Source organism: Haliotis rubra, unplaced genomic scaffold, assembly GCF_003918875.1.
Source record: "Haliotis rubra isolate DU_JTF1 unplaced genomic scaffold, ASM391887v1 Scf184, whole genome shotgun sequence".
Taxonomy (NCBI): domain Eukaryota; kingdom Metazoa; phylum Mollusca; class Gastropoda; order Lepetellida; family Haliotidae; genus Haliotis; species Haliotis rubra.
The window spans coordinates 286,284-402,476 of NW_025765825.1; the positions used below are offsets into that span (position 1 = coordinate 286,284).

General features: G+C 39.8%; 2 protein-coding genes and 1 long non-coding RNA gene across 3 annotated transcripts; 2 read left to right on the forward strand and 1 right to left on the reverse strand.

Annotated features, from left to right (window-relative positions):
- Positions 1-20,018: 20,018 nt before the first annotated feature.
- LOC124273770 (sushi, von Willebrand factor type A, EGF and pentraxin domain-containing protein 1-like) lies at positions 20,019-41,649 on the forward strand. The gene is made up of 9 exons (XM_046709078.1): positions 20,019-20,127; positions 22,549-22,734; positions 29,095-29,280; positions 33,394-33,576; positions 34,459-34,644; positions 36,474-36,602; positions 38,744-38,933; positions 39,684-39,894; positions 41,258-41,649. Exons 1-8 carry the CDS (start codon positions 20,028-20,030, stop codon positions 39,748-39,750), a joined length of 1,227 nt encoding a protein of 408 aa, XP_046565034.1. The 5' UTR covers positions 20,019-20,027; the 3' UTR covers positions 39,751-39,894; positions 41,258-41,649.
- A 4,000-nt stretch (positions 41,650-45,649) lies between these two features.
- Positions 45,650-68,240, reverse strand: LOC124273782 (low-density lipoprotein receptor-related protein 12-like). The gene is made up of 4 exons (XM_046709091.1): positions 67,922-68,240; positions 49,885-50,051; positions 47,247-47,388; positions 45,650-45,922 (listed from the first exon to the last, which is right to left on the reverse strand). Exons 1-4 carry the CDS (start codon positions 68,007-68,009, stop codon positions 45,657-45,659), a joined length of 663 nt encoding a protein of 220 aa, XP_046565047.1. The 5' UTR covers positions 68,010-68,240; the 3' UTR covers positions 45,650-45,656.
- On the forward strand, positions 58,527-81,631 carry LOC124273783. Its single transcript, XR_006897737.1, has 4 exons — positions 58,527-59,389; positions 60,741-60,743; positions 80,979-80,987; positions 81,620-81,631. It is a non-coding gene; the product is annotated as an uncharacterized LOC124273783 (long non-coding RNA).
- The last annotated feature ends 34,562 nt before the right edge of the window (positions 81,632-116,193 follow it).

The following is a 116,193-nucleotide window of genomic DNA, read 5'->3' on the forward strand; positions in this document are numbered from 1 at the left end:
TAGGCTACCCGTCACCCCAGACTTGATGAACCTTTGCCTTAGTAGATATGGGATATTGGTCAATGCTTATTCATGTATGTTATGATATGTTTGCGAACCAAAACGTTGACTACAATGACATGACACCAGTCCAAATGAATCGCTGTTTTAGAAAACAGCCCTACATGAGATTCTCCACGCCTTGGGTCTTTACCACGAGCAGAGTCATGAAGACCGAGATAACTACATTCAAATCAAATACGAGAATGTCATCAAAGGTAAATATTGTTTCAGTGTATGCATTTGATTATCAAATGTAATTTTTGTCTCTGTGTATCCATAGAATCATCAGAGATAAATAGTGTTTTAATGAATAAATTTGATTATCAAAGATAATTATCATTTTATTGTTATCATTTGTTCCTCAAAGGTCTTTTTGTCTTTGTGTATGCATTTGATCACCAGAGGTAAATATTGTTTAAGTGTACTATGCATTTGATCATCAAACGAATTATAGTCTTAGTGTATCTATTTGATCATGTATGTTAGTAGATATGTAGTGTATGTATTCCATCTGCAAAGGCCAATAGTGTTTGACAGTTACAATAACAATATTGCAGAAAAATAAGGGGAAATGTAATAAATCAATAAATAAATACATACATAAATAAATAAATAAAAAAATAAATAAATAATAGATATTCAATTAATTAATTAATTGTAAATAAATAAATAAATAAATAAATAAATAAATAAATAAATAAATAAATAAATAAATAAATAAATAAATAAATAAATAAATAAATATTCAGCTTTGTAGCCGATGTTGTTGTGCATGTATGTTGTATAAATCAGTCCGTTAAATCATCCAATGTATGCTCTCGGTAACGAGGACGGAAGAGCTGCCTAAATCCTATTGTTTCGTTGTTGACACAGGGAAGGAGGTGAACTTCAAAAAGATTTCTTCAAGCAACATTCTTCAGGGAATATATTCAGCTGACTCCATAATGCACTACAGCTCCTACGTACGTACGTGAGTGATTGCGTCTGTGTGTGCGTATCTGTTCTTGTGTGAGCTTTAGTGTTGTGCGTGCGTACATGCGTGTGTGCGTGCGTGCGTGTGTTTGTGCGTGCCTGCGTGCGTGAAGTGTAAATGCGCGCAACCTTTCGAACGGGTAATACCGCGGGCATATACTGAAGCCCGTAAAAGGAGTTTATTGATAGTAAACATTTTCCATTGCAAGTGAGCTTGTAAGGGCCATTGCATGTTGTCAAAAAGAAATTAGTAAAAGAAATACTGAATCTTTTGCCTTAGGTCTCACAACTAAAATGTCAATTTGCTTTCGTGAAATATTAGATCTCAGAATACAAAATGGTTATGTAGTTCCTTGGATGTCTTGAAGAGGTAGAACTCACAATGGTTTCGGTATTTCAATGAGGTCATATTCTACTCTCAGAGCGGGTCGTCCAATGGCTTCCGAACCATCGTTCCCGTGGTCGATTACCTGTCCTTCGGGACCAGCGATGCCTACTGGAAGAGCCTAAACGAAGTAAACACGGTGTACAAGTGTACAGGTACATATTTGATTTAACTTTATTTCACACTGACAACATATATTCAGGGATACTCGTAATATTAACCCACCGATGGTGCCAATAACTACAAACAACACTGTTACATTGCCGACATCTACCCACTTGAAATAGTACTAATATTTACCAGAGTAAATTCTAATTTAAATGCATGACATTTTATGGGTAACAACTCCCCTTTATTCTTTATCACGACGTTTATTCTTAGAGATTGATTCTTGCTCCTTCTACAGGTGAGTCAGTTCACAGAATAGTTATGTATATATACAACATGTTTACATCACGCAGATGTACAGGCAGCAGAATATACAAAGATATAAGGCGATATAATGACAAAGGCGAGGATTGGGGGGGGGGGGATTTGGAGAGGTTAATGTACAAAGGTCTGCCGTTGAAGATCGAAATTGTAACTGTTCCAGTATTCACCCGTCAGCATCACGACATTGCCAATATCTCCAGACTGACACTTCAAATATCTTGAAATTAACCATGCTATACTACCAAAGTCTCCCAATCTGTCTGACCGTCAATACTGCCACTGCCCAATTACACCAATGAACAATGCATTTGAGACATAAGCTAAAGTTTCAATCGTTTGTTGATATCAATTATTTGCTTGAATTAATGGTATGCAGATTTGACAGTATATGAGACATAAACTACAGTTTCAATTATTTGTTTGTGGATGTTTGATATCAAATATGTGTTTGAATCAACCGTATGCAGGTAGGATATCGGTAAAGGAAATATGCCTTTATTTTTAATCATTTAATATTTATGCTCAGGAGAAAAGACATATGCTAATTCAGTATTCAGAGGTTAAAGAACATTTGTGTTATATTTGGAACACTAACAGTAACTGAAACAGTAATTACTGAAACATATAAAAGTAAATGAAACAAACATTAAAATCATCAAGAAAATGAAAAAACACACTCAAATTTTAACAGTTTGGAAAATACAGGTTGAAGTTCATATGTTTACGTCCACACTCACCTTTTTCTGATTGTTGTACAATTTGAATTTTAAAATTAAATTCATTACCAGCCAACTGCGACCTTTGGTGCAGCCACAGCGGCTTCCCCGTCTTGGGCAACACAAACTGCCAGTGTCACTGCCTTGATGGACTGGATCCCGTCTCCCGATGTGAAAACTTCCTTCCAACCGGTAAGCTGTACAAGGCGTCACAAGGCCAGTGAGTAGGCCACGGCACTTCGCGAGACCTTAGCATTTCCGGTGACAAAGAACGTTTCGTACCTTATCGAATGGTCTCATGGTTGTCTGTTGACAGTAAGGAACCAATAACCCTTGCAGGAATAACAAATTTAAGATCCAACCATCCCCCAAATTAGCCAACTATTTCGACTGTCAACAGCTGTGACAGTCAAGCATGGTTGTACCCTTGATCCAGTCTGATAAAGTCATATTGGCGGTCGCGCAATTTGGAACCAGAACTGGTTCTTGAATATACGCTTGTCACGATGTCAATACTGCCACTGCCCAATTACACCAATGAACAATGCATTTTGAGACATAAGCTCAAAGAGTTTCAATCGTTTGTTGATATCAATTATTTGCTTGAATTAATGGTATGGAGATTTGACGGTATATGAGACATAAACTACAGTTTCAATTATTTGTTTGTGGATGTTTGATATCAAATATATTGTTTGAATCAATACCGTATGCAGGTAGGATATCGTTAAAGGAAATACGCTGATTATATTTAATAATTTAATATTTAATTTATGTTCAGGACAAAAAAGACATATGCTAATTCAGTATGCAGAGTTAAAGAACATGTGTGTTATATTTGGAACACTAACAGTAACTGGAAACAGTAATTACTGGCAAAACTATATAAAAGTAAAATGAAACAAACATTAATATCATCATCAAGAATATCGTAAAAACACACCCAAATTTTTAACAAGTTTGAGAGAGTACAGGTTGAAGTTCATCTGTTTACGTCCACACTCACCTTTTTTCTGATTGTTGTACAATTTGAATTTTAAAATTCAAAATTCAGTTTTAAAGCGGTAACTGCGACGTTTGGTGCAGCTTCACAGCTGGCTTTCCCGTCTTGGGCAATACTAAACTGCCAGTGTCACTGCCTTGATGGACTGGATCCTGTCTCCTGATGTATAGAAAATCCTTCCAACCGGTATTTAAGAAGCTGTACAAGGCGTCCACACAAGGCCAGTGAGTAGGCCACGGCACTTCGCGAGACCTTAACATTTCCGGGTGACAAAAGAACGTTTTGGTACCTTATCGAATGGTCTCATGGTTGTCTGTTGACAGTAAGGAACCAATAACCCTTGCAGGAATAACAAATTTAAGATCCAACCATCCCCCAAATTAGCCAACTATTTCGACTGTCAACAGCTGTGACAGTCAAGCATGGTTGTACCCTTGATCCAGTCTGATAAAGTCATATTGGCGGTCGCGCAATTTGGAACCAGAACTGGTTCTTGAATATACGCTTGTCACCGGAAATCTGGTACCGGTAGTAAGCTCGATATCGCGCATAGCGCAAGTTGGCGCGCGCAGAGGGAGACGGAAACCAGCTTAGTGCCGGAAGTAGCGCCTCGCGAGACTTATAATCCCTATTGGGAGCATGTGGAGCAGTGCCTGTTGGGGACGTTCAAAACAGTGTTATCGAGTTAGATCTGGCTGTCGATATAGATCACAGGGATCGACAATCGTTAGCTAAATTCGATCGATTATCCATAAATATCGGAAACATAACTTTGAGCAAAAATGTCAAAACTATCTGAAGAAACGAAATATTTCACATCACTGGTGGGAAGGTTTTCCTTGTATCATTAACAAAACAGTGTCCTGAACATAATTTAGAAGCAGACCATGAATAAAGTCCAAAATTTCGATATTATATGAGAAAAATAAAACATTTTTCTGTCACAAAAGTTAATGTGCGATATTATCCACAACACAATTTTCATATCGATAATCATTATCATTTTTTCCTATCGATGATATTTCCAATTATCGATCGTTTTAGCTAGCCCTATATTGGGTATGTTGGTCACACCGTCAGGGGGTATGTTGAACAAAGTGTGTAACAGTGGATGTATAGTGCACAATATATGCATTTAAGGTGCAATTGTGTCAATAATTGCAGTGAGATTTGACAGACACAGATTGTTATTCAATACTCCTGCATCATGCAATGGTTGGTTGGTTGTTGCTAAACGCCACCATGAGCAGAATTCCAGCTATATGGCGGTGGTCTGGGACAGCCAATCCAGTGATCAACAGCACGAGCATCAATCGACGCAATTGGGAACCGATGGCATGTGTCAGCTCAAGCCAGCGAGCCTGACCACCCGATCCCGTTAGTCGCCTGTTACGACAAGCATGGGTTACTGAAGATCAATTCTAACCGGGATCTTCACTGGTGCGTCATGCAATTATGTCATTATTATATCATGTAATACAGCACTAAAATCCGAGCACTACTGATGTTGTTCCGTTGACGCATCAGGGTACACTATGTTGTCATTAACAATTCTGTATTTTTCTATACGTCTCCACAGTGCACGGAGTCTTTGTGGACTAAACAGCCTGGAACTCTTCACCAGTTACATTCCAACTCACTAATAACCTGCAAATTGGAGTTGCAACGTAACAGCGGATCGTCAGGGTACGTTCACTCTCCTCCGCGAGTGAGTACGGAGTGAGTGGGTGAGTGCGTTAGTGAGTGCGTACGGAGGCTGAGCGTATGAGCAGGTAAAGGTTAGTGAGTGTGGCTTTAGCTTTATTCCCGCAATATCAGACACATTGTATCCATGAAAGTATGGAACAGAAATTATTGAGAATTTAAGGACTATGTTTAGTGGATTTCTAGTATAAACAACCTTGACCAGCTATCAAGTGCTTGGTTTCATTCAAGAGAGACAACTCCGTTAATCCTGTTTCATTAGTTTTATTGAAGAGTTATCCCCTTTGTTTACTTGCTAGCGAACTGACATCTTCAGTGATCCTCAGTATGGATGATTTAGAAGGAAGTTGATTTTAAGAATATTATAACAAGGACATCAGATCAGCTAAACTGATTTCAAAGTAGAACAGGCATCCTTTGTCCACACGCTGTTGTGGTGAAAATATTTAAAATGGGTATGGCACTTTGAAACCAGGGAGGCGCAGGTAGAGGCCCAGAATTTGACTGTCCAGTGACAGCGAGGCGGCTTGGTATTCTTGTTTCTAAACACAAACGAAAGAGTTTAGAAAACTTGGAACTGGATATGATTGATAGAGGAGGAGCTTCATTGGCTCATCATGGAGGACAACAAATTAGAACGGAGCTGCATGCAATAGGTTGGCCAGGAAAAGTCAAGGGAATTCCATCACCGATCATGGAAACCTGAACAAAGTAGCGAAGATTGAACTGAATTGTTACAGTATAGAAATTTTAACTAGGACAATGTGATCGATGATATTTCCAATTATCGATCGTTTTAGCTAGCCCTATATTGGGTATGTTGGTCACACCGTCAGGGGGTATGTTGAACAAAGTGTGTAACAGTGGATGTATAGTGCACAATATATGCATTTAAGGTGCAATTGTGTCAATAATTGCAGTGAGATTTGACAGACACAGATTGTTATTCAATAATCCTGCATCATGCAATGGTTGGTTGGTTGTTGCTAAATGAGCAGAATTCCAGCTATATGGCGGTGGTCTGGGACAGCCAATCCAGTGATCAACAGCACGAGCATCAATCGACGCAATTGGGAACCGATGGCATGTGTCAGCCAAGCCAGCGAGCCTGACCACCCGATCCCGTTAGTCGCCTGTTACGACAAGCATGGGTTACTGAAGATCAATTCTAACCGGGATCTTCACTGGTGCGTCATGCAATTATGTCATTATTATATCATGTAATATAGCACTAAAATCCGAGCACTACGATGTTGTTCGTTGACGCATCAGGGTACACTATGTTGTCATTAACAATTCTGTATTTTCTATACGTCTCCACAGTACACGGAGTCTTTGTGGACTTAACCCTGGAGACTCAACAAGCTACATTCCAACTCACTAATAACCCGCAAGTGGGTGCAACGTACCAGTGGATCGTCAGGGTACGTTCACTTCCTCCGTGAGTGAGTGAGTGAGTGGGTGAGTGCGTGAGTGCGTACGTGCGGGGCTGAGCGTATGAGCGAGTGAGTTAGTGAGTGTGGCTTTAGCTTTATTCCCGCAATATCAGACACATTGTATCCATGAAAAGTATGAACAGAAATTATTGAGAATTTAAGGACTATGTTTAATTGGATTTCTAGTATAAACAACCTTGACCAGCTATCAAGTGCTTGGTTTCATTCAAGAGAGACAACTCCGTTAATCCTGTTTCATTAGTTTGTGAAGAGTTATCCCCCTTTGTTTACTTGCTAGCAGACGACATCTTCAGTGATCCTCAGTATGGATGATTTAGAGAAGAGGAAGTTGATTTTAAAGTATTATAACAAGGACATCAGATCAGCTAAACTGATTTCAAGTAGAACAGGCATCCCTTTGTCCACTGTTTATCGTGTTCTGAAAAATATTTAAAATGGGTATGGCATTGAGCACCAGGGAGGCGCAGGTAGGCCCAGAAATTTGACTGTCGGTGACAGCAGGCGGCTTGGTATTCTTGTTTCTAAACACAAACGAAAGAGTTTAGAAAACTTAAGGCTGGATATGATTGATAGAGGAACTGTGGCTGTCTGTAAGGAGGACATTTAGAACTGAGCTGCATGCAATGGGTTGGCAGAAAAGTCGAGGAATTCCATTACCGATCATGAAACCTGAACAAAAGTAGCGAAGGTTGAACTGGTGCTTACAGCATAGACATTTTAACTGGGACAATGTGATTTTCTCAGAGGAAAGTTCTGCGTGGCTGTTTCCTAATACACTGAAATTCTGGAAAAACTGAAAAACCTTTGTATCAGCGCCCAAAGTACAGTCCGAAATTTAACGTGTGGGGTGGCATATCTGTGTTAGGGGAAACGCCCCTCTGTGTATGTGAAGGGAATATGAACAGTGAGCGGTACACAGATATTCTCGAGGGACATTTACTTCCATCTGCTCATGTGTTCTATGGAAATTTTTGGATTTTCCAGCAGGACAACGACCCAAAACATCGTTCAAAGTATTCACAGGCCTGACATTATTAGATTGGTCAAGCTATAGCCCTGACGTAAATTCAATAGAAAATGTTTTGGGACTTATGAAGGAAAGTGTCAATAAGAAAAATCTGACAAATCTTGCTGAAATGAAAGAAAAGGTGGTCCGATATTGGGACAGCATGGACCACGACTTTCTAACTTCTTTGATCAGTAGTATGCCCCGCCGCATTGAAGCCTGCATTTCTGCCCATGGTGACTTGACAAATACTAACTGTTCACCTGTCTTTGAATCTGGAGTTATGTTCTGTAAAATTCTCAATAATTTCTGGTTGTACTGTACAAGTATGAGAGATTCATTTGTGTAAGCATCTGAAATCCAATTGGGTAAGTGCATGTTTCAAGTATATGAGATTCTTATTAGAAGTAAGTATGTGAGAATACCATGTGTCAGTACATGTGAAAGAGATTCACGTGTATGAATATAGGAGGTTCAGAGGAGTGAGTATGTTTGAGCGATTCATGGGATAGGTACAGTACTTACGAGGTGGGTCCATTTGCTGGAAGAACAGTCAGGTGTGAGAGTTGCACGTATGTAACTATAATTTCACAACACACGCTTGTTGATTACCTGTCTGTTCTACCAGTAATTAAGCGGTTCCCCCTCGTAAAAACTAACGAAACAGACAACAAAATAACGATCGTTTGTTAAACAACCTTTGTATTCGGGCGTCCAAAATTATGAAACAAATCATCAGAGTTGGTCTGTCGATTTCCTGTGACTGTGCAAAATTTGGTTTTGTTGCAATTTTTACATTTTGTGTAAGTGAGTAATTCATCGGTCTCAATGAAATCAAACGGACCATATGTTATTCACATGAGTAAATACAAGTATGTGTTATGACAAGCATCAACATAATACCAAACAAAATTGCACACGGCAATATGGCGCACCAGCAATATGTACGGCATTATCTTCTCCTTAGACTGGCCCTCCCTGCAGTGCTAAAGCCTTAAATGAACATGAACTGGAGTTGTGTCAATACATATAAAGTCATATACACTCAGAGACTAAGCGTTAGTCTATTATTATTATATATTATTATTATCTATAGGATATTTATATAGCGCACATATCCACGCAACTAGTGCACATCCCTCGATCATTGGATGTGAAACTCAACGGCACGTCGTATTATCAATCTCAACTTCCTGGGGAGTATGCAACTCTTGCTGCCACAATGCGCACCGAGTTATTGTGGCCTTCTCATCCTAACGAGGTACCCATTCACAGCTGGGTGGACTGGGACACATAGTCACAGTACTTTGTCCATGTTTACTGCATGTTGCTATACCCGCAACTAGGTGTTTGCACGTATTCATGTGGCCACCATCTGGTCATATACCAACGGATTCGTGGGTTCTTTAAAGTGCACGGGGTTGTGTACTGTACACTAGGGGTTGCGACAACACGGAAAGAGTCTGCACACAAAGTTGACTCCAAGGTTTTTACACCCGGTCACAGGTGGGCTCGATCCCGGCACCTCAACCTCGCTGGCGCCTTAACCAGCTCGCCCACCGCGCCCCCTATCATATGGTACGCACAAATATAGCGCACATCAATGTAGAACATGCACTAACGCTTAGTCCCTGAGGTGAGGTGAAATTGGGTTTAACGTCGTGCTTGAGAATATTTCGCTCATATGACGACGTGCATGCGTGTGTATGTGTATGTGCGGATGCTTGTACTAGCCCAGACTTAAGCTGGTTTTACAGTGCTAGCCCACTGAGATACCACGCCCCAGTGAAGCATGAATACCCCACTCAGACACATTATACTGACTCCGAGCCGACCAGTCCTTGTTGTACCCATTAATGCCGAGCGCCAGGCAGGGACCAACAAGTACCATATTTTAACGTTTTTCGGTATGACGCGGTCGGGGATCGAACCCGCGACCTTCCGCTCTCGGGGCGGACGCTGTAACCACTACACCACGGCGGCGGTTGCTTAGTCCCTGAATATGTATGATATTGATTGTAACAAATAAACAAATCAAAATTGAAAAGCAGCCCCAGTGAGACGTGAGATTCCGGGGAACCTGGGCAAATCTAGACTTGCTTCATTTAGAGCTTTAGCATTGTAGGCATTGTAGACTAGGTAGTAGGGAAAAAGTGTGGTTCAAGGACTGTGAGACAGACTATATAGCGTATAGCAATATCAGTTCACGAAGCACATGTAGTTTATGTCTACAGAGCCCGCCAGGTTCCCAGATTGCCCTGGACTTCCTAGACCTGAAGGTGGCGGGGACCCGTGAATCCTGTACATCCACTCTCAGTCTCAATCCTGGCCATCCTCTAGCTTCCGGCAAAGTGTAAGTCACACCCGAGTGATTTGTTTTTCTGTTCGCACTCAGCAATATTCCAGCTATGTGGCGGCAGTCTGTAAATAATGGAGTCTGGACCAGACAATCCAGTGAATCCAGTTAACATGAGCATCTAGGCAATTGGGATACGATGACATGTGTCAACCAAGTCAGCGAGTCTGACCACCCGATCCCGTTAGTCGCCTCTTACCACAAGCATGGGTTGCTGAAGACCAATTCAATCCCGAGTCCTCATACCAGCATTGGGGTAGGAATTTGATTCGTCCTCCGTTACCAACGACATTGGAGATGAATTTCACCTTCTGTTTATTTGCTCTACCTTAGTCCTAGAAAGGAAAAAATATATAGCAACAACCTTTACTGTAGAAACCCGCAATAAACCAGGCAAAATAACAAAATTAGCTATATTTTGTAAAACAATATCTCACTTTTGCATCCACAAAAAGGACAAATAAAGGCATGAGTGTAACATTGCTCATTTAATTGGTTACATGCATGTACACACATAGTTTATTCCTGCAACCAGCCGATATGTATTTATTACCCTTTTCTGCATGTATTTGACATATATAAGTTGAAGGTAATAATTATGTAAATACGATTTACGTCTACTGTCTCAGAACGATCCCGGAAGGTGAGTGAGTGAGGGTGTTGGATTTTACGCCGCTTTTAGCAATATTCCATAAATATCACGGGTCTTCGGACGGTAAATAGAGTTCAGATCCAGGGCCTCGTTCCTGAAAGTGATCGTAGCGCTACGACTGTCGTAAGTCTATGTTAATGAATGGGAGTTACGATCGTCTTAGGGTTCCGATCGCTTTGAGGAACTGGGCCCAGGGCTAATCCAGTCTACTCAAAACCCTGAATCCCGCGGCATTCGCAACTACCGGCCTTGGTTTCCATTCGCTCTTTTCATTGGCTACACTATTAGGTTTAACGGGCCAATCAGAATGTTAGTTACAAAGCAGCCTCCAGGTTGGGTCGATTATGATCAGAATTGCGAATTGCATATTTTTTTATGATCAGGTTTCTTAGGTTGATTACAAACAGGCGTTTCGGCTGATTACAAACGACGGCCGTAGACGGTGTTCTAGCCAATACGAGTTACCTTCACCCTATTTCTTGAGGTTAATGAGTGAACGAGAGAGTGAGTGAGTTTAGTTTTACGCCGCACTCAGCAATATTCCAGCTATATGGCGGCGGTCCGTAAATAATCGAGTGTGGAAAAGACAATCCAGTGATCAACAGCATGACCATCAATCTACGCAATTGAGATACGATGACATGTGTCAGCGAGCCTGATCACCCGATCCCATTAGTCGCCTCTTACGACAAGCATGGGTTACTGAAGATGAGTTCTAACCCGTATCTTCACGAGTCCTTGAGGTTAATGAAAATCAAGGGCGGGTAATTTAGGATTGCAAAACCACGTGTGTCTATCCAGGCGTAAGTGTACGTTTACCTCAATGTGAAGCAAGAGACGAAGGATAGATGCGCAGTTGATTGACAGTATGTGTGTATAAAGGCACTTAGCATTGTCAACAAGCATAGGTACGGTCTTGTCAATCCAGCCACCCCAATTAACTGAAATTAACATTCTAATCAGGGCAGGGGTTAGCCTAGTGGTTAAAGCGTCCGCTCGTCACGCCGAACACCCGGGTTCGATTTCTAACATGGATACAATGTGTAAAGCCCATTTCTGGTGTCCCCTGCCGTGATATTGCTGGAATATTGCTAAAAGCGGCGTGAAACCACACTCACTCACTCAAAACCATCGGATTTCTTGTTAACATAAACAGCAATAATTGAGGGTGGATATATTTTACAAGGTTTATTATGCCATCAAACACGTCCAGCGCTTTGTGCATATCCCTGTGACGTGGAAAGGCGCTATACAAATGGCCAATTATGATTATTATTAAGGACTTTTGACAATTTCCGGCGGCATGTTACGTCATGGCTAACAGTTACATGATGTGGTCTTATATCTCCTTTCAGCGTATGTGGCTCTGGTTATGAAAAAACCGTAATATCGGAGGGCAACTCCACTGTTCTGACGTTGAAAGCCAACTCACCGGAAGACAAGCTCAAGGCGACGGTTAAACTTCTACTGGGTAAACTGCCAGAGGGGAATAATGGCTGCATTCTGCTCTGCTTTAGCTAGATGTATATTGCTAATATATATGTTCAGATTCAAGATATGTATTAAACACATCCATATTAAATAATTCCGGATTGGACACCTAACCTCAAGCACGATCCCGATACACAAGTAACGTAGATTTAAGCTAATTTGACAAGCACTTCATGTTCAAAAACATCGGTGGTTATAACACATCTATATTTAAGTAAAGTTTTTTGTGATCCTTAACAAAGTGTGAGTAGTATATAAATATTGCCATGTGTGTTTGTATTAGCATATTCATTTCTTTTTATAATTGAATGATACAGTGAGTGTTTGGGGCATTAGCTATGCAATAAACTGTGCAATAGATATTTCCTGTGGACGATAAAGATCTTATCTTATTGCATAGATAATTCTTCTATTTGCCTTGGATTTTGTTTCGTATAGCTGAGGACTACTGCTACAATGTTGAAGACAAAGGCGCCACCTACAACGGTGAGGTGAATATAGCGGAAGACAACTCTGCCTGTCTTGAATGGAGCAACACTACTGAGTGTGACTTCAATCCCTTTACCTTGAGGTGAAAAAACAGATGAGCTGCACTGTTAGCAAGTCTATAAATGATACAACATATGCACAAAGAACTTAATTAAGCAGCCCCTGTATCTTTGCAATGATAGGTTTTCAACACGTACAAAAATCTAATCGTGGTGACCACGATGGAAAAAACGTTTTTCTAACCCGTATGATCCTTTGACCCAATAATGATTGGAATCCATGTTGATTTTATGATGATAATTGCTATTTTAAAAAAAAGAAACATACTGATTTTCGTACAAAATCATGTCTGTACAAATATGCCCCTGGACTGATTAATGTCATTTTGCGTGTCTTACGCGATTCATGGTCAATACCCAGTGTAACCTCCATGTGACTGTATGACAGTCAGCACTCTCCTCCTCATACCGACTGTCTGCCTCCTGATCCTCTGAAGGGCCAGTCTACGCCATTCCCCGTGTAAAGCACCGGATCGTTCCAGAAAGCTGATAACTGATTGACTCAACAAACGACACTTCCAACGTTTTTGATCGGATATTGTTCTTTCAGCTTTCTTTGTGACAATGATATTTTTCTTTGTGACAGTGATCTTTTTCTTTGTGACAGTGATCTTGCAGCTGATTATTCTGGGAACGCCTGTCGAAACCCCGGGGGTGTTCGAGCCCGACCGTGGTGCTACACCAGGAAAAGCTTAACGGGCTGTGACATGAAATACTGCGACGCGTGTAGCTTTGGTACGTCCTGGTACTTATTGTCCTGTAGCGTCTTGTTGAGTGTAGGAGTGGTTCGAGGTATACAGTATACTACGGTTATTACGAACAACATGACCTTTAATCTAAATTCGTCATAACAGTAGTTTGTTTTATACACTTCGATAAAATGATACAGCACGGTTCAGGGACCAAGAATGATAATTTTAATTGTATCGCGTTTGTCCCTGAACCGTGTAACGTCTTGACATACTCATAATATCCGTCAGTTCGTTTTAACCGTAGTTCGTTATACCCATTTCCACTATAATAAACATAACTTTCCGGGACCCAAAATACTGTTCGTAACATCCATCGGTCCGCAATAAGCGTGTTCTTTGTAGAAATAGTTTACCGTATTCTCTTCATTATTCTTTAATCCTGGTATGCTTGTATTAATAAGGGGAAAATGTTCTTTGCAGGGCGGGTCTTCGACAGCTATGACGACTGCTCTGATCGCTTGAAAGAAGACTCTCAGTACTGTTCCACGCCCATGGGTAAACACGAGTGTCGCCTGACATGCAATATTTCACGTATAACAGTCACAAGCGCTGGTAAGACCATTAGACGACCTGATACTGTGTTAGTCGTATGATCTCATAGACTAAAATGGTATCATCATCAAGTATTCTCTCGTTAGATCTGAACCATAGTATCTGTCGCAATAACTAACCCCGATCAGATCTCAAAGCCTCAATTTCACACATTTTCGACAATATCTTGGCTTATATTACATATATTAGAGCATATACACTCACTTTAGCTTCCTATTGATGCAATAAACGACGTATTATCCCTTACGACTCGCGATAACTGAAACTTCGAGACAAACAGCTTCCAGAGAACACTTGCCATGTATGGAATATAAATAAATTGCTCCGTACATCGAAAACTGTCGTACGCGGTGTTGCCGGTGTTTGCCGAACCGGTTTCAATCACAGGTTGCCGGTACGTTTTTGCGCCAGACAAAATTAGCGCCATTTTGTCTACGGCTGAGTTCTGTCTCCAAAGGAGTTATAGGATATTCGTAAAGAGCTCTCCAAGGGACATAATTGTATGGGGTTTGCTTGAATAATGTTGGGCCTTTTAAGGCCCAAGGTCACCCTAAAAACTCATCTACCTCCCTACCTACCTTGAATAATGTTCGGTAGGTAGAGTCGATTTTATACGACGTTGCATTAATTCATTCGAACCTTTAAATCTAATATTGTAATCTAAATACGTAATTGCTTAAGGAATAAAATATATGGTAGCTTCCCTGAGGGCTGATTGTTAGTGTATTGAGAGAAATGCATCATTTACTGGCAAACAAGGACAAGTTGGACCGGCGTAGAAACGCGTTTACGATGTAGGCGGTGCACGGCAATGAGCAAACTCATTTGGTTTGTGAAAGGTAGAGCAGATGTTGGCTAGTGCATGTGCATTACATGACGATGAAATTTATTCCGCGCGTAGCTCCACACGCCTTGCTCATAAGACTCTCACGTCGGTATAGCAAGTCGCACTACACTTGATCGCAAGCAACCTGGGGCCCCTTCGCTAACAATGGCAAGCGCCAATGGGCGGCACTCATACATGGTAATAAGGGTCAGTTGTCAGGTCGGTGCTCAACTTATCCTTGTTTGCCAGTAGTTTTAGAGAAGTGTGGTGTGAAATCGTGCCTTCAACGAATATAACCAACATACGCATCACCATCACAGTCGCTGTTAAAAACGTAAATATAGTTTATGTCATAATCACTAGCACCCATAAGATCTGAATCAGCGTGGTCTGTGATCCACAAATATATATTCACTCACAATTACTATCATCAGTGAGATTTGAACCATACCTCATATCACCATCACGACGATTGACAAGATCTGAACCAAAGCACATCACGTGAACTACTGAATGTAAGACCATAGTATCAATCAGAATAACGTCATGTCTCTACCGTAGTTTTCCCAAACGCTGACTTCACCTATATCATGAAGTAGTCACTCCAAAGGTCTGAAATATACACTAATTGGTCACTGCACTTCAGAGGTCTGAACTATGCCACATATTTGTCTCTTCTCTTCAACTCCTCAAATGTCAGTACCTTATCACTAATCACTCACTGCTCTTCAAAGGTCTGAACCATATCACTAATCAGTCACTACACATCAAAGGTCTGAACAATATCACTAATCAGTCACTACACTTCAAAGGTCTGAACCATATCACTTATCAGTCACTACACTTCAAAGGTCTGAACAATATCACTAATCAGTCACTACACTTCAAAGGTCTGAACCATATCACTTATCAGTCACTACACTTCAAAGGTCTGAACAATATCACTAATCAGTCACTACACTTCAAAGGTCCGAACCAGTCACTGAATCAGTCACTGAACGATATCAGCACCAGCACTTGGAAGTCCTGAACCACACAGATCAGCATCAAACGCTCGTGTCGCAGAATATCCATCTCATGATCATATTCTTCAGCGTCGTGTGCGCCTCCGAACCCCATCGCCAGTAGCAGCATAATTGAAGGCCTCGCCAGCTCTTACAAGACCGGAAGTAAAGTGGTCTATAAGTGTGACAGCAGCGACACGACTGAGCCCAGATACTGCCTGTCTACTGGCCAGTGGTCAGCTCTTAACACAGTATGTAGTGGTAAGAATGTCTTAAAGTCAGTACTCTCCACTGTGTCATACTTATTTTCTTTATCCGTTTGGAATGCTTCTGGACACGCCTTTTGAGCTTACAGTATTATATATGTGTTGTATGGAAATTCATTCATGATTTTGGTATCCGTTCCCTATTTCATCAGGGTGTTCTGTACATCTCTTTCACAGAGTTTTCTATTTCCAAATTGAACAGCGTACGCGTACTCTTCAAACTTCCGCAACCCGTGAAGATCCGAAGATCTTTAGTAACCCATGCTTGTCGTAAGAGGGGACTAACGGGATGGGGTGGTCAGACTCGCTGACTTCGTTGACACATGTCATCGTCTCCCAATTGCGCAGATTGGTGCTAACGCTTTGATGACTGGATTGTCTGGTCCAGATTCGATTATTTACGAACAGCCGCCATACAGCTGGAATATTGCTGAGTGCGGCGTAAAACTTACGCAAGATATTCTGTTCTATACTTTAGTAAGACTTTCTGTTTCCTGCTTACAGAGGGTAATGTTTCTGAACTTACACAGGGGGGTTTGTCATACAGGAGTTTTCTCGTCTTTACTTGTTAATGGTTTGTCTGTTCCTTACTTAATCAAGGTGTTCTTTTCTTTACTAGTACATGGTGTTCTGTTCCGCACTCATGCAGTGTGTTTTGTCGGCAGGGTTTGTCTGTTTCCTACATACACTAGGTTTCTGTTCTTTCATCATAAGGGAAGTTCATTTCTTTGCTTATGCTGTGTTCTGCTCATTGTTTATACGATATCCTGTTTTTCAGTATCCTCTTTAGGGGCGGTGGGGTAGCCTAGTGGTTAAAGCGTACGCGCGTCACGCCGAAGGCTCGGGTTCGATTCCCCACATGGTTACAATGTGTGAAGCCCATTTCAGGGGTCCCCTGCTGTGATGATGCTGGAATATTGCTAAGCGTCGTAAAACCATACTCACTCCCTCATTCGTCTGTATTCTGTTCCAGGTATGGTGGTGGACTCTAATCCTGACTGTGTCAGCCTCTCCGTGGGGACGAACTACTGTCAGACAGAGGATGGACAAAGAAACTGTGCCCTTACCTGTCATTTAGGTCTGTAGAACTAACGGTACATCAAGACATCACCAAGTATGGTTATACATCAGTGCAAACAACATAACAATAATGTCATCCAAGCGTAATCAACGGCAGTTCACATTTTGGACTTGAAAGACAGACATTCATTTATATGATCTTACGTAAGGAAGAGAGTTTTTTTTTAATGGATGTCGGTTTGTATTATGAGGAACACAACGTTTCGGAGTATATCCTTACTCCTTCATCAGGTGGGAATGTGATAAAGGAGTAAGGATATACTCCGAAACCCCACGTTCTTCATAGAAGTTGACATCCCTAAAAACTCTCTTCCGTGTGTGTATTACTTCTAAATGTCAGGTGACCCGTGAAGATCCGGGGTAGAATAGGTCTTCAGCAACCCATGTGCTTGCCATAAAGGCGACTATGCTTGTCGTAAGAGGTGACTAACGGGATCAGGTGGTCAGGCTCGCTGACTTGGTTGACACATGTCATCGGTTCCCAATTGCGCAGATCGATGCTCATGCTGTTGATCACTGGATTGTCTGGTCCAGACTCGATTATTTACAGACCGCCGCCATATAGCTGGGATATTGCTGAGTGCGGCGTAAAACTAAACTCAATCACTCACTCACTTTAAATGTCATTCAAAAACACGATCTTACGTAAGACTCGGTAAAATGCATTAATATGTTGAAAACGTTCGGAATCACCCAGTGACATGGCATATTAGCAACGGTTATACACAATGAAAGAATCGGTTGGTCATTAGCATTGTTTTATTGGTGTGCCTATAAATAACATATATTAAGAACATGAATTGAATTTTGGGAGCCTTTGACGAGCACAATACATAATTTTATAACGATTTTCTATTAATTATACATTGTTTTTGCATGCTTATCGCATTGCTCCGATTACACCATCCTTGGTGTTATGATAAGTGAGCGTGAGTGAGTGAGTGAGTGAGTTTAATTTCACGCCGCCCTCGGCAATATTCCAGCTATATGGCCGCGGTCTGTAAATAATGGATGACATTTGACTTATATGGTATTGTATTGTACTTTTTCCTAGCAACGACTTGTACGGTGACAACCCCACCAGCAGAAAGCAATGTTGAAGTATTGACAGGTCACAGCGGCTTGACCGTTGGCGGGACAGCCGTGTTCCGATGTTCTGTTGGTTACACTGCCCTGTCCGGGGACACGAGGAGAGTCTGTAACGCTGATGGATCCCTGTCGGGGACCGCCCTCCAGTGTGACGGTAACTAAATAGCACAGAGAGTGTGTGTCTGTGAGTGGTTGGGTTTTACGCCCCTTTTAGCAATATTCCAGCAACATTACGACCGGGAACACCAGAAATGGTCTTCACACATTGTACCCAGGAATTGACCCCGGGTCTTCGGCGTGACGAGCGAGCGCTTTAACCACAGGGCTACCCCACCGCCCCGATGACACAGATAGGGTGAAAACTGTGGTTTAACGTGCGCGCAGTTGTCGCAATATAGGTAACAAACTGATATTCCATGCAATGATACAATTATGTCTCATATAGGATTCCGAATGGGCCAGTCCCTACGTTTTCATCTTAAAGCCGAGCGCCATGGTAACAACAACTTGCATATCTAAAAGTCTTTCTCTCCAGAAGCGGTTTAAAACACGGAACGTTCATGCACTTATTTAGGGAGGAACATTGGGTGCACAGGGGTGTAGTGGGCTAGACATTTTTTCCTGATGGTCTAAACCTATGCTTGTCTTAAGAGGTGACTGAACAGATGGGGTGGTAAGGCTTGGTTTATTGTGCTTTAAGCGTAGCGCGATAATATGACACTCATAATATCAACCGTCGGTATATATGTTCGGGTTATATGCCGAGGTATCATTGAGAATGCTGACTGTTTAACAAAACGCACAATATTAAGCATTTCTTGAAGCGGTTATGAAAAACTGCCTGGGACAAGACAGTATACATCTATGTTTTAAGGTAGATAAAATTAAAACAACAGAAGACATTTTTATCAATCGCTATACATTTGAGGCAGGAACATGTTACTTCATTTGGAACCTGGCAGTGGGGTAGCCTAGTGGTTAAAGCGTTCGCGTGTCACGCCGAAGGACTAGTGTCGATTCCCCGAATTGGTACAATGAGTGAAGCATTTCTGGTGTCCCCCGCCGTGATATTGCTGGAATATTGGTAAAGCTGCATAAAGCTAAATTCACTCACTCACTCATTAGGAAGCGGATTATCCCGATCATCCGACCACATTTATAACGTTCTTAACCAACAGTTTATTTGCATGATAACCGCAAATCATGTAAAATACATACAAAACTATACATTACATTACATTTCATACAATACATTTAACCAACGATTAAAATCCATGACCACCTTTAAATGTAATCAAACGTTGGTGAATATTATAATACAATAAACACGAGCATGATTTTACCATTTTAACCCACTTACAACCACACACCGTTGTGTCGAACTCGGATGAGTCGAACTTATGTTTGTCTCGAACATGTTTTGTTTCGAAGAAAAGGTTTGATCCCTTACTATTGCATGTGTATTCGTAACTGTAGACTGTGTCGAGCCTTGAATACCTCGTATTTGCGTAGGTCCCGTCATCTTCGACACAGAGGTGTTTACTGTATCTAGCATCTCATTAACAAAACCTCTTGCACGTTATTCTTCAGTTGGCACGCTTCGGACGGAGATGTCGTGTACCGTTCCAGTCCCTGCGCCTGAAGACAACGTTGAATACTCTGCCACGACTGAGATTGCCGTCAACACCGCCGTAATGTACACGTGCAAGGAGGGGCACACCCTTGACACGGGTAACTTGGTCAGGGTGTGTTCTGGAGAGGGATCGCTTCTCGGATTTCCACCTATATGTAGACGTGAGTTTTTTTCCTATTATTTGTATTTTGTTGTTCTTGTGTTACTGTCAATCTTAATTCTTCTTTTCAAATTTTTATGTAGGCAGGGAGTTGTTTCTGCTTTTTTTGCGTGTTTAAAATAAAACCTTCGATTTTTAAGTATCAGTGAAATGCAAAAACAAAACAAAGTTCTTTAAAGGCACTAAGACGTTAGACTACCATGAATATATGACAAGTTTTATGGATATGAACCTCTTTAATTTTCATCACGACGTTTCAGAGCTAATTCTTGCTCCTTCATCAGATGTGACGTCATGATAAAGAATATCATCTGATGAAGGAGCAAGAATTAGCTCTGAAACGACGTGTTAAAAAGTAAAAATAAGTTCGTATCCATAAGACGTCATTACATCAAGTTGGAATTTTCTCTGGTAGATAGATACTAGCAGTTTTGTGGGAAGATTTTGTAAATAAACTCTGTCAAAAAAGAAACGCAACCCCTGTCCTCAGATATGAAAAATTCGTTTGAATGAAGTTATTGCTTCCAAACTAAATTTTATTCGAATGTATTGAAATGATACACGTAATTAATGAAGATTACCATCCAAACAACTGCATTTGTACGCATAAGTGTATTTTATTGCTTATTCCGTCACAACGCATGAAATGACCCTCATGGTGACTTCGCACAAAAAAAACACATGCAAATCATGAAAATGGCAGTTAATGTAGGGGTGTATAAAAGCCCATGTGCTTCCGTATTATATTCATTCATTTGTCGCCGAAAAGCTGTGTTAAAAATGCCACGATTGAGTGCTGCCGACCGAAATATCGCCATTGGTCGTGTTCAAGCCGGAGAAAGTTTTGGAACTGTTGCACGGCACCTAAATGTTCACAAAACAACGATATCCCGACTTTGGAGCCGCTACAACAACTTCAATTTGACCAACGATCGCCCGAGAAGTGGAAGGCCAAGAATCACGACCCCCCCTTCAAGATCGGTACATCCGGGTCCATCACCTGCGTAATCGGCATGCCCTACCAACCGTGACTGCCACACAAATACCAGGTTTGAGGAGAGTGTCAGCTCAAACGATTAGGAACCGTCTGAAAGAAGCGGGTTTACGTGCCTGTAGACCAGTTGTTGGACCTGTACTACGCCCCCTACATCGACGCCGACGACTCAGGTGGTGCAACAACGTAAGGATACGGACTTTACAAAACTGGAGGCGAATCTGGTTTTCTGATGAATCACGTTTTCTTTTGCAACGTCACGACGGAAGACAGCGTCTGTATAGGAGACGTCATAAACGTTTTGCGCCCATCTGCGTCCGACAGGTGGACAGATTTGGCGGAGAAAGCGTCATGGTTTGGGGAACCATCTCATACAACCAGAAATCAGACTTGGTGATCGTTCCAGGAACCTGACAGCCCAACGTTACATCAACCACGTGTTAGAGCTTCACCTTCTCCCGATTATTGACCAACAGACACAGATTTTTCAACAGGACAACGCCCGGCCTCATACTGCACGTGCAACAATGAACTTTCTGCAGAATTCCAACGTCAGTGTCTTGCCATGACCCTCTAAATCACCAGACCTCAACCCTATTGAACACCTGTGGGATACTCTGGATCGACGCGTACGTCAACGTCAGCCGCCGCCACAGACGCTGCAACAGCTCGCCGTTGCACTGCAGGAGGAGTGGAGAGCCATTCCCAGGAAAGAATCCGGCGTCTTATCCGTTCTTGTCCAAGGAGATGCCGTGCAGTGATTTATATAACAGTGTGAGATTATAATTCCTCCAAGCGCTCATAAAATCTGCAAACTATGTTAATAAAACACGATTTATCTTCGTAGTACCATTTTCCGAATGTGAATATTGTATGTCAATTGATCGCCTATGATTTTATATATCATTTCATAATGTTGATATTTGAACGTGTTTCAAATGGCACTTTGCTATCCATTCATTTTTTCGTATTCGCTATTTATTCATGTGTCGAACTTCAGATAAATCGAAGTATACTCATGCCAATAATGGTTGTCACCACCTTCAATTTTTTTAATTGGAGAGGGGATGTGGGGTGTGTGTGTGTGGTGGGTTGGGTTGGGAGGGGGGTGACAACCATTATTGTCATGAGTATATTTACACAACGGTGATTGACTAATTGATTGATCGACATTCGATGAATGACTGTATACACAAAAACACTGGATTATACGTTTATAACGAAGTATTGAAATTTACTGAAATACTGAAATATGTTTAATAAGTCACGATAAATCACGAATCCATGTCAGTAATACATATTGGTATTAACTAACAGTAAATGAAGGAATATTTACTTTAAAAAATCAGAAATTAACAAAACCTTATAAGCGTGATGACATAAGTCACGGAAATATTATATCGTCACTGTTACTTCTTCTGAATACAGCCATCCAATGTGACGTTCCTGTACCGAAGCCTTGTGACAATGCAGAGACGGACTCTGGGTCGAAGGTCGCTTATAACGAAGTCGTGACCTACACGTGTCTCCCTGGCTGCACCCTCCTGGTGGGGGATCTTTCTCGAGTATGTACCCAGGAGGCGGTTCTCACAGGGACAGCACCCAGGTGTGAGGGTAAGCTTGCCTTTGGTGTTTTCTTGTATTTTATACAGCAATCAGCAATATACTCAAACCCCGTTGAGTCGAATTTGGATGTGTCGAACATACGGTTCTCTCGAAGTCAAAACTTATATGCGTATTCCTAATTAATTTTTGGGGGGGTTGTATTCGTATTCCTTGTTCCTTCTTTGTCACCATATTGCGGCTTTGTCGAACCTGGGATATCTCGAAGTATTTACGTAGATCCCATTAACCTCTGTTCCAATGTTTGACTGTATTTCTGGGAACAGGAGTGGCTCAGTCTGAGGGGGGACATATCGCTATTCGGAGCTGCGTCCTTTAGGCGTATCAGAAGCCTGTGATTGTAGGTTCAGATCCCGATTCGCTCTGATCATGTTTCTAGGTTTATCAGCAATACCATTGCTCGTGGGTCACGTCAAGTTTGTAAGTGAGTGAGTTCAGTTTAACGCCGCTTTTAGCCATTTTCCAGCAATAGTACGGCAGGGGACACCAGAAAAAAGGCTTCACACATTGTTCCCATGTGGGGAATCGAACCCGGGTCTTCGGCGTGACGAGTGAACGCTTTAACCACTAGGCTACCCCACCGTCCCTCAAGTTTGTAAACTGCCTCGATTCGGGTATCCTCAGATATAAAACTTACACGCCGTGACATACAGGCAAATACCACTGTGTCGAACATGGTTGTCTCGAAGTAAACGAAAGCTTGGCTTTTCATATTTGTATTTATACATATACTGGACAAAATAAGTTAGGGATATTTATATTTTTATGATTGATACTTTATCAGTGTGTCAATGAATAAATAAATCATTATTCAAAATTTCAAAATTTACATATATCCCTAACTATTTTTGTCCAGTATATAAGTTTCGGTTGTGTCGAACATCTGTTAACTCGAAGTATTTACTTAGGTCATTTCAACTTCGACACAACAGTGTTTGACGTTCAACACTACTGTTCACGGTCATAAATCCAGCACAACCCCATCGATCGCTTCTCATAGTTCTCGCTATCTCGAAGTACCCGTCCTTGATTTGCTACGCTGCTAGGTTTAAATTGCCTATCAGAACGCGACTTTGCCAGAAAAATCAAAATTTAAAAACTGACTGACATGTGACAGAAACAGCTTAAAATCTTCTCTTTTTTTTGAAAGAACATCTTCATGTCCATTAAAAACCGTGTTGTTAGTGGAGAACTAAACCCGAACATGTGCGAGAGTAGCGAACGCTGTAACCACTAAGCTACCCCAACGCCCTTTACCTAAGTACCACTGGTTTTCATTTTGTGTACACGGTATATATTGATCACGATCTGTCAACAGATGCAAACTTCTTTGACTCCTTCAAATTGCTGTGATTTCACGATAATCGATCTCTGAAAAGCAAACATGCCCATCATTTTGGTTAATGAACGAATGTTTGTTTCATAAACAGCGGTTATTAATTTTCTTCGTTCAAACAGATAAATGTAATTCCTCTGATTTATAAAATATGTATTTAGTGTTGTGGTGTTTTTTTATTGCTGACTGTAAGATGTTAACACGCAAATAGTGATTTAAAGACTCGATTAGCGTAAGGTTTAAATATGTTTATTGTTCCTTGCTGGCGTGAATAAATTAGTGGCAAGCTGCATCTCAGATGGGACTGTTTCCAACATGCAATTGGCGTAAGAGTTATTGTGGAGACGGTGCGATTTGACACAGCAATGACACTGACGTGCATGACGTCTAAACGCACATCATTTGAATCCGAGACGTCAGCGGTGTTGGGAACGTCAGCACTGGGATAATCAACTTTGGGGTTATTTTACGTGGAATCCTGGTTCGCTCTCGACTTAAATGACTGAGAGGGGTGGTTGGCTAGCCAAGTGGCTGAAGTGTTTGCTCGTCACTCCGAAAACGCAGGTTCGATCTCCCACATGGATACATCTGAATACCATTTCCGATGCCCCAGTGTGAAAATACAGAAGAAACTGGGTACCCGGTGGAATAAGTCATGTGACTAATAACCTAGCAACTCACTGACAGGTTGGTTTATCCGGGGTAATAATAGTCAGATTGTCAGCGCTATTAGCATCCATCTAGTGAATTGAGTTAATCGCATTATAAATGCACTTATCATTATCGTTATCATTATGATTAACGTTCTCATTGTGCCATGTTTGTGGCCTAGTTCCTCCAACAGCGAAACGTCCATGTCATGCCATAACCAGTACTCCGCCCTGACCTTTACCCCACTAAAAGCGTATGAGACGTCATCGTCAGAAGTGTACGTCAACGTCAAAGTCCAGCACCATATAGTAAAGTATACTCATGCCAATAATGGTTGTCACCCCTTCCTTTTTTTAATTGGAGAGGGTATGGTGTGGGGTCAGGGTGGGGAGGGTGGGGAGACAGCCATTATTGGCATGAGTATATATAAACTCGCGGGCGAAAGAAACGTCACCAAAAGGATTTTTTATCTTTAAAATGTTATCGTGCACTAAGTGATTATTCATTTCTGTAGTTCACACTTTCATCATTCAAAATGTTGTAACTCCATTAATTTTCCAAATATGATTGTTAAATTTCCAAAATCTGAGTTTGTTGTTTTGTGACATGTTAAAAAAGCGAGGTGACGTTCCTTTCGCCCGTGAGTTTATCTATAAATAATCCAGTCTGGACCACACAATCCATTGATCAACAGCATGAGCATCGATATACACAAATGGGATACGATGAGTGAGTGAGTTATTATTTAACGTCACATCGGCAATATTGGGATACGATGACATGTATCAACCAAGTCAGCGAGCTCGACCGCCCGATCTCGTTACTCACCTCTTACGACAAGCATGGGTTGCTGACGACCAATTCTAACCCGGATCTTCACGGGTCTGGTCTCACGGATAGTGGTGATGATCATGACATTTGGTCCACTCATCAGAAGCATGCCTCGAAAATACGTGCATATATTGTCAACAACGACCAACAGTTGACATAGCACCAGTACAGTGATTTGTTAATAATATCGATAATTTAATCATCCAATTGTAAATCGAACACATGATAAATCAGCAGAGAGGTATAGTTTCTTTTGCACCTCGGTTTATGTCAGTGATTAATCAAAATATTGATTGGCACCTTGACTAGTATATACAAATCAATTCTTAGTGCATTACTAATAGGATACGACTGGTTGACCCTTGTATGGCAACCAGGAAGTAAAATTAAAGAATATTGACCTATTGGAACCGGAATTCTTAAACATGCGTTCCACGATGGAATTGAAGAATCTTTGGTTCTGATTGGTAAGAGATGGATCATTCTTTTTATTGTATTTTTATAAATATTATAGCCTTTTCAAACAGAAAAAGTGCATATGAAAACATCAGTCTATAAAAGCCATAGCAATGGCTGTCGATAAGTCAGTACAGTTCAGTAACGAAACAACCTATTATCAAACATATTGGATTCTATGCAAGTAAAAAGAAAGCTATTGTTCTGAGTGTAGGTGCTGCGGAGGTGTAAGTTTATAATACCTTGCTGTTCATCGGAACACGGCATCCAATCGTGATGAACATACACATTATTATGCAGGACCACACAGTGAGTGAGTGAGTTTAGTTTTACGCCGTTTTTAGCGATATTCCAGCAATATCACGGCGGGGGACATAAGAAATGGGCTTCACACATTGTACCCATGTGGGTATTCGAACCCGGGTCTTCGGCGTGACGAGCGAACGCTTTATCTACTAGGCTACCCCAACGCCCGGCACGAGCACACGAGTACGTTCCTAGTGGACTTGTGCAATTGAGCTTTGCTAAAATGGAACACAGGTTCCTGGCCCGCATAAGGGACGTAACTTTGCACAGCAAATTCCGGCGGCTCACACGTCTGGGCCAACCTCACCCACCCATCTTCTTCTCCTCTACCTTTTGCTTGTTTGTTTGTTTTTGCTTGTTTGTTTGCTGTTTAACGTCGCACTCCGCAGTATTCTGGTTATATGGTCTGCAAATAATCGAGTCTGGACCCGACGATCGAGTGATCAACAGCATGAGTTTCTATTTACCTAACTGATATACGATGACAATCATGAACCGTATCAGCGAGCCAGACCACTCGATCCCCTTTTACGACAAGATCGGCTTGCAGAAGATCAATTCTAACCCGGATCTTCACGTGCGAATCAGTAGTATGAATAGATTAATATTAATATAGATTAATATCTATGTAAGTGTGATAACCCAAGAATGCTAAATCCACGCATATCGAAAGTAATAAAGTAAAACCGCGCATGTGACAGCATGACTGTTAAAGCGGAACAGTGACTCCGGGGCGTTGCGCCCTTGACGCAGTAGCTTCGCGTGATCGCCTAAAAAGTGGTTCGCTGACACCGCGGTCGTGCCGGAGAAGAGACGGAAAGGTTTCGCGAAACTTGGGGAACTTACTTTTGAAATGTAATATATCTCAACAGTAATTTTTTAAGCACCCAGTGCCATATTTATTGATAAAGTAGTTGAGTGTTTAAAAAGGGTTACACTACTGGATTTGTTTTTGCTAATATGTCATCAAGTTACATAACGTCAAGTGTGAGTCGTAGAGATAGATTCGATATTTGTGAAGTGTATTTTTTCGTTTTGTTCACAAAGAAATGATTATTGATATAAATTGATTCCCAAGATGAAGATCCGGATTAAAATTGGTCTTCAGTAACCCAGGCTTGTCGTAAGAGGCGACTAACGGGATCGGGTGGTCAGGCTCCCTGAACTGGTTGACACATGTCATCGTATCGATGCTCATGACTTTGATCACTTTCAGACCGCCACCATATAGCTGTAATATTGCTGAGTGTGACGTTAAACAACAAACAAACAAAGTTGAAACTAATGTAGTAGTTAAATTGAACCTTGTGTGAAAACAACAAACAAAGATATGGGATATGATTAACAATTATGTACTAAAATTAACTAAGTGTACAAATTAACACAAATAACTACAAATAACACACAAGTAAACCCAATTGTGAGACTCCCAGTTGTGAGACAGTGGAGTAGGTAATTAACAAAGAAAACACATCATACTCCCCTATCTGATAGAATGGATTAACCCTAGCTAATTAGGGATTAGCTATGTAACTGAATCTTGTGGAGGTAACTTAATGAAACGTTAAAAGATAAAATAATTAACCTAGTCAGGTAAATATCTTTAAAAAATAAACACTTTGTGTAGGTAACTTCGTGATGATTTCAAAGAGAAATTAATTTACATACTCAGAGTTACGTGTTGAAAAAATGTAACAATAACTGTTTTAACAATAATTAATAAAAATGTATTTATTAAAAAAAACAAAAAAACTACAAAGGTATCACAGTGTCAGTACACAATAGAGTGACAGTACAAATGCAGAGGTAGTATAATACAAAAGTATCGATTATAGATGATAATATTCACCTCACTGCAACAATGGTCAACTTTCCAAAATAGGTTGATTTTACAGGGTAAGAAAGATCTCCACACAACTGTTATTTTCTGTAATTTCATATGAGAGGCAAGAGTTCGCTCCCCTTTTTTAACGAAGCAAAAGACTCCAGAAGCTTCATCAACTTCATCAAGTTCATCAGAAACTCTACCAAGGGTTTACTCTACAGATATAAACCTGAAATGTGGTTCTCACTATATTAAGCATCTCTTGTTTTCCTGGAATAACCGCAATTGAGGTTTTTGTTTGCTCTCAGGTTCTACTTTTTGTAAGTAAGACCTCTTCCCAAGTTTTACTTTTTGTAATTATTTTTTCCTAACTCTATATGAACATCAACATTCAAATGATACATGAGTGTTTGCAATAAATTGAAAAATATCGTCCAAGATGAATTTCAAAGTGCAAACGTTTTCTAAAGCAAAAAGCAAGGTTAATAAAGCGTACGCTCTACCTCACGGCCAACGAGCCGACGAGGACGTTAGGCTTGAATTATCTATTTATGGTTACTGTCATTAAATTGATTTTACTTGCGCTTCAGTTATTGTAGCTTCATTAAATGATCATCTATATTATAATTATCCATCATTGAAGGTTTATATGTTAGGGAAAACACTTCCCCTCGGTTTTGGTAGAGAATGTAAAACCTTGGGAGGAGGGAAATCTACCAAAACCGAGGGGGCGTGTTTTCTCCTATACTTAAAAAATATTGGCCCGAAGTTGAATGGATATACAAAAACACTTCGAGTTATCAAAGGTTCGACACATACACAAAATGATTACTAAAAAGGAAAACGTTGGGACCAAGCTTTTACTTCGAGACAACCGTGACATATCAGAGTTCGACACAACGGTTCCTGATTGCATTCTTACTTTACAGTCTAACCTTTGTTCCAGAAATCCAGTGCAGCGCCACCCTGCCCTCCCCAGCCAGTAACGTCATCCGCGAGTCCCCCGCCCTCGTGGACGTGGGTACACAGGCCTACTACAGCTGTTTACAAGGGTTCACTCTGACCGATGGAGACTTGGAGAGGACGTGCAGCTCTGATGGGTCATTGCTGGGGAATCCTCCTGTGTGTACAGGTCAGTATGCTGCATAGTTATAGTTGACGAAATAATAATCATAAGTCATCTTAAAACATTAAGTGATTGCTCGCGGCGCTTTATGAGAATCTGATGGGGTCAATGATAATTTTAAATTGAAGTGACAGGTAAAAAATATACATTTAAAACTTGACTTCTTTGATGTGCATTTCAGAAGTTGAGGGGATGAAGAATGATGACAATTTTAATGGATATACAACTTCTTTATTCTGTGAAAGGGGACGTTTCGACATGGATTCTAATGTCGTTGTCAAGCAAGTTGTCAAGCATTACTTGCTTGACAACGACATTAGAATTTATGTCGAAACGTCGCCTTTCACATAATAAAGGAAGTTGTATATCTATAAACATTGTGATCATTCTTCATTAAAACTTGGATATTACATAAAGAAATCCAAATTGTAAACTTGGCCAATGATTCCAGACCTTAGACCAGCCCCGACACTTAAGTTTGAATGAGTGAGGTAGTATGGTTTTACGCCACTTTTAGCAATATTACAGCAATATCACGACGGGGGACACCAGAAATAGGCTTCACACATTGTATTCATGTGGGGAATCGAACCCGGGTCTTCAGCGTGACGAGCAGACGCTTTAACCATTAGGCTACCACACCTCCCCTGACATTTAAGCACAAGTCGGTCGGTGATACGTCATTGTCGACGTAGTTGGTTTTGGGCGGCGGTCGTAGCCAATGTCATGACAAATCTATCCTCACCTGCAGATGATATGGACCGGTCTCTGTTTGACCATGTCGATTATGTTTTTGTACATAAATATATTACCTAACGTGGGTCAAGGCCATTGCCCAGACAGGTATCAACGTCACTTCCGGTGCAAGGTTGTGACATTAATAAACTGAGGGGAAAAGAAACGTCCCCGATCATTTTTGTATCATAAAATGATACAAACACGTGCAATTCAATGTTGAAATGTTTGATATAATTTTTGAACATATTATGCAGACTGTCATTACAGAACAATTGAAACAATTTGCTGTAAGTAGAGTTTTTGTGACGTTTTTCACAGGAGGTTCAAATGTCCGGTTTTCGATCATGACAACACATGCACATCAGTACTGACAGAGTGTCTTTGAGTGTCCAACTCCTCAGTAGCGAGTGTGTCCACCTCTTGCAGCGATACATGCTGCCACACGACGTCGTGCAGAGTGCACAAGACGTCTGATCACGTGATGTGGGATGCGACGCCATTCTTCCTGTAGAGCTTGAGCCAAAGCGTTTCTTGTCTGTGGGGGATGTTGACGTTGCTTCACCTGACGGCCGAGATGATCCCATAGGTGCTCAATAGGTGATAAATCGGGGGATCTTGCTGGCCAAGGAACGACGTTTACGTTGTTGTTGTTCAGGAAGTTCCGGGTAACAACAGCAGTGTGGGGAGTAGCGTTATCCTGCTGAAACAACACGCCTCGATTCTGCTGGAGGAAGGGTAACACGACAGGTCGTAAAACAACATCAATGTATCGACGGGCATTCAGGTTTCCCTCTATCACCAACAAGTCAGTCTTCCTCTCGCCACAAATTTTCACCCCACACCATCACACTACCGCCGCCAAACGTCTCAACTTCCGGAACGCAACAACGTGCTGTGCGTTCGTTCCGACGTCTGTAGACTCGTACCCGACCATCAGCTTTGTTCAACTGGAAGCGACTCTCGTCACTGAAGAGTACCCGGCGCCAGTTCCGCGGCTGCCACTGCCGAACTCTACGTGCCCAAGCCAATCGACGACGTCGATGTTCACGCGTTAACGTCACGCCCCGGAATGGTCTGTAGGCTCTGATACCGAATCGGCGGAGTCGTCTGGATATGGTCCTTCTACTGACTGGATGGGTAAGGCTGGTTGTTGCTGATGACGTCACAGTCAGGAATCTGTTGCGCAAGTGAAGCACCCGTAAATGGCGGTCTTCCTGAGGGGTGGTTATGGGTGGTCTCCCTGTCCTAGGCCTGTCTGCAGTCCGACCTGTTGTTCTGAAGCGTGTCATCAGTCTGGTGATGGTTTTCTTGCTGCAACCCATGATTCTTGCAACGTGACTGTGAGAAGCACCTAGCTGCAACATCCCAATAGCTCGTTCTCTCTGTTCTGCCGTGAGTCGAGGCATGTTCTTTGTGTCCAACGTATTGAAGTGATGAATTCGAACAGTCGAGCATAATTTTTATACTGTACTCTCATACGGGTATATTTCCACAGAAGCATGCAAAAAACGTGAATAAAAGCAATTTTCATGCTTACAAAAAACTCCACGTGGATTTCCTTTCTGTGAGACGCGGGGATGCGTTCGGGAGATGTGTTCCTAAATAAATTTCCATCATAACGAAAACAGAAGAAATGTTTTTTACAATTTTACTTTGGGGACGTTTCTTTTGCCCCTCAGTTTAGATTGAACAAGGACTTACGAGTCCAGACCGGAAGTGGATTATAATTACCGGGAAAATGCCGATTTTGTTACTCTGTTTATGAAAAAACAGACAAAGGAGATGGAATTGTAGGTCATATCGACATAACATATAAAGCAATTAGTTATTTTTACCAAACGAAGTCTCAGAAATGTATTCAAGTTGTTTGCACTATGACAGTACTACAGAATCTCTTCTCAGCCAAATCTTTAAGGTCTTGGGACAATATTTACAGTACAAGTACGCTGTGAAAATCAATATGCCGTCAAGATATTGACAAGGTTTTGTTGCAGGAGATGGTAATAACATGGATGATAAGACATGCATTATATAAGATATGAACAGACGTACTAGTAAATAAATGAAAAACAGAATTGTCAACATCGACCAGACAATACATGGGATTAACCATTGAGGGGAATTTTGTTCACACAAACACTACTTTGAGCAGTATCCGGCTCTGGACAAAACGTTGAACGTTTCCACAGCGCGGAAACTAGAACGGTTTTCTAGAAAGGTTTTAAACAGAAACCCAGTAAATACACTTCCTGAAGTACAGCAAACGGCATTTAAAACGAACGGATATAACGAATTGTTTTGGGGTCCCATCCACTTTGGTCGAAATGTGTATATCGAAATACGGTTATAACGAACTAAACTTGGTAGCCTCTACAAAGTGCATTATATGGACGACCAGTTGTCAGATTTCCATTTTTATGGAAGCTGGGTGGCTGGTTGCAGACCGCTGACTCTATGTGCTGGCGCTAGAGTGTCTCGCGCCGACAAGATGGAGTTGAATCCCGGATGGGACTCAACCCAACGTGCACAAGAATCTGTACTTAACTGAGAAAGTGTCATCCCAAATATGACATGTCGCGGGGGCGGGGGGATAGCCTAGTGGTTAAAGATTCGCTGGTCACGCCGAAGACCAGGGTTCGATTCCCCACATGGGTACAATGTGTGAAGTCTATTTCTGGTGTCCCCCGCCGTGATATTGCTGGAATATTGCTAAAAGCGGCGTAAAATCAAACTCACTCACAATAACATGTCGCCAGACACACAGTTCTTCTCACACCCTGGGTAATGCAGAAGGCCAAACTTTTCATGCTTTCTCCAAAATGTTCTTGGTGGCTTTGACTAGGCAGCACTTCCTGTGAGATGTCCAAGTCGTTGTCAAGGGGACTAAGGGGGCAAACTGGTGATGAGCCTAATGATCCCATGTACCCTGTTTGTATTCACATATGATTACATCATTATCTATCCAATGATATTTGTGATGTAAATTTTTTCGTTTTGTTCACAAAGAAATGATTATTGATATAATTTGTTCCCAAGATGAAGATCCGGATTAGAATTGGTCTTCAGTAACCAATGGGATAGGGTGTTCAGGCTCTCCGGACCTGGTTGACACATGTCATCGTATCGATGCTCATGATATTGATCACTAGATTGCTAGATTAGTTTCAGGCCGCCACCATATAGCTGTAATATTGCTGCCTATGGCGTTAAACAACAAACAAACCCAAGTTGAAACTATTGTAGTAGTTAAATTGAACCTTGTGTGACAAGGGAGCAAACTGGTGATGAGCCTTATGAACACGACTGTACCATGATCCCATGTACCCTGTGTGTATTCACATATGATTACATTATTATCTATCCAATGATCTCTTCCAACAGAAACGAAGTGTGACGTACCCCAGCCTTTACAGGAAGATAACACTCGGCGTGTATCGGCAGCACAAGTTTCAATCGGATCATACGCTGTGTATGAGTGCACCGTTGGTCACGTGGTGTCTGGTCAGCTAAGGATGCAGTGTCAGCCGGACGGTAACCTGGGAGGCCCCCTACCAAAGTGTCTGGGTAGGTTGAAGACACTGTTGTATCCCGAACGACGAAAAATATATAGAACATGTGATATTTTATTTCTTAATTTTATCCGAAGTTTTATTTAATTTTATCTTTACTGCATGAAATATTCACCACATTAATCATGATCCAAACCAATTTTGTTTAGGGTAGAATACATGTGTAAGTATACATGAAAAAGCAATTCACTTTTGAGACTTTATTTGTGACAAGATCAATTTGAATTTGACTATGACCTATTTGTTATGGATAACCTGAAAAGAAAACAAGTTCATCTGCACACTAATGTAAGGCATACACATACACAGCGTGGGGCGGTGGGGTAGCCTAGTGGTTAAAGCGTTCGCTCGTCACGCCGAAGACCCGGGTTCGATTCCCCACATGGGCACAATGTGTGAAGTTCATTTATGGTGTCCCCCGCCGTGATATTGCTGGAATATTGCTAAAAGCGGCGTAAAATCAAACTCACTCACTCACTCATACACAGCGTGCACATCGACTTTAGTCAGAGCATTATATGTGACCAAGTATATTCTTAACAATGCAAGTGAGTGAATGAGTTTAGTTTTACGCCACACTCAGCAATATTCCAGCTTACAATAATCGAGTCTGGACCAGACAATCCAGTGATCGACAGCATGAGCATCGAACTACGCATTTGGAAACCGATGACATGTGTCAACCAAGTCAGCGAGCCTGACCACCCGATCCCGTTAGTCGCCTCTTCCGACAATCATGGGTTACTGGAGATCAATTCTAACCCGGATCTTCACGGGTCCTTAGCAATGCGAAGCAACAACCTTATTTTGGGTATATGAAACTTAATATGACCAGTATGTTTACCCGGGAAGTAACCATGTTGAACTATTTGCTCAGATGGAGCCTGTAGTGTCCCCAGCCCGTCGACTGACCATCATGTCCAGCTGGTTTCCGAGCCCCAGGTGCCCGTGGCTGCTGATGTCGTGTATCGCTGTAACCATGGGTACACACTGCAGAGCGGGAATCTTGTCAGGAACTGTCAGACAGGTGGCGCCCTCTCTGGAAACGAGCCACAGTGTGTGCGTGAGTATAATGTAGACTGCTTGCTATTGCTGCTGTCCCTCCAGCCAAAAATTACAGACTTGACAAATGAGTTATACCTTCCTGTTCAACCAGGTCGCTGGCTACTTGTTACTTAGTCTCTGTGATGTTTATGAGTGCAATTGCATCGGGGACGTATTATAACACATCATAGAGACGAACCAGCAATATCTGCTCATGCCACCATGATCCTGCGGATACGTTCCCGAGGCAACAGCCGTCACTCATAACACATCATAGAGACGAGCCAACAATATCTCCTCATGCCACCATGAGCCTGCGGATACGTTCCCGAGGCAACAGCCGTCACTCATAACACATCATAGAGACGAACCAACAATATCTCCTCATGCCACCATGAGCCTGCGGATACGTTCCCGAGGCAACAGCCGTCACTCATAACACATCATAGAGACGAACCAACAATATCTCCTCATGCCACCATGAGCCTGCGGATGCCGAGGCAACAGCCGTCACTTATAACACATCATAGAGGCGAGCCAACAATATCTCCTCATGCCACCATGATCCTGCGGATACGTTCCCGAGGCAACAGCCGTCACTCATAACACATCATAGAGACGAACCAACAATATCTCCTCATGCCACCATGATCCTGCGGATACGTTCCCGAGACAACAGCCGTCACTCATAACACATCATAGAGACGAACCAACAATATCTCCTCATGCCACCATGATCCTGCGGATACGTTCCCGAGACAATAGCCGTCACTCAATTAGCCTCCTCCCTCGTTTTAGGAGGGGGATAATTAAGTCCCATGTGTAGATATATACTCCCCATCAAAAGTTTAGACTCACTAGTGTAAATGTAGCCACTTACTTCAGTCAACTGATCTAAACTAGATTTTACAAAATATTCTATACAGTTTAAGGGTACTGTTTACACATGAACTGATGTATTGTAAAACAAATTCGTAACATTGAAAAGTTTATTGTCATGAGTTCAGTAAATGTTGAATCTCAGTGTAAATTGGTGAATTCTTAATAAAACTTTACACCAAAACGCAGCTGTTCACATGCACGATATTTGCACATGCTTTTCAGCAAGTTGACGCATGATCCTCGTGCAATTCATCTCCATAAGGTTTGCAGTTAGTTCCCCCAAATTAGTGGAGAAATTCATTTCGATGTAACCACATGTATATACATAACATATAGTGAGTGTTTTAAGTGAGTCTAAACTTGTTATAGGTAGTATATATGAAGACAAGCATGTATGTTACTAAAGTCGCCGTATATGGTGTCATACATGTGCATTAGGCTACCAGAGAATGACATCATAACGAATTTATCACACCGTAAATTTTACAGTATCTGATAGCTTTATCACACATGTCTTATGAAAATAACACGTGGTAAGTACAAATATGCAAAGCGTTTGGCAGACATAACCAGGTTGCGAAGATAAATTATGATATGTTTTATGATATGTGGAACTGACTTCAAACGTCAGCATGTTGAGGTTAAGCGTCAAACCATAGAGGCTAAACCTTTGTGAGATGTTTTGCTACATATTTGATTAATATATTCACGAACATGGGTTTTTTAAATAAATGTGCTTTGGCATCAATTAACACCACTAAATACACAATAGTGCCAATTACTGGATCTCTGTAAATGAATGTTCTTGTGACATATGAGAGAGGGGTGTTTGAAAATCCAAGATCGCTGTTCCTACGACAAAGGGTATCAAGTGGGGTTAGTACTTCTGGTTATTGACTGGCCAATCTCCAAAGACATAACAAACATATATAGGCTTCAAATAACGGGTCTGGTGTTTTTGTACAGAGATAAGAGTCTGTGAAGATCGCCGTGACGACTGCAGTGCTGTGCTGAACGGTATACCAAACATGTGCAGCCTCTACGGTGCCTACAGCAGCGATTGCCCGGCAACCTGTGGCAACTGCGACTTCAACGGTTGGTATGGATCACTGTTAATGACGCAAAACTGTAGCTGTTGAATACTTGATCTTTAAAGTGATGAACGTTGCATGCATCGTTAAATAAATGAACCGTTAAACAGAACTCAATTTTCAATCAATTGGATCTTTTATTCAGTAGAAAGGCCTTCGGCCCACGTACAAAGTTAACATATGAAATACATTTATGAGTTGCTTACAGTCAAACAAATAAATTGCGCAAAATCAAGGCATCTTTGACATAATTTGAGATGAACAGTAAATGAGTTGGATTATCATTTTGAAGATTATGTATCATGACATCTTCATTAATGTACATAATTATATTTTCAAAGTATTTAAAATGTAATTCTTTAATGGACGTTATATGGATAATGAAATTCATCCTCTAAATAATTTGATTTACATTTCTTACAAAAGCGATGTTGACGTGGAATACCATCTCGTCCACCAATATTTTTTTATAAATGGGTAGCTCACCAATTCTTATTAAAGTAATCTTGCTTCTTTGGATTTTATATTTACATGAACATTTTCTAAACTGAATTAACTAAATGAACTGACGCCTTAAGTGCATTATATCAAATTTGGATGGGAAACCACCTTGCACAAAGCGTTATTAGGATTAAGACCGTAGTAACTGCCTTACATTTAATAATCTAAGCGATGAGTTTGCTTTGCGAAGGTGGTTCATGGAGGACAGCAAAAAGCTACTTTAAGCCTACATATTATAATGGTTAGAAATAGGAGTCACGAGGGTCTTAGTGCTGATGTCGCTTTGTCGAACGGTTGGTCCCAGGAAGGGCAGCCTGTATGTAGTCACAGATCCTTTAACAGAACAGTTTTCTGCTGAACCTAGTCTTGGATTAAAGTTAAATCTCCAAATTGGTTGTCCTTGAAATATGTTCCAAGCGCAGCTTTCAATAAGTTTTATGATGGACATGTGGAAACATTACTGACTTTTCTCACGTTCTGATTCTTACACACATACTTATGATAATACATGTATATGGGTCGCAGAATCTAACTTTAGTGGAAATTTCGTGTGATCAATGTTTTTGTTGGTTTTTATGTGTAAATTGAAAATACGAAACATCCACCTTGCAGGCAAATGTAATTTTCAAGATTTGAAGCATGAAATTTAGGAATTGAACCATATAGGTGAGGTGAGGTGAAATTGGGTTTTACGTCGTGCTTGAGAATATTTCGCTCATATGACGACGTGCATGCGTGTGTATGTGTATGTGCGGCTGCTTGTACTAGCCCAGACTTAAGCTGGTTTTATAGTGCTAGCCCACTGAGATACCATGCCGCAGTGAAGCATGAATACCCCACTCAGACACATTATACTGACTCCGAGCCGACCAGTCCTTGTTGTACCCATTAATGCCGAGCGCCAGGCAGGGACCAACAAGTACCATATTTTAACGTCTTTTGGTATGACGCGGTCGGGGATCGAACCCGCGACCTTCCGCTCTCCGGGCGGACGCTCTAACCACTACACCACGGAGGCGGTTGAACCATATAGTGTTACAACAGCAATACTATATTTGATTAAGGGGTTTTGTTTGTTTTGTTTGTTTAACGCCACACTCAGCAGTATTCGAGCTCTATGACGGTGGTCTGTAAATAATCGAGTATGGACCAAACAATCCAGTGACAAGCATCATGAACATCGATCTACGCAATTGGGATACGATGACATGTGCGAACCAAGTCAGTGAGTCTGACCACCTGATCCCGTTAGTCGCCTCTTACGACAAGCATGGTTTGTTGAAGATCAATTCTAACCCGGATCTTCACGGGTATTATTTAATGAACTCACCTTAGGATACGAGTGTGCTATAAATGGAATCAAACATGCATATTTTTATGCATGTGACATCTATGGGTATTACATCCTCTTATATCCAATCTGAATCCTCTGTCTTTTCCGGCAGATATCGGGGAGATGGGGCAGCCTAGTGGTTGAAGCGTTCGCTCGTCACGCCGAAGACCCAGGTTCGATTCCCCACATGGGTACAATGCGTGAAGCCCATTACTGGTGTCCCCGCCGTGATATTGCTGGAACTTTGCTTAAAGCGGCATAAAACCATACTCACTCACTCACTCACTCACTCACTCACTCACTACTCGCAGATATAACCTGCCCAGTGACCGCCCCCAGCACAGGTGACAACACAGTACTGTTGAACACTACCACCGAGATGTTCCCCGGTCAAGATGCCGTGTACACCTGCAACGCCAACACCTACCTTGTGTCCGGCAATCTGGTCAGGGCTTGTCGGCTGGACGGGTCGCTGACCAGGGAGCCAGCCTACCTGTGGAGGTAAATATCCATCAAATGAACATTTTCAGATACTTGTATTGCATAATTATATCAACATGTTCGACAATATTAATTGATACTGCCAGGAATATTGAATGAGTGGAAATAGATTTATATCTATTTCTTCATTATTATTATTATTGGTATTATTCTAAAGAATTTTATATAGAGAATGTTGTATTTAGGTTTTCCATATTTTAACTAAAGTACACATTCTAGTACTTTTTGTCTGTGGAGTCTCATGAAAATACTAGAATTTGTCCTTTACTACGAATCTATCATCCCAAATATACTTCTTTTCGGTAGTCATATTAAAGATAGTATATTTAGTGCTTTACGTCGAATCCGCCATTCCAAATCAGGGGTCGAAAAATACCATGCCCGACGCCCGGGTCGAGTGGAATTCTCCGGTCCGTCAAGTATATATCCACTATATATTAAACTTTACCGTAGTGCAGTAGTGCCAAACTACTGAGATGCTTGGTATATGTATTTTGATGATGAAATAGAAATGCAATTGCTACCAATTGATTAAGGTTATTTGCAAAAGAAGCCAAATTGTTAATTGTGGTCAAGTGAAATTAAATTTTGGTCAATTGGATTTTGAAAGTTTACTGGACCTGTGTCCAGTGGAGTTTTGAAAAAATGATCAACCCCTGCCAATAGAACATGTTACTGGTACCACCACCAACGTCTTCAAAGAGACGAATGGTAAGACAAATACCAATGCCGCTCCTAATCATGTTTCAGTGATATCAGAAACAACGTCGTGGGTCAACGATATGCCGACAATACCTCTAACAAATCAGTCCCCTAATATACCCTTCACCTATTTTGGAGCCTCGAACTACTCAACAATACAGCGTTCTGGGACTGTCAAGTGTTGGAGAACCTACTGCCTCAAGGAGGGGGACATTAGATTTGTGGTGCTCAGGCGGAGTGGAACGTTCCCCAATCTCAGGTACCCTGGGGCTGCTGGTTCTGTCTATTACTATTTTTCTTCAGAACATTCTGTCCTCCCTATGTCTGTGAAGAATATTCCCTGCTATCTTGTCTTGTCTTTGTGCTGTTATTCTGTCCTCTCCTATTAGTGTGAAGAATATTCTCTGCTGTCTTGTCCCGTCTTTGTGCAGATATTCTGTCCTCTCCTATGTCTGTGAAGAATATTCTCTCCTGTCTTGTCCCGTCTTTGTGCAGTTATTCTGTCATGTCCCATCTTTGTGTAGATATTCTGTCCTCCCCATGTCTGTGAAGAATATTCTCTGCTGTCTTGTCCCGTCTTTGTGCAGTTATTTTGTCCTGTCCCATCTTTGTGCAGATATTCTGTCCTCTCCTATGTCTGTGAAGAATATTCTCTACGGCCCTGACCTATCTTCTTTGTACAGCACGTACTGTAGTGTCCGATATCTGTGCAATATATAGTATAATTTTTATAATGTCCTCTGCAATATGTTTGCCGAATATTCCGTCCTGTCATTTTTCTGCAGTTATTCTGCCCCGTCTCACCTGTATCATATCCAGACCTATATCTGTGCCGTTATTCTATCTATCCTTTGTAATCAATATATTCTATCTATTTTCCCTGCCTTTGTGTTTTAAAGCTTCACATCCTTTTGCGTTTATTCGTTTAGAGCTGTATGCTATTAAGTCTCTATGCTATATTATATAATATTATTCAGCCTTTGTGTCTCAATGTTACTCATCATTTCTACGTTGATGTTTGTATACTTTTCTCAAGTCTTTTTGTCTAGTGCTTAATTGTTAAATGCATGTATTCGCGAATAGCATGGTATATACATCCAAATTAATGTATTTAATGTGTGTCCAGCGTTATACGTTTCCAAATGTTCGTTAGCCAAAAAAATGTATTCAGTAATGGTAATAACTAATAAAAGATATGCCCCTGAGTACAATCCTCGATAATCTCCAGGATATTCGATCCGATAAATTTCCACTGGTACCCTGGATGTATCTACCGCTCTACCTAATAATTGACATCTTTGTTGGCAAGGTCGGTTGTAACGGCGTATCTGATTGGCTACTGTGTAAAAGGCGGAGCCAGCAAAGGGTGGTAATAAAATCATCGGCTCGAGCCGTAGATGCATCGAGGTATAGTGGAGATTTATCGGAACGTATAGCCTGGGTCCAGATTTTCGAAACTCTCTTAGCACTAATTAGCACTCAGATAGTCGTAAGTTAATGTTAATGTATGGCACTTACGACTATCTTAGCGCTAAGACAGAGCTTCGAAAATCTAGGCCCTGGAGATTATCGATGACGCAGTAGGCCGAATGTACTGCATCGATCTCATTGTCTATCGGCAGCTACCTCGTCGTCGGTCATACCAACGTCCGCTGTCGTGACGATCGTCCGATGACGTGGTGCATCCCGCAACAAGAGCAAATACCTGTGAACGCCGGCGACATCCTTGGCATTGTCGACATTGTTGGCGGGAACATCGGGTACATGTCCTGCTTCGGCAATCCAACAAGCGACAACTACGGCGAGTACAACGGCTACAGCTCCGCCACCAACATGGTGGCTGGTCATACATTCAATGGCGTGACCAACTACCGGATGTGTGGCTACGCTGGGGTAAACGCTCAGATTGGTCCTCCTGGGCAATAAGTGAAAATCGATTTATCGATATATTATGTATCGATATTTTTATCCATGTGAGTCATATCGATGAATAAAGCATACCAGCAAACCAACCAAAAAATCGTTGTATTTATTGTTGATGGTATCTTCACATAAATATCCTAAATCTAAGACGAGCGGTGGGTAGCCTTGTGGTTAAAGCGTTCGCTTGTCACGCCGAACACCCGGGTTCGATTCCCTACATTGGTAAAACGGGAAGCCCGATTCTGGTGTCCCACGCCGTGGTTTTCCTGGAATATTGCTAAAAGCGGCATACGACCATACTGGAATATTGCTAAAAGCGGCGTAAAACCACTCACTCACTCCATGACCGTTTTGTGGGAGAGTCCATAATGCCATAGGGTGGTATATCAATGACAACAGTCCATATTGTCCATGACAGTCAGAGGCCCATACTGTCACGGCAACATCATTACGTCACCCGTGATGTCATCAGCACAACTGCATTATTCAGTATGTTATCCATCTGAAAGGCTAGACCCGTTAGGATTCTGGGTACGAATATAAGCTATTATAGGTGTTATATGTATTATAAGTATCGTTGAAGGCTGATAACGTCATCTGTTATAATACGTTTCGTCTGAGAGGATTTCCGGGTTCGAATCCACCATCATCCTACTCCTCGTTGTAGGCAGCTTAATGACTCGGGTGGATAGTTTCGGTCATGTGCTGGTTTGTATGTCATCATAATCCCTTTGCGTGGATTGACGTTGAAGATATCAATCACCGGATTGTAAGGTGAGGTGAAATTGGGTTTATCGTCGTGCTTGAGAATATTTCGCTCATATGACGACGTGCATGCGTGTGTATGTGTATGTGCGGCTGCTTGTACTAGCCCAGACTTAAGCTGGTTTTATAGTGCTAGTCCACTGAGATACCATGCCGCAGTGAAGCATGAATACCCCACTCAGACACATTATACTGACTCCGAGCCGACCAGTCCTTGTTGTACCCATAAATGCCGAGCGCCAGGCAGGGACCAACAAGTACCATATTTTAACGTCTTTTGGTATGACGCGGTCGGGGATCGAACCCGTGACCCGGATTGTAAGGCCACATTTGCGGATTTACAAAAATCGAGTCTGGACCAGACAATCCAGTGATTGACATCATCAACCTAGATCATATGCAGTTGGGATACGATGACACCTGTCAACCAAGTCAGCGAGTCTGATCCCCCGATCTCGTTAGTAGCCCCTTATGGCAAGCACGGGTTAAAGGAGATCAATTCTAACCCGGATCTTCACAGGTTAGTAGGGCTGCGCAATATAACCGGTTTACCGGTATTTACCGGTTCAGACATGAAAACGATACGTATTACGATACGCTGATCGAAAACCGGTATTTTGACATGCATTCGGAAAACTTCGTAACACTCGGAAATCTTCGGATATTTCCGTTTTTTTAATTGTTCTTTTCCCTGTTTCATTAGTGCCAAATGTTACTTACATATTTATTTTGTCATGATTAAAAGTTTTTATAAAAGGTTAATCAATCATAGTGAGTTTGTTGTGTTTTTGCTTTATAATCAAGCATTAACTCGATTATAAGTAGTTTTTGTTAAAAAAATATTCCTTGCAATATATTGCAATACATATCGCAATATATGCTTCCGCATCGCAATATATCACAATATGAAAATGCTCTGCAATACCCACCCCTACAGGTTACCGCCTAATTAGCAGTTAGAAATATACGAAAGACGCGACATCCCAGAGGGATTGTCTTTCGGAATCATCACAGGGATTGTTCTTCACAAATACATCCAACCGTTTTACACAGTGCAGACATATAGCAAAACGCAGTGATGTATTTATACATCGTTTTAGAAATATTAACCAATACTACCACGGGAGACACCAGAAAAATGAGCTTCACACAACATGCCGGTGTAGAGATTCAAACCCGGGCCTTCGTCGTAACAAGCGAACGCTTCAAATACTTGGCTACCATCTCAGAATCAACGGGGGATTGAACCCATTACGAAGTGCATCAATCTATCATGAGCAGTAAGATGAATATTCATCAGATGACATGGTGTGAAATATTATTAGGTCTTCGAGTGTGAGACCATCTACGATACAAATGGATCTATCTAACAACGATGAATTTATATGCCAACACACTTGTGTCACGTGAGCTAAAGCTTTCCACATACTAGACAGGTGAGCTACAGCCTACATCGATTCAAATGTGACACACAAATTCTGTGTTTTAGTATATACAATCAACAAAGACAAAATTGTCTTTAATGTTTAATAAGAACGAAACTGTTGCTTTTAAATCACCATGACAACAACATACACGTCAGAAACTTCAGACATTCATTTGGACACAAGAACAAACGACAGCCATTGGGCGTAAAAATACTTAAATCTCAGGCAATAGAAATACGTGCTTGATGCTTCAGCGTAGAAACGTCCTCGAGAGATGTGAAAATATACATTGAAGTTTGTTCTCCATTGTATTTTCTGAGTATAAAAATACAGTACATCTTATTAAGGTCTTGAAACGCACATTAAAATTTTTAAACAATCAACATCACATAAATGCAAACAAAGCACTAACTGACGAGCACGTGCAAACACGCATGTTTGTTTGCACTCAGCAATATTTCACCTATTATCGAATCTAAACCAGACAATTCAGTGACTGATGTCATGCGTATCGATCCGCTCAACTGGAATTCGATGACTTCCTTCAAATGATTAAATTTAGAGACTATCAATTCGGTCTAACATTCATCTAATTTCCAAACACAGTATGTTTATCTCCATTCTACCATAACCGATTTAACATCGAACTTCCTCGTCCTGCGGAAGACACTGCGTAATCCGGCATGGGACGAGAGGCGAATTGAACTCGTCTGTGAAGGGAGTGGTAGGTTCCGTTCGTATTTTTTTAACATTGCAACATACAAAATATTCTGTCCAAAGAAAACAAACTACTGTTTATTCAATGCAATAATGTAACACCTAAGAGCTTGGTTTTTATAATCATAACTCCACACGACCGAAACCAGCCTATTGTTTTGTGTGCCGTGTTACTGTACCCCCTGGCCACACTATAATGGAATCGTCTGACCTACTTATTTTCTTGGAAGTAGACAGTTACGCAACAGTTTGAAATGGCGGACGAGCCAGTGTTTACATTTTGCGAAAGGTTGAAATTCGAAGTGACAGTGGAAAATACTTGACTGACTGTCGAACCTGAACCCTGCAGAATCGAAGAATAGATCCTTTTCTGATCGACCTATGACCTGTAACTCATCAAAGACTGTTGATTTTTATGACCGGCGAGTGTCGATCATGATTTCACGTACGTGCCTCCACCCCGGCATGCGACGAAAGAGTGACAGTGCTGCTTTGTGTACATGCGACTAACTTGGGATTCCTTGGAACATTGTTCTCATCATTTGGGACTGGATTGTGGCCAAGCTTTTCAAAGTGTACGAACATAGCAGTGACAGCCTTGCGGGGAAGGTGGCAGAGAGCGGAATTCTCATGGTTCAATTTTTGACATTTTGAACGATGCAACGGGACATGATGGAGTATGAGTGGCATAAATTTTGTGTTTCGCCTGACCGTTATCTTGCGAATTTCCCATTCTAAACGGAAACAAATATACCATTTACCAGGTAGGTAAATGTTTACGAACGTTTTGCCGCACAAATAGGGATAGATAGGGATGTATTTTACAAGGTTTTCTGATTTATATGTTAGATATTGTTTGTTTATGTTTGGGGCTGTGTATTGTAATTGAGTTTGAATATTTTTATAATAGAAGGTAATAATTATGATAGTGAGGTTCCCTAATAATTGTGGAGGAGAAATCGTATAATTGTATTTTTCGAGTTTTAATAAATGTTTCATCAGCATTTCCATCACGTCTGTTGTGTTGATATTAGTCATGTTGGTGGCCAAGCTGAAGTAGTGCGGCAGTGTTGTATACGTGCGCAGTGAAGCGCCGTGAAATCAGACGCATTTTCAATCCAAATTGATACCGTCTGATTTTATTGATTGACCAATCAAATTCGAGCATTTCACGTAGCCATGGTAGACGTCACATTCCCATGTACAGCAATGCCGGGAGGGTATCATTACAAGGAAAGTTGAAATAGAAGGAACAATCTTGATTCTGGTAATGGAACGCCGTGCATAAACTATCTTCCTTACAGATGAACATGCAGTCGAAGATGGTGACTGTGCTCAGTAGTTCAAGGTGACCAAGGGAGAACCCGGATGTGGACTGGCGAACAACATCTTCGTGATAGCTACAACGACCGTGGATGCGAGCGGGAACGTCTTCAGCTAAGGCGGCGGCAGAGACTGGAAAGCAAGGGTGAAAAGAAAAATAATTTCAGTGTTCAGTGTTCAGTCAACAGTGTTGACAATAGGTGTCCTGATTTGCAGTGGCGATCACTAATATATTTCTTATGCACGTTCAAATTTTTACAGTTAATGTAAACCGAAGTAAAATAATTTTTAAAAATCTTGCAGTTCCTATCAGATGAAATAACACTAAAATGAAATTCTTCAAAATACATAATATTCATATCATTAACATTTTAATTCAGTATATAAACACCTGAAGCATTCCTGACACAACCAACACCAATAATTTCGATATAATCTTTGTTTTTGACTTCTCAACATGTGACTAGAAAATACACTTCGTATATAACTTCGATAAAGATAATTACAACACGCTAGTTGAAAACAGTGACAGAATACTGTGCACATGAGGTTCACAATATACCTAAAATACCCGTATGAAATATATTGCCATTGAATAACCATTCCTTCACTGTTAACATTTAAGTATTCATCAAAACATGGGTGTATAGTTTCCTTTGCCCGGTGGTTACCCCAAGGAAACCGCCTATCTTATGTCGTCAAATGTATGTCAAGTTGTGTCAGATGAGCAACGTATTGCTTTCTTTCACTAATGCGGAGATATGGATATTTCATTAACTGTATTGTGTCGTTTAAATCAATATAGCTTGTGTCAGGATTATACAAATTTAGGTGGAATAGATGTGAATAGAATGATAGGACAGGTAGGACACTTTATGGATGACAACTTCTTTATTGCCGTGAATAGAGTTGTGTCGTCTAAATCAATACAACGTGTGTTAGGATTATACAAATTTAAGAGAATTAGATGTGAATAGAATGATAGGACAGGTAGGACACTTTATGGATGACAACTTCTTTATTGCCGTGAATAGAGTTGTGTCGTCTAAATCAATACAACGTGTGTTAGGATTATACAAATTTAAGTGGAATAGATGTGAATAGAATGATAGGACAGGTAGGACACTTTATGGATGACAACTTCTTTATTGCCGTGAATAGAATTGTGTCGTCTAAATCAATACAGTGTGTGTTAGGATTATACATATTTAAGTGGATTCCAGAGAACAGAGTGATAGGAAAGGTGGGATACGATAAGGATAACAACTTTTTTATTGCCAATCCGAAACGTCTTTGCTTCATGGGATGCGTAAAGTACTGGGTAGCGATCCACAAAACGTTCGTAGAGCTACGACAGTCGCACGCCTATGATAAACTACAGAGTTACGACAGGTCGTAACGTTACGATCGCGTTGTGGATAGGGACTCTGATGTGATACGAGTTTTCAATACTTACTTGTCCATGTTGCATTGAAGCCGCTGTAATGGATTAACGTATCGGTATGAAACAGAACTTTATAGAAGGTGGCTGGCTGGATGACGTACATGCCCTTACTTCCGTCCAGCGCACTCAGCAGATTGTTGGAGCCATCGTATACCTGAAATAGCGGTGTTGATATAGGAAGGTACCTCAAATATTTAACCACGCCTACTACGAGTTGTCAGAGAATACGTTCGAAGGAATCATGCAATATACCTGCAGGGACCGACCAACCATCCATCCATCCATCCGTCCGTCCGTCCGTCCGTCCGTCCGTCCATCCATCCATCCATCCACCCACCCATCCATCCATCCAGTCAGTCAGTCAGTCCATCGCCTGAAGTTACGCAAATGACCGACATTCCATTCATTCATTCATTCATTCATTCATTCATTCATTCATTCCCCCCGGAAAACCCAAGCTGCCCGGAGGCGCTAGAAGGTTAACAGCCTTATGACATATCCCGCCGGGTACCCATTCACTCCTGGGTGAACAGAGGCAATTTACGAACAAACTCACTTGCCTGGAGTGAGACCACCTGTGTCACTTGTGCTTCGCAGTGGGGCAGGACAGAAGTCCTAGAAACTCTCAGGAGTCAAGCTGACAAACACGGTCAACGTTTCTTAACTTCAACTGATTTGTTAGCTGGGCTCTATGCACAAGACACGCCGCTACATATGTTCGGGTTTTATTCCTAAGTCGCATGTTTTCACTTGTGTCCTTTCTCGGAAAACAAATGTTTGGATTGGCTTATACAGACCATCTAATTTAAAATACCTTCCTTCACCCTGACATGTTGGCACCGTTCGTTACAGTCTGACTGTTGTAGTTATTCTCGTCTCTTACTTTGATTGGCAGGTTCTGTGAACTTTGTTTTCATTCTACTCTCCTTAAGGGGCGGGTCAAGTTATATGCATACATTAAAAAATCCCCTGATACACGTCGTGCCACAGAATGTATTCCTTCTGATTTCTGTCTGCTTTAATTGAAACGATTGGGTTAGGTTGGGTTTTTTTTAAAAAAACATTTATCGATATCGTAGTTTTCTATAGTCAAATTTAACTATAAGAATTGACTGTGTACTTGTTCGACAGCGGATTCTTACGAAAGTTTGCATATCGAAAAAATACACAGTCGATCCTTAAATAATAATTGAACTTTACAATACATGTTGGAAATAGATTATATGTATTCCACGCATATGATTCCCAATAGATCCAAGTGCATGTTTACTGGAATTTGTAAGGTGTGTTTCCTTGTTGGCATCTGATCCAAGACTGGTGTATCTTGTTTAATACTCAATAATTGTTTGATCATATCGGAAACTCATTTCCAGTAGATCACTATGTATTGATGTTTGAATACACTCATGTTGTTGTAACATTCATGAATACATGTAAATCATTGGCGAAAAGACTCCACGCAATATCCCTCTTAACAAATATTTTTTACTGCCACTCACAAAATACTTCATATGTCATATTTACCGATTTCAATATGTTGAAATGTATAACGGTTTTTCAAGTACAGTTCACTTGGGTTATGTTCCACTCCTGGTGCTTTTTCCACGAAATAAAAAATGTTTAAATAAAATATTGTTTCCTGAAACAGATTAGCATGTGCGAATTACGTTAGCATGTAAGTGATACTTCCGATAACAGATACCTAAGATATTGATGTGCATGCAAGATTGAAGGCCGTGCAGAGGTCGATGAGTACAAGGTCCCTTTTCGGGTTATTTGTTTAACTAATACCACGAGGTCAGTGTTGGGAACAATCTTACACACTAGCAGAAAAGATTTATTATATTTTCGCGTTTTTTTGCGAAAAAGATCTGTGAAGATCCGGGTTAGAATTGGACTTCAGCAACTGTCTTCAGCTTGTAGTAAGATGCTAACAGGATCGGGTGGCCAGGATCGCTGACTTGGTTGACACATGTCATCGTATCGTATCCAATTTCCGTAGATCGATCCTCATGCTGTTGAACACTGGATTGTCTGGTCCAAACTCGATTATTTTCAGACAGCCGCCGTGTAGCTGGAATATTGCTGAGTAGGGCGTTAAACAAGCAATAAACAATCAAATCACATGAATCATCTGTCCTGCTATCAAATGTCCTCCAACAGAAGCTACACATACCAAGGTGCGATGTGTCGCGTCTTACGACAAGCATGGTTTGCCGAAGACCTAATTCTAACAAGGATCTTCACGGGTTCGTGTGTATGAACACAAGCTGCAAGCCATAAGGGTTGTGAGCAATTGAATGTACTGTCCAACAAACAATGCAATACATATGATGCAGATGTGAAACATTAAATACCTATAACTGAGTTGGACCCCTGAAGAATTGTGGTTTAGTAACCCATGCTTGTCGTAAAAGGCGACTGACGGGTGGTCAGGCTCGCTGACATATGTCATCGTATCCCATTTGATCGATCGATGCTCAGGAAGTTGATCACTGGATTGTCTGGTCCAGACTCTCCGCCATATAGCTGGAATATTGCTGATTGCGGCGTTAAACAACAAACCAACCACCTATGATTGATTTGATTCAACCATGATCCATTCACGTACCCATTGGACCACTCAACCACCCTCCAGACACTCACTCACCTTCGCAAAGTCATAGCCTATTTCGACTGCAAAGTCCAGAAATATGAGTCGAATAAGTTTGGGGCCGGCATCGATGGTGTAGTAGCAGTCAACATTGGAGGGATAGAACCCCGGGTAGTTCGGTGACGAGAACACTCCAGAATTACCCGTCAACGTGTGGTTGCAGCCTAGTAAAACAAGACGCAGATTTATAAAAAAGAAGTCCGAGGGTTTTGCAGAATTTTTGTCCTAAAATTAAAAAGTTGTTTAACAATCTATCATTAAAATATTGACACAGTTCACTGTTTGTTACGAGGGAGGAGTGTGGAGAAAGGGACAGCCAGGTGTTCGAGAACGGATGGAGACGGCACAGCACAGGTTAATGAATAATTAACTTTGTCTGTGAACGTGCTTCTCGAACACCTGGCTTTAACTCCTCCCTCGTAACAAATTTTAACAGTGAACTGTCAATATTTTAATGATACAATGATTGTTAAACAACTTTATTATTTTAGGACAAAATTCTGCAAAACCTCACAGAGTTGGTATGATGTTTGATTATGATCAGCGTTTCATTGATGTTTATGTTTATTTTTCGAGTTAGATTGCAATTCATCGGTCTGCTTTGAGCCAAACGTACTATAGTCTGTTGCATTTCAAGCATGATAACACGTGATGTTGCCTGTGAGGATGCCAAGTTAGGACTGATCCCTAAACTACAATTGTCGTGTGACGTAATAGATTGAGTGGGCAGATTCTTGGACGGCAAGGATCGATGCTGTTATTATCTATCACTCGTTTTGGTTAATTTCAATCCGTTGAAGTTGGAAAGGGACTTGGGAACTATTGCCGAAGAACCTTGGAATATTGCTGAGGGCCTGGGGAATATTGCTATGGGACTGGGAAATATTGTTATGGGACTGGGAACTATTGCTATGGGACTGGGGAATATTGCGAGATATTAAGGAAGGAATATTGCTGTTGCATTAGGGAATGTTGCTATGGGACTGGGGAATATTGCGAGATATTAAGGAAGGAATATTGCTGTAGCATTAGGGAATATTGCTATGGGACTGAGGGAATATGAGGGCCTGGAGAATATTGCTATGGGACTGGGGAATATTGCTATGGGACTGGGGAATATTGCTATGGGACTGGGGAATATTGCGAGATATTAAGGAAGGAATATTGCTGTTGCATTAGGGAATATTGCTATGGGACTGGGGAATATTGCGAGAGATTAAGGAATATTGCTGATGGGGGCTATGGGGAATATTGCTATGGGACTGGGGAATATTGCGAGATATTAAGGAAGGAATATTGCTATGGCATTAGGGATATATGGGCTATGGGGCTATTGAGAGATTGCGAATATTGCTATGGGACTGGGGAATATTGCTGTTGCACTAGGGAATATTGAGCTGGGAATATTGCGAGATGTGGACCATGCTTTCATTTCACTGGAAGATTGCTGATGGGACGAGGGAATATTGGTTTTACGCCGCTATTGCTGCAATAGGGAACATTGCGGCGGGGACATGGGAAATTGGGAGCTTCACGCATTGCTATGGGACTGGGTGGGGATATTGAATATTGCCGGGGGCTGGGGCGTGATTGCTGTTGCACTAGGGAATATTGAGTACGATTGACTGTGGACCATGCTTTCATTTCATTGTAAGATGTCCCGAGTGTTTATGTTTGTTTTTGGGTTTTTTCCAGTTCTATATTGTAGGTTTTCAGTTTTAGTTTTAGCCTGTTTGTTTATGAATCACTATCATATAATGTCGATTCCAGGTGTTCGCGAAAATATGAGCGTATCCTGCACTTAGTTTGTTGTTGTTGTTGTTGTTGTTGTTTATACAACAAACACAACCTGATCGAAAAGGCTGATGTTTACAAATATTCTTGGCAGTATCCTTGCCTATGGCATTTAGGTGTGCTACATCATTATGCTATAGCAGCAAATGACAAATGTCCAATATGAAGAACAATATACACTCTCTCAAAAAAGAAACGCAACCCCTGTTTTTTTTGGTAATGTTTATATCAATTTTAACTGGTTATTACATTTGTATTTTTAAAGATAATGCCATGAAATTTGACATGGTGAACCTTAGGTCAGCACGGTATAAGGTAACAGTTAATGCAGGTCAGTATCGAACTCTCAATTTACGCTAGGGGGCGTTGTCTTCAGTATCTCGTTGTAGAGCCACGAGCTCTAATCACAGCAGTGCACCTCCTCGGAACAGAACGAATCAGACGGCGGATGTTTTCCTGGGGGATTGCTCTCCACTCTTCCTGGAGTGCTGCGGCCAGTTCAACCAACGTGTGCGGTTGTGGTGTACGTGCACGAACACGACGATCCAGCTGGTCCCACAGATGTTCGATAGGATTGATGTCTGGCGATCTGGAGGGCCACGGCATCACGTTGACGTTTGAATTCTGTAAGAATGCCACTGTTGCACGAGCTGTATGAGGGCGGGCATTGTCATGTTGAAACAACTCCCTCTGTTGGTCGATTAACCGCAGAAGATGTGGCTGTAAGACGTCATCAATGTACCGTTGTGCCGTCAAATTGCCACGAATGATGACCAAGTCTGACCGTTGGTTGTAAGACATGGCTCCCCATACCGTGATGCTTCCTCCTCCAAATCTGTCGACCTGTCGAACGCAGTTCGGTGCAAAACGTTCATTTGCTCGTCTATAGACACGTTGTCTACCGTCACGTCGTTGAAGAAGAAAACGAGACTCGTCACTAAACGAGACTCTTCTCCAGTTTCTTAGGGTCCATCTCCTTACGTTAGTACACCACCTGAGACGTTGGCGTCGATGTTGGCGTTTCAAGACGGGCCCAACAACTGGTCTTCTTGCACGTAAATTTGCCTCATGTAAACGGTTCCTGATGGTTTGGGCCGATACTCTCCTCAAACCTGGCACCTGTGTTGCAGTGATGGTGGGTGTGGCATGCCGATTACGTAGGTGGCTGAGTCGAATAAAGCGATCCTGAGCCGGTGTGGTGATCCTAGGTCTACCGCTCCTTGGACGATCTTCAATTGCATGGAACTGTGTGTAACGATTCCAAAGTCGTGAGATTGTTGTTTTGTGTACGTTTAGATGACGGGCAACTGTTCCAAAGCTTTCCCCGGCCTCAATGCGACCAATGGCAATATTTCGATTTGCTGTACTCAAACGGGGCATTTTCGAACTTGATTTGCAGAGCAAATTATGAGAGAAAAATTACAAACTACGCGTGCTTTTAAAACCCTCTACATGAACTGTGTTTTCAACGATTTGCACGTGCAACAGGCTTTTAGCATTTTGTACATGACAATTTCGCACTTTCTCAAATAACACGGATACAAAGGTCATCATGTGTGAAAATGGTTCCGTTTGGGAGCTTATACTGATCAGATGGGAACGTATTAACAGTATTTTGAAGAAAATTCTAATTTACATTCACCATCTTTATTCTAGAAATGATGTCAGATATTTAGATAGGGGTTGCGTTTCTTTTTTTGAGAGTGTAGTACCTTGAAGGCAAGCGAAGGTATACCAATTGGCTCTTGGTTTGTTTTATCATTGCAAATTCATAGAAAATAGCCGGGGGGTGGGGTAAAGAAAACATACCGAGAAAAGACCAAAACAAAAATTTAATTCAGTCTTTTCAACCATCACTCATTCCAGCAAACGTTATCAAAAAGTAATCTGTGGCATGGCACGAGGGGCGTTCATTAAAGATTTCCCCTGACCCACTTCTGGTTTTCACATGTGGCTGAAACCTCATGTGGGAAATAACACATATGCCTATGGGTCATGTGGAAATTTTGAACTTTTGAACTAGCGTTATATTGAAGTAAGGTGTGACAATGGAGCCAGTTGAGTCCGAGCAGTGACCAAGTGTTTGTACTTGAAAGGTCGCACGCCAAAAGAGACCTTTGACGAAATGAAAGCAACTTATGTGGAGGATGCCCCATCGTATGACGTAGTTCAACACTGGCATCGCCAGTTTAAATGTGTAAAATGTAAAAAATGAAGTCATTGTGAAGGGGAACACTCTTCCCAGATGATGAAACACTGATTTCGGAAGTCAAGTCATGGTTTGATACGCAACCTACTGACTTTTTCAAGCCGGGTCTTTATAGTTGCATAAAACGATGGGAGAAGTGTGTAACTCTTGGTGGCTGCTATGTAGAGAAGGACTCATAACTGCCAAGTTTCGTTCCACTAAGTCCACTGCAAGTGGGTCAGGGGAAATCTTTAATGAACGCCCCTCGTAGTGTAAAAAATACACTAACTTATTTCATGTAATTTCAATGGCAAAAGGTGAAAATTCCCACGTCTATAGACAAAGAGTTCGACAACACGACAGCAGCCTTTTTTGTTGTGTTTCTGTTTACTTGAGTCCACAAGATGGCGTCAAAGTCAGTATTTTGTATGGCCACCTTTGGCAGCAATTACTGCTCGGCACAGACCGGATAAGTCGACAAAGTCGCTCTTGCGGAATCCTTCCCCATTCTTCCTGCAATACGATAGCCAGTTTTGGAAGTGTCCGAGGCGTGTTTTCACGTTGACGTACACGTCGATGGAGTTCATCCCATATGTGTTCTATCCGGTTTAGACGTGGTGATCGGGAAGGCCATGGCAAGACATTGACCTTAGAATCTGCAAGGTAGCGGACTGTGACGCGTGCTATATGGGTTAGGTCCCATACTGCCTATAGTTCCAAACTGCCAAAAACATTGTAGGCAGCGTGGGAAAAGATGTTTTGCCCTGTAGAATAATGGAACAGCCCGAAGAATGAAGGGGTGCTTCCTTTGGAGAAAGGGGTAATTAGGGGGATTATATTAGTATATATCTGTGCATCTACTTCTACTTCTGGGGCTCTGGATCGAGGCTATGGCCAGGGTGGATGTGTGTGTTTACCTCTCTCATACACAGAAGATATATCAAAGGTTTGCAAATATATGAAGCTGTAGTTAGCGGCGGATATAACTACAAGAAACCCTTTCCAAAGTGCTATGAGCAATAGTAAGCAGAAAAGAAGTGACAAGACAGTTGGGACACAAATCAACGAGTCGATCACACTCACAGGTGAGGAAAATGGACGCCATGTATCGTCAACGCCACGTCACACTACACCTGTAGAGAACAACACATTACCTGAGATCGTCGGCGGTAGCTTGCAGATGATATACAGTCCGATGGCTCATCAATTCCTACCCCAAAACCTGACATTTAATGGTACACCTCAGGGCCAGATGCATTTGTTGACATCGCCAAGTAACAACGGGGCTCCACAAGGTAACCACATGATCACACACAATGTTGACCTTATGCAAATACTCTCTAATATAGAGGCGATGTGTAGCAAAATCAACAAGTTGGATGCCATAGAAGCAGCCGTTACTTCAACAGATGCAACAGTAACTATTTTGCATCACAAACTTCAAGAAACAGAAGTAAAAATGTCAGACATTAAAAAAAGTGTTCAATTCATGAGCGAAAAATATGACACTATCAACCAGAAACTTGAATCATTCCAAAGTCAAATACAACAAGTACAAGAAACGTGCACGAAACACGAACAAGCAAATATACCAGGAATGCAATCATTCATAGTTGAAAATGCTGATCACATTGGGGAAAATGCACAAAACATTGATCAAATACATGAACAGCTTCTCGACTTGAAAACAAGAAGTATGGAAATGAATCTACTTTTTAGTGGTCTAGTTGAAAAAGACCAAGAGAACTGTGAACAAACCATCTCAAATTTCATAAAAACAAATCTGAAAATTGAGGAAGATATTCCTATTGAAAGAGCACACCGCATTGGTAGAATTACAGAAGTCTAGATAAGCTGCGTATCTGCGTAAAATACGCATTTAAGTTTCCAAAATACGCACAGAAATATATCTGTAGCGTCCCAAATACGCAAAGGAAATTACAGAAACGCTTTGGTTACTTGCTAACCTGCGTACGCTGACTTACCGGCAAAAAACAAGTGCGTAACAGAAAGTAGCTAACTGTCAAATGTTACGATCAGATAGGGTAGATTATCGATTGAATTTCACTATGTATCTCTTCGTATTATGAACTACTGAAAGAAACAATCGCGCAAACGCAGTTAGTTATGTATGTAACACTCGTCTTGATTAGTTCTGCTAAAAATACCACCCAATGAAATCGCTCGTATTGTTAGAAAGTCTGGACACTCATTGTTTATCAACGATGGCCTCACGGAAGTCGCGTGCTCATTCGTCGTCTAAAACATCATCTCAAAGTAAGATTTCGGCATTTGTCACAGTTCGAAATCGATCATTTGAAACTTCTGCCATCGCAAAAGAAATTATTGCTGAACTCATTGGAAATTGTTTTGAATCGGAGGTTGCTGTCGATAGAATATTGGCAGATTTGCTCACCACTGTCACACACGCACCGGCAAAGAAACATGACGGGAATAAACTTTCGAAAAAAACTCAGGATGCATGGAAAATGAAGTTTCCATGATTATCTTTCAATAAACAATCTGATGAAATGAGACTATGCTGCACTTATTGTCAGTCGGCAAAGAGAAGTTTGTCCCTTACAAGTGTGTGGGCTAGTGATGGTACACCAAGTATTCAGATGTCGAGCCTGATCAGGCATAACAACAGTGAAGATCACAAACGTGCTTCTGATAAAATGGAGAGAGACAAGGGGGCAGATATAATACAATAGGAATTAGGCGAGGATGTTGGTTACGTTTGTTCTAATGATGACACCATATTGTTTAATACTGTTTATTTTGCTGCCAAATCAGAATGCCCATCTGAACATGTGAATGGTCTGTTGTCATTACAGAAAATGAATGGTTTGGATGTCGAGTACAAGAACTTGAGTTGGTCAACTGTAACAGAGATTCAAAAATCTATTTGCCATGTCCTGACAAAGACACTTGTCAATGAGATTAATTTATCTGAAGTATTTTCAATAATGCTTGATGAAAGCGCTGATGTGACTGTTGAAAAAAGGTTAAGCATATGTGTCAGATATGTGAAAGCTGGAGAACCTGTGACTAGTTTCTTATGCAATCATCCTATTGATGATGGTTGTGCTCACACCATTGTTAACTGTCTAGCAGCAGAATTTGAAAAGTTAGGCATTGACTTAACAAAATGTGTTTCTCTCTCAACTGACGGCGCTGCTGCTATGATGGGTAAGCACACAGGTGTAGGAAAACAAATGCAAGCCAAGTATTCTCCTTTCTGCATCCAGACCCACTGTGTAGCTCACAGGCTAAACCTTGCTTGCATTGATTCAATTAAGAAAATTGAATTCATGGTTAAGTTCAGAGACAAGTTCAATTCACTCTACAACTTTATATCTGCATCAAGTAGACGAATACTTGCTCTTAGAAGAATTCAAACACTTCTAGAAGAACCAGAACTGACAATCAAGGAACCACATTCTATTCGATGGCTAGACTTGAAAAATGCAGTTAAAGCAGTTTTTGAAAGTTTTGAATCTGTCCTATCAACACTGTCAAAATTTGCAGCTGAGAAAAATGCAGTTGCAAAAGGTTTGTACAAATACTTTGCTGGCTATAAAGTGGCACTGGTAATAGCTTTCCTCCTTGATGTCCACACAGAGTTGGCAGTGTTAAGCTGTAGCCTCCAGAAGAAAAACCTTCTCTTTAGTGAACTCTGGCCTCTTATTGAAGGGACACTCAATAAAGTCGATACCATGAAAGCTCATGATGGGCAAAGCTTGAAGGAAATGAAGACCAGAATTGAAACAAAGAATGAAAAAACATTTGTAGGTGGAGAGAAGTTGCTATTTGCTAAAACAGAGCAGAATACCTGAAGAACCTCATGAAGAATATCAAGAACAGATTCAAGGAGGAAGACAGTGCCATTTTCACAGATATGAGTATGGCTCTGGAACCACTTACAGTAAACACTGTCTCTGGAGAGGAGTCTGGTGAAGCTGTCGCACATCTTGGTGCTCTCTATGGTGCACAGAAGGAGGTCAAAGTGATAGAAGGGGATCTACACCAAGGTCTGGAAGAACACATTAAACTGGTGGGACCCCTGCTACAACCTGACAAACTTCTTGACGAATAGCCCAGGCTTAGAGGAATGATCAATGGAACATATTCAAAACTTCTACCTGAACAACTCTGCAAAAGGGTCATTCTGCTTCACAAAGATTCAATGCCGAACTGTGCCAAGCTTGCTTCTATTGCTCTGTGTATGCAGCTTACAAGTGTTGAATGCGAGCGGAGCTTCAGCACACAAAATCGACTGAAGAATAAGTTTAGAGCATCACTTGGTTCTGAAAAACTGGATTTACTCCTCAAACTCAGTATGCTGGGTCCCTCTCTGCAGTCGTTTGATTCCCGTCCTGCAATCAAACACTGGCTCAGAAAAAGAAGAAGAAAGGGCAGACTCTTCTGTGATCCAGCCCAGACCTCCTAAATTTGCTAAAACGTGTGACACTGAATGACAATTAGCAAGTGTTCCATCAAGTGAACCATACTTGCTTCCATTTATTCAATATTATTGTGAGAGTTCGAACAGTTAACCAGTTGAAAATAACATTCATGCGGACATGTATTTCAATTTAGTCACTGCACAAGTCAAATAATAAAGTAACTTAAAACTTCACATTTTTCACAGCCAGCTACACCAACAAACAACACGTCTCCCATGGACTAGGGGTGTCATAAATATCCCAAGCCTAAACTCGAGCCATCGCCTGTAGAATTAAAAAACAAAAAGGAAACAAAGAGAGATTTCTCCTTCTTATCATTAAATGTATGTGGTCTTAGAACGAAACTCATCTGCCCGGACTTTATTAATTATATCTCACAATATGACTTTATTGGACTACAGGAAACCAAGCTGGATGATTACGATAAGATAGATATCCCTGGATATAATGTGTTTATGAATAATAGAAGAGTGCAAAAGAACCTATGTAAATCCGGAGGTTTAGCACTTTATGTTAAAGAAACGCTCTCCCCATATGTTGAAATTCTGGACAATGACTCTGAATACGCGCTATGGTTCAAGATAAGAAGCACTCTCACCCACGCACAAGATGCTTATTTTACTGTGGTCTATATCCCCCAGAAAATTCTCGATATTCCTCAATTGAAAAAATGGAGACTTTTGAAAAGGAGGTAATTGAATTTAGTAATATGTCTGATTTGATATGCGTTTTTGGAGACTTTAATGCTCGCACTAAGACAATGCCTGACTACATAACATATGATGCACCCGATGGAACTGAAAAGGACGAAGAACTGGACCTTTATATGAATATGAATCAAGCATCTACACTACAACAGAACGGTATCCCACTTACCAGGGTTAACAGTGACAGAATCTCTAACAACTATGGACACAGACTTATCAAACTGTGCATAGCTAATAATTTATTCATTGTAAACGGACGACTCGGCAGTGACTCTGAGAAAGGCAATTTTACCTCGAAAGATTGTGCTGTCGTGGACTATTTTATATGCAGTAGTGAACTACTAGTAGAGGACTTTACTCCCCTATTTTCGGATGCACACTGCCCCCTGTCGATGCGGTTCACCTTTAGCCGCCTCCCACAACCAGAGGTACCCAGTCAGCCAGACCGACCCAGACGGTGGCAGCCTGACCGTGAGCAATCATTCCTCGTTAACCTTGACAGGGAGGTTATTGCAGCCCTCAACCTGGAAGCAGCCTGTCTTTCTCATGAGGCATGTACCATTTCTGATATTAATAGCTTAACCGACAAATTGTCCTCATTATTATGTGACTCGGCTGTTAAATCATTTTGCTTAAAAAGAAAAGTAAAACAAGATTTACATTCAAAATCTGTCTGGTTTGGATATAAATGTAAGCTGGCTAGAAAGAAATATCATTTAGTAAGAAAAATGCATAACCAGCAGAGAAATCTTGCCAATAGAACAAAAATGTTAAATGCGGCACAAGATTACAGAAAAACGTTGACATTTTACAAAAAAATATCAAATGAAAATTTTCGTAAACAATTAAGTAAAATGAAGTCAAAACGGCCAAAAGAATTTTGGAAAGTCATAAATTCTTTATCGAAAAAAACAAAAGATGAACAAATTACTCTCGACAAGCTTTTTGCTTACTTCAAGGAGATTAACGACGACCCTGACGAAGCTGTAGATGAGGAAGTTGTCGACGTCATCAACGACGAAATCAACACACCCATCACACAAGAAGAAATATTAAAAGCAATAGACAATCTTAAAAATGACAAAGCCTGTGGCTCTGTTAATGTGTATAATGAATATATTAAGTCTTCAAAATGCATCCTTGTCCCCACGTATGAAAAACTCTTTAATCTTGTCCTACAGTCGGGTGTGTTTCCTGATAAGTGGCTAGTGGGCATTATAAAACCTATATTTAAAAATAAAGGTGACCAAGATGATCCATCAAACTACCGTCCTATAACGCTCTTAAGCTGTATGAGTAAGCTGTTTACGTCTATTATCACCAATAGACTAACCACTTTTGTTGAAAAAACGAAGGTACTGCTGGATAATCAAGCTGGTTTCAGGAAGGGTTTTTCGACTATTGATCATATATATACACTTCATACTCTTTCAGATATACTGCGAAAAAGCAAGCGTAAACTATTTTGCGCCTTCATAGATTTTAGTAAGGCATTTGATAATGTAAGCAGACCAATTCTTTGGAAGAAAATTCTTAACTACAATATCAATGGTATAATTTAATGTAATTAAATCAATGTACCAAGGTATTAAGAACACAATGGCCAACACTCTCAGTATTTTTTTTTGCAAAAATGGTGTACGACAAGGAGAAAATTTATCCCCATACTATTTGCACTGTACTTAAATGATTTAGAAAGTTCGCTTCTTAGAAATAATGTTGACGGTGTAACAGTTACACTCGATGATAATAATATGTACATATTTGTTCGACTTCTCGTTTTACTATATGCTGACGATACTGTCATATTATCAGATGATCCAAAAGAATTACAAAATTCGTTAGACTGTTTTTACAACTATTGTTTAGAGAACAAATTATCCATAAATACACAAAAGACCAAAATCATAATCTTCGGTAAGAAGAACCCGACAGGAAACGATAATTGTATGATCGGACATGATATTATCGAGCTTGTAAACCAATATAAATACCTTGGCGTTGTTTTCAGTAACAATCGTTCGTATGCAAATACCAGAAAATCTAATATTACCCAGGCCAATAAAGCAATGCATCTGTTGTACAAGCGATTAAGAAATATTAACATGTCTATAGAATGTAAACTCTATTTATTTGATTGTACTATTTGCCCTATTTTGTTCTATGGGTGCGAAATATGGGGATTTGTAAATGTAAAAGCAATTGAAAGGATTCATACTGATTTTATAAGATATATTCTAAACCTAAGACGCAGTACCCCAACATATATGTTGTATCGTGAAACAGGGAGATCACCTCTTACTGATAAAATCAAACTGCGCATGTTGTGTTTCTGGTCTAAAATAGTATCCGGAAAATGTAATTCTACGTTAACAGCATTATATCAAATATCATTAACAAACTCAATGAAATACAACCACAACTTTAAATGGCTCAATTACATTAAAACCATATTAGATAATATTGGTATGTCCAATATATGGCACTCTCAAAATATAGTTTCCTTTTCTTAGAATGTATGAAATCTCATTATGATATCTCTTTACTGGAACGTAAATTAGGAACAAAGCACTGTAATATTTTAATCAAATTTAAAACCGCCAACCATAAATTACCTATTGAAACAGGTCGCTGGGAAAATATTCCCTCAAATAAACGATTCTGTCCGTCATGTCCCTCCCAACTCGGAGATGAGTTTCATTATTTATTTCAATGTAATAAATTTACTGCTTCCAGAAATATGTATTTAAAGAATTATTATGTAAACAACCCTAACTATTATAAAATGTCAGCCCTATTTGAAACTCATAATATGAAGCAATTAAGAAATCTATGTAAATTTATTTCCATTATAATGTCTGTCAACATGACATGATTAGTTTACCTGTACATAATTGCTGGATTTGTCTCAAGCCATAGCCTAAAAGTGATATATTTTTGAAAAATACCCCATGATGCTTTGCATGTATTTGTAAACTTATGGTAATAAAAAGGATGATTGATTGAACCTGTTGACAGTATGGGAATACACCGCTATATGTGAAGTAGCGTTGTCATGTTGGAACAACTCATGTGACGCGCAAGGACTTAGTTGATGTACCGATTTGCTGTGAAATTTCCCGAACCACCACTTAATCAGATCTTTGTGTGCTGGATATCTGACCCGACACCATGACACTTCCACCACCGAATCTGTCTACCTGTCGATTGAAATTAGGGGCAAAACGTTCATTTCTCCGACGGTAAACACGCTGTCTTCCTTCTCGCCGGTGAAGAAGAAATCGCGATTCATCACTGAACCAGACTCGCCTCCAGTTTCTACGATTCCAGTTCCGGTCTCCCCGACACCACCGCAAGCGATTGCGCCGATGGAAGTCTTTCAAAACAGGGGCGATACCGCATACTTTTCCGCTTACTTGCACGTGCATTCTGTTTTGCATGTTTACTTGGTGACGTTTTGGCGAATATTTCTTCAAACGCTTCTAAAACAAGGTTAAAAGTTAAAATTGCCGCGTTTTGGCGCTGAAGCTGTTCACAATCACACAAAGAGAACGTTTTGGAAAGAAATAGTATATTTGTATTGTTTTTGCCGCAGTATATGAGTCCAGTATTCTCAAAATCACCAATGCCTTTCTTTTTTTGAAGTGTGTACATTGGTGTGAAGGAGGCAAGAGTAGGAAGTATATTTTAACAACAACATGCCTCCCCACCACGTTTAAATATAGAATTCTTTTTAAAAAACACATATATCGATTTTCATAAGTTAAATATGATGTCTAAGAAACCCTTCAACAGTTGTTTGTTAGACGAATCAGAATCTGATTCAAATATATGTTTGAGCACAATACAAGGCCAGTACATTGTCTTGGATAATTCGACCCGTGAAGATCCGGGTTAGAATTGATCTTCACTAACCCATGCTTGTCGTAAGAGGCGACTAACGGGATCGGGTGATCAGGTTTGCTTGACTTGGTTGTTTCACGCCATCGCATCCCAATTGCGTAGATGGATGCTCGTGATGTTGAACATTGGATTGTCTGATTCAAACTTGACTATTTAGGGACCGCCGCCATATAGTTGGTATATATTTAACGGTATGCACTCATATGACAGCAGCAGGCCTAGGGATACATGAATACCTTCCAGCACCGCCAGAGAAAAATAAGTTTATATATCAGTTTGTTATTTTTAGTGGTGTTTTATTTCTACCGAAATAGATTCCAAACGGTATAAATGACATTATCCTGCCTCACACATAAATGTCGTTTTCCTGATTGGCTGAGCGCTCTTCTATTATTTTCAATGTACACCGCTTACAAGCGAGTAACATTTTCTATGTGTACCACGCTGGGAATGCCGAACTCATTTGGTACTTCGTATTAGTAATTCTTTATCTCGAATAACATTGAATCACGTATGATCTACGGAAATTACCGATGTTTTGCGAATGCAAATCGATGAAAGGGAGATAACTCTAAATTTGTTTTTCTTGTCGTCTTGTAGCAAAGATAGATAGCGTTCACTGAGTTCATGTCAGTCGACGCTATGTATCTTAGCCAGTCGTCTTGTCGTCTGGTATTCAATACAATGATCTGATACCCGTGCTTCAAACAGTTCAATATTACCATTGAGGTGTTCGGTAAGAGAAATACGTTCGTCACTAGTCCCTCGGGGCCCATGGGTTGATGTACACTCGATGTTTCTTTATGTTCCCATCGCCTTCGGGTTCAGGGAACATAAACATACATCGAGGGTACATCAGCCCATGTTTCCCTCGAGACCAGTGAATAACTTATAATATTATATAGTGATAAAACTTGTGTATGTCTCACTCTGAACATCAGTGATGACACCGATCACACCAGAAACATTCCATTTTCATCATGAAAGGGTAAGCTGTACAAAGCAATATCTCTTACGACGGTAACCTTCAATCTGTACCTTCAACAATTCACACAATAACTTTCTCTCGACAAACACACAAAAGTACTAGAATCTGTACTTTACTAAGAAAGTGTAATCCCAAATATAACATATGTTACATTTGACCACTTTCTAAATGGCATTGTGTATTCACAGATATTATTTCAAAAACTTGTAGATCTAATATTTATTAGTATGATGCTAAAGAAAAATATATAAACATATGCTTGATTTGTGAATGACCTGAAACATACAATACACATGTGTGACGAAGACGTAGTAATGATTGTCACCGGAGATTATTTGTGTTGGAAGTAAGTGAGGAAAAGCATAACTTCTAGCCTTAATACAGTTTGGAAATTCGACCATAAATGCTATACGCAGCAAACTGAAGTGTGAGTTAGTGAGTTGGTTTCTTGTTTTACGCCGCACTCAGCAATATTCCAGCTATATGGCGGCGGTCTGTAAATAATCGAGTCTGGACCATACAATCCAGTGATCAACAGCATCAACACCGATCTTTGGGATACGACCACATGTGTCAACCAAGTCAGCGAGCCTGACCACCCGATCCCGTTAGTCGCCTCTTACGACAATAATGGGTTAACGAAGACCAATTTTAACTCGAATATTTACGGGTTCCACCAGTAATAGTATAAGGGCGTGTGATCACGCTGATCAACAAAGATGTATTCTTGGAATTAATTGGGACACGTCATAGTCATTTTTTAAACCTTAATAATTCAGTGGTTACAAACTGGCTTCAAAATATGTCAATATACGTTATTATGACAGCAATTCACAACATTTTGAAGTTTAATTTTATCTCCCACTTACTAAAAGTGTTACGACTGAAAGCAAACAGAAAACAAGGTACTTGTGTTAATTTTATCTTAATTAAATAATTGGCGTAATTGATCTATGATAATGTTTTTACTAACTTTGGAGCTTAAAAAATTCAGTCGATCTGTTTTTATTGAATTTATATACACATACTGTCCAATGCTTCAACAAATGAATGGAATAAATGTAAATATTGTAAATTGCAATCGGCAAGAGATACATCAATAATATCAGTCAGTTTCCTTCTCCGAGGAATGTATCCATCAATATCTACATAAAGACGTAAAGAACAATACCCTTCCATCTGCAGCTGTTCCGTCTCACGTATCATTTAACAATCTAATAATGTAAAATATACACTCTCCCAAAAACAAAGAAGCGCATAGGTGATTCTGAGAAATTGGACTCATGTACAGAGTTGTGCAAAAGTTATTCGGACACTTGACGTCATTTCCATAGACTTACATGTTATATCAGTGTAGTATAAATAATTTTCATGAAGTGAGTTTGGGATGGATCCTTGTCAAATTTGACAGGCAAATTTGAAATCATCTCTGCTCTGCGCACATAATGTCAGTTGTATTCTCCGAACACTATTTAACTAATGACATCACATACTTACGTATGGTTCCACAATGCACAATCCCATAGGCCGCCATGTTAAAGGAGTTCGCGGCACTGTACACATGTTGATTAAATTGATGCCATTCGATAAATATGCAACGGAAAATTAAACAGAAATTATGTGATTGTAGGTAAGATGATTCCTCAAAATGTGCAAAATTTGACTTGGATCTTACGAAAGTAAATTCAAGGGAAATATTTATGCTCACTAAATTAACATGTAAGTCTATGGGAATTAGTCAAGTGTCCGAATACTTTTGCACGTCTCTGTAGCTGCGGCAAAAACAATACAATTGTAATATTTCTTTCCATCTTTGTGTGATTGTAAACAGCGCCAAAACGTGGCAATTTTAACTTTTTCCCTTATTTCAGAAGCGTTTGAAGAAATATTCGCCTAAACGTCACCAAGAAAACATGCAAAGCAAAATGCAAAGAAAGCGGAAAAGAAAGCGATATCGATCACTATACAAAAGCGAACGTTGTGTTTGAATTTGTCATTCGCCTTTGCCTGGAAACGGATTGCCGCCAATCGAACTCCAGCAATACTCCAGCTATATGGGGGCGGTCCGTAAATAATCGAGTCTGGACCAGGCTATCCAGTGATCAACAGCACGAGTATCAATCTATGCAATTTGGACACTATGACATATGTCAACCAAGTCAAGCGAGCATGACCAGCCTATCCCGTCAGTCGCCTCTTACGACAAGCATGGGTTACTGAAGATCAATTCTAACCCGGATCTTCACGGGTGGCCATCCTGTGAACATTATTTGTGTTCTGCAATGTGCATTAATATCTCACATGCCGTGTATATCGGGCTGAACGAAATAAAGTTCTGTACTGCAAAATGGAGTTTACTTAGTTTAAGGCGTGAAATAACTCAAAAGTGTGTTTTTAAAGTACAGGTCCATTTACATCACATGAGTAAATATCAAATCAGAAAACACAGAAATGGGATCCAAACCAATCATATGATCCACGCATGAGAAATCCGAAAATGCTTGCACGGCTGGGATACTTTTTTGACAAAACCAGACTATAACAAGCTATAGATCAGTGACCCTTTTCATATTAATGTCCAAATGCACTAGAATGACGTTCGCTATTATACATGTATTGCATTCTCTTCCCATTATACATGTATGGCATTCCTACGAGACTCTCTTCCCACAGCCATATTTTTTAATCCACATCCGGTCTTTCTATCCAATCAGAACACGTGTTACATCGACTTAGATCCAACTTGACTAATACATGAAATACACAATGCCATTTTAGAAAGTGGTCAAATGTAACATATGTTATATTTGGGATTACACTTTCTTAGTAACGTACAGATTCAAGTACTTTTGGGGTTGATTCCCATCCGGGATTCGAACCCACACCCTCAGAGTCAGGCACCTAATCGCCAGCACACAAAGTCAGACGCCTAGACCGCTCAGATACCGCGGCTTCCACAAAAATGGCTAATACAAGCAAATGTGGGGCCACAAATATCCCTCCTCTGCCGGGGACCTGCGTTGATTTGATACACAAGACATTTACTGGCTAGTTTGTCCATGGTCAACGAGGGCGATGGAGACGCCATTCATCCTCCATTACATGACTGAATTCTGTCTAGAAGAAACGTTTACGCATCGCGCTGGGGAAGAGGTTCTAGTTTTCCTGAAGCAAGATCACTTTTGAAACAACGTCGCTGATTGCACAACTAAATCTGACTGCACAACTAAATCTGATTGCAACCGATCACGAATCCTGAACACTCGCACCATGAAATGGCCGTATTAGAACAGAGGTTCGTAGGAAGATATGACAAGTAACCTCTAAGAATGTAATGTATGGTGCCTCTGTAGGAAAGATTGCAAATAAGCCATTCAAGAATACTATATAATAATCGAAATGAAGTACAATGCCCATCTCAACGATAATATTATGAACCAACAATATACTTGCTCAGATGAAAGTCACAACCAAACCATGTAGTTTATCTTGCACAAGGTTTTTCTGTGTCCTCAACCTTACCGAACACTTGATCATTATTATCATCATGGGTATATGTGTGTGTGTCTGAGGAGGAGGGGGCAGTATTTTGACAAACCGGTGATCAACAGCATAAGCATCGATCTACACAAACGGGATACGATGATATGAGTCAACCAACTCAGCGAGCCTGACCATCCGATCCCGTTAGCCGCCTCTTACGACAAGCAGGGGTTTCTGAATACCAATTCTAAAGACGGGTAGGGTGGGTGGATGGTTGTATGTTACACACGGTAAGTTGATGGGTTGTGATTTACAACTTTTACGACTTTTAAGCAGGGTTTGCTGACCACCAATTGGGACCCAAATCTTAACGGGTACCATCACACAGTACAATTATGTTCACAGTAAAAGCTCAAAATGCATTGAAACTTTAGTTTTCAGGTAACAGCCCACTTATGGTCTTGGGCAATAGAAAAGGTGAACAGCAGTAGAAACGCCTTACCTGTAACACTTTGCATCCCCTGTAGGAGGCAAATGAAGACGGCACATGTTATTGCAGCTCCAGACATTCTGTCCTCAGCTGGAAACATTCCAAAACGCCCAGAGTAAAATGTCTTCTTTTACCTTCCTCCCTGGACTCCATCACCTCTACGTTCATTTGCAGCACCTCTTGAAGTTCAATGTGCAGCCGAAGGCAATACCATTAAGAGATAATTTAAGCAAAACAAAGTAACAGCCTTGTCTGAGTATACTCTCAACTCTGCATCAATAATCTAACTCACCATCGACATCGCTAACGATCAAACTCAACACCTCATTGAAGATTCAGCGTTGACATGTAAATTCCCATCCCATCACCCGTTATGTAAATGAAGTATTACAATGACCTTCACATCACGATATTGATTATTCTGTTTCTTGTAGTCTTCATCAGTTTCCTTGTGCTACATGACCCTCAAATGTTTACAGAGCAATACATTATTGTATGTTGTTATAGAAACAAAATGGTATTCTGTTGTTTTTCGTTCACTTGAGTTTCACGTTAGACAAACAGCATTGGGGAACCTCTGGAGGACACTATTCTTACTGGTCGGTGACTAGGGTATATACTCGACCGGCATTATCTTTGGAGAAAAGTTCAAACTGACACTGGTGAGTGAGTGAGTGAATCACTGAGTGAGTGAGTGAGTGAGTGGACATAATCCTTAGAGGAAAGCTCAAACTGACACTGTGATATGAGTGAGTGAGTGAGTATGGTTTTACGCCGCTTTACAAATGTTCTAGTAACATCACGGCGGGGGACACCAGAAATGGGCTTCACACATGGTACTCATGTGGGGAATCGAACCTGGGTCTTCGGCATGACAAGAGAACGCTTTAACCACTAGGCTACCCCACCGCCCCCTGGTGATAGGAAGGTGGTACGGGTGTTAAATGTTTGCAATATTGTGAAACCAATGGGCACAGGTATGCTGCTGCCAAAGCGGGGCGACGTTTCGATACAGATGTTTATACCTTTGTCAAGAATGTCAACTTCTTTTATTTCTTGGTAACCTTGACAACAGCACAAAAATATGCATCGAAACGCCGCACTCATGAAATAAAAGATGGTATTCATAAAGTTTGTCAATATTGTACTTCCCAACTTTCAAATTCCACTCAAAGAAGTCAGACTAAAAGATATGTACACACACGAATGGACAGATACATTAGCAAAGAGCACAATGCTATACACGTTTTTAGATTATCCCAGGAGCAGGGTAATGATTAATAGATTCGACTTTGTGTGTATTTGCAACCGACTGGAAGTATAGAACTGAAAGAGTATGTATGTATTGTAATTTAAACAATATCTAAGACCTGTGCCATTTACTCTTATTTGGCCATCCTAAAAGAGCATTCGAAAGCCATGCATGAGAAATAAATGATTCATTCGACCTTCAGTACAACAATGTTTTTACCTCGTGGCAACCAGCAACCAGAGGACTTAAAATGTGTTATGGGATATTTCAAGTATCACTTAAAGAGCAGAAACGGATCGAAATGAAATGTGAATCTGTTGTGACAATGATCCTGCACTGTGCCGCATGTACTTCATGTATATGAACCCATTATATTAATTTCATGCAATAAACATTTAAATTTGAATTATTTATCGATAATTGATCTTGATATTTAAATATTAAGCATGCATCTTGCCGGCAGGCTGTTCTATCGATCTGAAACAACAGAAATAATGTTTATGTAGTTTATATCAAAGTTTATATCAAGTACGTCAAGGTCATCGTCCTGCCATTGATGTTGATAAAAGCGACAAAACCTTTTTTCCATGTTCATTAGAAACCTAATGTTTATGAATCGCTTTCAAAACGTGATGATACAAGGTGTTCGCAAGGTGAACGTATCCTGTTCATCCAGTGCATCTGTCACAAACACATGCAAAGGCAAGTTAATTGTTCTTCTGAGAAAAACACAGAAAGATATGGTGCAAGTCAATATAAAGCATTGCACAGGACACCATTTTTGCCCCTGGTACTTTGAAATGTCCTCCACATGTTTGCCATAAAACGTTTTGAAAGTTTAACAGAGGCATCAAACCTTGATCAAACAAATTCTGAGTTGTATGACATTCTTTGAAATCTTCTTGTACGTAGAAAGCTTTAAGAGCCCGTACTCCCATGCTTTTAAATGTAGACAGGCTGGCCCTATCGGAATATTATTTGAATTAAAGGGAAAGTTTACTGTTAGACCAAGGAGCATGGGTATGCTCCTAAACTGGGACGATCTGCATTTTGGCCCGACAAGCGGATCGCGGTACAGCTAAGGGAGACAACTTCTGCATAGTTGTGAAATATAGACAGACTGGGGCTACAGGAACATCGTGCGACTTGAATGGAAATTTAATTATTAGAAACGTAACGAGTGAATGACGGAGTTCATCTTTAACGTCACGTCTGCAATATTCCAGCCATATCGTGACGAGGAAAAGTCGTTAGTTAGTTGTCAGATGCCTCTTACGACACGCCTGACAGCTGAAGATCATTCTTTTCAGGATCTTCGTTTGGTTGATATGTATTTGTGAGGATTTCTTTTCGAATGTACGAACACACATCGCTATTTGAATAAACATATCCACGTTTATTCTTTCATGACCGATTACAACAAGCTATCCATGGTTCAAGAAACGTTTATAACTTTTTACCTGTGAAGTGATAATTGGTCTTCGGCAACCCATGCTTGTCGTAAGAGGCGACTAACGGGATCGGGTGGTCAGGCTCGCTGATCGATGCTCATGCTGATTATCACTGGATCCAGACTCGATTATTTACAGACCAATATTGTTGGAATATTGCTGAGTGCGGCGTTAACAACAAACCAACCAACAATAAGAAACGTTTCATAGAATATTCAACTTAATCTATACATCTGTGCATAATTTAAGCACCACCCTATATATTTACCAATTAATTTTGTCTGAAATTCTAAACTCTTTAAAAAAAATAACCTTCATAATTTGATAGAGCAAGCATTTAACATTTTAAAAACGAAAACATCATTGCAATTACCATGTATTTTAATTAGGATAATTGCCTATATTTCTGTCCTAAAACAAGTTACCTTATTTTGAAAAGTGAAAGTAATAAGTGATTGTTGTGTGGCCTATAAATTCGTTATTTATTGCGAATGGATGAAAGTTTGTAGACTAAGATTTAGGAAAAGTTACAGTCAAACTAAAAAAGAGGAAAATTTTAAAATGCAGTAAAAGTTGCTTTACGAACAAAACAAACAGATTTTAGCTGTAATTATCAGTATCTGGCAAGGATAAGTGTTTATTCATTACAATGATCTCAAAATCATAAAATAAAATTATTCCAAAATCTTATTAATGTGTCCTTTTTCAGTTTTTGTCATTTAGGAATCTGAATTGTTGGGAAAAGGTCAGAATCTTTGACATTCGGGTTCTTCATGATTATGCATAATTAAAGCTTACTTGATGTGTAAATGCCATCTTGGCATATATACCAGAATTGTTATTTTGAGTCAAAACTTAATTTAATTGTGTAGTTTGAGCAGGAGAGGAATAGTTATTTTGGGTAAAAATTCAGTCCCATCACATTTTCATCAACATATTCTTTCATAAAGAATAGAAAAGGTTATGGTATTTGTAAAACTGTCAGTGACTAAAGCTTATTTAACTACAGGTTGATTAAATTGATGGCTATACCATAACTTTTCTGTAGCATCACATCTTATTTTCAAAATAGGGTGGTTCGTTTGACAGACTGGCTGAAGCGTCACAGAAATGTGTTGGACAGAACGTGTTGAATTATTTTAGTTCACAAACACTATGAACTGTTGATGTTTGTTTATGGGGAAACTATGCGCTTGGTATACGGTCTGCGTGGACTATACAAGGCAACACATCTACAGAAACAGCACATCAGTTCCTGATAAACATGCCATGCATTCCTCCTTCAGCCATGTTTTTGTTTACAAAAATTTCAAAACAAAAGGGGAGCTGGTCTTCAGCAACCCATGCTTGTCGAAAGAGGCGACAAACGGGATCGACTTCGTTGACACATGTCATCGTATCCCAATTGCGTATATCGATGCTCATGCTGTTGATCACTGGATTGTCTGGTCCAGACTCGATTATTTACAGACCGCCGCCATATGACTGGAATATTGCTGAGTGCGGCGTAAAACAACAACCAACCACACTAACCTGTTTACAAGGACAGTAAAAGCTGAATCGTTGGGGTAATAGCGAGGTATTGCACCATCATCAAATGGTTGTTATTAATGAAATACACTATTGGCCAGTGCAGAAATTCTGCCGTATGAAAACAAAATCGTATTTGGCTCTCCGTGTAACACGTTGTTAACGATAATGCATTTACAGCCAATGATATAAACATCTGTAATATCCAATATCATTACACCCCGAACTACCATGACCCGTCCATTGTACATGTTATTCTCTGTGACATCTTTATGATTGTCAATGTCGGCATGCAGTTATGCTGGTTCGTTTTTACTTTGGGTTTTACAGTTAATATTGAACAAAAGAGGAATGAATGTCATCTTCTGGCATGGGTATTTAATTCCAGAAATTCTTGAAAAATATAGTTTGTGATCGGATGCGCATCATGGCAAAAGATTATACCGGAGTACTTGTTGTTACCTTGCCTTGGGTTCGGCATGAAGGGAAAAAACAATGATTTATCTTATCGAGGTGTCCATAGCAAACTGCGATAGAGTAGTTTACAAAAAAGCTTAGATATGGGTTAGTGCAAGCAGACACCCACTCGACGCGACGTTAATCGCCATCTCACCTCACCTCACCTCACCTCACCTCACCTCACCTCACCTCACCTCAACTCAACTCAACTCAACTCAACTCAACTCAACTCAACTCAACTCAACTCACCTCACCTCACCTCACTCACCTCAAGTTCAATACATCACCTCACCTCACCTCACCTCACCTCACCTCACCTCACCTCACCTCACCTCTTTTATTGTAGTTGAATACATCATTCCAGCTGCACAGATGGAGGCAGGGTAATCTTACGGGGTCGTCACACTCGGTCTTACAGGTAGACCACTAACAACCTCAATCGACTGTGTTATATGTTGTTGGAGCATTACATGCACGTGCTATACAACAAAATCTTGATTTTCATGATACTCCACACACAACACTATAACGGATCTCTGTGGTATTTTCACATGACGTGCACAATGTTTGTAACTTGTAAGTTACAATTAAAACACCTTCCAAAATATTACGTCGTTTGGCGGAAAATAATTACAAAACAGCAGGTGAGTACTTTCTTTTGTTCGTCAGTTTATCATGGGTTTCGTATTCGTCCTTTTGTCGAAGACAAGCTGACCTTACAATAACCCCACCCAGTAGATTCTCGGCTAAATTGACGCGTTGAGCATTTCATACCATATTATACATTTCCAAATTAGGTCGTCCAAGTATTTGACGATTGTTTTAGTACACTCAAGCATCTATATAAACTCACGACCACAGCAGACATGGAATATTCAATATGAAATGACTGCAAGCTGCCTAAGCCAATTTGTCGAAAACTATGTAAGGTATAATTCATATGCAATGATGCATTTCTATGTCTAAGTACGCTTTTGTACTTGCTAGACACAATACCCTCCTTGTGATCAGTAAATCCATAATCCCGGGGCTTAGTCCAGGTCACTGAAGGTCCCGTATACATGTAGGTCATGCTTGTAGTTGGAGTCACACATCTGAAACAGCATTGGGGTCAGGCTCGGGGATTTAGTTGACTGCGGGCCATCGTACCCCATCGGCGTGAGGGGGTGCTCATAATGTCACTCACGGGTTTTACTGTCACCTAGTCGATGTTCAGGCCGTTGTGATATAGCTGGTCGAGTATTATTGAATGTTATATTTGTAACAACAAACAATAAGTGCCGATTGGCAAGACGTCCATGTCTCTCTTGACAGGACACTGGGTACGCTTTAGATATCCTTCATGAAACATATTCTCTTGCAGCTCGGGTATTACTGAGAAATCCAACGGCGGGGTGGATTTAAGGTTAAGAGTGGCGGTAGGGTGAAGGGTGGTTGGTGCTGGGTTGAGGTGAGGTTGAGTGTCTGCTAGGATGAGATGAGGTTGAGTGTCTGCTAGGTTGAGATGAGGTTGAGTGTCTGCTCGGTTGAGATGAGGTTGAGTGTCTGCTAGGTTGAGATGAGGTTGAGTGTCTGCTGGGTTGAGATGAGGTTGAGTGTCTGCTGGGTTGAGATGAGGTTGAGTGTCTGCTGGGTTGAGATGAGGTTGAGTGTCTGCTGGGTTGAGATGAGGTTGAGAGTCTGCTGGGTTGAGATGAGGCTTATTGTCTGCTGGGTTGAGATAAGGCTGATTGTCTGCTGGGTTGAGATGAGGTTGAGTGTCTGCTGGGTTGAGATGAGGACCGAGGGTCGACTGTGTTGAGATGAGGTTGTGTGTCTGCTGTGTTGAGATGAGGCTGAGTGTCTGCTGGGTTAAGATGAGGTTGAGTGTCTGCTGGGTTGAGATGAGACCGAGGGTCGACTGTGTTGAGATGAGGTTGTGTGTCTGCTGTGTTGAGATGAGGTTGTGTGTCTGCTGGCTTAAGATGAGGTTGAGTGTCTGCTGGTTTGAGATGAGGCTGAGTGTCTGCTGGGTTGAGATGAGGCTGAGTGACGGCTGGGTTAAGATGAGGATGAGGCTGAGATGAGGCTGGGCTTAAGATGATGAGGCTGAGTGTCGGCTGGGTTAAGATGAGGCTGAGTGTCGGCTGGGTTAAGATGAGGCTGAGTGTCGGCTGGCTTAAGATGAGGCTGAGTGTCGGCTGGGTTAAGATGAGGCTGAGTGTCGGCTGGGTTGAGATGAGGTTGAGTGTCTGCTGGGTTAAGATGAGGCTGAGTGTCGGCTGGGTTGAGATGAGGTTGAGTGTCTGCTTGGTTGAGATTTGGTTGAGAGTCGGCTGGTTTGAGATTTGGTTTAGAGTCTGCTGGGTTGATCTGCACGTTGAGGTGGACAGTCTATCAGGAACATGTGTAACACAGAACCAGGTGCTAATGACCACGACAGCAGGGGCACACCAACCCTTAAATCATAATCGATGTCACCAAACAATTTGTTTTCTTGGCTACCAATCCGGAAGCAATGGTCTGTTTAATCTCATAATTAACAAAATATATTTTGTTGCTAAAGTTTTTTCGCTTAACAATACAACTTGAAGGCATTTCAACTCTCCAATTCATCCTGCATGAACTGGAACGGTTCAGTCTCCAAATGTACAGCACTTATGACTGTAGGTTTCACAGATTAATAGGTGCAATAAATTACGCTCGTTCTATCAGTCACTTATTAAATAATATTGATGTTACTGTTTTTCTCTCTTAAAATGAGTTGAATATAACAGAAAATACAATATAATTTGGCTCATTTATTTTATCATAGTTTCTACTAAACTGTGACACTAATGTCTCCGACATGCTCTGTTATTAACCTTCCAGCTACTCGCTGTTGATCACTGATATTAGCACGATAACACACATGCATGTTGTTTACCCTTCATGACAGGTCAATACATTCTATTGATCATAAAGTGATTTGTGATTGTTATCGACTGACATTTCTTTATGTATCGATGACAAGCAGAATCGAGGTATTGCATTCCCTAATTAAGTCGTAACAATGCCAATGGCGTGTCTGCCAGCAAAACTTCGCGTGGGGAACTATGATGGAAATGTATGATAAAAGTAAAGGTGATAGATTTCCATGAGTTTACCGAGCTGGCAACCAGAGTCGAGTGGGATCAGAAGAAGTATTGTCCGTCCTCCTTCTATAAAGTGGGGATTACTCAGCGTCCCCATTGTCATGTCGTGGGGGTCATGACGTCTCATACGGGCAGAGATCATGACACTGCTTGGCAAGAAACGGACGCAAGCGCTGACAGTGGGTCTCTCTTTGACTTCCGGTGGAACACTCTCGTCCACAAAAGAACTGCGTGAAAGTGATGTTTCATGATTCTGTGAAGTGTTGACGACCTGAATTTAGTTATTTCGCAACAGTGAGGATGTTGATGAAGATATACATGTGTATGGAATGTTGTGATATTTCTACATCTGAAGGTAACAATTCACAGAAGGTAAAATATTCTAACTCATACAACCTATCTTCAAGAACGTGTTGTGTATGACAGAGCATGGATTACCTGACAACACAATACCCAAGTGTGTGATTGGAATATATTGACACATCTGACGTTTGAATTGTATCGACTTCTACGTGTACTTTTTGGACACAATCAGGACACCTTGAGCTGTTTCAAGACACATATAGACACATTAGGACGGGATCTGTGCTAATGGTGTAGTTACAGACGGTGTAACTATTTTTTTGGCCAGTAGACATAAGGTGTGTTTCAGAAACATTGTCCTTGTTTGAACACCAGACAAGACACTGGGCTACTGATAAGTCCTCAAAGTGTAACGTTCTTACGGCCAGTATACAATTCGGTGTATAAAGCACTTAACGTGATATACGAGACTAGACCTCAGTGGCAGGTGCAGCCAAAGTTATAAAAGTCTTTATACGATTTGGATCATTAACTCAGATAATAATTAAAGCTTCCCATTAAAGTAACTCTATGGAGCATGTCAGTGACCTGTTCTAGGAGGTCTTATCCGCTACTGAGCGTGAATTCTACACTGTATCCTGAATGTGATTTGTTCTAATCTGTGGATCTGAGTGAGTTATAATACAATAGTACAGGCTATACTGTGTCATTTCGTAATCTGTATTGACGGATATTGATGTTACCGGTGTTGCACGTGCTGTCGGTGCTCTAGATGTTACCGTGGTGGTGAACGATGTGAGGTCAAGATGACCCGGCACGTCAAATTCAGCCAAACGACGTCCTATGACAAGGATGACTTCAAACTTCCTAGCATTCTCATCAACAACAGGTGAGTAGTTGCTGTAGCCGTCGTCTCACTCTGTCTTCGTCTTAGTCGACGTCGTTGTTGACGTCAAGTGTAATTTGCAATCGTTGCGTTATTGGACACCAAAGTGATAAAGCGAATCTTGCAAACTAAGTCCTGGATACCTGCTTAATAGTTTACTTGTAATGGATATAACGGTCTACGGTTACAACGAACTAAAATCACTATTACCTAGAGTTCGTTATAACCGTATTTACTGTACTCTCAGTCAGATCGGAGACCCGTGAAGATCCAGGATAGAATAGGTCTTCAGCAACCCATGCTTGCCACAAAAGGCGACTACGCTTGTTATAAGAGGCGACTAACGGGATCGGGTGGTCAGACTCGCTGACTTGGTTGACACATGTCATCGGTTCCCAATTGCGCAGATCGATGTTCATGCTGTTAATGACTGGCTTGTCTGGTCCAGACTCGATTATTTACAGACTGCCGCCATATAGCTGGAATATTGCTGAGCGCGGCGTAAAACCAAACTCACTCACTCAGTCAGATCGGAACAAAGGTCCGTTGACCCTGTACACGTTCAGTGATTATATGTCACGGGAACATTTACTACAGACTGTTTGATGGTTTTATAACAAGATCCGCCGTAATAGGACATACATTTGGAAGTCAGCATGCTTGTTGACTCAAATACTAACTCAACATACACAACATACATAAGCCGGTACGCATTTCAACAAGTCACGTGTCCACCCGTAAACAAACAGTCGTTGCCATGGCTGCAGTGCGATCCCAGTTCCACCTTTATCATACCGATCAAACAATTATAAGAAAGAGAAACTGCTCAATGAAACATGCACTGCTCGACCATGAATAGACAAAGAACTCTAGCCTCGAATGACGGCCGATAACAGTCGACGCCTCCACCCCACAGCAAGTAGTTGTTGCCAACATGGCTTCTACCCACAGCGCGCGTGTAGTGTTACTGCCTGCGTGTAGTTTGACTGCGAGTAGCTGTAGGTATTCTCTGTATGGTCGTGTTGCGATGGTAGAGATAGTGGCGAGTATTACGTACAATTAACGGGTACATGGTCTATCGCCGTACGTGGTTGCCAAGGCTTTGTTGTTATAACAGGGTTAAATATTTCAGTTTATGGGTGAAATGTCTACCTGTCATTTTTTTTTAAAAAAGACGAATGCATTACTTGCTTTGAGCAGCAATACCTTGTTCATTTTCTTATGTCGTTTTTGTTGTCTACTGTAATAAACATCAATGTTTATTGTTGTTTATTAAGTGTCGTAATACTCAAATACCACACATATGCCATATACTGTTGTTGTATTCACATGGTATAAATTACATCACCTATATCACATGTTATACTACTCGATGTGGAGTTGTTAGTACTAATATAAAATCAGATTTCTCTAGCTCTCGAAAAGAGAAAAATAAAAAAAGTTCTTTGATTTTATTCCTGGAATAATCACATACATGTCCCCCCTAAACACAGTTCGTATAATTACTCATATAAAATCAGATCTGTCACACTTTTAAAAACGGAAAGCAGAAAAACAATTCAGAGAGGCAAGACTTTATGATCAAATTCATGTTCCCCCTAAAACATAGTTCACATAAAACGAAGTAACTAGTAAACTGTGTAGTGACTGTTAGCATTGGAACCGTGAAGATCGGGTTAGAATTGATCTTCAGTAACCCATGCTTGTAGTAAGAGGCGACTAACGGGATCGGGTGGTCAGGCTCGCTGACTTGGTTGACACATGTCATCGGTTCCCAATTGTGCAGATCGATGCTCATGATTTCAAACACTGGTTTGTCTGGTCCAGTCTCGATTATTTACAGACCGACGCCACATAGCTGGAATATTGCTGAGTGCGGCGTTAAACAACAAACTCACTCACTCCAGTCAGATCGGAACAAAGGTCCGTTGACCCTGTACACGTTCAGTGATTATATGTCACGGGAACATTTACTACAGACTGTTTGATGGTTTTATAACAAGATCCGCCGTAATAGGACATACATTTGGAAGTCAGCATGCTTGTTGACTCAAATACTAACTCAACATACACAACATACATAAGCCGGTACGCATTTCAACAAGTCACGTGTCCACCCGTAAACAAACAGTCGTTGCCATGGCTGCAGTGCGATCCCAGTTCCACCTTTATCATACCGATCAAACAATTATAAGAAGAGAAACTGCTCAATGAAACATGCACTGCTCGACCATGAATAGACAAAGAACTCTAGCCTCGAATGACGGCCGATAACAGTCGACGCCTCCACCCCACAGCAAGTAGTTGTTGCCAACATGGCTTCTACCCACAGCGCGCGTGTAGTGTTACTGCCTGCGTGTAGTTTGACTGCGAGTAGCTGTAGGTATTCTCTGTATGGTCGTGTTGCGATGGTAGAGATAGTGGCGAGTATTACGTACAATTAACGGGTACATGGTCTATCGCCGTACGTGGTTGCCAAGGCTTTGTTGTTATAACAGGGTTAAATATTTCAGTTTATGGGTGAAATGTCTACCTGTCATTTTTTTTTAAAAAAGACGAATGCATTACTTGCTTTGAGCAGCAATACCTTGTTCATTTTCTTATGTCGTTTTTGTTGTCTACTGTAATAAACATCAATGTTTATTGTTGTTTATTAAGTGTCGTGTACTCCAAATACCACACATATGCCATATACTGTTGTTGTATTCACATGGTATAAATTACATCACCTATATCACATGTTATACTACTCGATGTGGAGTTGTTAGTACTAATATAAAATCAGATTTCTCTAGCTCTCGAAAAGAGAAAAATAAAAAAAGTTCTTTGATTTTATTCCTGGAATAATCACATACATGTCCCCCCTAAACACAGTTCGTATAATTACTCATATAAAATCAGATCTGTCACACTTTTAAAAACGGAAAGCAGAAAAACAATTCAGAGAGGCAAGACTTTATGATCAAATTCATGTTCCCCCTAAAACATAGTTCACATAAAACGAAGTAACTAGTAAACTGTGTAGTGACTGTTAGCATTGGAACCGTGAAGATCGGGTTAGAATTGATCTTCAGTAACCCATGCTTGTAGTAAGAGGTGACTAACGGGATCGGGTGGTCAGGCTCGATGACTTGCTTGAGACATGTCATCGTATCCCAGTTGTGTAGATTGATGCTCATGATTTCAAACACTGGTTAATCTGGTCCGGTCTCGATTATTTACAGACCGACGCCACATAGCTGGAATATTCCTGAGTGCGGCGTTAAACAACAAACAAAACAAAACCGTTAGCATTGATGAATTCCTAACAGGGTTTGCGCATGCTGTTCATCCAATGTTGGAAAAACTGTTGCGGTATTGCTGGCTCGCTGCCCACTCTGCCACTAGTCGCATGGTCAGTTGCTGGAGGTTAACGGCAGGGATCTGATAATCCCATCCCAAGCATGCTCTATTTGGGACAAGTCGGAAGAATATACCAATCCATATGTTGAACGTACTGTTGTTGTAGACAGTTCGTTACCACCGTGGCAAGACGGTACGTTACTTTATCGTGTTCGTAAGTCGATCGTTATCGCATTGGAACCAAGTCCCTGGTACAAGCTGATGGAAAAGCGGAATAGCAAGTGGTCGAATAATTGTTGAGATAACGCAAACCAGTCATAATTACGTTCACGATGGAGAGAATTCTCTGGTTCAATTAAATTCCCAGCCCACACCATCACACTTCCGCCTACGAACGGTAGACGTTGATCAACGTTGACGTCGGCATACCTCTCCTTGACGTTTATGAACACGGGAACGACCATCGTTGAAATGGAGCGTGAACCGAAACTCATCAGTTAACACCGTCACTGCCTCCTGACCACCAATCCACCGGATATGACATCAGCAACGATCTCGACGACCCCTTCCGCGACGACAAAGAAGCGATGGGCTGACTGTAGAACACCCTAACCGCAAACCTAGACGGTTCCGAATGGTCTTGTCGGATACGTTGCGGTCGCGGCCAGCTCTTAGTTGATCCCGAAGATGCTTTTCTGTCAGAAAACGCTGTAGGGGTTAAAATATAGAACAGCTTGCAACGGTAAATCCTAAAGCAGATCTCTTCTTCTAAACTTCAATCAAGATGTTCATTTGTCTTGCCATCGACGTCCAGTCACATAACGGTGGTGGTAGCCTTGTGGTTAAAGCGTTCGCTCGTCACGCCGAATATCCGGGCTCGATTCCGATACTATTACTGGCTTACAAAACCAACTCAATATCTTAGAACGTTACACAAACGATTGGAAACTCTCTGTTAATTTCGAGAAAACAAATATTGTAATCTTCAGAAGAGGCGGTCCCGTCGCTTCAAAAGAGAAATGGTTTTTCAATGGCAAGTTACTGACTATCGCTAGGTCTTATGTTTTCTCACACGATGAATTTAAAAAGAAGTGTTCTTTATTTGCACTCCCGTGCAAAGAAGGCTTTCATAAATGTTATGTCTGTTTCTCAGAATATAGGTACCTTCACTCCAAACATATTTTTCAAACTGTTTGATTCACAAATTCAACAGATTATGCTTTATGGGTCAGAAGTTTGGGAGTTTCAGCGTCAAGAATGAGAAACTTCATCTCTTAGCTTGTAAAAGATTTCTAAATGTTGGACAAGCAACGAAAATTGTATGGTTTATGGGGAATGTGGGAGATATCCAGTTTATATAAATTCAGAAATCAGATTTTTAAAGTATTGGCTTAAGATTCTGGAAATGCATTAACAACGTATACATAAAATAGCTTATAATATGCTTGTTCATCTCGATAACATGGGCAAGACAACTTGGGCTTCACATATTAGAAATCTTTTATTTTCTCATAGCTTTGGATTTTGCATGGTTAAATCAGACAGTAGGTAATGTAACGCTTTTTCTTAAACGTTTCCGAGAACAGTCAGTTAATATGTTCCATCAAGAATGGCATTCGACTCTCGTCCTTTAAGAGCCTTATTCAACCAGAAATATATTTATCTGTATTGACATCAAGAAATATCAGACGCACATTTGTTCAGATCCGACTAGGTCTATTAGATTTAGTATTAAGAAAGGTAGAAGATTGTCTATAGAAAGAAATATGAGAATTTGTCCATTGTGCACTTCATCTATACAAGATGAAATTCATTTTATATTTGTATGTCCATATTATGATGATTTTAGAAGAAAATATATTTCAAGTACTTAGCTATCAAAATACCCAACAACAGCCTTTGTCTCGATTTTCACTTCCAGAAATGAAACTGTTATCCGTAACCTTTCTCTATTTGTAAAACATGCTGTTGTCATGAGAAATGATAGGTTATCCAAGTAATTTCATAAGTGTCATTGTATTATGTATTATAGTTATGTGTATGTATGTAACTCCTTGTATATGGGATGGAGGCCTTGAATACAATAAACTTGACTTGACTTGACTTGATTCCCCACATGGGTAAAATATGTGAAACCCATTACTGTAGTCTCTTGCTGTATTATTGCTGGAATATTACTAAAAGCGGCGTAAAACTACACTCACTCAAGTCACATGATTCAACATTTGTTTCTTTTGTCAATGTTGAAAGTTGCCATACAGCTGGAATATTGATGAGTGCGGCGTAAAACAACAACAAACAATGTTAAAAGACATATACTGATTTTCAGTGATTCGTTATGACGTACCCTGACACAGGCTAACATCATTCCATTTAGATACGTACAAAGATGCTCATGATGTTGATCACCCCATTGTCTGGTCCAGACTCGATTACAGATCGCCGCCATATAGCTGGAATATTGTGCTGGAGTGTGGCGTTAACAACCAACAAATAAATATTTACATTTGGCGCAGGTTAAGATTGAGTTAATGCCAAGTGGATGTTAAAGCCCTTGACTTGACAACAACGGCTGACTTCTGGTAAAAAGACTCCAGTTACTTTAGCTCTCGTAGACATGATCTGGGTTCAGCATAACTCTTTCACGACAGTACTATTCGTAATATAAACTACACTTCCTCTTCAACAAAAGCGACCCGTGCAGATCCGGGGTAGAATAGGTCTTCAGCAACCCATGCTTGCCACAAAATGCGACAATGCTTGTCGTAAGAGGCGACTAACGGGACCGGGTGGTCAGGCTCGCTGACTTGGTTGACACATGTCATCGGTTCCCAATTGCGCAGATTGATGCTCATGCTGTTGATTACTGGATTGTCTGGTCCAGACTCGATTATTCACAGACCGCCGCCAGATAGCTGGAATATTGCTGAGCGCGGCGTAAAACTAAACTCACTCACTCACTTAAACAAAAGCACATTGTTTTCCCATTGCTTGACTATTCTCAGATGTCTTCATTCGCCTATAAATCGCATGTATCGACTTTTAAAGGTCTGTGTAAATAATATCCTTAGATTTCAATCCAAAGACTTCACATTATAAGAACATTGTATTCAAGCCAGATATTTTAAAGCCATACCCCCAGCAGCCTTTGTTTGTTGAGACAAATAACCGCCTCGCTGCTCAAGGCGTAAGCCTTCCATTAATACCCCCTAGTTAGGTTTCCAGCTTTACCCCACCTTGCAACTAAAGACACATGTATACAACTATTTATACTTCCAATCAAAGACAATATTAGCCTATATCAACACAAGAGGGTCAGAAAAGCACAAAGTCAGTGACCCGTAAGAACACATGGTCACATTGGGGAGACGTGTACACATATAATGAGTATTTGTACACTAGTGTACGTACAGGTGAGAGGAATGGAGATGGATTTATTCCATCTGAACATTGAAAAATATGCGCCGTTTATGCAGGACAATTCTAGGTAAGTACTGTTGATCGTAACTAAACGTATACATTCTATTAACTGAAATTGAATGTATACATATAACTGATAGTGAATATATGAATATATGTGTATAAATGGTAATAAATAACTGAAATTGAGTACATGCTTAAGAGTAACTGATAATGAATATATGGTAATAGCCAAATGTGTTTAAATAGTAATAAATAACTGAAATCGAATGCATGTTTAAGAGTAACTGATAATGAATATATGGTAATAGCGAAATGTGTATAAAAGTAATAAATAACTGAAATCGAATACATACTCCAGAGTAACTGATAAAGAATACATGTTAATAGCAAAAATGTGTATAAAAATTAATAAATAACTGAAATCGAGTACATACTCCAGAGTAACTGATAATGAATATATGTTAATAGCGAAATGTGTATAAAAAGTAATAAATAACTTAAATTGAGTACATACTTTAGAGTAACTGATAATGAATATATGTTAATAGCGAAATGTGTATAAATAGTAATAAATAACTGAAATCGAGTACATGCTTAAGAGTAACTGATAATGAATATATGTTAATAAAGAACGAAAGGTGTGTAAATAGTAACAAATAACTGAAAGAAATTACTTAGTCTGGACTCTGATAGAGAATATAAAGTTATACCAAAAAGTATATATATTACGAAATCACAATATACATTGTCTGTAGTTATTGATAACAAGAAGTGAATGTATATTGTTCCCGAAATAACTTTAAGAGATTGTATATTTCAGGATGCTGATTTTGAATATGTTATTCGAAAAAATGCGTATGTGCAGTAAGAAATAATTGAAAAATGTATTTGATGCAGTTTGCACTAACTGGTATTAGATATAAAGTAATAACGAAAGCTGTATATTTAATAAGAAATAACTAATGAATAAAGAGTAATTCGACTGCAGTAACTGACAGTGAGTGAGTGAGTTTAACGCCGCTTTGAGCAATATGACGGCGGGGGACACCAGAAATGGGCTTGACACATTGTACCCATACGGGGGAATTTTCGGCGTAACGAGCGAACGCTTTAACCACTAGGCTACCCCACCGCCCAACTGATATTGAATATACTGTACTAACGAAAGGTTTATATACAATACGAAATGTCGATTGTATAGTTCCGACTATATGATGAGCACGTATTTATGAATCACTACCAATACTTGGTGGTAAGGTTCTAGTAGTGATAATACTGAGTGTTCGGGAAAAGGCGAGCTTATCTTGCCCTGCCGGTGGCATCCATCAAAAACACATGCAAAGGCGAGACAATTTGTCACCTGAAATCGGGAACCTGTGATACTAGTCAAAACAAGTGCACCTCGTTCAGCCCTCACACCGAATACCAGCGTCCAATGGTGACGTCCATATTCAGTGAGTGAGTGAGTTAAAATTTAACGTCACATCCATATTCAGAGTTCCCAATACTCACCAACTTCTATGTAACAGAGTATGTTAGCGCTGATCATAACCTAACCCGGACGGAGAAGAGCATTAACAAGCACACATAATAATAATAACATGATGAGGCCAGAGGTGCGAGAATTTCATCCAGCTAGTGTCATGACGTAAAGAAAAAAGTAATCACCCTCAGGGCTCACCAGTGCATAATATGTCCACGATCAAAGCTGAAGGTCTTTCGTGATCACAATGCATGCTAAAAACATCACGAATGAAAACAATCTGATTTATTTGTTCTTTGGGATTTGCGTGAAAACCTTTATAAGTAAGCCTGTGGCGTCAAGGTTATGTGAACAGCTTTGGAACGTATGTAAACACGTTAGGTGTCCCTGGCAGTGTGAGAATTTGTTGTGAAGTATAACAGGGTTGGGCAGAACGGATGGATCGTGTTTGTAACACCGGGTGTCAACGAGAGAGGTAAGCAATGTGGTGGAGTGAAGGATGGTTGAACCTCAATGTCCCTGTGTCGTTTATTGTGAGATGCTGGTAATGTGTATGCTGGCTGTTGAAAGAGGATGCTCCTCTGACGGCGATGGTCTTCTGAAAGATTGGGGTTGGAGTTGAGGGGTTTGGGTGGTTGTAAGACGATACCAGGGTGTGTATTAAATAGAGATCTTGCCCTAGTATATAGATGTTGGGGAAGGTAGGGTCGGATGACGACTGTTCTCGGTATTTGAAAATGATTGCTTTTACAGAAATGATGTCGTGTTGAGTTGAGTTGATTTGAGTTGATTTGTTGTCTAGACCTCAATGTCACTATGACCTATAGATAGATAGATGGATAGATGAATAGACGGATACATAGATAGATAGATAGATAGATAGATGGGTAGACAGACAGACATACAGACAGACAGACAGACAGGCAGGCAGGCAGATAGATAGATAGATAGACGGATAGACAGACAGATAGATAGGTAGATAGATAGATAGAAAGATAGATAGACAGATAGACGGATATATATATAGATAGATAGACGGACGGACGGACGGACGGGCAGACGGACAGACAGACAGACAGATTCATCTTGAGGATATATTTGAAATGTTCATGTAATAGTAGTTGATGAGAAGATCTAACCAGTTCCAATAGAGAAAAACCGTGTTTTACCATCGCTGAGTTGATAGGGTACGCCGTCATTTTCTGGATATTTACGATATTTTCCAATTGAATATGTTCAGGGGGAATAACTCTAAGTTAGTTTTCTGTCACCTAGTAACGTCCAAAAAGCATATAAAAACATACAGTCAAACAAGGTTGTGTCGAAGTTTGAAGGACCTAAGTAAATACTTCGAGTTATCCGATGTTCGACACAACCGCAAAAATGTGACTAAAGAAGGAAAACGTATGGACCAAGCTTTTACGTCGAGACAACTGTTAGTTCGACACACCAAAGTTCGACACAACGGTGTTTGACTCTACCTGTAATAGGAATTATCTATGGGTTGTCCCCCGGTCATCGGGTGACACAGACCCAGGCTGTTACCCGTGAAGATCCGGGGTAGAATTGGTCTTCAGTAACCCATGCTTGTAAGAGGCGACTAAAGGGATCGGGTGATCGGGCTCGCTGACTTGGTTGACACATGTCATCGTATCCCAATTGTGTAGAACGATGTTCACACTGTTGATCACTGGAGTGTTTGGCCCAGACTTGATTATTTACACACCACCACCATATAGCTGGAATGTTGCTGAGTGCGGCATAAAACAATAACCAACCAACGAACCCATACTGCAGCAGTTAAATATCGCTTAGATTTAAAACGAAGAGGCAACACATTACTTTGAGTATCGGTGAACTTGTGAAAAGTATATTTCGTGACAGCTCGAACTTTCAGCACTTGTCACATGAGGAATCTGTGATTGGGAATTTTATCCCGTTATTTGCTATCGCCTAATGTGATCTAAGCAATCATGCACAATGCTATTTTAACACACCACGGAGGCAATATACCACATGTCGCTGTACAACGTTGCGTTCCTATCCTAACTAGGGTCAGAAACCTACGGGGCGGTAGGGTAGTCTAGTGGTTAAAGCGTTCGCTTGTTACGACTAAGACACGGGTTCGATTCCTCATATGGGTACAATGAGTGAAGCCCATGTCTGGTGTCCCCTGCCATGATATTGCTTGAATATTGCTAAAAGTGGCGTGAAAGTTAACTCTCTCACCCACCAAGAAACCTACGGTAAAATATAGAGAAAAGGTGAAAGTCTATGGCTTGCATCGCTTTGGTCGTTTCTCCCACAGATGACAAGTTTTGACATGAACGCACAATACACTTTGTCAGCAAAAAGTACATATTCTTGAACTTTAGTTCGGTTGAGTACCATCCGGGATTCGAACCCACACTCTCAGTGAGTGAGTGAGTTTAGTTTTACGCCGCTTTTAGCAATATTCCAGCAATATCACGGCGTAGAACACCAGAAATGGACTTTGCACACTGTAATCGAAAATGTAATCGCAAATATAACATGTGCCACAGGGTTTTGACATCACTGAAATAGTTGGTTACATCCATATATCCTCAAAGTGGCATTGGGGATTCGGAGTAGCCTTGTGGTTAAAGCGTTCGCTCGTTACCCTGAAGACCCGGGTTCGATTCCTCACATGGGTTCAATGTGTCAGAGACCAATTCTGATATCCCCGCCGTGATATTGCTGAAATATTGTTACAACCGGCGTAAAACCATACTCACTCACTCAGGGTCGCATGTAAACAACCGGCAAAACCAATTACTTGAAAGTTGGATTTGACCTGAAAATTAAGAAAGTTATGAAAACGTTGTAAGGTTGAAACCAGTCGCCGTGAGACTGCAGACATAAGGTCCAAAACCCCGTAACTAGGTCACCCGTTATAAATACTTCTCCTTCGAAAAAACATTTCTTATATTATTCTATTGGTCACGATCAAACACTGGTGTATATATTTTATGTTGCCTAGTAGTTTATTTGTTTACATGGTACAAATGATTTATCTCAGGTAATGAGAACAATTTAAATTCAAGTGACAGTCATCTTTCCTAGATAGACGAAACAGCATTATCTGTGGCTGGGCGGTTTGGTATCTCGTACAATCTCGCGCAGCGAAGCGAGAGGTGATGTGTTTACTAATCAAAACAAGCAGGTTCCTAAGACCTGTCTGTCACTGTGCTGTGTGTTTTAACGGTGTTCCGTGTGACGACCCCTTGGGCTGCGACAGCGGTAGTATGATTTAATAATAGGTCTCCCTGCCTAATCGTCAGACACAATACATACTCGGAGCGGCGAGACAAGGGGTTAAACAATGAGACTACCTGGACAGGGAGCTACTGAACTGACACCGGGGATTGGTGTAAGCGTCGGGGAAGTGGGTGGGGTGTAGGTGGGTGGGGGTGGTGTGTATGGGTGGGGGTGTGGTTTTATATTCAGAACTAGTGTATGCAGTCATGTATTGATTTCACATTTAAGCGGGACACGGGTATTGAATAGGGACGAAAATAAAAAAATTCTTTTGTTTTGTTTCTATTCTAGTTTTTGTTTATTTTTCTGTTAGTATTTTTTCTCATTTGGAGGGGATTGGGTGGGGATTGTGTGCAAATGGTTAAAATACGAAAACGCTAATAAACAACTCTCGTTTAAAAGATAGCCATAAATCAAAACGTTATTTTTATTGAAAACAAGTCACCAAATTTAGGCATAACCAGATTTTCCACTGGTCAACATGCCACAGATTATTCAACTGATTATAATTCTGTTGAAGTCATGCCATCTCAAGTCTATTCTATTCGTATGACGTTAAACCACTACAGTTTGATTGTCCATGAAATATGACCACAGCATTTCCTCTAACCCCGTCTCCGACGTTGTCTGTAAGCCTTTTGTGAAACCTGATTTCAAGGTTGAAATCTCCGGACTAAGTCTTGAGATGATCAACACGTTTTGCTTGGGTACAGTTCTTATTATACAAGATAAGGTGGAATGATGGGATACAAGTTTATATACAAGATAAGATAATGTGATAACAATAACAATGGTGGGGAAACAAAGCATCAAAGAAAGTTACACGATGAGCTACAATGACATGATGATGAGCTGAGGATAACAAAATGAGAAACATCCAGACCACTCAACATACGCATCAAAGAACATAGGACATCCACAAACAATGCAGACACCAAATCAGCCATTTCGGAACACATCACCAAATTTCCTCAACACAACATCAACTGGGACACTGTCAAAACACTTACAAACAACAAACATGATTACACTCATCGGAAATTGGCCGAAGCATTACAAATACGCCGTTTTAACCCCTCTATTAACAGAGATCAAGGCTATTACATCCCCTCAGCTTACAACCACCTAATCCACAAATAATTATCCACTCAACCCACTCTGGCTTCTCATCAACCTTCATACTCACATTCCTCACCACTGGCTTCTCACTAATTAATCCCCCCACCACCACCACCACCACCTTGGCTTCTGCCTAATTAACTTACATTCACTAATTCTCATTGTAATCCCACTCATCTCATTTTGTTATCCTCAGCTCATCATCATGTCATTGTAGCTCATCATGTAACTTTCTTTGATGCTTTGTTTCCCCACCATTGTTATCGCATTATCTTATCTTGTATATAAACTGGTGTACCCCATCATTCCCCCATATGCTTGAAAGAATCTATACCGAAACGTCGCTATTGTTAAAATAAAGAAGTTGATCATCCATAAAGTTGTGTCATCTCTATACCAGCAACTTCTAAAATGCCACTCAAACAAACCTTATTGTCTGTTTCATCATATGGACTGGCGGTTCAGGTGGATTGGTGTTATCTCGATGCGTTGGTCCTAAATTATCATTATTTCAAAGCCACAGATTCTGTGTCCGATTTACGGGTCATTTTATAAACGTCATAACAATCACATGATTGATGGTAAATGTGCCGGTTGGCTTGTTAAACATCGATGGATAAATGTATGCAAAGTATTCATATCAGACGGACACAGTCTTTTCATTTTCTATAGTGTCGTGAGACAAACATGTCTGCATTCCTTTCTTGACGTTAGCTAGATTGGCCCAAGTGCCTAAGCCGCCGTTGTTCGCCAGAAACTCATGATCATGGGTTTGAATCCTGGTTATATGTTCCTCGGCCTGTCAGTACAATATGTTCTGCACTCAAAATGGAGTATCATCGAAGAAATATATGCGTTCTGTGTTTTCATCTGTACCATTGGACATTTTCCATGGGGTCGTAATACAATGAAGTCAAATACTTTCTGAGAGTTGGCAGTTAAATGACTAATGACTCATGTAATTCGCTCAGTGTGATGTTTAGTTGACTTTCTCGCTGTGATGTTTAGTTGACTCTCTCGCTGTGATGTTTAGTTGACTCTCTCACTGTGATGTTTAGTTGACTCTCTCACTGTGATGTTTAGTTGACTCTCTCACTGTGATGTTTAGTTGACTCTCTCGCTGTGATGTTTAGTTGACTCTCTCGCTGTGATGTTTAGTTGACTCTCTCACTGTGGTGTTTAGTTGACTCTCTCACTGTGATGTTTAGTTGACTCTCTCGCTGTGATGTTTAGTTGACTCTCTCACTGTGATGTTTAGTTGACTCTCTCACTGTGATGTTTAGTTGACTCTCTCGTTGTGTAATGTTTAGTTGACTCTCTCGCTGTGATGTTTAGTTGACTCTCTCACTGTGATGTTTAGTTGACTCTCTCACTGTAATGTTTAGTTGACTCTCTCACTGTGATGTTTAATTGACTCTCTCACTGTGATGTTTAGTTGACTTTCTCACTGTGATGTTTAGTTGACTCTCTCGCTGTGATGTTTAGTTGACTCTCTCGCTGTGATGTTTACTTGACTCTCTCGCTGTGATGTTTAGTTGACTCTCTCACTGTGATGTTTAGTTGGTTCTCTCGCTGTGATGTTTAGTTGACTCTCTCACTCTGATGTTTAGTTGATTCACGCAGTGTGATGTTTAGTTGACTCTCTCGCTGTGATGTTTAGTTGACTCTCTCGCTGTGATGTTTAGTTGACTCTCTCACTGTTCAATCTCTCACTCTGATGTTTAGTTGACTCTCTCCTGACTCTCTCCTGTGATGTTTAGTTGACTCTCTCACTGTGATGTTTAGTTGACTCTCTCACTGTGATGTTTAGTTGACTCTCTCACTGTGATGTTTAGTTGACTCTCACTGTGTGATGTTTAGTTGACTCTCTCACGCTGTGATGTTTAGTTGACTCTCTCTGTGATGTGTTTAGTTGACTCTCTCACTGTGATGTTTAGTTGACTCTCTCACTGTGATGTTTAGTTGACTCTCTCACTGTGATGTTTAGTTGACTCTCTCACTGTGATGTTTAGTTGACTCTCTCGCTGTGATGTTTAGTTGACTCTCTCTGTGATGTTTAGTTGACTCTCTCGCTGTGATGTTTAGTTGACTCTCTCACTGTGATGTTTAGTTGACTCTCTCACTGTGATGTTTAGTCGACTCTCGCAACATGCATGCAGTTTGATGATTAGCTCACAACGCACTGTCATATCTCATTGGCTTGTAGCACAAAATGAGTTATGTTTGATGAACAAGAACGCTTAACGGTGTTATGTTTGACAGAGCTATGCAGCCTGACATTCATATACAGTAAACACATTCCCCTTCTAGTAAACAGAAACCTGCCCGGCATGTCACATGTGCGGTATTGTTCAATATACACTGGAAATGATTCTTGCCAATCACATTTATGTGCCAGTGATCTTTGGTAATGGCAATGTCCTTGGTACACAAAGCGGCTGTAAAACACCTCGATATAATAAACGTGAATTACTTCCCATTATATCAATGGAGCCCTAAGCAATTCACAGCGTTATTGCCATACTGTCATTTCTTCTTGTAGACAATGTTCAATGTTCTTGGTATTTCCATCTGTGTTGATCTCTCGTCAATGAACACTTGTATGATTTGTGAGGTCCATCACGCCGTGCCCCGTATATGTGTAGATCACCGTGTCTTATGTTCCCAGACATTATTAAACACCCTCGCAATTGTCACGGCGCTCCCTTGCTATTGTAATGGCGTACATCGGTTCGCTTCATCTCCATTAAGGAACGTGGGCTGATATCAAATTACCAGAGCGTCTTTTGTGTCGCCACTGATTCAAAGCCATTTCAGAATGTGTTGCCAGGAAAACACAGTACAGTGATTCTAGGTTGTAGAATATAACGGTATAATACAACGCTACGTGTACTCAAACAAGGTCAACATTCACGTTGAAGGATAAACAGGTTTTTGGAGGTTCACATGATGTGTCGACAAGTAACACCCACGAACGTTGTGGTGTAATTGTTAACACATTCCATAGCCATTTCAGAATGTGTTGCCAGGAATACAGTGTACGTTGATTCCAGGGTTGGAGAGTATAACGGTATAATACAAGGCAACGTGTACTCAAACAAGGTCAACATCAACGTTGAAGGATAAACAAGTTGTTGGTGGCTCAAATGATATGTCGACAAGTAACACCCACGAACGTTTTGGTGTATTCTAATACATTCCCAAGCCATTTCAGAATGTGTTGCCAGGAATACATTCTACGTTGATTCCCGGTCGTAGAATATAACGGAATAATACAAGGCGCCTGTACTCAAACAACAAGGTCAACATCCACGTTGAAGGATAAACACGTTTTTGGTGGTTTACATGACGTGAAGACAAGCAATACTCACGAACATTGTGGTGTAATTGTTAATACATTCCATAGCCATTTCAGAATGTGTTGCCAGGAATACAGTGTACGTTGATTCCAGGGTTGGAGAGTATAACGGTATAATACAAGGCAACGTGTACTCAAACACGGTCAACATCAACGTTGAAGGATAAACAAGTTGTTGATGGCTCAAATGATATGTCGACAAGTAACACCCACGAACGTTTTGGTGTATTCTAATACATTCCCAAGCCATTTCAGAATGTGTTGCCAGGAATACATTGTACGTTGATTCACGGTTGTAGAATATAACGGAATAATCCAAGGCACCTGTACTCAAACAACAAGGTCAACATCCACGTTGAAGGATAAACACGTTTTTGGTGGTTTACATGACGTGAAGACAAGCAATACTCACGAACATTGTGGTGTACGTTAAGACATTCTTTATAATACTCGAATAATTGGTAATGGACTACGTTAAACTGCACAGATGGAAAGCAAGTGTGTTGTCCGGAGACTTGATGGGTGTTTGTCATGAGGTCTATGGTGTGTTACCCAAATAATGGTTGGAGGTGCCGTACCTGTACATCATGTTTACCTGTACATTAACACAGGTAGTCAGCCAGGTGAAAGGGACAGTCAACACGAAGACGCCCTGTTTAGTGCAGCATAAAAGCGAGCGTGTCACAACTCAATCCTATCAACCAATCTGCTAGGATCATACAGTAGGGTGGATGTCAGAGGACCGCCTGGGGGTGGAGGACACACGAGCTGGGGGTAGGGACTTGACCTTGACTAGTGTTACCAGCTGCTGGATACGTTACATCAAGAATGTACCACACATGATGAGCAGTCGAGAGTTTTGTACGTAGAATAGAATACTAAACGGGAACTTCAATTGTCGCTCAACAGCCAAGACTTAGTGTGGAGCCTATAGTTAGAAAATTAGGCTGGTGGGCTTTGGAGAAATATTCTTAACTGCACATGCATATTATTATGAAGAAGATGGTGATGAACTGATGATTCATTCACTTCATCCCTAACATCAGGTTCCATCCCAGAGGAGTATCAGATACGTTGACAGTTCATTTTGATCTACACTCACAGTGAATATCATACAAAGGACATCTAGAACACGGATGTACATGCAGTGATGACACAGCCACTAACATTACCTTACATAGTACCTCCTGGGGAAACAGTTAACGGCGGTCCCACCTATCTGGTTGGTCAGAGAGGGTCAAGGTGAGTTCTCAATCGGAGTGAGTGAGTTTAGCTTTGCGCCGCACTCAGCAATATGCCAGCTGTATGGCGGCGGTCTGTATATAATCGAGTCTGGACCAGACAATCCAGTGATAAACAGCATAAGCGTCGATCTGCGTAATTTTAAACCGATGACATCTCAGTTGGAAGAGAGACATGATGGTTCTATTATTGGGCGCTTGTGTACCTGATGTATATTCATCGTTTGTGTTGTAGTTCCTTGTTTAAAGGTTTCTTATGGTTTCCAGAACTCCGTTCTGTCCACAAATTTACTCATGCCAATAATGGTTGTCACCCCCTTCCCCACCCGAACCCTACACACACCTCACACCCCCACCCCACACCCCTCTCCAATTAAAAAAATTGAAGGGGGTGACAATCATTATTGGCATGAGTATATGTGGACTACACTTTGTCCATAAATGCACAGATAACTGAATATTACTTACCAAAACACTAGGAAGCAAAGCTGCGAATGGTAATGTTTTGGACGAATGTCAGCACCAACGAAAGTAATGTGTCACGCGTTTTAAGATATTTCTAACGTTAGAACATGGCCATAAATCCATAAACGCAATACAAAACAATGTGCAGCTCGGAAATGTCATGCAGCACGTTAATATTTAATCGTAATGCATTGGAAGCGTCACATTCATGTTTCGATATTGATGTTGCATTTGAACGAGCCTGAATATTCGTTCTGTGCCTGCATTACGTTCGATTTGTTCATTATTGCCAGTCAATTTGTAATGCACGTGCTTAGCATTTTATGTATGATCGTATAATAAACTATGGGTTGCAGAAAGTAGGTCAGTAAACATGTTATGGGTCATCTGGAGATGAAACAAAGGAATGACGTCATAGCTGTATTTTAAACATAAAGTGACTTATCAGTTTGTTCACAATGTCAATCTACATTCTCAGAGTCAAGGATAATGCAATTATATTTTAAACGTCACTCAGGTATGAAAATGATATAAACTGATCGCTCAAATCACGAATGACACGAGCTGTTCGCAAAAGGGCACTAATCAGATTGGTTTCTTGAGATTATTATTCTTTTTTTTCAAACAAATGATTTTGGCAGTTTTCAGGGAAACTGTATTCAATTATAACATACGTAATAACATACGTAATAACCCATATGTTTTTTATATCACTGAGACTTTAAACGTTCTCAATTGTTTTTGGGTTGTTTCACATCACACTAAACAATGTTTCACCTTTATGTCGAAAGTCTTTAAATAAACGCTTCATAACCAGACAATCCAGTGACTGACATCATGAGCATCGATCTAAGATAACTCTCATCAGCCCTTTCAACAAGTGTCCTCGACAATATCAAGGCATTTTTAACCCCACTCAAATGAATCATTGTATTCTTGACAATGGTGGCACTGGTTGCTCCGGAAATAGGTACACATATCACCGCTACCAGGTGCATACGGCATACGTGAAGGTCAAGGTAAACGTTAGTCTAAGAAAACAGTTTGCTGCATTGTTAGTTTAGATTATAGTATTGTCATTGACTGTTTTGTATTGCTGCCACCAGAGGTGTGGGTAATGGGCCTTCTCTGCCGCCCCACCACGGAGGTTGTGTCTCTTGGAACATGCTCAGCAGGTACAGTATAAAGTTTGGGTATGAAGCTTGGTGGTGTGCAGTATGGGGTTTGTAACATGGTGATGTAAAGTATGGGATATATAACATGGTGATGTACAGTGTGAGTTATATAACATGGTGATGTAAAGTAATGGCTATATAATATGGTGTACAGTATGTGATATATGCCATGGTGGCGTTCTGTATGGGATATAAGATATGGTGGTGTGCAGTATTGTATATATGACATGGTGTACAGTATTGGATATATGACATGGTAATGTACAGTATTGGATATATGATATGGTAATGTACAGTATTGGATATATGACATGGCAATGTACAGTATTGGAGATATGACATGGTAATGTACAGTATTGGATATATGACATGGTGTACAGTATTGGACATATGTCATGTTAATGTACAATATTGGATATATGATATGGTAATGTACAGTATTGGATATATGACATGGCAATGTACAGTATTGGAGATATGACATGGTAATGTACAGTATTGGATATATGACATGGTGTACAGTATTGGATATATGACATGTGATGTACAGTATAGGATATATGACATGGTGTACAGTATTGGATATATGACATGGTAATGTACAAGTATAGGATATATGACATGGTAATGTACAGTATTGGATATATGACATGGCAGTATGATATTTGTATGGTGATATAGGATATATGACATGGTAATGTCCAGTATTGGATATATGACATGGTAATGTACAGTATAGGATATATATATGGTATGTACAGTATTGGATATATGATATGGTAACGTATAGCATTGGATACATGACATGGTGGTGTACAGTATAGGATATATGATGGTGACGTATAATATTGGTTATATGACATGGTGATGTACAGTATTGGATATATGACATAATGTACACTACTGGATATGTGATATGATCATGTACAGTATGGGATATACGACATGGTCACGTATATGGATATATGACATGGCGATGTACAGTATGGGATATATAACATGATGGTGTGTAGTATAGGATATATGACATGGTGGTGTGAAAGTATAGGATATATGTCATGGCGATGTACAATATAGGATATATAACATATGGTGTACAGTATAGGATATATAACATGGTGGTGTGCAGTATAGGATATATGACATGGCGATGTACAGTATAGGATATATAACATGATGGTGTGTAGTATAGGATATATGACATGGCGATGTGCAGTATGGGTTATATAACATTGCGGTGTGCATTATAGGATATTTGACATGGCGATGTACAGTATGGGTTATATGACATGTTATATTACAGTATGGATATATATGATATAGTACAATACTGGTTATATGACATGGCGATGTACAAGTATGGGATATATGACATGTTGTACAATATTGGTTATATGACATGGTGGAGTACAGTATGGGATATATGACATGTTTGTACAATATTGGATATTTGACATGGCGATGTACAGTGTAGGATATATGACATATTGTACAATATTGGTTATATGACATGGTGGAGTACAGTATGGTTTATATGACAGTGGCGTTACGTATAATATACGATATTGATATATAGTAAGTCTTTTTGCTAATATACGTATAGCATTGTGGAGATCAGTGAGGGTAATTTAACAAAGTTGTGCGCACAAAGGGATTTGTAACATAAATGCGCACAGTATATATGATTCTTAGCACGTGTTGTACCGTATGTGAATTTAACATGATGGTGTACGGTGTGGTATATTTAACATGGTGATTTTATATCTAATGTGGTGGTGTACACTAAGGGACTTATAACAAAGTGATGTAATACCCTATCACTCTAGCTAATGATATCCTGTCACCGTTTTGTAATTTATCCTTCATCACTTATTTATATTCTTACAAGCAGATAAAATGTGTATAAGTGCGTCAGTTCCATTTTAATTTAAATATAAATGATATATGTACAGGACATATGTATCATGTATTTAAGGATAAAATACTGTAATTTTCAGAAAATATATATTTGATCACTCACGGAAATGAAATACTGTTTTAAGTAGCGACGTTATTGTTTTCGTAATAAGATCAGAAAAAATAATTACTAAAATATGCTATGAATAGAATATTTGTATTGTCGTGTTAAATAACTTGTGTATCTCTATCATGAATTTGTCAGCTTTATTGGGTCATTCAAATAGATCAACAAGATTTGACAAGAATATATATGTCTTATATCCGTCTCAGTCTGAGGTAGTTACAAATATCATGCTCACACATGTAAGCGTACTATACAGCCTCAGTTCCACTTCGTTAGCTGGGCCAGTCGGTGGATGGTTTATGAGTATAATTGTGTTTCTATGACTTGTTCATTCAGTTGTAAATGTGACTGCATGGCTGAAACACAAAGGGCGATTTGTGTAATGGACCCCTTTGTACCCTCAGTTCCGAAAGGTGGGAAACGTACAGAGAGCATTTTTGAAGCAATCTGGATCATTTATGTGCACCTGAATGAGAGTAAGATTGGAATCCCTTTGGGCACTTGCATGATTAGGATCATTTGTGACAAGAAATACCGACGTCAGGCGACGTGGAATTTATGTTCAAGGCCGTTTTCAATGTATTAAAACATACTTTTTCAGTTATTTTTAAACATTTTCTCAGGAGTAGGTAACAATGGTTTAAACATGTAGGTAAACGAGTCACGAATGACCGGAAAGTATTGATACGTTAACAAAACAGTGGATAGTACTACAAAACATTAAAAAGCAAAATCGTTGCTTATATCTAAAACGTTATCAACAAAACAGTTATAAAATGCTTTTCTCAGACAGTGAGTAAGTGAGTTTAGTTTTGAGCCGCACTCAGCAATATTCCAGCTATATGGCGACGGTCTGTAAGTAGTCGAGTTTGGACCAGACAATCCAGTGATCAACATAATGAGCATCGATATACACAGTTGGGATACGATGACATGTGTCAACCAAATCAGCGAGCCTGGCCACCCGATCCCGTTCTCAGACAGTACATGTTAGGGATAGAAACAAGCACTTTTGCAATTATGTCAAGATGTATCCTGTCACCTATCAAAGTTTCTCTATGAGAATATTATTTAAACTGTTGCCAAGATATTTTCACTGTAAACATTGTCGAACTATATCACCATACAATATTCGTATAGTGACAATTATAATATGCATGTTTCAGGTAATACATGTTAGATATAGAAGCATACACTGTTTGCAAACACGTCTAAATATAATGGATTATCACTTTCAGCTGTCAAACTTTCCTTTCCAAAAGTCGTTATATATTTTCTGTGAGAATATTGTCAAACTATATTCACTGTACGTGTTAGTTCTGCCAAGCTATATCAACTACCAGTATTGTCAAACTATATACACTGTACGTGTTAGTTCTGCCAAGCTATATCAACTACCAGTATTGTCAAACTATATACACTGTACGTGTTAGTTCTGCCAAGCTATATCAACTACCAGTATTGTCAAACTATATACACTGTACGTGTTAGTTCTGCCAAGCTATATCAATATACCAGTATTGTCAAACTATATACACTGTACGTGTTAGTTCTGCCAAGCTATATCAACTACCAGTATTGTGTCAACTATATACACTGTACGTGTTAGTTCTGCCAAAGCTATATCAACTACCAGTATTGTCAAACTATATACACTGTACGTGTTAGTTCTGTCAAGCTATATCAACTACCAGTATTGTCAAACTATATACACTGTACGTGTTAGTTCTGCCAAGCTATATCAATTACCAGTATTGTCAACAATATACACTGTACGTGTTAGTTCTGCCAAGCTATATCAATTACCAGTATTGTCAAACTATATACACTGTACGTGTTAGTTCTGCCAAAGCTATATCAACTACCAGTATTGTCACACTATATACACTGTACGTGTTAGTTCTGCCAAGCTATATCAATTACCAGTATTGTCAAACTATATATACACTGTACGTGTTAGTTCTGCCAAGCTATATCAATTACCAGTATTGTCAAACTATATACACTGTATGTGTTAGTTCTACCAAGCTATATCAATTACCAGTATTGTCAAACTATATACACACTGTACGTGTTAGTTCTGCCAAGCTATATCAATTACCAGTATTGTCACACTATATACACTGTACGTGTTAGTTCTGCCAAGCTATATCAACTACCATTATTGGCAAACTATATACACTGTTTGGTTAGTTCTGCAAAGCTATATCAACTACCAGTATTGTCAAACTATATACACTTTACGTGTTAGTTCTGCCAAGCTATACCAACTACCAGTATTGTCAAACTATATACACTGTACGTGTTAGTTCTGCCAAGTTATACCAACTACCAGTATTGTCACACTATATATACACTGTACGTGTTAGTTCTGCCAAGCTATATCAATTACCAGTATTGTCACACTATATACACTGTACGTGTTAGTTCTGCCAAGCTATATCAACTACCAGTATTGTCAAACTATATACACTGTAACGTGTTAGTTCTGTCAAGCTATATCAACTACCAGTATTGTCAAACTATATACACTGTACGTGTTAGTTCTGCCAAGCTATATCAATTACCAGTATTGTCAACTATATACACTGTACGTGTTAGTTCTGCCAAGCTATATCAACTACCAGTATTGTCAAACTATATACACTGTACGTGTTAGTTCTGTCAAGCTATATCACCTACCAGCATTGTCAAACTATATACACTGTACGTGTTAGTTCTGCCAAGCTATATCAATTACCAGTATTGTCAACAATATACACTGTACGTGTTAGTTCTGCCAAGCTATATCAATTACCAGTATTGTCAAACTATATACACTGTACGTGTTAGTTCTGCCAAGCTATATCAACTACCAGTATTGTCACACTATATACACTGTACGTGTTAGTTCTGCCAAGCTATATCAATTACCAGTATTGTCAAACTATATACACTGTACGTGTTAGTTCTGCCAAGCTATATCAATTACCAGTATTGTCAAACTATATACACTGTATGTGTTAGTTCTACCAAGCTATATCAATTACCAGTATTGTCAAACTATATACACTGTACGTGTTAGTTCTGCCAAGCTATATCAATTACCAGTATTGTCAAACTATATACACTGTACGTGTTAGTTCTGCCAAGCTATATCAACTACCATTATTGGCAAACTATATACACTGTTTGGTTAGTTCTGCCAAGCTATATCAACTACCAGTATTGTCAAACTATATACACTTTACGTGTTAGTTCTGCCAAGCTATACCAACTACCAGTATTGTCAAACTATATACACTGTACGTGTTAGTTCTGCCAAGTTATACCAACTACCAGTATTGTCACACTATATACACTGTACGTGTTAGTTCTGCCAAGCTATATCAATTACCAGTATTGTCACACTATATACACTGTACGTGTTAGTTCTGCCAAGCTATATCAACTACCAGTATTTGTCAAACTATATACACTGTAATGTGTTAGTTCTGCCAAGCTATATCAATTACCAGTATTGTCAACTATATACACTGCACGTGTTAGTTCTGCCAAGCTTTATCAATTACCAGTATTGTCACACTATATACACTATACGTGTTAGTTCTGCCAAGCTATATCAACTACCAGTATTGGCAACTATATACACTGTACGCGTTAGTTCTGCCAAGCTATATCAACTACCAGTATTGGCAACTATATACACTGTACGTGTTAGTTCTGCCAAGCTATATCAACTACCAGTATCGTCACACTATATACACTGTACGTGTTAGTTCTGCCAAGCTATATCAATTACCAGTATTGTCAAACTATATACACTGTACGTGTTAGTTCTGCCAAGCTATATCAACTACCAGTATTGTCACACTATATACACTGTACGTGTTAGTTCTGCCAAGCTATATCAATTACCAGTATTGTCAAACTATATACACTGTACGTGTTAGTTCTGCCAAGCTATATCGATTACCAGTATTGTCAAACTATATACACTGTATGTGTTAGTTCTACCAAGCTATATCAATTACCAGTATTGTCAAACTATATACACTGTGCGTGTTAGTTCTGCCAAGCTATATCAATTACCAGTATTTGTCAAACTATATACACTGTACGTGTTAGTTCTGCCAAGCTATATCAACTCACCATTATTGTCAAACTATATACACTGTTTGGTTAGTTCTGCTAAGCTATATCAATCGGCTACCAGTATTGTCAAACTATATACACCTTTACGTGTTAGTTCTGCCAAGCTATACCAACTACCAGTATTGTCAAACTATATACACTGTACGTGTTAGTTCTGCCAAGTTATACCAACCTACCAGTATTGTCACACTATATACACTGTACGTGTTAGTTCTGCCAAGCTATATCAATTACCAGTATTGTCAAACTATATACACTGTACGTGTTAGTTCTGCTCAAGCTATATCAACTACCAGTATTGTCAAACTATATACACTGTACGTGTTAGTTCTGCCAAGCTATATCAATTACTAGTGTTGTCAACTATATACACTGCACGTGTTAGTTCTTGCCAAGCTTTATCAATTACCAGTATTGTCACACTATATACACTGTACGTGTTAGTTCTGCCAAGCTATATCAGCTTACAAGTATTGGCAACTATATACACTGTACGTGTTAGTTCTGCCAAGCTATATCAACTACCAGTATTGGCAACTATATACACTGTAACGTGTTAGTTCTGCCAAGCTATATCAACTACCAGTATCGTCACACTATATACACTGTACGTGTTAGTTCTGCCAAGCTATATCAACTACCAGTATTGTCAAACTATATACACTGTACGTGTTAGTTCTGCCAAGCTATATCAACTACCAGTATTGTCAAACTATATATACACTGTACGTGTTAGTTCTGCCAAGCTATATCAATTACCAGTATTGTCAAACTATATACACTGTACGTGTTAGTTCTGCTTAAGCTATATCAACTACCAGTATTGGCAAACTATATACACTGTTTTGGTTAGTTCTGCCCAAGCTATATCAACTACCAGTATTGTCAAACTATATACACTTTACGTGTTAGTTCCTGCCAAGCTATACCAACTACCAGTATTGTCAAACTATATACACCTGTACGTGTTAGTTCTGCCAAGCTATATCAACTACCAGTATTGTCAAACGCTATATACACTGTACGTGTTAGTTCTCTCAAGCTATATCAGCTACCAGTATTGTCAAACCTATATACACTGTACGTGTTAGTTCTGCCAAGCCTATATCAACTACCAGTATTGGCAACTATATACACTGTACGTGTTAGTTCTGCCAAGCTATATCAACTACCAGTATCGTCACACTATATACACTGTACGTGTTAGTTCTGCCAAGCTATATCAATTACCAGTATTGTCAAACTATATACACTGTACAACGTGTTAGTTCTGCGCCAAGCTATATCAACTACCAGTATTGTCAGCACTATATACACTGTACGTGTTAGTTCTGCCAAGCTATATCAATTACCAGTATTGTCAAAACTATATACACTGTACGTGTTAGTCTCTGCCAAGCTATATCAATTACCAGTATTGTCAAACTATATACACTGTATGTGTTAGTTCTACCAAGCTATATCAATTACCAGTATTGTCAAACTATATACACTGTGCGTGTTAGTTCTGCCAAGCTATATCATTACCAGTATTGTCAAACTATATACACTGTACGTGTTAGTTCTGCCAAGCTATATCAATCTACCATTATTGGCAAACTATATACACTGTACGTGTTAGTTCTGCCAAGCTATATCAACTACCAGTATTGTCAAACCATATACACTTTACGTGTTAGTTCTGCCAAGCTATACCAACTACTTCACCAGTATTGTCAAACTATATACACTGTACGTGTTAGTTCTGCCAAGTTATACCAACTACCAGTATTGTCACACTATATACACTGGCGTGTTAGTTCTGCCAAGCTATATCAATTACCAGTATTGTCACACTATATACACTGTACGTGTTAGTTCTGCCAAGCTATATCAACTACCAGTATTGTCAAACTATATACACTGTACGTGTTAGTTCTGCTGCAAGCTATATCAATTACTAGTGTTGTCAACTATATACACTGCACGTGTTAGTTCTGCCAAGCTTTATCAATTACCAGTATTGTCACACTATATACACTATACGTGTTAGTTCTGCCAAGCTATATCAACTACAAGTATTGGCAACTATATACACTGTACGTGTTAGTTCTGCCAAGCTATATCAACTACCAGTATTGGCAACTATATACACTGTACGTGTTAGTTCTGCTAAGCTATATCAACTACCAGTATCGTCACACTATATACACTGTACGTGTTAGTTCTGCCAAGCTATATCAACTACCAGTATTGTCAAACTATATACACTGTACGTGTTAGTTCTGCCAAGCTATATCAACTACCAGTATTGTCAAACTATATACACTGTACGTGTTAGTTCCTGCCAAGCTATATCAATTACCAGTATTGTCAAACTATATACACTGTACGTGTTAGTTCTGCCAAGCTATATCAACTACCATTCTTGGCAAACTATATACACTGTTTGGTTAGTTCTGCCAAGCTATATCAACTACCAGTATTGTCAAACTATATACACTGTACGTGTTAGTTCTGCCAAGCTATACCAACTACCAGTATTGTCAAACTATATACACTGTACGTGTTAGTTCTGCCAAGTTATACCAACTACCAGTATTGTCACACTATATACACTGTACGTGTTAGTTCTGCCAAGCTTATATCAATTACCAGTATTGTCACACTATATACACTGTACGTGTTAGTTCTGCCAAGCTATATCAACTACCAGTATTGTCAAACTATATACACTGTACGTGTTAGTTCTGCCAAGCTATATCAATTACCAGTATTGTCAACTATATACACTGCACGTGTTATTTCTGCAAAGCTATATCAACTACCAGTATTGTCAAACTATATACACTGTACGTGTTAGTTTTGCCAAGCTATATCAACTACCAGTATTGTCAACTATATACACTGTACGTGTTAGTTCTGCCAAGCTATATCAACTACCAGTATTGTCAAACTATATACACTGTACGTGTTAGTTCTGTCAAGCTATATCAACTACCAGTATTGTCAAACTATATACACTGTACGTGTTAGTTCTGCCAAGCCATATCAATTACCAGTATTGTCAACTATATACACTGTACGTGTTAGTTCTGCCAAGCTATATCAATCTACCAGTATTGTCAAACTATATACACTGTACGTGTTAGTTCTGTCAAGCTATATCAACTACCAGTATTGTCAAACTATATACACTGTACGTGTGTTAGTTCTGCCAAGCTATATCAATTACCAGTATTGTCAACAATATACACTGTACGTGTTAGTTCTGCCAAGCTATATCAATTACCAGTATTGTCAAACTATATACACTGTACGTGTTAGTTCTGCCAAGCTATATCAACTACCAGTATTGTCACACTATATACACTGTACGTGTTAGTTCTGCGAAGCTATATCAATTACCAGTATTGTCAAACCATATACACTTTACGTGTTAGTTCTGCCAAGCTATACCAACTACCAGCATTGTCAAACTATATACACTGTACGTGTTAGTTCTGCCAAGTTATACCAACTACCAGTATTGTCACACTATATACACTGTACGTGTTAGTTCTGCCAAGTTATATCAATTACCAGTATTGTCACACTATATACACTGTACGTGTTAGTTCTGCCAAGCTATATCAACTACCAGTATTGTCAAACTATATACACTGTACGTGTTAGTTCTGCCAAGCCATATCAATTACTAGTGTTGTCAACTATATACACTGCACGTGTTAGTTCTGCCAAGCTTTATCAATTACCAGTATTGTCACACTATATACACTATACGTGTTACTTCTGCCAAGCTATATCAACTACAAGTATTGGCAACTATATACACTGTACGTGTTAGTTCTGCCAAGCTATATCAACTACCAGTATTGGCAACTATATACACTGTACGTGTTAGTTCTGCCAAGCTATATCAACTACCAGTATCGTCACACTATATACACTGTACGTGTTAGTTCTACCAAGCTATATCAACTACCAGTATTGTCAAACTATATACACTGTACGTGTTAGTTCTGCCAAGCTATATCAACTACCAGTATTGTCAAACTATATACACTGTACGTGTTAGTTCTGCCAAGCTATATCAATTACCAGTATTGTCAAACTATATACACTGTACGTGTTAGTTCTGCCAAGCTATATCAACTACCACCATTCTTGGCAAACTATATACACTGTTTGGTTAGTTCTGCCAAGCTATATCAACTACCAGTATTGTCAAACTATATACACTGTACGTGTTAGTTCTGCCAAGCTATACCAACTACCAGTATTGTCAAACTATATACACTGTACGTGTTAGTTCCGCCAAGTTATACCAACTACCAGTATTGTCACACACTATATACACTGTACGTGTTAGTTCTGCCAAGCTATATCAATTACCAGTATTGTCACACTATATACACTGTACGTGTTAGTTCTGCCAAGCTATATCAACTACCAGTATTGTCAAACCATATACACTGTACGTGTTAGTTCTGCCAAGCTTATATCAATTACCAGTATTGTCAACTATATACACTGCACGTGTTATTTCTGCAAAGCTATATCAACTACCAGTATTGTCAAACTATATACACTGTACGTGTTAGTTTTGCCAAGCTATATCAACTACCAGTATTGTCAACTATATACACTGTACGTGTTAGTTCTGCCAAGCTATATCAACTACCAGTATTGTCAAACTATATATACACTGTACGTGTTAGTTCTGTCAAGCTATATCAACTACCAGTATTGTCAAACTATATACACTGTACGTGTTAGTTCTGCCAAGCTATATCAATTACCAGTATTGTCAACTATATACACTGTACGTGTTAGTTCTGCCAAGCTATATCAACTACCAGTATTGTCAAACTATATACACTGTACGTGTTAGTTCTGTCAAGCTATATCAACTACCAGTATTGTCAAACTATATACACTGTACGTGTTAGTTCTGCCAAGCTATATCAATTACCAGTATTGTCAACAATATACACTGTACGTGTTAGTTCTGCCAAGCTATATCAACTACCAGTATTGTCACACTATATACACTGTACGTGTTAGTTCTGCCAAGCTATATCAATTACCAGTATTGTCAAACTATATACACTGTACGTGTTAGTTCTGCCAAGCTATATCAATTACCAGTATTGTCAAACTATATACACTGTATGTGTTAGTTCTACCAAGTTATATCAATTACCAGTATTGTCAAACTATATACACTGTACGTGTTAGTTCTGCCAAAGCTATATCAATTACCAGTATTGTCAAACTATATACACTGTATGTGTTAGTTCTACCAAGCTATATCAATTACCAGTATTGTCAACTATATACACTGTGCGTGTTAGTTCTGCCAAGCTATATCAATTACCAGTATTGTCAAACTATATACACTGTACGTGTTAGTTCTGCCAAGCTATATCAACTACCAGTATTGTCAAACTATATACACTGTACGTGTTAGTTTTGCCAAGCTATATCAACTACCAGTATTGTCAACTATATATACACTGTACGTGTTAGTTCTGCCAAGCTATATCAACTACCAGTATTGTCAAACTATATACACTGTACGTGTTAGTTCTGTCAAGCTATATCAACTACCAGTATTGTCAAACTATATACACTGTACGTGTTAGTTCTGCCAAGCTATATCAATTACCAGTATTGTCAACTATATACACTGTACGTGTTAGTTCTGCCAAGCTATATCAACTACCAGTATTGTCAAACTATATACACTGTACGTGTTAGTTCTGTCAAGCTATATCAACTACCAGTATTGTCAAACTATATACACTGTACGTGTTAGTTCTGCCAAGCTATATCAATTACCAGTATTGTCAACAATATACACTGTACGTGTTAGTTCTGCCAAGCTATATCAACTACCAGTATTGTCACACTATATACACTTTGTACGTGTTAGTTCTGCCATAAGCTATATCAATTACCAGTATTGTCAAACTATATACACTGTACGTGTTAGTTCTGCCAAGCTATATCAATTACCAGTATTGTCAAACTATATACACTGTATGTGTTAGTTCTACCAAGCTATATCAATTACCAGTATTGTCAAACTATATACACTGTACGTGTTAGTTCTGCAGCAAGCTATATCAATTACCAGTATTGTCAAACTATATACACTGTATGTGTTAGTTCTACCAAGCTATATCAATTACCAGTATTGTCAACTATATACACTGTGCGTGTTAGTTCCTGCCAAGCTATATCAATTACCAGTATTGTCAAACTATATACACTGTACGTGTTAGTTCTGCCAAGCTATATCAATTACCAGTATTGTCAAACTATATACACTGTAACGTGTTAGTTCTCCTGCAAGCTATATCAATTACCAGTATTGTCAAACTATATACACTGTATGTGTTAGTTCTACCAAGCTATATCAATTTACCAGTATTGTCAAACTATATACACTGTACGTGTTAGTTCTGCCAAGCCATATCAATTACCAGTATTGTCAAACTATATACACTGTATGTGTTAGTTCTACCAAGCTATATCAATTACCAGTATTGTCAACTATATACACTGTGCGTGTTAGTTCTGCCAAGCTATATCAATTACCAGTATTGTCAAACTATATACACTGTACGTGTTAGTTCTGTCAAGCTATATCAACTACCATTATTGGCAAACTATATACACTGTTTGGTTAGTTCTGCCAAGCTATATCAACTACCAGTATGGTCAAACTATATACACTTTACGTGTTAGTTCTGCCAAGCCATACCATCTACCAGTATTGTCAAACTATATACACTGTACGTGTTAGTTCTATGAAGTTATACCAACTACCAGTATTGTCACACTATATACACTGTACGTGTTAGTTCTGCCAAGCTATATCAATTACCAGTATTGTCACACTATATACACTGTACGTGTTAGTTATGCCAAGCTATATCAACTACCAGTATTGTCAAACTATATACACTGTACGTGTTAGTTCTGCTAAGCTATATCAATTACTAGTGTTGTCAACTATATACACTGCACGTGTTAGTTCTGCCAAGCTTTATCAATTACCAGTATTGTCACACTATATACACTATACGTGTTAGTTCTGCCAAGCTATATCAACTACAAGTATTGGCAACTATATACACTGTACGTGTTAGTTCTGCCAAGCTATGTCAACTACCAGTATTGGCAACTATATACACTGTACGTGTTAGTTCTGCCAAGCTATATCAACTACCAGTATCGTCAAACTATATACACTGTACGTGTTAGTTCTGCCAAGCTATATCAACTACCAGTATTGTCAAACTATATACACTGTACGTGTTAGTTCTGCCAAGCTATATCAACTACCAGTATTGTCAAACTATATACACTGTACGTGTTAGTTCTGCCAAGCTATATCAACTACCAGTATTGTCAAACTATATACACTGTGTACGTGTTAGTTCTGCCAAGCTATATCAACTACCATTCTTGGCAAACTATATACACTGTTTGGTTAGTTCTGCCAAGCTATATCAACTACCAGTATTGTCAAACTATATACACTGTACGTGTAAGTTCTGCCAAGCTATACCAACTACCAGTATTGTCAAACTATATACACTGTAGCGTGTTAGTTCTGCCAAGTTATACCAACTACCAGTATTGTCACACTATATACACTGTAACGTGTTAGTTCTGCCAAGCTATATCAATTACCAGTATTGTCACACTATATACACTGTACGTGTTAGTTCTGCCAAGCTATATCAACTACCAGTATTGTCAAACTATATACGCTGTACGTGTTAGTTCTGCCAAGCTATATCAATTACCAGTATTGTCAACTATATACACTGCACGTGTTATTTCTGCAAAGCTATATCAACTACCAGTATTGTCAAACTATATACACTGTAATGTGTTAGTTTTGCCAAGCTATATCAACTACCAGTATTGTCAACTATATACACTGTACGTGTTAGTTCTGCCAAGCTATATCAACTACCAGTATTGTCAAACTATATACACTGTACGTGTTAGTTCTGTCAAGCTATATCAACTACCAGTATTGTCAAACTATATACACTGTACGTGTTAGTTCTGCTAAGCTATATCAATTACCAGTATTGTCAACTATATACACTGTACGTGTTAGTTCTGCCAAGCTATATCAACTACCAGTATTGTCAAACTATATACACTGTGCGTGTTAGTTCTGTCAAGCTATATCAACTACCAGTATTGTCAAACTATATACACTGTACGTGTTAGTTCTGCCAAGCTATATCAATTACCAGTATTGTCAACAATATACACTGTACGTGTTAGTTCTGCCAAGCTATATCAATTACCAGTATTGTCAAACTATATACACTGTACGTGTTAGTTCTGCCAAGCTATATCAACTACCAGTATTGTCACACTATATACACTGTAACGTGTTAGTTCTGCCAAGCTATATCAATTACCAGTATTGTCAAACTATATACACTGTACGTGTTAGTTCTGCCAAGCTATATCAATTACCAGTATTGTCAAACTATATACACTGTATGTGTTAGTTCTACCAAGCTATATCAATTACCAGTATTGTCAACTATATATACACTGTGCGTGTTAGTTCTGCCAAGCTATATCAATTACCAGTATTGTCAAACTATATACACTGTACGTGTTAGTTCTGTCAAGCTATATCAACTACCATTATTGGCAAACTATATACACTGTTTGGTTAGTTCTGCCAAGCTATATCAACTACCAGTATGGTCAAACTATATACACTTTACGTGTTAGTTCTGCCAAGCTATACCAACTACCAGTATTGTCAAACTATATACACTGTACGTGTTAGTTCTGCCAAGTTATACCAACTACCAGTATTGTCACACTATATACACTGTACGTGTTAGTTCTGCCAAGCTATATCAATTACCAGTATTGTCACACTATATACACTGTACGTGTTAGTTCTGCCAAGCTATATCAACTACCAGTATTGTCAAACTATATACACTGTACGTGTTAGTTCTGCCAAGCTATATCAATTACCAGTATTGTCAACTATATACACTGCACGTGTTAGTTCTGCCAAGCTATATCAATTACCAGTATTGTCACACTATATACACTATACGTGTTAGTTCTGCCAAGCTATATCAACTACCAGTATTGGCAACTATATACACTGTACGTGTGTTAGTTCTGCTAAGCTATATCAACTACCAGTATTGTCAAACTATATACACTGTAATGCGTGTTAGTTCTGCCAAGTTATACCAACTACCAGTATTGTCACACTATATACACTGTACGTGTTAGTTCTGCCAAGCTATATCAACTACCAGTATTGGCAGCTATATACACTGTACGTGTTAGTTCTGCCAAGCTATATCAACTACCAGTATTGTCAAACTATATACACTGTAATGTGTTAGTTCTGCCATGCTATATCAACTACCAGTATTGTCAAACTATATACACTGTACGTTGTTAGTTCTGCCAAGCTATATCAACTACCAGTATTGGCAACTATATACACTGTACGTGTTAGTTCTGCCAAGCTATATCAACTACCAGTATTGTCAAACTATATACACTGTACGTGTTAGTTCTGCCAAGAAGCTATATCAACTACCAGTATTGTCAAACTATATACACTTTACGTGTTTGTTCTGCCAAGCTATATCAACTACCAGTATTGTCACACTTTATACGCTATACGTGTTAGTTCTACCAAGCTATATCAATTACCAGTATTGTCACGCACTTTATACACTGTAACGTGTTAGTTCTGCCGAGCTATATCAACTACCAGTATTGGCAAACTATATACGCTTTACGTGTTAGTTCTTGCCATGCTATATCAATTGCCAGTATTGTGAACTATATACACTGTACGTGTTAGTTCTGCCAAGCTATATCAACTACCAGTATTGTCAGAGCTATATACACTGTGCGTGCTAGTTCTGTCAAGCTATATCAACTACCAGTATTGTCAAACTATATACACTGTACGTGTTAGTTCTGCCAAGCTATATCAATTACCAGTATTGTCAACAATATACACTGTGCGTGTTAGTTCTGCCAAAGCTATATCAATTACCATTATTGTCAAACTATATACACTGTACGTGTTAGTTCTGCCAAGCTTATATCAGCTACCAGTATTGTCACACTATATACACTGTACGTGTTAGTTCTGCCAAGCTATATCAATTACCAGTATTGTCAAAACTATATACACTGTACGTGTTAGTTCTGCCAAGCTATATATCAATTACCAGTATTGTCAAACTATATACACTGTATGTGTTAGTTCTACCAAGCTTATATCAATTACCAGTATTGTCACTATATATATACTCTGTACGTGTTAGTTCTGCCAAGCTATATCAATTACCAGTATTGTCAAACTATATACACTGTGTGTTAGTTCTGCCAAGCTATATCAACTACCATTCTTGGCAAACTATATACACTGTTTGGTTAGTTCTGCCAAGCTATATCAACTACCAGTATTGTCAAACTATATACACTGTACGTGTTGGTTCTGCCAAGCTATACCAACTACCAGTATTGTCAAACTATATACACTGTACGTGTTGGTTCTGCCAAGTTATACTAACTACCAGTATTGTCACACTATATACACTGTACGTGTTAGTTCATATGCCAAGCTGTATCAACTACCAGTATTGTCAAACTATATACACTGTACGTGTTAGTTCTCAAGCTATATCAATTACCAGTATTGTCAACTATATACACTGCACGTGTTAGTTCTGCAAAGCTATATCAACTACCAGTATTGTCAAACTATATACACTGTGCGTGTTAGTTTTGCCAAGCTATATCAACTACCAGTATTGTCAACTATATACACTGTACGTGTTAGTTCCGCCAAGCTATATCAACTACCAGTATTGTCAAACTATATACACTGTACGTGTTAGTTCTGTCAAGCTATATCAACTACCAGTATTGTCAAACTATATACACTGTACGTGTTAGTTCTGCCAAGCTATATCAATTACCAGTATTGTCAACTATATACACTGTACGTGTTAGTTCTGCCAAGCTATATCAACTACCAGTATTGTCAAACTATATACACTGTACGTGTTAGTTCTGTCAAGCTATATCAACTACCAGTATTGTCAAACTATATACACTGTACGTGTTAGTTCTGCCAAGCTATATCAATTACCAGTATTGTCAACAATATACACTGTACGTGTTAGTTCTGCCAAGCTATATCAATTACCAGTATTGTCAAACTATATATACACTGTACGTGTTAGTTCTGCCAAGCTATATCAACTACCAGTATTGTCACACTATATACACTGTACGTGTTAGTTCTGCCAAGCTATATCAATTACCAGTATTGTCAAACTATATACACTGTACGTGTTAGTTCTGCCAAGCTATATCAATTACCAGTATTGTCAAACTATATACACTGTATGTGTTAGTTCTACCAAGCTATATCAATTACCAGTATTGTCAACTATATACACTGTGCGTGTTAGTTCTGCTAAGCTATATCAATTACCAGTATTGTCAAACTATATACACTGTAACGTGTTAGTTCTGCCAAGCTATATCAACTACCATTATTGGCAAACTATATACACTGTTTGGTTAGTTCTGCCAAGCTATATCAACTACCAGTATTGTCAAACTATATACACTTTACGTGTTAGTTCTGCCAAGCTATACCAACTACCAGTATTGTCAAACTATATACACTGTACGTGTTAGTTCTGCCAAGTTATACCAACTACCAGTATTGTCACACTATATACACTGTACGTGTTAGTTCTGCAAGCTATATCAATTACCAGTATTGTCACACTATATACACTGTACGTGTTAGTTCTGCCAAGCTATATCAACTACCAGTATTGTCAAACTATATACACTGTACGTGTTAGTTCTAAGCAAGCTAAGCTATATCAATTACCAGTATTGGTAACTATATATACGCACGTGTTAGTTCTGCCAAGCTTTATCAATTACCAGTATTGTCACACTATATACACTATACGTGTTAGTTCTGCCAAGCTATATCAACTACCAGTATTGGCAACTATATACACTGTACGTGTTAGTTCTGCCAAGCTATATCAACTACCAGTATTGTCAGAACTATATACACTGTACGTGTTAGTTCCGCCAAGTTATGCCAACTACCAGTATTGTTACACTATATACACTGTACGTGTTAGTTCTGCCAAGCTATATCAACTACCAGTATTGGCAACTATATACACTGTACGTGTTAGTTCTGCCAAGCTATATCAGCTACCAGTATTGTCAAACTATATACACTGTACGTGTTAGTTCTGCCAAGCTATATCAACTACCAGTATTGTCAAACTATATACACTGTACGTGTTTGTTCTGCCAAGCTATATCAACTACCAGTATTGTCACACTTTATACACTATGCGTGTTAGTTCTACCAAGCTATATCAATTACCAGTATTGTCACGCTTTATACACTGTACGTGTTAGTTCTGCCAAGCTATATCAATCCTACCAGTATTGGCAAGGCTATATACACTTTACGTGTTAGTTCTGCCATGCTATATCAATTACCAGTATTGTCAACTATATACACTGTACGTGTTAGTTCTGCCAAGCTATATCAACTACCAGTATTGTCAAACTATATACACTGTACGTGTTAGTTCTGCCAAGCTATATCAACTACCAGTATTGTCAACTATATACACTGTACGTGTTAGTTCTGCCAAGCTATATCAATTACCAGTATTGTCAACTATATACACTGCACGTGTTAGTTCTGCCAGAAGCTTTATCAATTACCAGTATTGTCACACTATATACACTATACGTGTTTAGTTCTGCCAAGCTATATCAACTACCAGTATTGGCAGCACTATATACACTGTACGTGTTAGTTCTGCTAAGCTATATCAACTACCAGTATTGTCAAACTATATACACTGTACGTGTTAGTTCTGCCAAGTTATGCCAACTACCAGTATTGTCACACTATATACACTGTACGTGTTAGTTCTGCCAAGCTATATCAGCTACCAGTATTGGCAACTATATACACTGTACGTGTTAGTTCTGCCAAGCTACTTAATCAACTACCAGTATTGTCAAACTATATACACTGGTACGTGTTAGTTCTGCCAAGCTATATCAACTACCAGTATTGTCAAACTATATACGCTGTACGTGTTAGTTCTGCCAAGCTATATCAACTACCAGTATTGGCAACTATATACACTGTACGTGTTAGTTCTGCCAAGCTATATCAACTACCAGTATTGTCAAACTATATACACTGTACGTGTTAGTTCTGCCAAGCTATATCAACTACCAGTATTGTCAAACTATATGCACTGTACGTGTTTGTTCTGCCAAGCTATATCAACTACCAGTATTGTCACACTTTTATACACTATATGTGTTAGTTCTACCAAGCTATATCAATTACCAGTATTGTCACACTTTATACACTGTACGTGTTAGTTCTGCCAAGCTATATCAGCTACCAGTATTGGCAAACTATATACACTTTACGTGTTAGTTCTGCCATGCTATATCAATTACCAGTATTGTCAACTATATACACTGTACGTGTTAGTTCTGCCAAGCTATATCAATAACTACCAGTATTGTCAAACTATATACACTGTACGTGTTAGTTCTGCCAAGCTATATCAACTACCAGTATTGTCAACTATATACACTGTACGTGTTAGTTCTGCCGAGCTATATCAACTACCAGTATTGTCACACTTTATACACTGTACGTGTTAGTTCTGCCTAAGCTATATCAACTACCAGTATTGTCACACTATATACACACTGTACGTGTTAGTTCTACCAAAGCTATATCAATTACCAGTATTGTCAAACTATATACACTGTACGTGTTAGTTCTGCCAAGCTATATCAACTACCAGTATTGTCAAACTATATACACTGTACGTGTTAGTTCTGCCAAGCTATATCAACTACCAGTATTGTCAAACTATATACACTGTACGTGTTAGTTCTGCCAAGCTATATCAACTACCAGTATTGTCAAACTATATACACTGTACGTGTTAGTTCTGCCAAGCTATATCAACTACCAGTATTGTCAAACTATATACACTGTACGTGTTAGTTCTGCCAAGCTATATCAACTACCAGTATTGTCAAACTATATTCACTGTAGATATTTGCATGGCTAACACGTTGACCAAACAGTGAATTATCCCACAATCAACTCATTACATACACAGCGCAT

Bases quoted from the DNA above. Each gene is read 5' to 3' on its own strand.
- LOC124273782 (XM_046709091.1), bottom strand. From the start codon at position 68,009: ATGTTTCCAGCTGAGGACAGAATGTCTGGAGCTGCAATAACATGTGCC. The intron at 50,052-67,921 runs GTAAGGCGTTTC...TTGTTTTACTAG, and splicing joins GGGGATGCAAAGTGTTACAG to GCTGCAACCACACGTTGACG. The intron at 45,923-47,246 runs GTAAGTATTGAA...CTTGCTTTCCAG, and splicing joins CTTCAATGCAACATGGACAA to TCTCTGCCGCCGCCTTAGCT.
- LOC124273770 (XM_046709078.1), top strand. From the start codon at position 20,028: ATGTACACGTGCAAGGAGGGGCACACCCTTGACACGGGTAACTTGGTC. The intron at 29,281-33,393 runs GTCAGTATGCTG...CTCTTCCAACAG, and splicing joins GAATCCTCCTGTGTGTACAG to AAACGAAGTGTGACGTACCC. The intron at 33,577-34,458 runs GTAGGTTGAAGA...CTATTTGCTCAG, and splicing joins CCCCCTACCAAAGTGTCTGG to ATGGAGCCTGTAGTGTCCCC.